This window comes from Crinia signifera, chromosome 3 (genome assembly GCF_055691185.1).
Source record: "Crinia signifera chromosome 3, ASM5569118v1, whole genome shotgun sequence".
NCBI lineage: Eukaryota > Metazoa > Chordata > Amphibia > Anura > Myobatrachidae > Crinia > Crinia signifera.
In genome coordinates, this window is record NC_139219.1 from 230,749,244 (window position 1) to 230,893,422 (window position 144,179).

Sequence of the window (144,179 nt, forward strand, 5' to 3'; positions counted from 1 at the left end):
CAGAGTAGTCCAGTCAATATGCGCAAATAGTTCCTTGTTTAAAAGAAAAGTCCATATGATGGTGGTTCATGCAGTGCAGCTGTTTTTCTGGTGAGAGGTAACACCAAAACCTCAAGAAGACGGACATGCAGGAGAAAAACCAGAAAGCGCACGATGTGAGTATAATGCAAAGAGTACTTTACTGTAATAATAAGGTCACATACATGTAAGTTTAAAATAGCAGGTATGCAGGTATAATAACCCGGGGAAGCAGATCAGGCATCAACACGCTCACAGCGTATAGCGCGGCAGCAGCTGAAGGCTCCAGACCGGGACCAGGACAGTTCACAGACGATCACAGCGTCAACACGTCATCAAGGACCGCCCCAACGCGTTTCGTCATTGGATGACTTCGTCAGGAGGCGTATCCCAGCTTAATCATGGCAGCATTTAAATACCTTCACTTCAATGACTGATTAGAGGTCAGATTAAATTTTTAAAGTGACCGTGCATATATAACATGGGTAGTGTGCAACATACCGCAAAAAGGTTTACAAACATTGTATACAATTACATTTACAAAAATTACATATATAGATAATAAATATATGAATACAAAAATATAAAAATACAAAAATACAAGGAAAGAAAACACATTATATATATAAAAAAACAGCAAAGATAAAAACAGAGAATGCCGACACAGTATCTACACACCAGAGGGCACCAACTCAAGACTAAGGCTAGGACAAAGGGGAAAACCCGACAGCAGTGTCCAGCCTATCATGAGATGGATAACAAAGGCTTCAGTGCAGAAAAGGAACTATGTCGACACCCTTGTTTAAACCGGATGGGGACATAGTATTCATGGTAAAAATCCAGTAAGTCTCCCTACGGCTTAATTTATTTAAAAGATCACCACCTCTCTCGTCGAGGGTGACATGTTCCAAAGCTTTAAAAGAAAAGAAATCAAGATTAGAATCACAGCACAATGCAAAATGTCTCGGGACACTATGTAAGATTGATTTATTACGAATACTCCTAGTATGCTCAAGTATCCTTAACTTAAGAGGGCGCTTAGTTTTCCCGATGTATCTTTTACCACATCGACAGGATAACATATAAATTTAATAGTCATGATGGTGCCAAGAGCTGGTTTATTAAAAGTAGAATGACATGTTTGACACCTTGTGTCATCTACACAAGGTGTCAAACATGTCATTCTACTTTTAATAAACCAGCTCTTGGCACCATCATGACTATAAAATTTATAATGGTCTTTGTCGAAATGCTGACACATCTTACACTTATTGCAAGGAAAAAAACCTTTGCAATTCTTTAACCACGTATCATTACTAGTACTGATGTCTTTAACCTTACTAGGGGCCAACATCGATCTTAGTGAAGGTGCTTTTCTAAACACTACTTGCGGTCTAGGAGGTAGAACATCTTTCAACAGGGGGTCAAGCAATAAAATATCCCAATGTCGACCGAGGATGTCTCTAATGGAAGAACTCTTGGAATTAAATTTTGTAACAAAGGGAACAAAACTTTCAGTTTTATTTTCACATTTTTTGTACTGTAGGAGTTCATCACGATCTCTTTCACGAGCCTTTATATATATATGTACTTCCTGATGAAAATCGTTATTGATTGAAACGTTGTAATACAGTTGCTGGGTCTGCTGTTTTATTTGTACACCACCGAGTGCCGCACTATTTGGAATATATATATATATATATATATATATATATATACATATATAGTATACTTATATTTATATTTTTATATATAGAAACAATTGTAAGATGGTGCCCTATACAAAAGACCAGGAATTATTTTATAACCTCAACAACAAAGAGCAAGAAAGAAGTCCATCGGTAAATGTATTTTCTTAAAAGTCTTTTGATTTATAAAAATGAATCAAACAGTGCAGGATCTTTTGTGTGATGTTTTTTAATAGTTGTAGAGAGAAATTACATCAGTGTGAAAGAGAGGGTTCTGTGGATGAATTAAGCCCATACACTGGATCAGATTATTTTTCATAGCAGGTAGACAACATACCACGTAAACAGCATTGTAAGGAAATTTACAGCATTTGCAGCATACAGGTCACAGCATAGTATTAACAGGGCTGCCACTAGGAATAGTACCATTACGGGCACCCCCCTGAGTACCATTACGGCCCCCCCAGTACCATTACTTAACTAGCTGTGGCAGCATGGCATTGCCCTGGTTCCTGCAAGCCTCCACTCGCACGCATCTCCTGGGGAGCGCACACTACAGTACAGTGCAGCCTGCAGAGCGCCGAGCCCCTCTGTGTCCTAGGCTCGGCGCTCTGCAGGTTGCACTGTGTATTGTGCATGCCTGGCTGAGGGTCCGCCAGGTGGGGGACGTGGTGTGCAGCAGTGGGGGTGGCACCATGCCACTGTCGCTGTAGGCAGCTGCCCTCCAGAGGCAAAATCTCAAATAAACCTGCGATAATATCCCACCAGACCGAGTAATGTCCTAAGTCAGAGGTTCCCAAACTGTGTGCCGCCACACCCTGGGGTGACCTCGGGACTCTTGCCTGGGTGCTGCGGATTGATGACTTGATGACCAATTCAGATTGTTTATTATCAGTCTAATAGCGAAAACCATTGCTTGTGGCTTCTAACCATGAAATATTTGGACAAACAGACGCAAATCTTACCTAATGATGGCATATCAATGACATATCAATACAAATTATTTAATTTAATATTTATTCAACATTTCCCAATAAGAAACTTTTGGCTAAGGGATGCCATGGAAATGTTTTTTGATACTCTTCCGTGCCATGACTCAAAAAAGTTTGGGAACCTCTGACCTAAGTTAGGACTTAGGTGAGGACTGCTTCTACCTTACTATGCTGAGGTTTAACTTGTCCTCTGCCCACAATGTACCCCAAATACTTGGCTTCCACCATACCAATGGCACATTTCTCAGGGTTGGGGGTAAATCCATATGCCCATAGAGACTTTAAAATGGCCTCTACCATTGTTAGGTCCGATTCCCAGTCAGAGCTGAAGATAACAATGTCGTCTAAATATGCAGTTGCCGATTCTATGTGGAACCACAACAACGTATTCATAGCTCTCTGGAAGTTTTCTGGCAATCATGTAAGAAAAGTTATAGCAGTTTGTACTGAAATAAGCCCTCTGGGGTAGAGAAGGCTGTTTTGCCTTAGAATCAAGAAAATCTGCCAATAACCTTTTGTTAAGTCAAGAGTGGTAAGGTACTGACTCTTGGCTAAATTTTCTAGCAATTCCTCAACTTGGGGCAGAGTAAAAGTGAAAGACTTGATTTCATTTACGGAAGTCATTGCAGAATCTAAAAGCGTTTAAGGTTTCAGGTACTAAGACAATTGGATTATTCCACTTGCTAGTTGACTCCTCCTCTTTGTTTAATGACCACCCGGGTGGAGTCACAACATCATGTTGGATGATCTTATTTTCCTGGAGCACATCTTGTTGCCGCTTCACCAAGTTCACCACTTTCTGTTTCTGTCCTTTGATGGATACTTTTTTATATCTATCAACTTCAGTGTTCTGACAATTTACTTTATGCATTTCTTTAAAAAAAATTGAAGTGGGGATCTGTATACGCGACAGCAGACATGATGCCGACTAAACTAATTCCTAACACCCCCCCTCCTGCAACCTAACCCTAAAGCCTACCCCCTGCAGTTTAACCCTCCCCCATTATTGCGTAACCTGAGTCCTCTCCCCCTTTTATAATTCCCAATCCCTTCCTCCCTTCAGCCTCATACCCAGGGTTGCCTACCTGACCCTCTCCTGTAGGGAGAAAATGCTCTGTCCCTGGTAATGTATGATTGCCATTACCTGTGGTGAAACACCTGTCTTATAAATTACCTAGCTCCCCACAGGTGATGGCAATCATACATTACCAGGGAAGTCCAGGAACAAAGCATTTCTCCTGGAGGGCCAGATGTACTAAGCTTGAAAAGTGATACAATGGAGAGTGATAAACAGCCAGCCAATCAGCTACCACCTGCCATGTCACAGACTGTGTTTGAAATGAAAGGTAGGAGCTGATTGGTTAGTGGTTATCAGGGCCGCCGACAGGGGGTGCCAGGGGTACAGCTGTCCCGGGCCCCGGCCTCTGGAGGGGGAGGCGGGGTGCCAGCGTGCGTGAAGGGGGGTGCCATCGCGTGAGGGTGGGGGGTTTGAAGGTCAGTCCCGGGCCGCAACATTACTAGTGTCGGCCCTGGTGGTTATTATCACTCTCTATTTATCACTTTTCAAGACTTAAGGCCCCCATACACTATACGATTTTGGGACGATTTCATCCGATTTCGGCACTTTGGGCCGATAACCGGATGAAATCGCCCCAAAATCGCAGGTGTGTGATATATGATCCGATCCGATGCGCGGTCCCGTGCGCATCGGACCGGATCAGGGAGGTCGGACGGTCAGCACATAAGATCATCCGACCCCACCTGTCAGGCATATGCATACAGACACCGGGGAGCGGGGGAGCACGGCGGGCAGACACACTGACCTGGCCGGCATGCTGTGATAACAAATAGCAGCGCTGCCGCTGCGGGACGGGACGCACAGTGGCGGCTATTTGATTTTTAAAATACCTGTCAAATGACCGGCCGTTCTGTGATTGGCTGAGAGCTCTCTCAGCCAATCACAGAACGGCCGGTCATTTGACAGGTATTTTGAAAATCTAATAGCCGCCACTGTGCGTCCCGTCCCGCAGCGGCAGCGCTGCTATTTGTTATCACAGCATGCCGGCCAGGTCAGCATCACTCGCCGCACCCAGCACCCGCCGGGAACTCATTTGTGAGCCGCCGCCCGCCCCCACTACTGCCGCTGCCCGCCCCCAACTACTGCCGCCGCCCGCCCCCACTACTGCCGCCGCCAGCCCCAACTACTGCCGCTGCCCGCCCCACTGCTCCTCACCGCCCTGCAGCTCCCCATTTGTTTTACATGTGATAAATCGCAAGCGATTTATCACATGTAAAAACTGGCTCATCAAGTGCCAAATTGTATGTGAGCCTCCCGGGGAGCTGCCGGACAAGTCGGCCTAATGTATGGGGGCCTTAAGTACATCTTGCCCTGAAGGAGAGGGTCAGGTAGGCAACCCTGCTCATACCTAGCATGGAGTATATGATGGTAACTTCTTCTAAAGCAGCCCAAAGTTTAATTGTACACCAGGGGATGGTCTTTAATGGCATCAGCAGAAAGTTTTAAATGCAATTATGGCAAAAGATGCTAAAGTGGTAACAGCCACATGTGATATAGAATCAGAGCCACATACCTCATCTACTGTATCCAGCTTTATCCCTAAAAACATGTCCTGTTCGGTGTAATTCTCTTTTACATTCATACCGGTGAGGTTATGTAAGGTAATAGACATACAGATAAATCCTTATTTATTTTTAGATACACACCTTCATTTCTCAGAATCAAAGCCACTTTATACCTTGAAAAAGCAAAGGCTGTCATTACAAATTTCAGTCAGCAGTAATTGAGTATCTAGCACTATAACAATGGAGCCTAAATATTATTTATCATTTTTTTTATTAAGAAACAGTAAATACATGTACATTACATTTGCATTAGCTAGCTATGACATCAATAGGGAGCAGTGGCGGCTCCTGCTTTTAGCCTTAAGGGGGGCTGCAATTGCCTGCTTGTGGCAAACGGAACACAACATACAGATAATCTACTTTAAATCACCTTAAACTGTAAAATAAAGTAACCTTAATAGTGATTGTACCAGTGTTTTTGTGCATGTACTGTAAACAAATGATGTACCCATATGCACATAAACACAGGTACAGAGCAAAATACTCACTTTGAATAACGTTAATATTAATTAAAGTACAGAAAATTATATTTCTATTAAAGATCTACACACAAAAAATAGTTTAAATAAATACCATTTACAGAGGCTCAAATATGATAAAAATAAAAAATCTTCCATGCACCGCATATTTTTCTTCAGCTACATCACACTGACTGATCTGGGCATGTTCACTGCAGAGGATTTGTTTCTGCTGGGCTGCACAGACAGCAGCCCATAGAAGCTCTGTAGCTCTGGGGATGTACACACAATGGCTTCCTGCTGGCAAGCTACTGCTGTCATCGCTCCATGTACTGGCAGCCCAGGTGGGGGAGGAGTTTTCAGTCCTCTGTTTGATGGGCAGTAGCAGCTTCCAATAGAAATGGCTATCTGTCTGTTTTACACTGGAAACCAGGGCCGGCGTCACCACTAGGCAGGTTTAGGCATTTGCCTAGGGCGCCGGCCACTGGAGGGCGGAAGATGGAGCAGGGTTCCCCCCCTGGATGGTATGGCCACCTCCGCATCGCCCATCCTCCCCTCGCCCCCCCCCCCCCGTGGAGTGACAGGCTGGGGTGACACCCGCACACCACACACTGCGTGCCCTGTCCTTCTGCAGACAGTGCACGCACACACCTGCCTGTGTCCTGCCGTGCACCAGCAGCCTGGGTCCTGGATGTGGCATGGAGGTGCATCGCATCACCCGGCACCCAAGCCCCCCCCCCCCCCCCCCCGCGAGCCACGCCACATCACTCCTGGCACCCCCCCCCCCCACGAGCTGCGCCACAACACTCCCAGCACCCCCCCTGAGCCGCACCGCAACACTCCGTCACACCACACACCCCCCCGGAGCGGGTGAGCGCCGTGGCACCAACCCCCCCGTCTGGGACACTCCGGGACCTTGCACCGGCCCTGCTGGAAACCTCCTGGTTTTCACTGGAGGGGCTGCAGTTCTGCAGCCCAATAGCAGGAGCCGCCACTGATAGGGAGATTGATCCATATCGTAAAGCGTTTTGCAACTAACTTATGGCCTAATACATCATGGATCGCTTATAAGAGATTTTGCAGATTGAGCATTTATATGCCAGGTGAAATAGTGACTGAAAGTGCATATGGATTGTTAGCGCAATGTAGCCGCTGTTTGACAGACAGGAAGTAATCGTTTCTGGGCGTAAACCCGCTATTTTCTGGGTGTGTCAGAAAAAATGCAGATGTGCCCAGGTGTTTTTGAGGAGGGTCTGTAACGTTAGTGCTGACCCCTTCCAGTCTGTCTCAATCTCAGACTAATGGCAGCTTCAAGGCCCCCTAATACATTAGTGCAATTTGGGCACTTTTCTTCCGATTCTGATGTATTGGGCCGAGAAGTCCATTGCACATCGGATCGGACCCAGGGATCACAAGGCTTCCACTTTAGATTTATTGGATCCTGCAGGCCTTGCTTGGATCACATACAATCAGGGCCAGCGCCACCACTAGGCAGCTCTAGGCATTTACCTAGGGCGCCGGCACCTGGAGGGCGGCAGTTCGCCCCTCACTCCCAGGGAACTGTGTAAAAAAATTGCTGCCCCGGCGTCCCTGCAGTGCTGGGGCGGTCAGGGGTGTCCGTGCCGTAGGGGTACCTGCGGCGCCGTCATGTGTATAAAGCTGGCTGCGGCCGGCGGGGTCCCTGTAGTGAATAGCAAATAACTAGCGCTATGCACACGGCGGCGCGGGAAGCGATAGTTATTTGCTATTCACTACAGGGACCCTGCCGGCCGCAGCCATCATTTGTACACATGACGGCACCGCAGGTACCCCTACGGCACGGACACCACTTACCGCCCCAGCACTGCAGGGACGCCGGGACAGCAATTTTTTTACACAGGTACCACCACAGGTGTGCGGGGGGTCTCCGTCACCTCCCTGCCGCCACGCTCTCCCCTCATGCCGGGGACAGCTATGCATGCTCCCTCCCCCCGGCACCGGGGCGCCACCACCCCGACTCGCCTGGGGCGCTCCGGTGCCTTGCACCGGCCCTGCATACAATACATCATACTGTACGTAAAAGGACAGCATACATAGCTGCCAGGCGGTTCAATGGCAGCTTCTACCTCTGAAAAGGCCTACTCACATTTGCACAGACGGCAATGTCTCAACGATGTATGGATCTGCAAGAGGATAGCGATCTGTGATCCATTCACAAATTTGCTTGTGGAATTTTCTGCTGATTCATGCTGATTTGGGCCCTTAATACAGTGGAAAAATATTTATCTTTCTTTATGCCTGCTACTGAGCATCATCATGCTACACATACGTACCAGTGGCTGCACTTGTGTGTAATGGGCCAAGAAGCTAAAATAGGGTTTGGCCACCCTCACCCCATGGAGAGAGGCTGCCAGAGACAAGGAAACATGGTGAAATAGTGGGTGACATGAAGAAAGTGACAGGAAGAAGGTGGAAGGGAAAAGGGGATGAGATGAAGAGGGTAATAGGGATTGGGAGAAGGTGACAGGGAAAAGCAGTATGTGAAAGGGAGAGCGTAACAGGGAAAGGCAGAAGTGACAGAGGAAGTAAACAACCATAAGGTTGTGGGAAGTAGCAGAGAGTGATGGGGAGTGGCAGAGGCTAGTGGGGTATGCATGACAAGCAGAGGGTTGTGTAGAAGAAGTAGGTGCCAAAAAAGAGTGTCAGGTAGAGACAGAGAGTGATAGGAAGAGGTAATCATGATTAACATATGGTAATTGGTTGAGGATGACATGGATGACAAGGAGAAGCAGAAGGTGATGTGGAGAGGCATGGGGTGATGGCGAGAGGATGACAAAGAGAGAATGATAGGTAGGCAGGGAAAAACAGAGGGTGATTGGAAAATAGTGACTAGGGACGATATGTACTAACTTAGCCTTGAAAAGTGATAAAACAGAGAGTGATAAGCCACCAACCAATCAGCTCCTACCTGTCATTTTTCAAACACAGCCTGTGACAAGGACATGATTAGCTGGTAGTTTATCACTCTCCATTTTATCACTTTTCAAGCTTAGTACATCTGGCCCTAGGAGAGGGTAACAAGCAAATTGTGGCAGGTAGAGGCAGATGTTGATGGAGAGTTGGTGAAAAGGATAGGTAGAAGGTGAGATCTCTGTTGGAGGGAGAAAAGAAGAGAGAGAGAGAGAGAGAGAGAGAGAAAGAGAGAGAGGGAGAAAGAGATAAGGGGAGAAAGAAAGATAGAAAGAGTGTGAGTATGCTATGAGTGAAGAATATACCATTTCAACCAGTCCACAATCCTTGTCTTCCTCTGGCTAACACTATGTACCTTTTCATCCAGACCACAATAAGGGCGGGATGTATTAAAATACATCGCCGCCCTTCGCCGCCCCCCCCCCCGCCGCGATGCTGCCGCATACAGTATGTACTAACATATGCGGCTGGCATCGCGGTGCGGTGACGGAGGCCCCCCGCGATACCTGTACACTAGTGTGCGGGGGGTCTCCGTCACCTCCCTGCCGCCACGCTCTCCCCTCATGCCGGGGACAGCTATACATGCTGTCCACGGCGCTTCCACCTCCCCCCTGCAGCCGGAAGGATGTCCGGCTGCTTCACTAGGGGGAGGCAGCCAGGGCTTACCTTCCGGGGTCCAGGAGGACCCTTCAGGAAGGTAAGCCAGGGGGGGGGGGGGGTCGGCGAGGCGGCGGGTTTGCCCTTCAGTGCGGTATCATTTTGATACGTTTCAGAGGTAGAAACTGGGTTTTACCGCATTTTCCATTTGATACATCTCGCCCTGAGAGTCTTCCTCTGGCCAATACTATGGAAGAAAATCCTGTGACAAAGAAGTCATCATGGAGACCTGACCTGGTATGCCTGGTTGTAGGGCCATGATGGCTAACCTATGACACACTTGGAAATAGAAAGGTATAGAGAGGTTGGCGGCGCCAAGAGTTGCAGCCGTGGGTATATTAGTGGGGCACTAGCTCCCCTCGGGTACACGTTCAAAAAACACAGATAAATATACACTTCGGCGCTACTCAGCAGAACAGTATGTCTTGTCTTGCTGGACTCTATTCCTCCTGGTTTTCCTATTGTATGCAACGTCTTAAGGGCACCTACTGACCTTAATGAAGGTCCCTATGTGCCCGTAGAGGTTTCTTTTGTCCTTGTCAGGAAAACACTGGTACTCTCAGCAAATATAGCAATAGGTTACTGACCTTATGTAAAGGCCCTATGTTCATATAAAGGTATCTTTGTCCTATTGTTCTTTCAACAACACCAAGTTCGCATCAACTTCACTCCACATGTAATCATAGGAAACACACTCACCTCAAAATGAGGCCCTATGTTCATGGAAAGGTATCTTTAAGCATGTCCACGTCCAGTAATCCCCTTGTAATAAGGCTCAGATATAGCCGTAGCAAAAAGATATTTTATTCCAGGACGTATACAATAAAAAACATACAAAAAATCGATTAAAATACACACAGTCTCAGGTGAGCCCAAAAGCAACTCACTCCCTGTATCCGGATACTAGGAGGAGTGCTACCAGATGGAAAAAGTGGTAAAGGGTCTCACCTATGCTGTGGGTCCAGTCCTCACCAACGCGTTTCGGGCTCTAGGGTAAGCCCTTTTTCAAGGTGTCCTATGACACACTTGTCACTCGTGACATGCCAAGGCACTTTGACTGACATGCGTCTGACCAACCAGTGTGCAGTGAAAACCCGGAAGTGCACAAGGGAAGCGGCTAAGCCAACATGCAGGCTGCACCGCCAACTGGAAGGGGCGTCGCCTGTCTGCTGGAGGGAGCAGAGCTAGCCTTCCCCTTCCAACAGGAGACACCGACAGCCGGGTCAAGGGAGACGGAGTGCCAGTGGTCTGATAGCTGGGATTGCCCTGGTGAGTGTAAAGCACCGGCAGCGGGGTCTGCGTAGAGCTCTGCTGGCTCAAATGTTTGTCCTCCAGTCCCCGCTGTAGCAGTCGCTGCCCGCTCCGCTCTGCACACTTCCGCCGCCCGCTCCACTCTGCACGCTGTCACTCTGTGTCTCCGACCCTGCCTGTTCAGTAATGCGCACCCCACCACTGTGTAAGTGGGGGTGGCAACAGCCATAACGGATCTGCCGCAAAAGACAGTGAGCAACGCAGCACTCCCCCCCCCCCTGCTGAATATATCTTTCTACTTGTATTATATGTTGTGAAAGGGACAGGGGGACAGAAAGGGCAAGGGGCAATGCAAACAGTGTGGGGCTGTTGTGATGGGGGGACAGTGTGGGTCTGTTGTGATGGGGGCAGTGTGGGGCTGGTGTGATGGGGACACTATAGTGTGGGGCTTATGTATAATGGAGCATCAGGGTGTGTGGCATATGTATAATGGAGCATCACGGTGTGTGGCATATGTATAATGGAGCATCACGGGGTGTGGCATATGTATAATGGGCATCACGGGGTGTGGCATATCTATAAAGGCTGCAAATATCACCAAATTATTGATATTTCTTGAAGTGACACGCAACTTGTAGGAAGGCTACACTCTTTTACGATTTTCTGCACGCCAAGCTGAAAAGGTTAGCCATCACTGCTGTATGGAGATCTGGGAAGGCAGGCCAGGCTCCTTTTGTTTTCACACCATGGCCAGTCACTAGATCATGACATTGGACCCCCAACAACAGCAGTGTGGGGGGAGGGAGGTAATTTGAGGTAAGAGGAGATGACATTGAAGTGAAGAATTCCTCTTCCTCCCTTTATGCTAATCCACCACCAAGACATATTTGTTAAAAGCTTGCACCACTGGTAGTTCTGCCACTGATATGTAGAGGCACCTTGTTCTCACGCACAATGAGGGGCCACAGCCACCATTCATGAAGGTGCACCATGAAGCATGGGGATCTGGCCTTGCAGCAGCCCCAGGTAGGACAGAGGGAGGCCATGTGACCGAGCAGTGAAATGAAAGGCTGCATTTCTCAACAACCCTCACTTTCTGTGTGGATGGACAACCCCCTGGCATTTGCCAGTGGTTCCAGATGGCCAGTCCTGCCCACATGTATCTATCATGGGTCCAGGATTTGTGGAGCACATAGGCCCCTAGGTCCAGGATATCCCCCACACCGAACTCCCTGCACCCATTCTATATACAGTACTTAGCTCTCTAATGGCACTGTGTGGTTTGGGTGACAATATAAATTGGTGCCTTGGAAGGCACAGCTTTACTCTAATTATAATTATTACAACACTTTATTATATAATAATTTTTCCTTTTTTTTTTTAAAGAACAAAATTTCATAATGGCACATGTGTTATATGTCTTGTGTGTTGATACATATGTGCCATTATGAAATTTTGTTCTTTTAATAAAAAAAAGAAGGTACTTACACTACGTTTGAAGCTACGATATTAGCATAGCCCAACGGCTGCCTTACTTGTGTAGTTTCACGGCGGCAGCCTAAGCGTAGCCCAATGGCTATCAGCGTATTGACTCTGCTGCAACTCTGCGTAGTCAGCGTACTCACTGTACTGTTGCCGGGAACTGTATCTATGTTCCCAGCATCCCTGGCAAGCCTAGTGAGCGCCTCTCACATAGCGCCGGTGCCCGCATGAACCCCTCTCCGGCGGAGAAATGGGGGTGGCAGAGGGGGGAACCAATTCTCCTCTTGGAACAGGACACCAAAAAGTCTACTTACAGCTCGATATATGGTGTACTTTACAATATACAGTATATACCCATCTCAGTAAGAACACAATGTTCTGGCCCATTCCCACACTTATTTACCCTGGCAATGTCAGAAATTCCACAAAACGCGTCATTAACACCTAAGATAACATATCACACGTTAACACAATAGTATCTTATAAAAAGGAATATTGAAACGAGACAGCTGTTTAACAAGGGGAATGAGTCACTTTGGAAGGTCATTCGCTTGTTATATTTTAATAAATCATGAACATGAATTAGTTACAGACACTTAGGGGTAAATTTACTAAGATTGGAGTTTTATTGAAGATGAGATGTTACCTATAGCAACCAATCAGATTCTATCTATTACCTTCTAGAAGATGTTAAAAAAGTAGTAGAATCTGATTGGTTGCTATGGGCAACATTCCATATTCAATAGAACTCCCATCTCAGTAAATTTACCACCTATTGGCCTTTATCCAAAAAAGAGGTATAAGCGCCTTCTTAAGAGGCAGCACCTGAAAGGCATATTCTCATTCCTTACACATACAAATATTTATACTTGAATCGCACACTTTGTAAAATGCATACTGTACCTTACTCAGACTTTTATAGTTTGTTACTACAAACCACACACTTCTCATACAAACACTACAATCTCTAGGTCTTAAAGACACAGCCCTCTCTTGGTTCTCATTCTACCTATCTAACCGCTCCTTTAGTGTTCCTTTCTCTGAAAACCGGGATGCGATGAGATGCAATATTTTATACAATATTGTATACAATAATTGTAACGTGTATGGGCACCTTTAAGTCTTAGGTCCTCTGCTTTTCTCAATTTATAGCTCATCTCTTGGCAAACTAATCAGCTATTTGGATTTCATTATCAAATGTATGCGGATGATACTCAACTCTACCTATCCTCCCAGGACCTGTCCCCATCTGTATTGGGCTGTGTCTCTGAATGCCTTTATGCTGTTTCATCCTGGATGTCATCTCACCACCTCAAACTTAATATTTCTGAAACAGAATTAATTATATTTTCGCCAATAAATAGTAGTTACCAACCTGATATCTCTATTGCTGTTGGGAGGTGACAATCACTCCTACCTCTCAAGCTGGCTGCCTAGGTGTTATCCTTGACTCAGAACTTTCCTTTGTACCCCACATTCAATCTGTCTCAAAAATCATGCTACATGCACCTAAAAAACATTGCAAAACCTCTGATCCACGCTCTCATCGTCTCACGCATGGATTATTGCAATAGTTTCCTTATTGCCCTCCCCCAATACAGACTCTCACCACTACAGTCAATCATGAATGCAGCTGTGAGGCTAATCTTCCTAACCAGACGTTCATTGTCTGCAAAGCTACTCTGTCAGTCACTTCATTGGTTACCTGTATTCTACCGTATCCAATACAAAATTATTTTACTTACACACAAAGCCATAAACCAAACTACATCAACATACATCTCTTCGCTTATCTCAAAATATCTTCCAACCCCACCTCTACGCTCCTCCCAAGATCTACGTCTCTCATTCAAGCATTCCCTGAAAACTCACCTCTTCAGGCAAGTTTATCAAATTCCAGAACCAGCCACGTAAACCTTTATAGACTGTTCCTAGCTAATCACATCCCCACTGTACAGTCCACACATATCCACACTCTTTCTTTTTCACATTTCCCATCCTCCTGACCCATGGCCAAACTGCTGGGTCACCGTATCTTACAGCACACCAGGAACCTTTGCATTCTGGTGGAATTAATGCAATAAAGAATTATAGATGTGCAGGCTCTAAATTTACTCTGATTTACAAGCAGGATCTACTATCCCAAATCACATGACAGTTTTTGACAGTTGATAGCCAATAAGATCCTGCTTTGAAATCAGAGTAAATCAGAGCCTGCACATCTCTATAAAGAATATCTAACCTTATGTTTCAAAGCCCATTTCCCTATAGATTGTAAGCTTGTGAGCAGGACCCTCATCTGTAAATATCCAGTTTGTTGTATCACCATCTCCTTTTGTAAAACGCAACGGAATATGCTGCACTATTTAAAAAAACTGTTAATAAATAAATAAAATAAATATCTATGGTTAATCATAACACATACTTCCCAACTGTCCTGTTTTTCACAGGAACGTCTTAGTTTTTTGGGACGTTCCTGTGTCCTTTCCGGGGTCGGCAGTGTCACGTGGTGGGGGCAGTTGGGAGTCCCCCCCTGACCCCTGTGAATAGACGCTGTGCACATTCATGTAGCCTGACGGGCTGGGTACATACATAGCCAGCAGCTCACAAAGCCAGTAGCCATGCCCCCACAGCGGCAAAAAATGGGGGGCATGGCCTTGTGGCAATAAGCCATGCTCCTTGTCCGTGAGGCCACACCCCCAAAACTGTCCCTCCTCCCACAGCCTCATTGTTGGGAGGTATAATGGTAGTTTTGGACAAGCTCTATATTTTACAAGGATTACTGTAGATACAGATGTGTCCACATACTGTACATCTTGGCTGTTTTTCTAAATTTGTCACAACATGTAAAACACGGCTTAGCTGTTTTTCGAAATGTAGCAAGTAAAAATAATAATAATAATAATAATGATAATAATAATGATATTTATAAAGCACTTTTTTCCCAATAGGACTCAAAGTGCATTTTTTTGTGGACAATACAGGTCGAGTATCCCGTATCCGAATATCAGTTATCCGAATTATTCCGAAATACGGACATTCCAGAAAGTGAAATTTTTTTTTTTTTTTGCTAAAAACTCACTGGGGACATTTGTAACAGCACTATTGAGGACAGGATATGTAACTGGCACTATATATGTGCAAGACAATATGTACAGTCATTCAATAATCAATTTAATTGCAAATTCTCTGATTAGCGAGCCAATGCTAAATTAGGCTCATAGATCTCTAGAACTGTTTAATTTACTGTTAATTGTGTTTTAATTGTGTTTTGTCGGTAGGAAATCTTTGGCTATAGAGTGAGTGTTCCGTGGATAATCCTATGTGTGATTGGCTACATTCTATCAGGCGGTATTCTGCTACTGCTCTTTTATTGGAAGCCAGAGTGGAGTGTGTGGGCAAACTGCGTCCCATCTTCATTGGAAAAAGCCAATGTGGTTTTACTAAGAACAACAGTGAGTATTTGTTCTACCGAATTATACATAAAACAAAATCTTTATTAAAGTAATTTGGATTAGAGCAGATTGAAGAATATTTAGAAAACGGTGTTAAAATGCCTAATGACCTGTCAATCGCTTGCACATTTATTGTTGTGTCATAAAAACAAGTTGTAATATGGGTGACTAAATCGTTTTGCAGAGCATATTTTACTAGATTTTTCTCCACATTGCTCCAGAAAAGAATTTATACAAGCGTGATGCAGATTTTATTTTTCCATTTATGGTTGAAGAGCTGTAAAGCTGTAAAAGGGCCTCCTATCGTAGGATAAGTACAGCATTAAGTGTTGTTACAACTGCAGAGTGGGACCTATATACAGTATGCCTATTTTCAGGGCTATATGTTTTACCCTTTGTATTGGGCTGGTGCAAGTACACACTGATGACAATCACTAGTACCAAAGCAGGCATGTACAGTAGATGTACTGCATATTGTTATATACTGTACAGTACTTCTGTATACATGTCTTTCAATGCCTGAAATATGGCGACACATTTACAAATTTGCATTGTCGAAAAATGTCCGCTGGAGTATCCGCAGAGGTTTTTCACCAATCTGTGGGCATTTTTGCCAATCCAGAGGCCAGGGCTGTTTCTAGACAATTTGTCTCCCAGTGCGAAGAAATAAAAAAATATTAATATTAATATAAGGGGCATGGCCTAGTTATAAGGGGTAAGATGTAGCAGGAAAACAATTATCTTACACCTCACTTTTGCAACCTGCATGACTAGATATTGGTTACTGCAGGAATGATTGTTTATCTTCCACACTTAAGTTGGCGGGCTGAAGGCCACACAGTGAGATATAAACATAAAGGCCCACGCAGTGACCTAGTACACCTCACAAAGGAAGCTCAAACAATGACAGGCTACTTAAATCAATATACACTGTTTATCCGTAATGCCAATTACACATTACTCTGCACACTTAGATTTCCATTACAATGCACACCCTGATGCCCATTACACTCCCCTCTTTGATGCCCATTACACATTACGCCCCAAACTGTGATACCCATTACACATAATGCCCCACACCGTAATTATGCCCATTACACATTATGCTCCACAGCATAATGCCCATTACACATTCCACCCCATATTGTGATGCCCATTACGCATTATGCCCCACACCATAATGCCCATTACACAATATGCCCCAGACCATAAAGGCCATTATACATTATCTCACATAAGTGCCACTTACCTACATGGTAGTTGCTAGGAGTTACATGCTGGTTGCCACAGGGGATTTCCTGCTTGTTGCCATGGGGTGATTACATGCTCGTTGCATAGAGGGATTCCCTGCTTTTTGCCATGGGGTGTTTACATGTTCGTTGCCTAGGGGGATTTCATTGCCCAGGGGTTAATGGCACACTGTGTGCCCACTGATCAAAGTGAAAATATAAAAAACCTATGTAACTGATTTTCGCTGGCTCCTGGCAGCAGAGAATAGCTAGGAGGAGGAGGTGATCGCCACCCTCATGGGGGAGCTGGTGCGGTGCCCATGTGGCTATAGCAGTGGTGGACAAGCCATGCAGTTATGTACTGGCAGGTGCAGGGCCCTGTGCGGTTGCATGGCTTGTCTGCCTCTAGAAATGGCCCTGCCAGAGACTTTCTGACTGTCGGTATCTTTTGGTGAGTCGCAAAAAAGAACCAGCCATTGTAAATGTGACCTATTCTTGTTGAAAGAGGACATGGTACTTGTTTAGTTTCACGGCGGCAGCATGGCCGCCTGCTACTTTCGGGTCTTTGTCCCCTTGCTGCGCTTGCCACGCTGCAGGCTCGGTGGCTCGCTGCGCTCGCCACACTCTCTAACAACAACTCCATGCCAACATGGATAGTGGGCGTATGAACTATCCACATGAAACTAAACAAGTACCAAGGACAATATTTACACCTGTCGGAAATATCGTCGGGGACTGAATACCCCCTAAATGTGTGTATATAAATGATACCTAAAGTTCCTCAGATGCAACTACCAAACACCTAAAATAATTTTGGCAGTTATTAATTTAAACAACAATTTAAACAACAACTCAAACTCATTACATGGAGTGTGTGGTCGGTCGGTCTGGTGTGTGGTCGTACATTCGTAACAGCATGGTTTTGTGCCTTCTCCTGTAGGATGAAAGAAAGAAATACACCAGGAAGAGAGTGCGCTGGATTACCCTGGATGCATTTAAAGACTCTCTTTTGAATGGATCCCATTCTCCTATAATTGCTGATGAAAACTCCATAGTGAATAAAGCCATAAGAAGGCCAGCCCTCAAAGTAAGTAAATCAATTATTCTGCAGGAAATTTGGATTTGCTGAGTTCTATGTCATAAATCTAGGACTTGCATAACAGAAAAAAATGTAAATAAGTAAAACTTTTAATTTGAGAAAAGTTATATTATCCACTGTCCCATTAATTTGTATCCAATTAGCAGTATTAGCTAGTTTACTGTTTTATGGAGAGATTATGTATTGTGTGTGATAAAATCGCTCATTCTATCTGCAATTTCATAAGGCCAGTATGTAATTGCAAATTCCATTAATTGATCACTTTTAATTTGAGGTCTGTACACAATTCACGAAAATATTTCCAGTATATATACATCTTTTTTGCAGGTGAAGTTTATAAGGGTACAGAAAATTCGATTTGTCTGGGACAATTCTAAAAAGAAGTTTGAGAAAATTGGGTAAGTAGAACGTTTAGTGTAGGTATGTCTCTTCTGACTGTGACATATGAGCTACTGTAAATTTGGCCAAACTTATGCCTTAGAAACTTTATATTAACTTTATAATATGAAGGTAAGATAGGCACTCCAAGCTTGGCATACACTATGCAATTACCTGGCAGACCATCTGTTCAATCTTTTTGGTTGGAATGGAAATATGGTAATATAAGGGAGCAAATGACAATCAACAATTTGCTCCAAACTGGAATACAGACAATAACTGTTGTTCAAATTGGTTAAACATAAATTTTAAATAATTTGTTTGAATTGTCATTTATTGTTCATTTTCCAGGGTTTGGGAAATGGTTGATTGTCATTTGCTCTCATCCATGTCCAGAATTCCATTCCAACCAGCCAGATGCCATAGATGGTCTGCCATGTAATTGTATAGTGTGTGCACAGTTTTAGTGTGAGTCTTCTACTATTGCTGTCAACTATTTATGTCTTTACAGTTATGTAAAGTGCAGTACTGTAATGTATTTTTTTTTCCCAATTTTTTTTTTTTTTGCATTTTTTTTAGTAGATTTCAAATGTTAGGGGCTTGATACCCAAAATAGCAGATTCATTGTATATTAATCTAATTAATTAGAAAATGTGATTTACAATATGTTAATTCTGTTTATATGCAATCATTTCTGGAATTGCAGAACCCTGGAAGAAACACATTCTTGCCATAGCATACATACAAAATATGGACTTGGTCTGAGAAAAGAGGAACAAGATATCAGGTAAGCAGTACTTACAGCAATTATAGGCTTATTCTATTTGGTATATGCTTGCATTGTCTTTTTGATGATTATGTAACGAAATGTTAAAACACAATGAACACATTCACAATGGATTCTGAGTAAAGGGATTACAGTTTAATCCCATTTTGAGTTCCAATTAAAAGCATAATTATTTTAGGTTTATCTCAGGACACATCCAACAATTTAGCAGCAGCATCAGTGCCAGACATATGTCAGGACTGTGTGTATCCCCATGGATGGGTAGAGGTGCGGCCTGATACTAGTTATGCTATGATACTGTGGAGTATATGTAATAGCCTACATGTTGTAGGCAGCCAGGAGGCTTTGATGATTTATCCACATTTAAGGAGGCTTTGATGATTTATCCACATTTAAGTATGAATCATTTATAAGGCAAAACAAAGCTGGTATTGCCTTTCATATTATCGCAGATTTAAATCTAGCAGCTACATTCCCATAAACTCCCAGGAGTTTCATTCCATTTACCCCTTAATGTAAACAATGTAATAATATATGTACCAGGGAGTCAGTCAGGGGAAGCAGGGGAGGCAGCGCTTCCCCTGTAATTTTGTTTAAAATAATACAAAGAATATAACTATGACACATATTCTGTGTCATAAGGATTTTCGGTACTTGTTTCCTAGCATCTTATGCATTGTATTGCATTGCATGCCATATAGCCGCATGCAATGCGATTTTAAATTGTTTAAGCACCCTAATGGGTGTTTTCAATGTTAAATGGGCCCCCCTATACAATTTTTAATTGTATAAGCACCCTAATGGTTGCTTACAATGTTAAATGCACCCCCACGCCACCCGAAGCGTGGCGAGCATAGCGAGCCCGCGAGGGGTGGCGGTACGCGTCCTTTGACCTTTTCATACCCCCAGTATCCACGTCGGCGTGGAGTTGATTTCACATAGTGTTACAAGCGTAGCGAGCCACCGAGCCCGAAGCGTGGCGAGCGCAGCGAGCCTTGCGAGGGGACGCATATTACTTTACATGTATTCTGCGTCCCCTCATGGGGATTGCTGCGCTCGCCATGCTTCAGGCTCGGTGGCTCGCTGCGCTCGACACACTATCTAAAATCAACTCCACGCCGATGTGGATGGAGGGGGTATGAAAAGGTCGGAGGACGTGTACCTTCGCCCCTCGTGGGCTCGCTGCGCTCGCCACGCTTCGGTTTGCCATTGATAGTGGTGGTGGCATGGGGATGCTTTTAACATTGTAAGCACCCATTACGGTGCTTATACAATTAATAATCTTATTGGGGGCATTGTATGCATTGCATGCCATACACAATGGTATACGATTTTAAATTGTATAAGATCGGGTGCCATCACATCGCATACCATTGTAAGGCTTATGTTATACGATGCAATGGGCGCCGTGCTAGGAAACAAGTACCGGATATTTTGGAAGATGAACGCTGTCCGATGAATTTGAGGTTGGGTGATGACGTCATGTGACACGGTCTGCCCACCCTAGCAGGCAGGAGCATGCCTGCATTCTGATTGGCCTGCCCAGCGCTTCGATCGCCGCAATCAATAGAAATAAAATGTCATTGATATGCATATTTTGAAAGATGTATATTTTGCAACCGAATATGAATGATCTTACCAATGATGATGTGAGATCTTATTAGCATTTATTATGTCATTATTTTACAGGAGATTAGTATGTGGTCATAACACCATTGAAGTTGAAGTTGCTCCCCTTTGGAAATTATTCATTAATAAAGTATGTACAAATATTTTATAGTATTATTTAATTTTATTAATACTGTATTTTTTTTACTGTGAAGCTGGTAATTTACAATTTCACCCACTGTGCCATGGCACACTAATGTGCCTTGAGATATTCTCAAGTGTGCCCCCATAGCTTGAGATGTCCACACTAGTTTATAGCCACCTCTACCAGTTTAACTGTTATTCACTGATTTCTTGTTTTCATGTGTGGGCCAATGTATTTTATTTTTGTTACCTGTGGGGACCAGTGTGATTGTTTTTTTTTCCATATAGAACCCAAATGGTTTGTTTGTTTGGGGGAGGGGCAATGTGTTTTCCCTGCCTTGGCAATTCTAAAATCCTCTCTTTCTGTCATACATAGGTGTTAAATCTCTTCTATTTGTATCAGTTTTTCACTGTGGTCCTATGGCTGGCTAATGGGTACCTGGGTTATTCCATTGCAATTCTACTACTATGTGCCTGTACAATCACCTTATCGCTTATGGAACTCAGACAGGTACTGTATTACCTAATAATAACACAATACATTTTTGGGGAGCTAGCAGAACAATGTTGTTTGTTTTAGTTTAGACACTCCTTTATAATGTCCAATAACGTGCATGTCAATAAAAATAGAATAACAGAATGAAAAATGCACTCTTTAAAGAATTGTATTTAACTGGATACATTTTACAATAAAAAGTTGCTATTGGTGAACAAGTTTGAATATCTGCCTTGTAATCCTGACCATAATGGGGTCCCCCCATATTTTGGAACCAGCACTGGGCCGAAACAGCAATGGGACACTTTTTACTTAAGGCCTGAAACATGAACACCCTGGGTACCTAGAGGAGAGGGGATCCCCATAATATAGGGGTCCCCCTCCCTCATGCTTAAACAGGGTTGTCCCCAATGTCCCTGGGCGGTGGACACAGGGTTGATAATTTTATTGTAAAAAATAGATTAAAAATTTAACATTGGGTTGTGTTGTGCAACTGGTATTTCTTCAGAAGCCAGGAAGAGGGACACCTGTGAGTATACACAGGCGGCTCTCCAGTTCATTGGTTCGGGTGTTACGATTTTTTTTTAACCCCCTGGATCCTACTGAAGAGGACCAACCTGTGGGGAGCATGTGACAAGGTGAGTATGTATGTACGTTTGCATGCATGAATGTGTGTATGCATGCACTTAATAAAGCGTTACTGTACTGGGTGTCTGCATATGCATATGCATATTTAAATTATAGGACATCTTACATAGGCGGTATGTGCATGTCCTATTCACGTACACTCTATTCAAAATGACATTAAGGGTGACATTCTATGCTCTGCGATGATCGTTTTTTTGCGGTAATTCGACCACAAAATGGCGATATCGCATTTTCCCATTAAATCGTTAATTTAATGGGATGCGCTAAGGGACTGAAATCGCATATTATGTGCGTTAAGGTATGCTGAATAAAAATGCGAGAATAATTCGCATTTTTATCGCATCCAGATGTTTTCGTATAGAAAAGTATACAAGTCGCTTATTTAATGCAATGCGCATTTGCACATCGCATTTTTTAGGTGCCTATTTATCGCACTTATTTCAGACCAGGGTCTGTTAGGCGAATTAGCCAGAACCCTGCACAGATCGCAATGTTCTGTGCAGGGTTCTGCTGTAAAAAATAAAAGAAAGGGTTAAAAAAAAAAAAACGAGCGCGGGGTCCCCCGCCCGAGTATAACCAGCCCCGGGCTCACTGAGCCGGTGCTGGTGACATAAAATCAGGGTCCCCGACAAATAGGGGTCCCCTTGATTTCATGAAACCAGCACCAGGCTCAAGGTCCGGCGCTGGTTCCCAAAATACGGGGGACAAAGTGACTAGGGGTCCCCCGTATTTTAAGAACCAGCACCGGACACAACCAGCCAGCAGGGTAATGCCACAGCCGGGGGAAACTTATTATATAAGCTCCCGCGGCCAAAGCATTAACCCCCTGGCTGGTCAGCATGGGCAGGGGACCTGGGGAAGTGGGGACCCCCCCAATAAAGGGGTCCCCCCCCTCCAGGACTTACCAGCCCATGCTGATAGTCCGGGGCTGTCCCCGATGCCCCTGGGCGGTGGGCATCGGGCTGATGGCTTGTGTAAAAAAAAGAATTAAAACTATTGTTTTATACTGGCGAACTATCAGTCCCAGCAAGCCTACCCCGCATGCTGGGACTTGGGGAACCACAAGTCCCAGCATGCGGGGCATTAAAGGGCCCGCTGGCACTTGTAGTTCTGCAGTGCAAAAAATAGTTAACAAAATCACACTGACACACTGTAAAATAAAAGTTTAATACACACAAAACACACACACACTGATACTTACCTACCTTGAGCCCGTAGGTCGGTCCCTGGATCCTGGGTCCGTCCTCCGGGGCTCCAGGGTAGAAGAGTCCGGTTCCGGGGCCTTGGTCCTGGTTCCGGGGCTGGTCCTGGGGTTCCGGGGCTCCTGGGCTGCAGAATCCGGGGTCCGGGATCCGAGGTAGTCCCCAGGGGTACCTAAGGAAGCAAATCCAACTCACCTGGTCCCCGGCGACGACCTCGCCATCCTCTCCGGTGACAGCGCTGCTCCCATCTGGTACCCGGCTCGCAGGACTTTGACAGGCGCTGAGATGTTTCCTCCTCGGCGTCTCTGCACAGAATGATTTCTTGGCCAATCAGGAGCCGAGAAAGTCGGCTCCTGATTGGCCAGAAATCATTCTAACTAGAGAAGCCGAGGAGGTAACATCTCTGCTCTAGATGCGCTGAGATGTTACTTTCTCGGCGTCTGTATTCAGAATGATTTCTGGCCAATCAGGAGCCGACTTTCTCGGCTCCTGATTGGCCAAGAAATCATTCTGTGCAGAGACGCCGAGGAGGAAACATCTCAGCGCCTGTCAAAGTCCTGCGAGCCGGGTACCAGATGGGAGCAGCGCTGACACCGGAGAGGATGGCGAGGTCGTCGCCGGGGACCAGGTGAGTTGGATTTCCTTCCTTAGGTACCCCTGGGGACTACCTCGGATCCCGGACCCCGGATTCTGCAGCCCAGGAGCCCCGGAACCCCAGGACCAGCCCCGGAACCAGGACCAAGGCCCCGGAACCGGACTCTTCTGCCCTGGAGCCCCGGAGGACGGACCCAGGATCCAGGGACCGACCTACGGGCTCAAGGTAGGTAAGTATCAGTGTGTGTGTGTTTTGTGTGTATTAAACTTTTATTTTACAGTGTGTCAGTGTGATTTTATTAACTATTTTTTGCACTGCAGAACTACAAGTGCCAGCGGGCCCTTTAATGCCCCGCATGCTGGGACTTGTGGTTCCCCAAGTCCCAGCATGCGGGGTAGGCTTGCTGGGACTGATAGTTCGCCAGTATAAAACAATAGTTTTAATTCTTTTTTTTACACAAGCCATCAGCCCGATGCCCACCGCCCAGGGGCATCGGGGACAGCCCCGGACTATCAGCATGGGCTGGTAAGTCCTGGAGGGGGGGACCCCTTCATTGGGGGGGTCCCCACTTCCCCAGGACCCCTGCCCATGCTGACCAGCCAGGGGGTTAATGCTTTGGCCGCGGGAGCTTATATAATTAGTTTCCCCCGGCTGTGGCATTACCCTGCTGGCTGGTTGTGTCCGGTGCTGGTTCTTAAAATACGGGGAACCCCTAGTCATTATGTCCTCCGTATTTTGGGAACTAGCGCCGGACCTTGAGCCTGGTGCTGGTTTCATGAAATCAAGGGGACCCCTATATGTCGGGGACCCTGATTTTATGTCACCAGCACCGGCTCAGTGAGCCCGGGGCTGGTTATACTCGGGCGGGGGACCCCGCGCTCGTTTTTTTTTTTAAACTTTGCGCTGTCCTGCAAATGTGCGATTTTCAGACATGAAAATCGCACATTTTCAGGACTAAATACAGCGCACCACTTCGCCGCAAATCGCCCCTTTTCGCACTTTTCAGCCTCCAATGCGCATCACATTAAATATGCGCATTTTGACTGAAAAATGCGATATGTAAAAGTGCGATTTGCGGCGATGTGGTGCGCGAATAAAACATGCGCATTTAGCGCAGAGCATAGAATGTCACCCATAATTTAGTACAGTGGAAATATTCTGCAGTTAATGGTACATTTCAGGCTGACAGTCACAACACAAACATCCTAGTGCCGTCCTTAGGTAATATATATTTTCTCCTTCTACACCCTCCCACTGAGTATATTGCTGATGCAGAGTAGTATATACTATAGTAGTATAATAGTATAATTCACAACATTTTGCAGCTTTAACCATTACACATTTTGCCAACAAGTTGTCAGGAATAACTTTCTTAATCATTTATTTTTAAGTTTTAGGCCGGGGGGGTCATTTGTTTGCTTGCTACCTTGTAGTATTATAGTAGATATAATTGTACATGTATTTTTTATATTTTACTTAAACAGCAATCTACAAAGCTCGACCATCTGGTTAAAGCTCATAATAACATGAAGGTGACAGTGTGTCCAAGAGACAAAGGTATTTTTCCTATTTCTAACTTTTCTAATATTGTAATTAGAACCTCAGATTGAGATCTAGTATCAGTAGGGTCATGAGATTTCGAGCAGTGTCAGGAAACAGGTGCTGCAGTGTGCCATTAACCTGAAGCCAGCAGTACCGTAGGAGACTCCCAGGCAGCCTGCACCCACCCATCGTGAGGTTATTGGGGCTTCCCCCGCTAAGTCACTCCCCTCTTAGTGATGCCACTTCAGACTCAGTAAGGCCCCCCTTCCCAAGAAGGCATGCACATTTTTGGACACCAGGGGAGGTGTTGGACGCACCAGATGTCTCTGACACTATTGCCCCCTACTATGTACTGTATGTACTGTTGGCTGTTATTGATTTGAGTTAATAATGCTTAAGATATGACATATCACCTATGGGTGGGAAAAAATTAAACAGGATTCAAGTGCTGAATGTCTGCTCCACAAAAATAAAAGAATTCACATATAAAACAATTTTAACGTATATTATATGCAGCACAGTTGTGTCAATTGACTTCAAAAATAACATCACAATAAAATAAATTGGAATCAAAGAAAACTTAATCATAGGAGGAAATAGAATTTACAAAAATGTATTCAGGCATATACTAACCATAAAAAAAATTTTAAATATAAAAAAAACATCTCTATAAATGACAAATAAAGACTAGGATAAAGATTGTAATCTATAACAGAAATTTTATTTGTACTCTATCTTTGTATATTTGCCAATTTTCAATACTAAGTGGACTATGTACTAGACCTTGGAGAGAGATAAAATAAATGGAGATAAAGTACCAGCCAATTAGCTTAAAACTTCCATGTTACAGGCTATGCTTTAAAAATACCGGTTAGGAGCTGATTGGTTGTTACTGTTGGTTAGATGTCTTACACTGGCACAGATTGTTCCACTATAACTTGGTTAAGAGGCAAAGCAGGAAGCAGTATCCCCCTGAGATGTACAATATGAACATCTCATCTGCTCAACTTGTCCCAGACCCCCTGTGTCGCTCATCCCAGCTAGCTCCACTGGGTTTGCACAAGATCTTGCAACCAATGAATGCTCCGGAGTTGGTGCTCCAATGCAGTTTCAAATTCAAATAGGGGAGTCACAGAAACTGTCACCTCAAAAACTGCCGAACATTACCAGCCAGGACTCACTGGCAGCCGGTGTGTTTCGATTTACTTGAATTTTGGACTATGCTGTCCAGGCTGGGGTATTGAGGCAACATCAGCGGCAGCTGTCAAAACAATGAGGCAGGAAATCTAGTGAGAGAAGGGAGATCATACATAGTGGGGAGAGGGCGGGACAGTGTCAGTATAAGTGAGGGGCAAGTTCTTAAATATTTAACATTGTTATTTACCTATTTTTGTGATTAGACGATTTTTGACATGTACCTAAAGGTGATTACAATGTATGACCATAAATGGTCTATGTAACGTCACACATTTCTACAAACATTAATTCTGTCTAATGCAATAAAATTAATACAGTACTGTACACAATTAAATTGATGTAATGCAAACAAACATGCTACAGTAGGCAGAGCTTCTACAGTATATGCTGTATTCTGTCACTTAATTGATGTTTCTGTTTGCAGATTGTTGCCAGGTTGAGTCTCGACATTTAGTACCTGGAGATATCGTTGTTTTAACTGGCAAAAATTTTTTCATGTCATGTGACGCAATTTTGTTGAATGGAACATGTATTGTGAATGAGGGTATGCTAACAGGTAGGTGACAACTGGCATTGTAGGAATCTAATCAATATTATCTGACCAGGGAGCAGTAATATATATATTAATTCACTTTGCAGCTGTATGGTAATTTGCTGGAGGTAACTTACTCACATACAGATGGAGCCCTCCTCATTTAGCCTGTTAATTGGATTAAGTGAGTAATAGGATTACTATGCTAATCCCCTACTGTCTTGTTTTATGTATTGTAGTCAGGGCCGGTGCGAGGCTTCTTTACGCCCTAGGCAAAACGTCTGTTAACCGTCCTCAGTATATACATACAGATGAAGCCAGCTCCATCTTTGCAGTGGATGGCAATTCAACCGCCTTCCACCGCCAGCAGTCGGCTAGCGCCAGGGGCGCATACGCATGAGACGCTCGCGCGCCCTGTGGCAACGGAGATTGGCAGGGGTTTCGCTGCTTCCCCCGCCGTCGCCACCGGTCCCCCTCGCCACCCCAACCCCCCACCAAACTGGGCAGCGTCTCCCTGAAGTGGGGATGGGCAGGGAGACGCTGCCCAGCCGCTGTGATCCGGCGTGATACTGGGACGCGCATGCGCGTGAGAAGCACGCGCGTCCCAGTCTCTATCGCCGGCGCTCGCCAGTGAAAAGCATCTGGCGAGCGCCGGCCAAAGATGGAGCCGGCCCATCTGTACATCCAAACAATGTCTCTCTCCTACATACATCCATACTTATATCAATCCGATTCTCCTGCTCCTCTCCAGGCAGAACACCTCTCTCTCACTCCCCTTCCCCACCCCTCCGTACTCCCATAAACAATAAATAGAATGTGGTCCCCCACCCTCCAGCAACTTTTTTAACCTCAATCTGGCAAGCAGCGATCAGGGCAGTCAAGTGAGGGAAAGTAGGCTACACCTCCACCCCTGCTGAGTCCCAGCCTCCTTCTTTCCTCAGAGGTGCAGGCTGCAGCTACACACTACTGAAGAAATCAGGAATCGCAGCCCAGCGCAGCCGCCTGTGACAGCTGTCCTAGGAGATCTGATCTACGGCAACGGCGCCCCTGTTAGTCCTGTTTAGTGACGTTAATGGGCGTGATGTTGGGCAGGTGGGCGGCTGCTTCTGGTGACAGCTGTGAGGTCGGCCGCTGCTGTTGATGGCTGGGAGGTTGGGCGGCCGGCTGCTGCTGGTGACAGTCATGAGGTCGGGCAGGTGGGCGACTGCTGCTGCAGGTGATGGCTGTGAGGTCGGACGGGCAACTGCTGCTGGTGACAGGCAGGTGGAAACTGCAAAAAGTGAACCTATTTGAGTTGACCAAAGTGTGCCCTCTAGCGGCCAGCGCTCTAGGCAGCTGCCTAAAGCTGCCTAGTGATAGTGCCGGCCCTGTCTGTATTGCTGCTGAGAACAATAGGATAGCTAGCCATGGTGAGCCATGACATAAGGAACAAAGTTGACAGGTTCTCCAACTGTACAGTAATAATAATGAAACATAAAAAAAAACTCAAATCATATATATTGGGCCTGATTCAGAAGTTGTTGTTCTTGCTATTGCTTTTGCTCTTTTCTGCTGTATGTATTTGTGACTATATGCATACCTCCCAACTGTCCTGATTTTCTTGGGAGCATCCCATTGTTTTGGGACGGTCCTCTATCTCACTTGGGGCTGGCTGTGTCCCGTGGTGTGCTGTGTCCCATGCTGAGTTTTCCCCTGCCACACGCTGCTCTGCCTAGTAGAGAGCAGTGAATAGATGCTGTGGGATGTTCACAGGAGGCAGGAGGACAGGAGGCAGGCTCAGCATGCGCTTTAAGAAAATATTGAATCATTTATGTTCCCAAAAATATCATTAACTGGCAAACATATCGTCGTAAAATTACTAAGCTTGGCCGTAGAGGCCGAGACATTATATTTATGGTTACGAATGGGATCGGCTGTGATCAACCATATTTTTGGCCTGAGAACTCGGCAAACTTACATAGCTGCCAGATTTGTATTTTGCAATGGAGACGTCATTGGTATTTCGTTGAAGAGTTTACCAACAGCCAAATACAGATGACCCTGAAGCATCGCTAATATGTTGCATTTTATATTTGTATTTAGAGCTGAATTCACGGCAGAATTCACTCATACAAATGATTGTAAATGAGAGGATCTGATAAAACTCTATGGCCATATGTGGCCAAATTCTATTGATGGTTTTTTACATTCTCAATGCCAAATTTTACAGAGCTGGCCGTTCATAAAAATGGTAACTTGGCCGAATTTGCCACTTTTTAAATGTGCACCAAGTTCCGTCAGCAAATAGGATGGGTGCATTCGTGCCCATTCGATCTCAGTAAATTTCGAAATTGTTCATAATTCTGAGTCAATGCATTTACTCTGAAATATGTTTCCATTACAACTAAACATGACCATGTCCTTCTTTGCTTTGAAATTGAGTTAGTGTTTTTCGGGCCGGCTCCAGGTCTACTTGTTCCCTGTGCAAGAATTTTCATGGCATTCCTCACTATGTATATAGAGAGTGGAGTTAAAATGTGGGTGAGATATCAATTGGTGCCCAACCCACATAAAGGTGCATACACACTGGTTGATACATCATCTGTTTAACAAAATATACCACTGGTCGGCCAAACATTATTCACAGGCATATTGTGTTGGTGGTGTAGCATGGCTACATCTAGAGATACAGGATATCTGCAGATATTTATAGGTGTGTACCCAGTTTTACACACTGAAAAGGCCAAATGTTTCTTCCATACAACTAAGCATGATCATATTCGTTCTTTGCTTTGACATTGAGATTGTGCTTTTAGGGCCAGCTTGAGGTCTATTTGTGCCCTGTTTAAGAATTTTCATGGCACCACTCACTTTGGATATTGTGAGTGGAGCTACAATGTGGGTGCCCACCACCTAACAAACTGAAAAAGCCAGAGCCACAAAACACACCAGAAAAGACAGATCCACAGAAAAAAAAAACATTGACAGGGGTGGTTCTCTTGTAAGAGTCCCTCATCACGGAGAGAGCAGTGGGAGGGCAGCATTAGACACTCTGGTCCAGAGTGGTGAAACCACATTCAGGAGACTGCTGTCAAAGAGGGCATAGGAGACTGTCTGGGACCAGGTAATGGGTGTAAATGGGATGAGGATAGCCAGCTGAGTTTTGGGAAGCCATATGCACCCCAGAGTAGACTGGTGGCCAATTCAAATGTGGTACTGGCTTGTGAGCCAATGAAAGCTTGAAATCTGGCAGCCAATCAGGCACCACCACTGCCTGAATGGCTGCTGACCCATGAGTTTTATAAAGGGCATGTGGCAGGCACCACATTTGAAATGCCTCTACAGCTTGGCAGTGCACACAGTCTTTTCTCTGCTAGTATCAGGGTCAGCCAAGCCATAGTGCCCCTCTAGCTTTGGCGCCCAGTTCAGCCAAACTAGTCGAACATGCCTTGAGTCAATTTATAAGAAGTGTATTATAAGAAGATTGTTATGTTGATTTATAAGATGAAGTCATTCCCAAACCTTAACTTTGTGAATTAATCTAGGTGAATGCATTCCTGTGACTAAAACACAATTGCCCCATGGAGATGACACAATGCCTTGGAAACAGTACAGTGGAGAAGATTATAAGCGCCATGTCCTGTTCTGTGGAACAGAAGTGATACGGACTGAATCCACTGCACTAGGTCCAGCTAAAGCTGTTGTATTAAGGACTGGTGAGTCTAATGTTTGGTAGTCTCCAATTGCTAAGTTCCATGTACAGTTTGTGGGATCTTCATGACTAGAACTTAGGCTAAAGTTAAAAAAAAAATGTTTTTTTGTTTTCAATTGACCCAATGTGTATTATTATTAGGTTTTCTTTTTATGTTTATTTTAAATACCTGTTAACTGGTGATTTCATCTGACTTAAAGTAAATCAATTAAAACATGAGTTGTCTTAGGGCCTGATTCAGATCTGAACACAGGTCTGTGGCTGCACAGATTCATAATAATTGGAAATCTGATGCTGCGCAAGGCCTGTTTTGCACATGTGGAGAATGGGGCTTGCAATCTCACTCCCCTTCTGTCTGATTGACAAGAAGCAGGGTTGAGGGGTGAGTAGGTGGCAGGGGTCAGACTGCATTCAAAGAGGTGAGAGCCAGGGGTCAGCATGTTACCATGCAGACTTCCTGGCATTAGCAGTCCCTACTTCCACAGTCCAGCTGAGTAAGCATTCTTAGCTGGCTAATGATCACGATGTTGGATCCCAGCTTGCAATGCTGGTCACAGTGCTGGGATAGCAGCTTCATGCATGAGTCGTCTCTTCTACTGAGTCATCTCTTGCATGCCCCTCCTGGAGATAGGACAAAAATACAATCTTGCTTGCATGCAGCATTGCATTTCTGTATATTTTTGAATCAGGCCATAGGTCTTACCTTCTCAGGTTCTTGAGGATCTTTTCAATCTAGACTCCATTATTATGAAGATGGTGCTACTATAAACTCATTGCCATGATGGGGCAGCCTCTTTTATCATGCAAAAAGCTACCGTATATACTCGAGTATAAGTTTCTCCCCCTGCATGGGACACCACAGCACAGGCTTCTCCCCCTGCATGGGGCACCACAGGTTTCTCCCCCTGCATGGGACACCACAGGCTGAACGGCTTTTACTGACCTCCATCCCCTGTACTGGGGGGGGGGGGGGGTTTGCAGCTGCCGTGCTGTCTGGCTCCACAAGGAGGTAGGGGAGGAGGGTGCATGGCCACCGCTGATCTCCTGGTGTGTCCACCGCTGCCATGCTCGACAGTGGGAAACTGCTCAAGGGACTCAAGGTAGGTAGGGTCTGCCGCTGACCGGCTCCACGAGGGGAGGGGGTTGTGCGGCAGCCGCTGACTTCCTTCTGCAGCCGTGCTGCCCTGCTCCTCTCTGTAATGGCCAGGCCTCCTGCACCATACATGTCCTCAATGCAGGAGGCCGGCGGCCATGTTTCTGTAGCCGCGGCCATTTTCCCTACAATATTAAAGCCACTGACTCGAGTATAAGCTGAGCAAATAAAAAGGGCTGAATAACTCGGCTTATACTCGAGTATATACGGTAACTTAATTATATACCAGTCTTGTACATCTGTGAACCTGTATCCCTCCATGTTTAGGGCTGTAGATACCAACTTGAGCAGGACTGAAGGTACAACAGGTATAGAGGAAAGTTCCACACCATGTTGTTGAACTGACTGTGGTAATATATATATATATATATATATATATATATATATATATATATATATATATATATATATATATATATATATATATATATATACAGGTTGAGTATCCCGTATCCAAAATGCTTGGGACCAGGAGAATTTTGGATAACGAATTATTCCGTATTTCGGAATATTTTAATATTTCAAGTATGTATTTTGAAGTATCTTGCATGTTTGCTGTATAAACACATAAAATACACACAGATATATTTTATTACCACATAAAATACACACAAATATATTTTATTTGTTCAAAAAACAAGGTTTCAAAACATGAAACAAAATTTGTGTACTATATCAGATATTGAATTTGAATGCCAAGCAATCATTTTCTTGCACATATATAGTGCCAGTTACATATCATGTCACCAGTAGTGCTGTTACAAATGTCCCCAGTGAGTTTTTAGCAAAAAAAATATTTTTTGTCACTTTCTGGAATGTATGGTTTTCGGAATAATTCGGATAACGGATACTCGGATACGGGATACTCAACCTGTATATGTATATATATATATATATATATATATATATATATATATATATATATATATATATATATATATATATATATATCAAAAAAGGATACACGGAAGGCATAAGTGAAAGATATTGATGTGTAAAAACATAAAACTAAAGCTCACATACATGAAAGTTAAAATTCAGCAGTGCCAGCATAAATATTCAAAGCCAGTAGTCCACCAATTCAGCAGCTTTAGCAGATGGAAATGACAATAAGCATGCTCACGGGCTGGATATATCACAGGATACCAATGATTATTCAGCGTGTCCAAAATCGTTTCTGGCAGCAGACAGCTTCTAGCGGTACTCAGCAGGCTCTGAGTCGGTCGTGATCGCGGCTTCTGGCTTGCTGCTGCTGAGGGTGGAGGATGTTGTCTGCTGGTTAGTCAGACAGGATCATCTTCTTGCATCAAGATTAGCCACACTTAACGCGTTTCATCCACCAATAGGACTTTGTCATGGATGGATGAAACGCATCCTATTGGTGGATGAAACCAGAGGCGTAGCTAGGGCGGAGCCGGCGGATCACCAGCTCCGGGCGCCGACATGTCACCTGGCGCCGGAGCTCTGCCGCCGGCTCTCCCACCCTGCTCGCCCGCTCCCCGCTGTGCCCGGCATCAGTCTGCACTGGGGACAGTTAAAACCCAACGAGCGCTCTCACTGCGCATGCGCCGGTTTGGGACGCCATAGGCAGGGATGCGGCGCCATGACGTCACAAAGTCATCAATGTCATGGCGCCGCATCCCTGCCTCCAGCGTCCCAAATGCATGCGCGATGTGAGAATGCTCGCAGGGTTTTAACTTTCCCCACTGACTGATGCCGGGCACAGCGGGCATCAACATCATGGCGCCGCATCCCTGGCACCGGAGACCCTATCCAGGGGTCAAGGGGTGAGCGCTGTGGGGTCCTATTATTATTATTATTATACAGGGGAGCAGCCTTATTATTATACAGGGGGAGCAATCTGTGGAGTCCTGTTATTATTATTATACAGGGGGAGCAGCCTGTGGTATCCTTTTATTATACAGGGGGAGCAGCCTGTGGTGTCCTTTTATTATACAGGGGGAGCAGCATGTGGTGTCCTTTTATTGTACAGGGGTAGCATCCTATGGTGTCTTTTTATTATACAGAGGGAGCAGCCTGTGGGGTCCTGTTATTATTATTATTATTATTAACGAGCAAGGTCAGTCCTCTTAGCAACGGGCAAGGTCAGTCCCCCTTGGCAACGAGCAAGGACAATCCCCTCTTTCGCTGCACAAGGGGGGGGGGGGGGCGTGGAACATGCCCTTGCTCCGGGCACCGTGGAACCAAGCTACACTGCTGGATGAAACGCAGTGGAGTGGTTTCTCTCTCTGCAATGCGGTCTAGCAGTCTCAGTGGGAAAATGCCTCCCCTGGAGCTGTCTGTCCTACTGTGATTAACTTGCTGTGGTTCTGATGGAAAGCCACTGCCACTACTAGTCAGTCCATGATGGTGGCAGATTTTTACAGAGGGGGGGATGTTAACTTAGTAATATCTGCCTCTGTGATATTTTAAAAACTTGCATAAAATATATTTTGCTTTTTAGTTATAGTTAGTTTGTAATATCTACCCAGTTACTTGCATGTATTTATACTTTTTATGTGTAACAAATACAAAATACTTTTGACCAGGCGCAATAAAATTGTTAATGAAATAAAAAGCTGCTGGTTATTTCCTGGGAGACCATCAATCTCCTAAATAGACTAAACGTGTATACAAGAAGGTTTGGAAAACACCAGCGCTGTAGATGAACTGGCTATATTTTTTTTATTTTTTTTTAAATAAATTTCATTAATGAGATGCCATGGATACATCAAGCAATAGTTAGGCAAAAAGACATAATGTAGAACAGGGTCCAAATATGAACAAATTAACATAAAATTAAGGAACCAACGCAGCGGTTCCAGAACCCGGACCAAATATTTACAGTCAGCAAAATATAGAAGCATCTCTTTTGTTTTTAAGGGTGGTAATATACTAAAGGTATAATGTATATTAACAGTGATAAATAATAAAAAGAACTAAAAAAATAAGTAAATTACATATATATATATACATACACACACACTCACACACATACATACATATCTATATATATATATATATATATATATATATATATATATATATACACATACATATACATACATACACATAAAAGAAATAAAAAACAACACTGTTATAAGCTAAAGTAACCATATAGTAAAAATATTTAAGAGATTTAATAGAGAAGAAAAGGAGGGTGAATGAAGGAAGGAAGGAAGACAAGGAAAGTGAAGAGACAGGGTAGGGGAAGGAGGGATCCGGAAAGGAGGGGGTCCTATCCGACTGGTCTAATCCATTTGGAGATCCATTCCTTAGTTTTTAGTTGAAGGCTGGGGGTACATTAAAATATGTGGTCCAGGGCTCCCAGATCTTAATAAACTTAGCGGAAGAGCAATTTAAGATACTAGTGATGTACTCCAACGAATGAATATGCCAGATCTTAGCAGTCACCTCAGTTAGAGACGGGACAGTTGGTGATTTCCAAAGACCCGCTATAATGGTTCTAGCCGCCAGGACCATATGAGTGAACAATTTGTTCTTTGCACGAGTTGTTTCTGGGATATTCATTGAGAGTAGAAAATAGCCAGCTTCAAATGGAATTTGTATATGCAGAATAGAACTAGCTAAGGTTGCCAGCTTCTGCCAAAAAGGGTTTAAAACTGGGCAGTCCCACCATATATGCAGAAAAGTTCCATCTGACCTTTTACATCTCCAGCATAGGGAGGATATATCTGCGTTCATTTTATTAAGCCTAACTGGGACATAATACCATCTATACAGAAGTTTATATGCATTTTCTTTAAGTTTTACACATATCGAACTAGAGGCAACATTAGAGTAAATTTCAGACCATTCATCGTCTTGCAGCGTTTTTCCAAGGTCAGATTCCCAAGCATTTATAAATGAAGCTCTAATATCAGAAATCTGAGGTAATAAAGATAGATATAAAGTGAGTGGCCTAGCAGTGAGTTGTGTAATGACTGAGGAATGAAAATGCCTGAGTTGGAGATATTGAAAGAAATATTTATGCGGAATAGGGTGTATTGATTGGATGTCTGCGAATGTGGGGAAGGATGAATTTTGAGAGATGTCATTAATGAACCTAATCCCATTTTTCCACCAGCTACTAAATGCCTTAGGGGAGCAACCAGGGTGAAAGTTAGGATTATCAAATAGAGGGATCAGTGGATTAGGGGTGGGTGCTATTTTAAAACGCTTATTGGTAGTGTCCCAGATATCTAAAGAATGTGATATTACCGGGTGGGCCCTTATATTCTTAGGACGGTTCGATCTGGGTAACCATAAAAGCGAAGAAACCGAATGGAGATTGAGATTTTTAGATTCAATCCCTACCCAAACCCTCTCAGAATTAGATCTATTCCAAAGGACGCACTGAGCCAACCCCGCTGCTAAGTAATATGTATATAAGTTTGGGACCCCGAGACCTCCACCAGAAGAACGTCTTTGGATTATCAAACGACTTACTCTTGGCTTTTTGTAGGACCAAATAAAGTCCATTATTTTTTTTGGAAGAAATTTAAAGATACAAGGGGGAACACGGATCGGTAGGGTTTGAAAATAATAGAGTAGACGTGGTAATACGTTCATTTTGACTGCATTTATTCTACCAATCCAGGATATATGATATGCTCCCCAATCAGCTAGGTCTTTTTGTAAACGAGCTATTAGTCTAGGATAGTTAGCTTGATAAAGTTGTCTGTAATTTTTAGTAATAGCGACACCCAAATAGGTGAGCTGGCTTCTATTCCAGTGGAAGCCATAGGTCGACGCCAGTGCATCTTTAATGTGCTGCGGAACATAAAGGTCTAGGGCCTCAGTTTTTAATGGGTTGATTTTATAACCCGATAACATCCCAAAATCTGATATCTCACGGAAGAGATGAGGAAGGGAGTTAGCTGGGTCAGTGATTGTGAGCAGCACGTCGTCAGCATATAGGGCTACTTTATGCTCTGCATCACCTATTCTGATTCCTTTTATATTGGGGTTGGATCTAATGCGTGCTGCAAGAGGCTCAATACTTAGTGCGAAAATGAGAGGGGACAGCGGGCATCCTTGTCTCGTCCCATTGGTAATCAAAAACGGGGAAGAGGCCAATCCATTAGCCAACACTGCAGCACGTGGTTTGTCATAAAGAGTCGAGATTCCCTGAAAAAATCTACCAGAAATGCCTATAGTTTGGAGCATGTTAAACATGAAGGGCCATTGAATCCGGTCAAAGGCCTTTTCAGCGTCTAAGCTTAACACCAGAGCTGGAATTTTCTGTTCATGAATAGCATGAATTAAGTTAATTGTACGACGCGTATTATCAAATGCCTGTCTACCAGATATAAAGCCCACCTGGTCGGGGTGGATCAGGTCCGGGAGTAGGGGGCCCAGCCTGTTGGCCAACACTTTTGCATATATTTTGATATCAACATTGAGCAAAGATATGGGCCTATAACTTGAGACCAGGAGGGGATCTTTGTCTGGTTTGGCAATCACCACTATGTTGGCCAAGGAGGTCAAAGCATTGAGGGAATCACCATCAAGGAGACCATTAAAAAAGGGGTCAAAATGAAGGCGAATTTTTTATAATATAGAGGGGTAAATCCATCTGGGCCAGGAGTGGAGGAAGCTTTTTTATGAACTGGCTTTATTATGACAGTCCCCGGACAAGATTGCCGTAGTCTCCAGCACCTACTTCATATATCCATATACACATATATAAATGTGGATGAATTTCAGGAGTCAAATTTAGAAATCGGGTCCCTGTCTAAGTCACATACTTTGTATGTTTGTTTGTGTATAAGACTGCCTGCTTCTTTACACATGGGACAAACTACATTGGCAATGTGGGACATACTGTATAAATTAATGTTTTCTCTTCTGGTTTTATTTTAGGCTTTAATACAACTAAGGGGGACATGGTAAGATCCATACTGTACCCGAAGCCTTTAAACTTCAAACTGCACAGAGATGTTAAATGGTTTTTCATATTTTTGGGATTTCTTGCCGTTGTTGGTATTTTATATGCTGTGATCATATTTGCACAGAGGAAGGTAATGCCTTTTTATTATAATTATAAGCTTTTTCTCTGAGATGTTATGTTACCGATATTATTTATTCTAGTGCATAATGTAATAGACCATCAACAATATAACCAAACATTTTGGTTACATACAGGAAGCATATTCAACAGTTATCTTTGTTATATGTTGGTATTTTCCCTAGCAAATAATATACCTGTAGTTGTGTTTAAAAATAAAAAAAGGTCTCCCAGAATCAGGGGGGGATGTAAAATACATTGCCGTGCCATTAAAGCGATGCTAGCGCATATGTACTAACATCTGCGGTGACGGAGGCCCCTGCGATACCTGTGATGTAGTGTGCGGGATCTCTGTCACATCCCTGGGCTCTCCCTCTTCAGCTCCCCTCCCTGGAAAGGAAGCAGGTGTCCTGGATGCCTCCTTCTGCCCCCTGCAGCCAGAAGGACCTTGGTTGGTAGGGGGAGGAGGAGTTTGACGGAGGTATGCTGGTCGGGGAGTGGGGTCGGCATCTGTGGTGGGGGACGATGAGTTGCATTTGCTGACTTTAAGAAGCCCAAAGGTGGCGATACCCTAGGTGGGTGAAAACGCGGCAGCCGAGTCTAAGTACGTTTTTCCCTTAGTACATCCTGTCCTCAGTCTCTTCAATGTAGCAAGGGAATTACATTTATTATTTAACACTGACCAAAATCTGATATATTTTGCACATGTCCAAATATTAGAAGGAAAAGACTTCTTGTACAGTATTGTTGGTTTTAAACAGACTTACTGTGGTGTACTAAGGCAGCTATTGTATAACAAAAGTCACCAGTTATTACTGTAATTAATTTCCTTCAGTGTGAAAACAGGTACAAAAACTGAATACAAAAATTGCCAGTTAGGAAACTGTAAAGGCGGTGGCTGTGGCACTCTGGTGTTCCATATGACACTGGCAGGCATTTCCACAGGTTGGTGGTCCCCTCAAATCAAGTCAGTTATGATCAATGAGGTACGTTTACTAAGATGGGAGTTCTATTGAAGAGGGGATGTTGTCCATAGCAACCAATCAGATTCTATCAATTATCTTCTAGAAGGTGGTAAATAAATAATAAGCAGAATCTGATTGGTTGCTTTGCGCAACACCTCATCTTTAATAGTACTCACATCTTAGTAAATTTACCGCAATGTGTTATTGCTGGCGTTTGCCAATAATAAAATAAATGGACAGACAAATGTGTACCATGTTTACCACCACGTAACTTAGCCAAAGGATGACCAGTACGTATAATTTACTTTTTAACCATTTTTACTGAATTTCTAAATAACAAATTTGGGGCCTAGGTGTAACAGGAGAAAAAGAGTCTAGGGCAGTGGTCACAAAACTTTTTGGAATCACAGCACCATAGAATTCTCAGCACCCCTAGTATAACAGTTTTTTAGGGCTAGATGTACTAAGCCATGAAAAGTGATACAATGGAGATCAATAAACCACCAACCAATCAGCTCCTACAGTTCGAGCGCTTGTGGTCTTTGCAGAGGCTGGCGGACAGATCGCCAACCACCAGTCCCTGGCAGCCGCCGGAAGGGGGCACGTGCGCACGAGACGCGTGCACATCCTATTACTATGGAGCTCCCCACGAGTCCCCTCCACCTTGCCACCAGTCCTTGCTGGTCCTTGCCGCCCGATCCCACCTCCCTGCTCCCCCCCTATCCCTGCCCATTTCCCAGAAACAAGAAGGACAGGGTTTGCATCCTACGCCGCCCGGAATCTGGGACACTTGCGCGTCCCAGTCAGATGGAGCGCCATCTCGCCAGCGGGGGCAATCTGGCGAGCCCCGGTGCAGGCTGAGAGGCACTCCATCTGTACCTGTCATTTTTCAAACCCAGCCTGTGACATGGCAGGTAGGAGCTGATTGGCTGGTTTGTTTATCACTCTCCATTTTATCACTTTTGAAGCTTAGTACATCTGGCCCTGATTGAGAAATGTAGTATTTTTTTCTCAATAAAGTTAATTGTTTCAACCGTTGAGTTGCCTGGTGAGGGACAGGACTCACTTCTCTTTGTTCGCATGGTTTGATTGGTAGCCACTAGCACTGGTTTTGCCTATCACAATGACCATAAACGATTATTATTGGTCCTGGACCACCAACCTGAGGCACCCCTGCAAGGGTGCCACGGCACACAGTTTGGAAACTACTGGTCTAGGGCATTGTGATTCAAGAAATTGTATAGATTGTAAGCTTGCAGCAGGGCTCTCCTACATCCAAGTCTGTCTGTTGTTACCCAGTTTGTTTTATCACTGTCTACCATTGTAAAGCGCAACGGAATCTGCTGCGCTATATAAGAAACTGTAAATAAATAAATAAGAAAGCTTGGGATCCACTGCCCTAAGGTTTGAGAAACACTACTGTAAACTTAGCTGAATATAACTAAAATAATATACTTTGTATAACCCTCCAAGATTTCATCTCTTTGTTTTAATAATAGGTTTCTGTTTGGAGAATTATCGTGGAGGCTCTTGTCCTCTTGACTTCTGCCATTTGTCCAATCATACCAGCTGCTCTGACTGTTGGGATTCTCTATGCTCAAAGTAGATTAAAGAAAAAGAGCATATTCTGCATCAGTCCAGACAGAATCAACATGTGCGGCCAGCTCAATCTCTTCTGCTTTGATAAAGTAACTTTATTTCAATGCTTTTTCTACAAATGTTGTTTCATTCTGTATAGATTATCTCTATGCTTTATGTTAATGCACCACTCCCATGGAGGGAAAAAGATTCATAGTATTATAATTTGAATCTACCTAAAGGAATCCACCATTCGTAGGACTCTTCATTTCAGGAAACCACTTTTTGGTTATTATATCATGCACTATAGAGCCTGAATCACCAAAAGGAACACTATGTAATGAGTAAATATAATTTTAGAAGAAAATACCTCTAAGTAATTATATTATAATTATTATTATTATTAAGGTGGAGAGCATAACTTGTCGTTAAAGATGTCTGTATTAAAAATATTTAAATACATTTGAGGTACTTGTATGCTTAAACTCAGGGCCGGATTTGTGCCTAGGCCCGTGAGGCACCGGCCTCAGGGCGGCACCAACTAAGGGCGGCAGGCAGGCTGACATTCTGCTAAATGGCACAGCGGGTAGGCAGTGGCGAGTGACGAGCGCCGCCGCCGTAGACATGAATTATCATATGTAGGCGGCAGCGCCGCTCGTCACCCGCCACTGCCCACCCACTCTGCCATGCATATTACATCACCGCTTAGTGGCTGGGTCCTACGGTCCCCCTGCGCGTCCAGAAATGTCTCAGGCTCACTGCTGCCGGCTCCCGCCCATTGGCTACTCTACACACACACATAGTCTATTGGCTGCTGTGTATCCAGCAGCTGAGCTGAGCGGTGCACAGATCCTCCCTGCGCTCAGTCAGTCACAGTGTATGAGCCGGATAGAGACTGACAGAGACACTGTGCTAATCACTGTACTAATAAGTGCCTCCCTCCCTCCGGATCCTCTGTACAGTGAGCAGTCCAGAGTGCTTAAAAAAATATGAAAAAATATTTTTATGAAATATATATAAATAACAATGTATATACATATATGATTCAATTAAAATAGGGGGAGGGGGGGCACAAAAATGTTGTGCCTAGGGGCGGCCTGACCCCTAAATTCGCCCCTGCTTAAACTATTATATATTTGATTGAGATTTATGTAATTGCCACTGAAGTAAAATTAAAACCAAGAGCAAAGCTCCTACTCCGTGTAAATGGTACTGGTTTAACTGCGCTCTCAGATCTGCCGCCCGGGGGTTTATCCTAGGAGCACCATTCCTCTATAAGCACATGAACAAGAAATGGGATAATGACCAGGCGCTGATCTCAGAAATAAATGCACATATCTGTGTATAGATGATTCTTTTGATCCCAATGTGAGTCCTCCCCACAAAGATACTCCTACGTGAACATAGGGATTGTTTCCCAGGTCAGTTAATTTCCAATTGAGCATGCTGTGTGATGTGTGGATATAAATCCATTACAAAGATACACTTACGTGCATATAGGGACTAGATCCCAGGTCAGTAATATTAACACCTGCTTCTCAAAATGGCAAAACCATGTGCACTGCAGGTGGTGCAGAAGTTAGATTTGTGTGAATTATTTTGTTTCTGTGCAGGGTAAATACTGGCTGCATTATTTTTACCATGCAATTTATATTTCAGTTTCAACACACCCCACCCAAAGGTAACTCTCTCTGCACATGTTACATCTGCCCCACCTACAGTGCACATGGTTCTGCCCATTTTCAGAACAAATTTGTACTGTGATCAGATCTGAATAAGGGCCATACTGTAAGCCCCACACAAAATCACTGCCCCTCTGCAAAGCCACTTATGTCCAGGTCTGATATAATATAATAAGCAAATATTAATGTGAAAAACCATGTGCACCCATTAAAAAACGTAAGTACTAATTAATTACAGCTGATTTGCTAATACTTCCTTATATTTGTAATAATATCAGGTTATTTAATCAATGTTCAACTATCAAAAGTAACCTTCAGCTAATAACATGCAGAATGAATTACTACATAAAACTTGTAAGTGAAAAACAAATAACATAATACAATACAACTGTATTTGTGACGGGATGCAGTTAAGATCCCGGCGGTCGGGATCCCGGCGTTCAGAATCCCGACGCCGGAATCCCGACCGCCGAAATGCAGACACTTTCTCCCTCCTGGGGTGTCCACGACACCCCTGGAGGGAGAATAAAATAGCGTGCCGAGCGTAGCGAGGCACCGGGCCCGCTGCGTGGCGAGCGCAGCGAGCCCGCAAGGGGGGGCGATCCACGTCCCCCCCTTGTCGGCATTTCGGCTGTCGGGATTCCGGCGTCGGGATTCTGAACGCCGGGATCCCGACCGCCGGGATTCAATACTGAATCCTTTGTGACGATGGTAGAAAAGTAATAAATCTATTTCTTTCTTTTGTTTAATATACTGTAACTATTTCAGTTAATGATTATAAACTATGTCATTTGTGAATGCCATCTTGAAATGTATTTTTCCCCCTAGACTGGCACTTTAACAGAAGATGGACTTGATTTAATGGGCATTATTCAATCAGCTGGAACACGGTAATTTTAATTAATACTTGTTCATCAATTACCTTATCTACTGATTGATGAATTGGAACTTCAGAGAGACTCAAACTGCTTCCAAAATTGTTTCATTGTTCATACTACATGTATTAGATCTTTGATATGTATTTACTGATTTAAACTATTTTAATAGTTTCCAGGATATGATTAAACACAGCCAGATGAAGGAGCTGACCTGGGGGCCTATGTTTTGTGCTATGACTAGCTGTCACTCTCTGATCAAAGTTGATGGGAACTTACAAGGGGATCCTTTGGATTTGAAAATGTTTGAGGCCACTGGCTGGGTAATACTACACCACCTATGTATCATACTTTCTCATCCTTTATTTATATACAATTATAATACTGTTTTATGAGCCCGTTTAATGTTGTTTGTCATTTGTGTAGGTGATAGAAGATACCTGTACAGGAAGTAATGAGGAAGATTCAGCACAAAATGTTTTTCTCCAACCTGGACCAGAAGCATGGATTGTAAGTACTCTAAGTTTGTAGAGATTCTAACACACACACACACACACACACACACACACACACACACACACACACACACACTGTGGCCCTTATTCTGGTTGATTCATTTGGCCACACATTTGCACGTAGCCTAGTGTATGGACCGCACATGGACACGGACAGCGAAAGCACGCCCATAAAGACGGCCAAACTTGGTGGTTCGTAACTAAAGGCAAAGGGGAGTGGCGTGCGACTGCACATATGGCAACGTGTCCACACGGAGGTTGGCCTGTCAGCTCGGACATCCAACGTGCGGCCGAGCTAACAGGCTCTGCGGGTGTTTCACATTCCACAGCACATATTCGCTCAGAAGTCATTGTCCTCCCATTAACCAATGAGTCTTAAATTATGGTGTTTATTGAATTCCATTAACTAATTGCCTTCCACAAATACACTACAAATTAACCCTTATTACATGTGTATTTCCTGTGTTCTGAATGTGCCACTTTCCTAAGTAACTCTCAATCTATGTGGCTGCCATGTAGTTAGTTAATTGATTAATGAGAGAAATTTGTATGCTGCATGGGTGTGTAATGGGTGCAGCTGCATGTAGTTTATCAATTGTGCATGTTGATCGTCCATGCAAATGTGGGTCCGAGAAGCGACTGGCCTGCGAAAGAGTGAGACAGAGCGAGTGATTTTCTTTTACAGAGCGAGTGATTTTGAGCTCAAACAGCTCGAGCGCTCACACAGTGGTGTGGAGCCACGGCCCCTCACTTGTAGTCACCACCCTTGTATATGCCCCTGTTGCTGCCCAGTTTTGCCCAGTTTTGTGGCCACACCCATCAATACACCCACATTATGCCTACACTAGACGAGTTTTTCCATTGGCCCATTTCTACTCGGAAGGCCATGAACGTGCACGGCTGGCCAAACCTGCACATGCTCTTTGCGAGTGATACGCATTATCTGCGTACGAATACGTCCCCAAACGAATCAACCGGAATAAGGGCCTGTGTGTGTGTGTGTATAGATATATATGAAAGTGGAAGAAGTACACAATGAGCGTGTGTTAATGGCGATTAAATATGACCAAAGAAACAATAAGTGAAAAGCGTAGTTTACGTAATATGTCCGTAACCTGCGTACCCTTTATACCTAGCTACGTGCGAACAAAACGTAGTGCAGCGTAGCTTACCTTTATTGTGTATTATACACAACAGAACCAATACCTTATTAAGAGATCCTTTCGCAGGACTCTGACTCTAATCTGCGAATATACCTTTAAGGACAGTGTCCGTTATATACCTTATCGCTGAATGCGAATAAACAGACACAACCACAGTATTAAAGTAAGGAGATAAGAACTCCGTAAAGAGATGTATTTAAGTCCCTAATGGACTAAAGGGGGTTACAGGAATAGAAAATACAGGTATAACAAGTGATACAATAGACTAACAATGAATACAATAAACAGGCTCTACTAGGGGAAGAAAATACAGATACAGGACACAATCATAATCAGCCACATCACATAAAAGGGGAATACGAATGTTACCTTCAGGGGAAATAGCGCAGCGCAGTCCGGTCGGAGCTCACTATGTTCAGGTTTGAACATAGTCCGGTCAAAGGTCAGGGAAAGGAAAATGTGCCGAAGTGACCGAGGCCGCCCTGGGTCACCTATCTTATAGGGTCAGAAGGGGGAGGTCAAAGGCCATTCCTATTGGTCAGAGATCGTATGTCAGGTCCTCTGTGATTGGGGCAAAGTAATCCAACTGGTTAGGAAAGGTGCAGGGGAGTGAACTTTTGGAGTCCTTTGTTTGTTAGTATCGTCGTCAGGGATTGTAAAAAGCAGTCAGAACCGGTTTTAATAGATTCCTTTGTTATATACTTTTCAACAGAAACTGTCTTAGGAATATGGATTTTGTCCATAACTATCGGACCGTATGTATTGCGAAATATTCGCACTGACCGGAATACTGCGCATATGAAACGGAACATATCGGTACTAAACATGATACAGACGGATGTATGCAAATGCTAACTAAGCTATGTGTGGCGTTCTAAACCTTTAACTATATTTTATTTAGTGTAAGTATGTTATTATGAATTTATGTGTAATAGTATGGCTGCGCTTCTGGTCCACTTTGTCACACAGACTCGGGTATGGAAACTTTATTTGCGCAACTCTGCGAACCAAAATGGCGGCCATACTATTCTAAAATGGCGTGTGTGCAACTCGACTTCCACACGTGTATTCAGTAAATTTTACTATTAGTACAAAAGCTCACAGACACATAGGTTTAAGGTAGCAAACATCGGCAAACAAATACTACAGCGTGTATACATCAATACCGTTGCGGCCACGGCTTTTTGGCAGAAGCGGCTAAATGCTGCTGACACAATCGACCATCAGACCTGGACAAGACAGAGACAGTTTCAGCGTCAGACTGAAAGCCACAACCGTGGAATGTTTTGTCATGTCTTTGTAAGGAAGTGTGTTAACAAGTAAGCTTGTTGTGGTTTAAATAGCAGACAAATCTTGTCATCAGCTTGGCCTAATGAGGTAATTATGACATTGGGGCAATACACTTGCACATTACAATATTTGAATGAGCCACGAAGGAGAGTATACAATTGTTACCATATAAATCAATTAGTACTATTACTAGTATTAGCTTCCTGTTTTTTGTATTTCAGTAGTTCATTCCTGTCTCGCTTGTCTGCCCTCTCTTTACAATTTTGGACCAAATCAGAGGGGTACTCTTTTTTGTAAAAATGCTTACTGTGAATGGCTGCTTGTTACTCAAATTTATTGATACTAGCACACTTTCTCCATAATCATATAAAATGTATGATTGATTTTTTTTAAATTGTGATTTATATGGTAACAATTGTAAGCTTTCCTTTGCGGCTCATTCAAATATTAAAAAGTGCAAGTGTATTGCCCATATGTCATAATTATTTCAATGGGCCAAGATGATGACAAGATTTAAACCACACCAAGCTTACCTGTTAGTACGTCTCCTGATGAAGTGCCCCATGACAAAATGCTTTGAGGGCGTGGTTTTCAGTCCAATGCCTTAACCGTCTCTGTCTTGTCCAGCTCCGGTGATTGCTCGTGCCAGCAGCGCTTGGACACTTTTCCTAAACAGCCGTGGCCACCGGTTATTGCTGTATACATGCTGGGGTGATTGTTTGCTACCTTAAACCTATGTGTACAGTATGTGAGCTTTTGTACTTATAGTAAAATTTACTGAAAATACGCTCATTGTGTGCTTCTTCCACTTTCTTCTACTGTATGTGAATCTTTTGAGTGAGCTTGGATAAGATCAGCAGCACTACATGAGAGATAGAATTCTGGACAGACCACATATAATCATCTGGACTTTTGTATGTATATAGCAATCACATCTTAAATGATTAAAGATACATTTGGGTGTGCTTCCTCCAGTGTGTCATGAAACAATGAACCACATATTTACAGGAAAAAATCCAAAGAGTAATGGACATGAGACACTCAACGTAGAAGAAACTGTCTTAAATACATCATTATCCAAGCATCATCTTATCACTTGGTTGATGTTTCAATTCCACAGAACCATTCTAAAGACAGTTAAGGAGGGACAAAAATCCAACAGGTATAGTTTGCATACATGTTGGATTGTTTTCCCTTCTCAGCTGTCGTGAGAACGGTTCTTTGGAACTGAAATGTTGACCAAACGTTATGATGAACCAAATGTTATTATCTTCTTTGGTGTGTGCCCTAATGTCCATTGCTCTTTGGATTTTTTTCCTGTGTCTGTGTATATATAATATATACACACACACAAACACAGACACACACACACACACACACACACACACACACACACACACACACCTCCATCCGAACTAGCTGGTCATACCTAATTTGTTACTTGTGTTACTTCATCTAGCAGCATTTTGGAATACTGAATATTGTATGTTAAGTTGCTGGCTATGGTATGCACAAATCCACATATATGAAGAATACAGAGGGTGCAGCTGCATGCCACTGCTTTAATCCTGTTGCCTAGGGCCCAATTTAAGTGGCCTTTATACAAGTCTCATTCTGCATACTGGATGAATTGGTGCATGTATATTAGTGTCACATAATTCCCTGTGAATAATGAGTAAAAATCTATCTGGTCAGAATAAAGGGGTTTATTCTAGTTCATTCTTTCTGACAAAATCCTTCTTAGATGGACAAAACCATGTGCACTGCAGGGGGGCAGATGTAACATGTGCAGATAGAATTAGATTTGGGTGAGTTTTTTTGTTTCTGTGCAGGGAAAATACTGACTGCTTTATTTTACACTGCAATATAGATCTCACTTTGAAGAAAAACCCCACCCAAATCTAATTCTCTCTGCACAAGTTACATCTGCCCCACCCGCAGTGCACATGGTTTTGTCCATCTAAGAAGGATTTTGTCAGAAAGAATGAACTAGAATAACCCCCAAAGTGTTTTTTTTTCTAAAGAAGCTAATACATATTAGAGATGTGCGGGTTCGGATTTACCCGTATTTGCCCGGATCTCAAAACGGGATCTTATTGGCTATCAGCTGTCACATGTTTTGGCTCCAAAACATGTGACAGCCGGATAGCCAATAAGATGAGATCTCATCTCATACATATGTATGTTATTCCATTCCCCATTCTTTGCAGGATATTCAGCTATTACAATATAATATACAGTAATTATATTTTTGTTTGTTATTGTATTTTTCATAGAATACAGTGAAAGGGGTAAAAGTTTTGTTCCAGTACCCATTCTCCTCCTCCATGCAACGTATGTGTGTGATCACTGAGGTTATTGGAGAGGATGAGTTGCGAGTTTACATGAAGGGAGCTCCGGAGATGGTGGCCAGTTTTTGCAGACCAGAAACAGGTGTACAAACATGCTAATGTCACTTTAGAGGACCAATATAAAATACTTTGAATTTAAAATATGCATAGATATGTTCTGTATGTAGCAAATATTATACTATGATGGATCTTCTTGTATCTTAAATATTATTCTGCTTTACTGTGTGAATTTTTAAATTATTTTGGAATTTTAAACTAGCTGATTATTGTGTCCTGGATGAATAAATTATGTTAAAGGCTATCATAACTGTAGGCACAATTACATTGAAGTCTTATTATGAAGATGTTTGGTACAGAATTTTTACTAACAGCGTTGGCTCTTACATCTGAGGAGGAGTGCCGCGATGTGGGCCACCCTCCCTTGCCGCCGCGCTCGTGGCCCTCTCCAGCTGCTGCCGCACATCCTAGGTCCCAGTTCCCATCACGGGGTCGGCACATGTGCAGTAGCTTTTTCAGTAATACGCATGCGCTGGCCCCCCCAGCCTCTATGGGCTGCTTTTGCAGCAGCCCCCAGACGCATAATCAGGGTCCCGGGTCCAGGGCATGCACAGTATTGTCCTCATCCTGTGCATGCGTGGAGCCAGGTTCTTATGGTCTCCAATGGGACTGCCATGGGTGACTGGCAGGTCGGACTTCCAATAGGAAGTCACTGCCATTCACAGTGAAGCCAGAACCATCTCACAGACTGCATCTGGCTTCACTTAGAGAACAGTGGCAGATTTTACCTAGGGGGCTGGAGCCCTGCAGCCCATAGGTAAAAACTGCAACTGGTTACTTTACTTATCATTATAGTTAACATCAGTTCCATGTGATTTGTACCTTAATTAAGTAGCAATTCCCCTTTCCGGTGAATCCAAGTTTCCAATCCTGTTTCCGGCTGCGGTTCTCAGCAAAGCATTGAGTCAGCCAGGAGGTCCCTTCTGACCATGCACTGGTGAATGAGGTCAGGGAATGGCTGCAGGGGCTGATGGGATATCAAGGTGGCAGAGCAAGTGTCAAGAAGCATTGAGCTTCCCTGCTGTTTTTAACCTGCAGTTCCTGGAGTTCAGATTACACAATCCTTAGATGGCAAATCTAAACATTTGCCATACTGCAATTAAGGTACAGAGTGGTACCATCGACGTTCTACCCTGAAATAAACCTGCCCCTGATCTGAAAAAAAAAATGTATATTGTACATATTCATAAGAAATTAATTTAAGCTTTTTTTCATATACAGTTCCCAAAGGGTTTTTGGATGAGCTGGAGTTCTACACTTTTCAGGGATTAAGAGTCATTGGCGTAGCATCCAAAATTCTCCAGAAAGGGAAACGGGATGATTTAGAGAGCATTGAGAGGTAAATGAAGAATACCTAACAAATTTGGTGTTCACCTAAGATGCATATTTATTACATTGCTTAATTGTATTTAGGAATATTATTAGACTAAAAAAACTAAATCATTTATTACATTTTTCTACTGCATTTATGTATATAGGTTCCCCTCAAATGAGGGAGCCACACCTACTGCCATCAACTGCCATTCCAAAATTTGTAAGTTTTGAACTAAGGAATGGCCAAAACTGCCCAAAGATACAGTAGGTGTGCCAAGCTTGTGGCATCCTATTGAAAAAGTCTCAAGGTTGTAATTGCTGCCGAAGGTGCATCAACAAAGTATTAAGCAAAGGCTGTGAATACTTATGTACATGTGAATGATTATTCTGGTTCACTCAGAAAGGCACAATCACTCTCTAATGGACAAAACCATGTGCACTGCAGGTGGGGCTGATGTAACATGTGCAGAGAGAGATGTGGGGGTTTTCTTGTTTCTGTGCAGGTTAAATACTGGCTGATTTATTTTTACACTGTAATATAGATATCAGTTTGAAGTACAAACCCCACCCAAATCTAACTCTTTCTGCACATGTTACATCATCCCCACCTGCAGTGCATATGGTTTTGTCCATTAGTGAGCGATTGTCCCTTTTTGAGTGAACCAGAATAACCCCAGTAATTTCTTAGTTTTTTTTATTTATAATAAATTAGCAAAAATCTTCAAATTCTTTTTCACGTTGTCATTATGGGGTATTGTGTGTAGAATTTTGAGGGGGAAATTAATTTATTCCACTTTGGAATAAGGCTGCAACATAACATAACAAACTGTGGAAAAAGTGAGGCACTGTGAATACATTCTGGATGCACTGTACTCAGTTGTAGACATTTCCATATACTATTGTTATCTTATCATTTATAGATAATGATACTATACTTAGCAGAATAGGATTTTATACCCTTGGATAAGCAGTGGAGATTTTTCCATCCAATATGTGTTATTCTTTGGGACATTTGGCTCTTTTACTACTCTTTGCAGTGGCAGCTGAGTAAGAAAATTGCACCTACAGTATATCCAAATTATACAGTTCCTCTGTAATATCGACTGCCAGATGAACAGGGGCACTGACATTGCAACCAGGCAATTTTTGGGCCTCAGAGCAATAGAGTTGCCGTAAAGGAAAGCTCTGAGTGTGAATTTTTCGTTTCCAGCATGAGTGGAAACATTCCCTACACATCAATCTTGTGCGCACATGTCGTCCGAATGTGACTTTACCAGGCGCCAAAATAAGGGGCCAATGAGAAGAGGCATAGCCAATGGGAAGAGGCGTGACCAGGCCTCCTACTTTAAAAAAGAGAGAAAAATTACTTAGTTTGCGTGTCTGGTATCTGATCTGACAGGTGGTGGGAAACACCCACACGTGGGGGGAAGGAGTGGACCAGCTAACCCTGCAGCTGCCTCTCTCCCCAGTCATCTCACAGCACTGTGCTGTGTGTGCGGGGATGAAGAGAGAGGTTGCTGAAGATGAAGAGAGAGTTCTCTCTCACTTTTTGCAACAGGTGAGCGAGGTCCTGTTAAAAAGTACCTTGTTCAATCTCTGATAATAATCTAAATTTAGAGATTTTTGTAGATACACTTGGCAATCAGGTGAGCAGAGCACTGTTTTTTGGTTGAGGCCCTGTCCTGAACACAAAAACAGGCCACTATTGCTGCTTTCACATTGCAAAATGATGGTTCGCCCCGGGACTTTTAAATGGGTCAGTCTTCATTTTGGGATGTTTACATCCCCACAGCAATCCGGCAATAATGCCGGTTCGCTGACATCATCGGGGGGGCACGGTAGGGAGTCGGCGCGTCATCGGGGGCAGAGGAGGAGGCAGCGCTTAGAGCTGGTGCTGCTCCAAGCGCTGCCTCCACCATAGAGTGAACGGAAATGGGTCACTCGACCCATTTAACCCATTCACACTGCCAAGCAACACTGCAACGAACCGGTTAAAACTCTGCTTTCTTACCGGTTCAAATTGCTGTGTTGCTACCCGTTTTAGAGACACGGTAACCCCTGTCACATCACACTAATTACTGGGTCAAACCGGCTTGTACCCGGTAATTAGTTGCAATGTGAAAGCAGTGGAGAACTGCCAAAACGCCAAGTAGTTGGATCTGTCTAATTACGTTTCCCATGTGTGCAGCCAAATTGGGAATAGAATCCTGTCTCTTGGTGTTCAGGTGGAATGACAGGATTGTATAGCAAGTTTAAAATAATCAACTATGTTAATAGAAGTCACTTAGAAATAACCCCATATTTTTATGTTTTGTGTTTTTTATGAAGGGATGATGTTGAATGTGACATGGAGTTTCTTGGTTTGCTAATATTAGAAAATCGTCTTAAACCTGAAACCAAGCCAGTCCTGGAGGAACTGAATGCAGCCAACATCAGGACTGTTATGATCACAGGTGTGAATGGAGGAGAAGGATATACTTTCAAGTTAAGCTGGCCATACACCTTAAGACGTATTGTCCAATCTGGCTGGTTGGATCAAAAACCTGGTAATCTAATATATTTTAAAACAAATTGTCAACTATCATTTGCGCCTATCCACTACCAGGTTTTTGTTCCAACCAGCCAGATCGGACAATAAATCTGTAGATGTATGGTCAGCTTTGCAGCACAAATTAACTTTAATTTTATTATTCTGGTTCACTCGCAATGGGAGTTTATTAGTCTGGTTCACTCGCAATGGGAAATTCCTTCTCAAATGGACAAAATCATATGCACTGCAGAGGGGGCAGAAGTAACATGTGCAGAGAGAGTTAGATTTGGGCGAGTTATCATACCTCCCAACATGACCCTCTCCAGGAGGGACAGAATGCTCTGCTCCTGGACTTAAAACAGGTGACAGCAATCATAAAGTAAGAGGAGAGTTCAGTAGAGTAGTTTGTCCCTCCTAGCATGGGTCATGGGTTGTACGAGTTATTTTGTTTCTGTGCAGGGAAAATATCGACTGCTTTATTTTTACACTGCAATATAGATCTCACTTTGAAGTAAAACCCCATCCAAATCTAATTCTCTCTGCACAAGTTACATCTGCCCCACCTGCAGTGCACATGGTTTTGTCCATTTGAGAAGGAATTTGCCTTTGCGAGTGAACCAGAATAAGGGCCAATGTTCCTTTGCATTGTAAATTCAATGTAATACTTAGGGCCAGATACACCAAGCTTCAAAAAGTGATACAGTATAGAGGAATAAACAACCAGCCCCTAACTGTCATTTTCCAAACACAGCCTGTAATGTGGCAGTCAGTAGCTGATTGACTGGTTGTTTATCACTCTCCACTTGATCACTTTTTGAAGCTTAGTGCATCTGGCCCATAGAGTGATAAGCACCTTCAGAATCAACTCAAGTAACATACCCTCCAACATGATCCATTGCATTCGGTACACAATGCTCTGCTCCTGGAGGTCCCTGGTAATGTATCATTGTCATCACCTGTGGTGAAACACCTTTCTCGTCAATTACCTAGTTCCACACAGGTGCTGGCAATCCTACATTACCAGGGAAGTCCAGGAGCAGAACATTGTGTACCGAATGCAATGGGTCATGTTGGAGGGTATGAAGTAACAGTATGAATACAGAAGTGTCCTCATACATCATTGCTGTATTTACGCCAAACAGTCCCTCTCGGCACACTAGATACTGTGAGACTCTGCTAGAGCTGGGCCTCTTTTTTTTTTTTGCAAAAATGAATATTTTAGTTTCAATGCAATATGACAAAGATCTAGCAGGAGACTTTTCTGCATATGCGACACTTGTATATCTGTGTGCGTCTGAATCTGGATATACTGTAGAGTACTGTGCTACAATGCAGTGATATTTTTCCATGCCAGTTTCAATTGTGCTTTGTTTACACACTTATTCACCTGCAGGGTATCTGGATGGTTCACAGACAATGTTTAGGTAGGCAGTCAATAGCTCAATACCAAAAGCTCATTATGCACTAGGTTTACATTGACAAAAAGTCGGCATACACTAGGTTGACATTGACAAAAGGTCGACATGCACTAGGTGTTGACACATGCACATTGTCGGCAGGGGTTGTCACTTGAAAAGTTTTTCACATGCTTTATCATCCCTGTGGGCTCTGATCGGTAATGACAAGTGAAGTGAGGTTCGGTTTACACGAATGCCCCTTTCCCACTGCAGCCTTAAAATGGTATATTGAGGGCAAAATACCGTTTAAGGCTGCAGTGGGAAAGCGCCAGAGTTGAAATACCGTTTAAAGTTAAACGGTATTTCAACCCATTTTCAAAGCAGTGTTTTAAACGGTAATCTTAATGTAAACAGGCTACAATTCAAGCGATTGGTTGTTGCCTGTGTTGTGACACTCCCCACAACCCTGAAAATCCCATTAAAGTCACAGGCACTCATTTGTGCTGTAAAAACGTTTTGAAGAGCTAAAACGTTTTACCTGCAATGGGAATGGTACTTAAATGGCATTTAAAACTGTAATCTGCTGCAGTGGGAATGCTAAATACCGTTTAAGATTACCTGTAACTTAAAACGGGTCTGCAGTGGGAAAGCAGCATTATTGGGGGTCCCCATTCTCAGGTGTTGACATTGACACCAAAAAAAACTGAAAAACTCATGTTGATCTTTGCTTGTGGCGAACTTTTGTCTGGGTAGACTGACGATGTCTACCAAGACTAAATTCACATTCACACCCAACACTCCACACACAAATAGAAAAGTGCCACATACCAAATTAACCAGCACAGTATCCTTGTCATTTCCTTTTGCGGCAGAAATGCATTTTCAGCAAAATGAGATGCCCGAATCTAGCAGTTACTGGACCTGGTGCTAGCAGAGTTACTGGACCTGGTGCTAGCAGAGTTACTGGACCTGGTGCTAGCAGAGTTACTGGACCTGGTGCTAGCAGAGTTACAGGACCTGGTGCTAGCAGAGTTACAGGACCTGGTGCTAGCAGAGTTACAGGACCTGGTGCTAGCAGAGTTACAGGACCTGGTGCTAGCAGAGTTACTGGACCTGGTGCTAGCAGAGTTACAGGACCTGGTGCTAGCAGAGTTACTAGACCTGGTGCTAGCAGAGTTACTAGACCTGGTGCTAGCAGAGTTACTGGACCTGGTGCTAGCAGAGTTACTGGACCTGGTGCTAGCAGAGTTACTGGACCTGGTGCTAGCAGAGTTACTGGACCTGGTGCTAGCAGAGTTACAGGACCTGGTGCTAGCAGAGTTACTGGACCTGGTGCTAGCAGAGTTACTGGACCTGGTGCTAGCAGAGTTACTGGACCTGGTGCTAGCAGAGTTACAGGACCTGGTGCTAGCAGAGTTACAGGACCTGGTGCTAGCAGAGTTACTGGACCTGGTGCTAGCAGAGTTACTGGACCTGGTGCTAGCAGAGTTACTGGACCTGGTGCTAGCAGAGTTACTGGACTTGGCAGCTCACTCACATCAGGCACCTCAAGCAAGGCATCTTGCCCTGCATGGTGTATTAAGGTCAAATGTATGAAGACACTTCTGTACCTGCCAAGACTCTATTGCAAAATTGGGACAGTTTAGGTTGCACAAAAGAGCAATTAATTTCTTTGGAAGGAACATTATATACTTCCTGATATGAGAGATTTCCCGCTTTCACCTTTCTGTATTAAGGCAGCTCTTACATGTGTTTACTGTATACTGTACATCTAATGTGCAGAAATGTGTGCTTCTCTGTTCAGGACATCCTATCAATAAAGAAAAGGAAAGGGTAAAGACCGACTCATATTTCCCGCATCTGCAAATCTATAACCAAAACAACTAGTCAACTATTTAAACTTGTATCCAACTGGTACATTTATTTTAAGTTCAGAACTGTCTCATTGGTTGATATGGTTCAATAAATAACAGCTACATTCTCCGGCTTTAGGTGACAATATACAAACAGCAACAACAGTTGCCAAAAACTGTGGTATGATTCCTGAGTGCAGCAAAGTGATTCTGGTGGAAGCTCTTGGACCTGACGGCTGTTCTCCAGCATCTGTTACCTATAAACTTCTAGAGTATCCACAGGATGGACAAAATAATAAAGTTCTGCAGGTCTTGACAACTTTTTACTTATTTATTTCCTTGTTTTAAGATATTTATTTATTATTTATTAACAGTTTCTTATATAGCGCACACATATTCCGCAGCGCTTTACAGAGTATAGTTGAACATTTACATCAGTCCCTGCTCCAGTGGAGCTTACGCTCTATATTCCCTATTTGGGGGGATAGGGGAAGGGGATGGCGACCAGTGCACAAGTTTGAATCAAATATGGCAATTATGATACAGTATGTAGATCCACAATAGTCAAGGTTAATTTGTAGGGGGTAAATTCCCTCCGTATTTTTTATATAGAAGCTGTGGAGGTGCACCCAGGAGAGTAAATGTTGCTGTAAAGAAAGGAAGAAAAAAGACTCTCTCTTTTTTTGGGGCACTCTTTAAGACTGATTACTCAAGGTAATCTGTAAATTTCTAGTAGTAGTTGTTAATCCTAGTTTACATCAGCTATGAGGTACCCACCATCACCCTTGCCCTTAATTTGGCGTGATCGCAGTTTGAGGCGGGCCACTCCCATATAGGATGACCCTAGTAGCAGTTGTACCGGGGTTAATAGTGTTTCACTAGTCTAAACAAAAGTGGGGGGAGCCACCCTGAAGTGGGGTTCCCCTGATGAATGTGGTTCCCTAAAATGTAACTTTCAATCGTTTATTAATTAAGATAATAGACTAGACAAAACATTTAAACAATGACACACATTACACATAAACATATATGACAGTGAGATGGTGTACCAGATAGAAACTGTATCACCTTGTAATCCTGGACAAGAATACTGAAAAGATACTGTGTCACAGATTGTTACATACAGTTAAATGCTTACCCTGTATAGTTACACTTATTACCAGGAGACCCTGGATGGGCAAATTTCAAGTGTATATAGAAAGTCACTGTGCATCAATACCTTTTTCATACGCCACGGAGGGCGTCAACATCACCATAACATTTTCAAAGTGTAAAAATCCTATAATCACTGGTGGAACAAGTATAGTATGCACATACACTTTTAATCTACGCCACGGAGGGCTCGTACACCTTTAAACCACATATATCACTGTCATAGTGTGAAATTTTAAAATTTACGAGCTAGGAAGTGCGTCACAACTCGTATTCAAACATTACACAAGTGCGCAAATTTCAACAATAATTTGTTACACCCCCTAGGTGTCTATGCAGGTATAGAAGGTGCCTCCCTTGTTCTCGGACACCGCACTAACTCCCTAAAGACTCAGTGGCCAGGAAACGTGTATGGGAGGAGAGATAGAATAGAATATCAGAGTCCAAGGTTCCTGAACGGGTACTTAGAGGTGTTCCCAAACCGACTTTATATACCCGATATAAAAGGGGTAGCAGGGTCTGGTTAGACAGGGAAGTCCCCTTCCTGTCCCGCAGAGACCGCTATTCTCCCTATCAGCTGCCGCTAATAACTAGTGGGCTTTTGTGGGTATTGTGGGAGAACACTTTTCCCCTTAGGATGTCGGAGAAAGTACAGTTGGCTCTGGGTGCCCTAGGGTGACAGGCGGCTGCTGCCCAGCTTTATATACCGAAAAGTCAGGGTGGAATTAATACATAAGTTTCTGGGGGAGGTCGCCCTTCCCTCAGGAGATGTTTTCTACACCCTGACCGGCTGCCATCAAGTTAAATCTGATGGGCCTTATGGGTATTGCGGGTGAGCGGGCCTGTGTGCACCTATCAAGGGGGTTCCTATATTATCGAGCCGGTATATGGGGGTACTGCTGCCCAGGTGAGTCCCTCTGTCCCCCTGGTTAGATAAATCTCCAGTGCAGGGTGGTCCACGGGGGCACCGTCTGGGTGAGCGACCCTCGGAGCGGTGGGATAGCCAGAAAAGGATAGAGCTGGACAGTATGCTGCTGTCCTCCACTTGTAACTTAGTACAGAGGTGAAGGGTGAGCGGTACTTCAATCCAGCAGAAAAAATGACTTTTTGAAAAGAAAAGATAGGCAGTTATGCTTGGGTTAATCCTAGACACTATAGCCTACACTCTGCAGAAGAAATGGTATAAGTTTAAGTGTCTGGCCAAGGAGTTAAATGCACTCGATATGGCTCAGTGCATGACCTTAGAGTAGGACTTTTAGAGGGGTCAGAGGTAGTCCAGCCCCAAATAGCGTCTGTGTCTTATACGGGATATAATTAAACAGATACCTGTAATGAACGCTTGCTGGTATAGTTTTGAGTGTCTGGCCAGGGAGTTAAATGCACTCGGTATGACTCAGTGCATGTCCTAAGTATAGGACTTTTGGAGGGGTCAGAGGCAATTCAGCCCTAAAGTAGCGTCAGTGCCAGATGTGGGATATCATTAAACTGATACCTGTAATGAGCGCTTACTGCGCTCCCTGCACCCGGCACCGTCAGTCAGTCTGCCCGTCAGATGCTAGCGGCTGCTAGTCACGGGAATGCATAGGATGATATCTGTCCTGAACGCCTGCTGCGCTCCCCGCACTGGGCACCGTCAGTCAGTCTGCCCGTCAGATGCTAGCAGCTGCTAGCCACGGGAATGCACTAGATGATACCTGTCCTGAACGCCTGCTGCGTTCGCTGCGCCCGACACCGTCAGTCAAACTGCCCATCAGCTGTGTGCTGCTGCTAGTTGCGGTAATGCGCACTGTAGTAGCGTCACTCCACTTTACCACCAACGATCGTTTCACCTGTAGAAAGGCTTCCTCAGGGTGCGTGTGCGGTGTCCGAGAACAAGGGAGGCACCTTCTATACCTGCATAGACACCTAGGGGGTGTAACAAATTATTGTTGAAATTTGCGCACTTGTGTAATGTTTGAATACGAGTTGTGACGCACTTCCTAGCTCGTAAATTTTAAAATTTCACACTATGACAGTGATATATGTGGTTTAAAGGTGTACGAGCCCTCCGTGGCGTAGATTAAAAGTGTATGTGCATACTATACTTGTTCCACCAGTGATTATAGGATTTTTACACTTTGAAAATGTTATGGTGATGTTGACGCCCTCCGTGGCGTATGAAAAAGGTATTGATGCACAGTGACTTTCTATATACACTTGAAATTTGCCCATCCAGGGTCTCCTGGTAATAAGTGTTACTATACAGGGTAAGCATTTAACTGTATGTAACAATCTGTGACACAGTGGGGGAAATTTACTAAAGGAAATTTGTAAAAAAAATAGGTGTATTTGTATCCAGAAATACACTTATTTTTGACATTTACTATCCCGAAAATACGGCAATTTGTATTCTTATTGATGTGCTATCAATACGAATACGAATTGCCGTATTTTCGGGATAGTAAAAGTCAAAAATAAGTCTATTTCTGGATACAAATACACCTATTTTTTACAAATTTCCTTTAGTAAATTTCCCCCAGTATCTTTTCAGTATTCTTGTCCAGGATTACAAGGTGATACATTTTCTATCTGGTACACCATCTCACTGTCATATATGTTTATGTGTAATGTGTGTCATTGTTTAAATGTTTTGTCTAGTCTATTATCTTAATTAATAAACGATTAAAAGTTACATTTTAGGGAACCACATTCATCAGGGGAACCCCACTTCAGGGTGGCTCCCCCCACTTTTGTTTAGACTAGTGAAACACTATTAACCCCGGTACAACTGCTACTAGGGTCATCCTATATGGGAGTGGCCCGCCTCAAACTGCGATCACGCCAAATTAAGGGCAAGGGTGATGGTGGGTACCTCATAGCTGATGTAAACTAGGATTAACAACTACTACTAGAAATTTACAGATTACCTTGAGTAATCAGTCTTAAAGAGTGCCCCCAAAAAAGAGAGAGTCTTTTTTCTTCCTTTCTTTACACACTCTATATTCCCTACCACATGTACACGCACACACAGACATTCTGTTGGAAGCCAATTAACCTACGAGTATATTTTTGGATTGTGGAGGAAACCGGAGTACCCGGAGGAAACCCACACAAGTATGGGGAGAATATACAAACTCTGCACAGTTAGGGCCATGTTGGGAATCAAACCCATGACCTCAGTGCTGTGTGACAGTAATGCTAACCATTACACCATCCGTACTACCCCCTTTTGATGCCTAATCAAAGGTTTGGGGGACAATCTCTTGTTTCATCTTTTTCATATACAAGTAATATTCAGTTGTATTTTGTCCTGTTTTATACTGACTGAGATATAGGAGGTTATTCTGGTTGGTGCGTAAATTTCCGAATTCTTTCGGAGCGGTCCGCACGCCACGCTGTGCTGACATCGTACGAAGAAACGCCCACCGGTCCTCCGCATACAGACGGACTCACACTTTAAGAACAGGGCGTGTTTACGGACGACATCCAAACCTTGCATGTGCGGTGGACACGCACATATTCTGCACAGTCTTACAGCGTTTGCACGGTCTTACCGCGTCAGAACGGACGAGAACCTGCCTTTCAGCATATATTTGTGTGTTTTGTAATGGTCCATTTAAGCTGCAATGGTTCCAATTGAAGCAATGAAAAGAGTGTAATTAATGAGTAATGAGTAAAGGAGTGGATTGTATTGTGTTCAGCTGACATTGGTTCAGGTGCGGCCGTACTGATTGGGCATTCCGAATGCCTAGCGCATGACCGAGTGGTGTCCGCAAAGAAATACTTGCTTATGGACACTGCATATTTCTTGCCTTTTGGTTCGTTTGCAGTCGGTGTTCTGTCCGAATGCACGCCTACCATAATTAGTGCACTCCCTCGTGTACGCCCATGTTTACGTCCAGTTTAGCCCACTTTGAAACTACGCCCCTGTGTACTTCCGAATGACGCCCATAATACGCCCATATCTCCTGAGTGAATGTGGTGCACATTTCTGTACGGTATTAGTAAGAACGAGTAAGGAGACCTTGCATGGCACATGCGCATAGCTTTGCCCACGCATGCGCAGACGGTTAAAAAACAACATCCAAAAGAATTCGGAAAATTACGCATCGACCAGAATAAGGCCCTTAGTGATAAAACATTAGAAAAATACTATGATCCTCACTAAGAAGAGCAAAGCAAATGCAAAAAAGGCACATTTGCTTAGGGAGAAACTGTGTTGTAATTCTTTTTTTTTTATCCCTTGTATTGCCAGGTTAGACAGAATAGAGAACATTTAATCAGGAGGTTGAAATTGAATAATAAATAAATGCTGCAAACAAATGTTTCTCAAAAACTGTACATGTTGCTCTTTACTGGGCAGCAGAACCATTAAAGGGGCCATACCTGCAGCACCAGCAGCACCATTTTTCTCCACCATACCTGCACACTCTCCCAGAATGGCTGGGAAAAGTGGGCAAGGGTCTCTCATCCTAGATCCCCCATAATCTTGCCCCACATACCTGCACTTATCTCTGTTGCATTCTCTAAGTGGGTGGGCTAGTGATGATTTGCCCCCTGCATTGCAATGCTTGTAATGGTGGAATTGCATAGTGGGGTGGGACTGCAATGATGCAATCACGCCCCCACATTCCAGACCATCCCCTTTTTATAGTCTTGGCTCCTATTAAGCCAACATGGCTCCTCCCTCCCTTCTGGCACAGCCAAAAAGTCAGAAAGTATGCTGTGTGCACCCACAGCTGCGACCTTGCTGGGCAGATATATACTTGAGATTTAGATCATTATATTGTTACTAGTTGGCAAATAATACACAACTGAAACTAGTGCATAGCAACAGTCTTGTTTATGCTGTGAATTGTGCTCAATTTCAGCATTTAAATTAAAATATAAATTAATGTAAATTTAGTTATAGTGGAGACTATAGATTCTATGTACTAAGCCTTGGAGAGAGATAAAGCGGATGGAGGAAAGTACCAGCCAATCAGTACCTGTCATTTTTCAAGCCCAGTGTGGGTTTCTCTAACATCCGCGGCAATACATCGCCGGCTACCGCAGACATAATTATCGCATATGCACTAACGGTACTTATGTAGTAACTGGGCTGCCGATTTTGAAATCGGGTCCATCGCATCGCATCGCACCCGACCAGATCGCATGCGATGCGATGCGATGCGATGGACCCGATTTTTCCATAGGATTCAATGTTAAAATGGACTGAGTCCATTTCAACATGGAATTCAATGGGAAAAGGGGTCCTTTTCATACCCCTACTATCCAAGTGGGCATGGAGTTGGATATAAACCTGTGGCGAGCGTAGCGAGCCACCGAGCCCGAAGCGTGGCGAGCGTAGCGAGCCCCGCGAGGGGACACAGAATACCGTCCCCTCGCGGGGCTCGCTTCGCTCGCCACGCTTCGGGCTCGGTGGCTCGCTACGCTCGCCACAGGTTTATATCCAACTCCATGCCCACTTGGATAGTAGGGGTATGAAAAGGACCCCTTTTTCCCATTGAATTCCATGTTAAAATGGACTCAGTCCATTTTAACATTGAATCCTATGGAAAAATCGGGTCATCGCATCGCATCGCATCGTATGCGATGCGATGCGATATCGCATCGCATCGCATCTGATTGTATGCCTTAACTTAAGGCATACAATCAAAAAATCGGCAGCCCAGATACTACATAAGTACCGCACTAACAAATGAGATAATTATGGGGACATCTCTTGTGTTAAGAGCTGTCCTTTGCGATCTGGCCAGCGATGTGCAGAGGGTCCCAGTGTCTCCCCCTCCCTCCCTTACCTGGCTGGGTGCTGCTGCGGGCGGGCTCTCCTCCTCCTCCCTGCACCCAGAAGAGGAATTACAGTGCAGGGAGAAGAAGGCCACTGGTACGGGCAGCACAGCAGGTTTTCCTGCATAGCAAAATGCGGTAAAACCCAGATAACGGGGAATCCTGCCCCCAGTCTGTAACATGACAATTAGGAGCTGATTGTCTGGTACTTTAATCTCTATCTAAGTCATAGTACATAGACCCCTATACCTGTTAAATGTTCTCATTTACCTTTGACGGTGTCTGGCTGATGTACTCTGCTGAATGTACTGTGTCATGATTCCATAAAAAATATAATAAAATTATTTTCTGATAGAAGGATATTTCCATCAGTATTCAAGAAATATTGGATACAAAAAAACAGGAAAGGGATTATCATTTTTCAATGAGTGGAAAAACATATGAAAATCTGGAGAAACACTTTGAGGATTTACTACCAAAAGTAAGTTTAGTTCTGTTTATGCGCTAGTACCTCCATCTTGGCTTTCCACCAGATGTCAGCTGCCATTCCACTTCCTTCTGAATGTGCACGCATAGGTAAGTGTACCTCAGAGCACCCTTACATATTGTGTATGCATAGGCGTGCGCATATTGAGTGTTAGGGGTGCACAGGCACCCCCTAATGCTGTGCCCACCCTACCGCTATCAATACCTTTTACCAAAGATTTTAGCTTTTTACAAGAAGCGCCCCTCAATCAATTATGTGTGTTTTGAATTGTAAATCGTACCTACCTGCTTCATCCATATATGAATTTGACTGTGTTTGCTACACAGAGAAATTAGAAGAATAAAACTGAATAGGCATGAGATTATGGTGCGGCTGAGAGACGTTTTGTATTGTAGCGAGTGACCATAGACGATGGTAGACACGCCTGATTGGCGGTGTTAGACACACCCAATGGGAGGGGTTATATATACCCAGGGTTTAAAGTGGTCATGCAGAGGTGGGGGAACTCATTACTCTATGCCACCTAATTACCCCCCTTTTCCTCCCCCAATTAGGCAGAGCCATAGCCAGTGTTAGGGATTTTGGCATCCCCATGCAAACTAGAATGCTTTCCTGTAAGAATTACTGTGCAGGGCCAATGTGGAGGTTAAAATGTTCCACCGCACCATTAGAGGTGGTGGAACTCAGTTCCACCCCATTCCCCCTCACTTTAATCCCTGTATATGCCCAATACGTGGTTCTTGGCACACCCCTTTGAAGGTGCACCCCCTAATAAAATGTGCTGCGCACACCTATGTGTTTATGTGCTGTTGAACAGCACTACCGGAACATTGCGGCACATCAATGATATATATATATATATATATATATATATATATATATATATATACTCGATACCTCCTGGCCTTGGCAGATCCAGTAAGGAGAAGCGGCACTCCACGGTCTTATGACAAGTTATATTTTTAATCCATCAGGTGAAAAATGAACATATCAGTCGACGTTTCAAGACCGACAGGTCTTTTCTTCAAGACTAGTACAATAAGTTGCAAATAGTGCTGTGCTAGGTCACATATATATATATATATATATATATATATATATATATATATATATATATATATATATTTTATAACGTTTAGGTAATGTAAAGCTGGCCATACACGTCAAGATTTAGGGGTATTCAATCTTGGATGCTATTTCCGCCAGTGGAAATAGCGGCCGCTGCCTACTCCATGCTGCCGTCTCTGACAGTAATGAAGGCAGATTTTGATAAAACAGATCTGAAACGGCCCGGAATGTTAAATTCACAGCTGATTTTCAAAATCCACGCCACTTATGAACAGCATGCCCACTTTCCGACACTCAACAGCCGGAGCATTGAATTCCGGCTGTCGAGTTTCAATCGAGCTGAGCAAAAAAGGCCCAGGAATTCCAAAATGAAAACCGCCCTTATAGTCCAATCTGGCTGGTTGGATCAAAAATCTGGTAAACTCTCAATGACAATTTTTGATCCAAGAGTGTCATTTGCTCCAAGAGTTACCAGATTTTTGTTCCAACCAGGCAGATAGGACAGAAAAGCTTTAGGTGTATGGCCAGCTTTAGTTAATACATATCCTGACATGGTAAACTGAATCATATAAGCATTATGTATTGCCACAATATGTGGCAATGCATAATGCTTCTTTCCATCGGGACAAAATAAATAGAACCACCCACACTGTATAATAGAGCAATTGCTTCATATTGGTTACTGTAGTGCAACATGAACACCATAATAAAACAGATTATTATTAGACTAGCTATGGGTTACTGAAGCTTACTGTTAGAGGCCGCATTAGCGGCGCTTGCCCGGCGCAGTCGGGTCCTGCAGCGCTGATCCCGGCAACAGTTGCTAGACGCTCAGCACGTCTCTCCCTGCCAGCAGAAGCTCTGATGCTGATTTTAGTTTTACCATCTATACCCCTATTTATACTGTATTTTATCAACACACCCTGTACGTTATCTTGTAATTTGTTTTTTTGTTTGCTATGCACGGCGCTGCGGACACTTTGCCAGTACACCTGTGGCAGCATGTAGCTGCTCTCTGTTACTACTCAGGGGTGGACACACAGGAAGCAGCCTTTATAAGGGATTAATTTGGGCTGCTCCAATGCCGGTTATAGAAGTGCTTGGAGACTGCTGTCACTTTGCTGGCTTATCTCTTGATTCCTGAATCTAATCCTGCTGGTTATCTCCTGTTACCTGAATCCCGGGAAGTTACCTCTGGTTACCTCCAGGCTGCTCATTCCCTTTCCCCTGCAAAGCAAGTACCATCTAGCTTTTTGTTATACTCTATATTGGTAGGGAGATTAGCAGACATTCCTTATTAGCTGTGTGAGGTCAGCTTCCCAGTTTGGGCCTGTGCTTAGGCCGTGGCATTAGGCCACACCATTCAGTGTATGTATAAACTTTAGTTATCACTGTTTGTCCGTGTCTTGATACTCTGTATTTGTATTCATCCTTGTTATTAGTCATTGCACCTTCCTTGTCAGAGTTTATGTATCTCAGTCCTTGCTCCTTGTACCCCTTCTTGTCTCTCAGTCCTGTTGTTTAGTTTTAGGTTCGTTTTCTGTAGGCAGTGTAGTCGGGGCCGGTGCAAGGCACCGCCCCAGGCGAGTCGGGGTGGGGGCGCCCCGGTGCCGGGGGGAGGTGGTACCTGTGGAAAAAACTTGCGGCCCGGCGTGAAAATAACTAGCGCCGCCACGCGCATAGCGCTAGTTATTTTCTATTCACTACAGGGACCCCGCCGGCCGCAGCCAGCTTTATACACATGACGGCGCCGCAGGTACCCCTGTGGCACGGACACCCCTGACCGCTCCAGCATCACTGCAGGGACGCCGGGGCCGCAAGTTTTTTACACAGTTCGCTGGGGGTGAGTGGCGAACTGCCGCCCTCCAGGTGCCAGCGCCCTAGGCAAATGCCTAGAGCTGCCTAGTGGTGGCGCCGGCCCTGAGTGTAGTTCCAAGCTTGCTGCTCCCTACCGGTAGTTGGGACCTTGGGGTTAAGTCTACACTGCCACTTGCCGACGTAATACCAGGCGGCATACCAAGTACCAGGAGACGTATACAGTCTTATGGGAAAGGGGCTGTTATTGGCAAGAAGGCTTGCTTGTGTGCTCTGTAGACTTAGGCCTGGGTGTCCTGGGTGGCTAGCCAGAAGACGTCCAGAAGCCCCTCGGCTGAAGACCTGTTTCCCTAGGAAAACCCTGCTAGGGTACATCAATGCTCCCTGGTGAGTGTAACACTTACGAGGGCTGAACGGTGGGAAAAACAGGTGGCCAACTATGCTTCATATTGTTTTTATGGATGCCACTATTGTAAAATGAATCAAGAATTGCCTCTAGTATACCTTAAATACTTAATTATATTATTTATTATTCATTATGTATTATTCTCACTTAAATCAAGAATAAGAAAATATGCAATGTAATTTATTATGCAAATATAATGTCTGACAACGAGGACTCATTTGCTTTAATGTTTGACTTGCTTTTGCATATTTATTAGCATTTAATTCAATGTTGTACTGTTTTACAGTTACTAATGAATGGTACAGTTTTTGCCAGAATGTCTCCTGGGCAAAAATCAACTATTATAGATGAATTTCGAAAACTGGAGTAAGTATTGCCATGATTAGTGCTAGCTCAGCCATCCACAAGGGGGGTTCAATAAATAAGGTAACAAGACCTCTCATTAGGTAAATGTATTTAACTCATACATACAGATTCCGCTTAGCTCATTGTTAATGCAGTTGTACCATACAGGTAACCTAGTCATGCTATAGGAATCTCACATGAAGGCCCACTAAGTTGTACTACGGCATGTAATTACACAGCTTCACCGCTGGGGGATGATTGTTCCACTAATAAAAACTCAAACAGCACAGTGAAAGCAAATATTTTATGTTGATATTCAGTTACAATCCTAGTGAATTTACAGTATAGCAGCCTGTGCTTTCCACTGTCATTGGCTGTGGGCATCTCTGACAGTAAAAGAGCACAGTAAAAGCAAATATTTTATTATGCTGACATTCTGTTATGACAGTGGTGGTGTCGACACAAACTGCCGACGTACCAATATGTATATGGTGTAGCAAGGAGTTAAGTGCAATACACAGGAGTAACAATACTCAAAAGGTGGTTCACAAAATAAATGATACTGTTTGATGCCCAGAAGGGGTTAAGGAGAAACAGCCACACAATGACCTCTCCAATGTAAAGGCTAGGTGGAATACCCAATACACTGGAGGAGGCAAATGACTATTGTGGGAGCTGCCAAGTTACAGCCAAGCTATGGGTCTGTAAGGTGACACCACAGATCCCAGCAGCCTGCCTAAGCTGTAACCAGACAAACTCCAGAGGCACACAAACAAACAAACACACAGGCTGAGCAGTTTCTATCCTAGCTATCTAGCAAGGATTCTAACTGACAGACAAACACACATGGGCTAAACAGTTTCTATCCTGACTAACTAGAAAGGATTCTAACTGAACTGGCAGAGATTCAAGGTAATACTGGCAGGAAGCTGTGAGACAAAATTCAGCAGCACTTGTCTAGCCAGAAAGGAAGACTTATAAAGCAGGTGCTGCCGACGCCCCCACTCAGATATCACAGACTGTGAGCACCAAAACCAGGGCCGGAGTTCCTGCTGTGAACAGATTGCCTGTCTCCACTGCAACAGCAAAAACCCGGACCGGAGTGCATGCTATGCTCAGGTTACTTACTAACATATTCATAGTTATGAATTTATAACATGACCTGCAGCTAGGCATCCATTTTGAAGGCAGGTGGAAAATGGCACTCAGCAGTGTGTATTAAGATGAGCCTTACAATGTAAAAAAATAACCAGCATGAAATTGATAACAGAGCAGATTTTTACATTATTAATCAAAAGCGTACACCGTGTGTCCTTTGTGGGAACCGAACAGTAGGGAAAGGGTATGGTAATCATTGGCAAACCAACTAAGCCAAGAGAGCCACTGAGGCACGGGATGTCATATAGTCATATGGTGGCGCTCAGTTAATTGTCTATTATGTTTATCCTATCGATAGTGCCGAATAAAAGTGCACTGAAACGTTGACTAAAAGACACAGCATTGTCGACTTTTTATTTAGAAATGAGTGCCGCACCAACAACTTCTATCCTGCTTTGCAAGGAAGCTGTGAAGGCACCGTTGACAGGTGTTTGATGTTATACAGGAGTGCCGGACCGCAGTGTTCTCTAACATTGTACTGTCAAGGCACCCAGCGAACAGTGCTACAACATTGTGGCACGATTCTAAAGTCTTTGCATTCTTCATTGCGGTAAAACACTACTGGACACAGTCCAAGGAGTCATCATCCGTTACCCGCATCTATTGGAATATGGCTGAAGGAGGCATCAGTGATGCAGATATTCCTTCCTGGAGACATCTTTAGCTTTACCGACACAGAGGCTGAAACTATCTTGGAAAAAGAATGCCTGAATGAGCTATCAGTCTACTCCATTGGACAAAATCTATAAAGATCTGTTACGTCTAAAGAAATGTGAAAGAGATTTTCAGCTCCACGGCATCTGCCTCAGCGATTACTACCGCTCCAAAATGATACCACGGGGCTTCAGAATGAAAAACTGCCCCACCATAGGCAGGTATGATCCCCTCTTCTGCCAAAAGTGGGTGGGGATCCTGAACAAGTGCTCTTTTGATTTAATGCTACTTGTGATTGAGCAAGCCAAGAAAGAATCCATCTCCATTAAAGAAAAGATCACCTTAATGGAGAGTAAAAACCTACCAGCCCTTGAGATGGATACGTATAATAAATAGCTTGACCAATTGAGCAACCAGCTAATTATTTTCGAGCCTGAAGACGAGCATTAAAGCTCAAAACATTGCTTGACCAAGACCGTCGTGCCTGTCATTTATTCATTTATTGCCGCTGATAAGCCTCCCACCGTCTATGTATACTACAATGGAGATTCCCATAGGGATAGACACCGGGGCATGTTGTTGCTGGACTGCCTTCTCTGCTTGATATATATATATATATATATATATATATATATATATATATTTGCAGGGAAAAAAAAAACAGAAAGAAATGCACCAAATGAGCAATATTATTAGATACATTGGTACTTATGTATTATCTGGACTCCCATGTTAAATGCACCCCATTTTTTCATACCCCTACTATCCAAATACGCATGGAGTTGATTTTATATAGTGTGGCGAGCGCAGCGAGCCACCGTGCCCGAAGCGTGGTGAGCGCAGCGAGCCCCGCGAGGGGACACGGTCTCATAAGAAAAACGGGAGCCCAGATATTACATAAGTACCGATACATTTAATGGACAATAATGCTCACATACATTGCAGTTTAAAATCATGTACTTGCCAGCATGATAGATCACAGTCACAGCAAGAACTCCCGACAGATGAACCGGGGCAGCCGCCACTCAGCTGCAGACCACGAGACCTTGGACCGTGACGCCGGAGCCGCACACTGAAGTCAGATGTAAAGCCAGCTGGACCACAGGTCGAAGGAAGACACTGCGTCGGAACGAACAAGCCACCCCCAACGCGTTTTGTCACTGGAACGGACTTCATCAGGGGGTCCGTTCCAGTGACGAAGCATGTTGGGTGTGGCTTGTTCATTAAGATAAGCCAGCGGTCCTCAAACTATTTTGCTCTGGGACTCCATCAGATAATAAATATAATTACAGGACCCCAGCAAGTTAGTACAGAAGGTCATCACGTGTAGTCAGCAGACATCACATGGCAGTATTGTGGCGGCACAAAATGATAGGAGGAGTCTTAATTTACAGACAATTCAACAGATTTTTCAGACTCTTTGAATCACTGACTGAGATTAGAAAAGTAATCAGCCTGATGCTCAGCAACATGGAGTCGCGACCCCATGCTGAGAAGGTCGCGACCCACTTTGGGGTCAGGACCCACAGTTTGAGAACCACTGAGATAAGCTAATACACAAATGGTTTTTATTACTTCTCTGAATTCTAAGAAACAATCTAGTTTACTGTAACATATTTATTGTCACAAATTTTAAAAATGGTGATAAATAAAATAAGTTGTTAAGTGAATGCAACAATTGTGTTTTGCAGCTACTATGTGGGGATGTGTGGAGATGGAGCCAATGATTGCGCCGTAAGTACACATAACTTTACAGTGTATTTCTATATTTGATGGAGTATAAGTAATGTCCTTTCATTAACTATCCAGTTGTTAACAATCTTGAATTTTAAAAAGCAGCCTCAGATTTTGTAGATTTAGCCTATGATGACCAAGAGTTATACAGATCTTCACTTTTATAGTCATCATATTAAAAAATCTTAATACAGGCCAAGGTGTCATAATATCAACAGAACCACCTAGCCTACTATGGCTGTTTGAAAAATACAGTTACATATTGGTAGCTCTAATAGCTGCTTGCCTTTAAATCAAACTTGGCGATATTCTGGTGGCCCCCGGCAATCAGCTCAGCATGGTGTGTGTGTGTGTGTGTGTGTATGTGTGTGGGAAGGGGGGGGGGGGGTAGGGTTGGGGTTTGCAGCATCTGGGGGAGTGGCAGACTGGGGGTGATGCTGGGTAGAGGCAAAGCTCATAACTCGTACAGATGTAGCTGCACTCATCGTTGCTGCAGGAGTGCCATAAACGTAACCTAAACACTCCATAGGAATCGCACATTAAGATACACTAAGTTGTACTAAGTCATGTAATTACACACCTTCACCGCTTGAGGGTGATTGTTGCACTATTGAAAACTCAAACAGCACAGTGAAAGCAAATATTTTAATATGTTGATATTCATAGTTACAATCCTAGTGAATTTATAAAGCAGCTTGTGCTTTCCACTGTCATTGGCTGCGGGCATCTGTGACACTAATGAGGTTATTCTGGTTGATTTGCAAGGCTGCGAATTCGCAAAGTCCACCAAACCCCACCCGAATGCTGGGCCGCCCGCCCCCCCCTTGCAGCACGGGATCCACGCACACCCCCATTCGCAGGCTAGGGGGACCACCCCCATGGCAAAGGTGCACGCATATCTAAGTGACTCTCAGATCACTTACATATGTGTGCACCCTCGGGTGGAACTGGGCGGGCAGCTGACATCCAACAGTGTCAGCTAAACGCCCCCCCCTCCCCCACCCACATCACTGGGTGATTTGCATGGAAATGCCCAGCCAGCTGCCGCACGCCCCTCACGCCCGCAATCCTGGGTGCGTGCGCCGGGTGAACACCCTGTTCGCCATGACCACACCACCCTGTGTCTGCACATGTGCAGAAATGCGTCTGCGCAGATGCAAAACATTGCTCCCCCATGTAAATGCATGGGGGAGCGTAGGGACCTGACTAAGGTCCTAAAACAGCACATTAAAAGCAAATATTTTATTACGCTGAGGTTCATAATTATTCATTTATAAAAGAACATGCAGCTAGGCATCCATTTTTAATGCAGGGTGAAAATGGCATTTGGCGCTTGTAGTACTGTAACAAGTTGCAGTGTGTATTGAAATGAGCCTTACAATGTACAACATATCCAGCAAGAAATTCATAATAGAGCAGATTTCTATATTATTAGTCAAAATGTGCACCTTGTGTCCTTTGCCGGAACTGAACAGTAAGGAAAGGGTATGGTAAATCCCACGGGTCAAGAGGTCGGACCACAGATCACAAGTGCTGCACGTCTGATCCATCGGCTCTCATTGCGGCCGTAAGCAGATCGCATGTGCTTTTTAAGCACATACTGTATGACCGCTTGTTCAACGGCTCAACAACCTGCTCAATATGACCAGGTAGTATGCAAGTCATCCTGATGTATGGCCAGCTTTACGATGGAGATAATGCCCTTTCTGTCTGTTCCACCTCCTCCCTGTACACAGCTACCTCTGTCCCCTCTTTCATGACCAGCCGTATGCCCTTCTCACCACCCTCTTCATAGTTCCTTTCTTCCCCACAGAATCCCTCTTTGCTGCCCTCCCCCCCCCCCCACAAGTAACCCCCTGCTATCCCTCATAGCAACTCCCTATCCTCCCAGTCTTCAGCATGGAGGTATGTTATTTAAATGTTACAGTTATGTATAGGGGCTTATTTATAATACACATTTTGGACATTTTGGGCAATGTACTAAGCCTTGAAAAGAGATAAAATGGAGAGTGATAAACTCAACCAACCAGTTACTAACAGACTGTGACATGGCAAGTAGGAGCTGATTGGCTGATACTTTGACACTCTCCATTTTATCACTTTTCATGATTAGTACATCAGGTCCTTTGTGAGAAATACCCTGAAAATTAAAATTTTCAGTGGCTACCCTTAAAATGTAAGTATCCCCACAAAAATACTAATTAAAGACAAAAAGCACTAATCCACAGCACTCACCAGTCATGATTTGGGATGCAACACTGTGACCCCATTGTTTAAAAAGAAATCATAGGCGCTCTGCCCTCATTATATTAACTAACAATAATAAACAGTGGAGATTTAATTCGTTTTTTTGTGATCACATTTTCTCATGTGCCCTGTTTGTACTTATTCATCATAGCTTGTGTGAACTTCTTCCCTAATGCTGGCCACACATCAGACCAACTTTCCTCCAACCATCCAACTTGTTGCTTGGATGGAATAAATATATGGTACTGGATGGGAGCCAATGTAATATTTACTTTTGGTCCCAAATTTGGAAAAGGACAAAAACTTCCCTCAGACACGGTACTATAATAGAAGAACCTGTTTCATTTAAACAATTTGACTGAATGTTTTGTCCATTTTCCTGGGTTTGTGAGCACACACTGATGTGTGGCCAACATTAGCTGTAGAAATATTAACTACTTTATATATCTATTGTTTATATACTTTATGTACTGTATTATATTTACATTTTTGTAATTATTACTTTCAAATAATGTATAAAACGTGTATCCTTTTATAGTTGTTTATATCATTTGGTAACATAAACATGTATAATCATAAAGCTTTTCTTTCAGGCTCTGAAAATGGCAAATGCTGGGATATCATTGTCCGTACAAGAAGCCTCTGTGGCTGCACCATTTAATTCTCACCTCACAAATATTCAGTGTGTGCCAGAATTACTCAAGTAAGCAATTACATTTTATGTATCTTGTGAGCATATTGCTGTGATTTGGAACCTATTGATGGCACTCTGGTTCTCATTGCTACCCTAATCTGTAGTGCATTTAAACTAGTGATCCAACCATGACCAGTGGGGAGCAGGAAAGATACAGGGACTCCCAAGACACTGTCAGTGTAGCTGATACCTATGTCTGAGGTTAATTAGCCTGGCAAAATATCTGAATGAACAATCTGCACTCTGATTTGCAATAAAACCCATTACTTACTGGGGGATACAATGAGCAATATCACTCATTTTGGCACTTCTGAGCTTTATCTTTCATTATATCGCTCAGTGTGCATGCCTGCAACCAGTGGCATAACTAGCTTTTCAGCGCCCCCCCGCCGTTAAAGGGAGGGCGCCCACCCACGCACCCTGCCGCACAAATGTTGTCAGAGGTACTCGGTTGGTGGTGCTCCCAAAAGATGTTCAGCGTCAAAGCTGATTGAGAAAGGGGGAGGTCCAAGGACGGTCTTCCTTTGTCCGTCCTTGGATCTCCCCCCTTTCTCAATTGGGTTAGGAATATAGCAGGTATCCCAAATGGAAAGTCCAGATTTTTAGGAGTGGTGGTTCGTCGTCGGGAGAGTGGACTGGTCACTTGAAAGGTGCTTGGGAGTCCAGACACAAAGAATATCAGGCTCCATTGGGTGCTCTGAAAGGAGTTGCAGCTGGGTTCCATTGTGAAATGGACTGTAATGGAATGTTCTCACATAGGCAAAGATCCCCGACAGTACAACTTACACATTTCTAGTTAGATGTAAGCAAAAAAGACAAAAAATGCTAATGTATATATTATATTTAATATCGAACAGATGATGATATTGACTAGTAGCAAACCAGGTGCACATGTAGAGGCAATTACATTGCTAGATGCATACAACTCTTTAGGTCAATATGCACTTTTTTTCCGCCAATCATTATTACTTGGAATAACGCTCCGTTTGCTTGTTGTCCCTAATTGGACCAATCTTTTTTATTTTATAATTGTATCAAATTATGACCAAGTCAGTTAGTGTTGTCTAGTTTTTTTAACAACAGTGTGAGTTTTGGTGATACACTGAGGTTGCTATTCAATTGTCTCCAATAATTTTTTACACAAATAAAAATGGGCATTTTTACAATTTTTGTCCAATGTTTCGCTTTAGGCAAAACATACTGTATCTCACTTTCAGGCAAAAATACATAGGTCCAGGGTTTAATTTTCTTGACCTATGTGTTATTTGCAAAACCCTCCCACCCCACCCTCTTTTCTTTCATTTTTTCTTTCACTGTTTAGATACAAACAGCATAAAATATTGTATGAATAATGTAAAAGTAGTAACAAAAGTTGCATAATATTTTTGTTTTTCTTGTTACAGGGAAGGTCGAGCTGCTCTTGTCACATCTTTCTGCATGTTTAAATACATGGCTATGTTTGGTTTAATTGAATATATCAATACATTGCTGCTTTACTGGGTATGGTTTTTGTTATTTTTTTCTCTGCATTTATCTTGTTTGTTTTATTTTATTTTATTTTTCACTGCCTTCATGTAGTGCTGGTAATAATATGTTTATGCTTTTGCCTCTCAGGAACATCATAGCTCCACACTCCAAGCCCTTCAGTGACATGGAGGATCAGTATTATTGAACATTTATGAAGCTACTGGCTGCTAGAACTCCTTGTCAGTGGCCCATGCCTAGTATGAATTAAGCTTATAATACTGAATAACTGACACTGTCATTCAGTGTTTATGCGCCCTCCAAACCTTGGCACCTCGAGTGATTACATTAATGGGCTTAGTAGGACTAATGACCCTGCTGTCTCAGACAGGGCTGCCATCAGAAAAATTGGGGTCCAGGACTGACTAAATCCCCCCTTCTCTTCTCCGACCAACACCGCCGGAACACAGTGTATTAAGATAACTGTGGCAGTTGTCCTCCTGAGTCCTCCGGCATCTGGCATGCTGGGCGCCCGCACTGTAAGCCGCGTGATGATGTCACACCACGTGTGGCTTACAGTGCGTGTGCCCAGCATTCCTGCTGCCCACTGCACTGCCTGAGTATGTCCCTGGGCAGTGGGCAGCAGGAGGATCCGGCCTGGCCTGGGGACTGTCTATATGCGGTGGGCTGCGGAGAACCTGCTGTGTAGTGGGGGACTGCGGCTGAAGTGAATGTGGGTGCTTCCCGGGACCTATCCTCTGTTAGAGCGACTGGGCCTGGGACAGTTGTACCCAAAGCACCCCCCCTGTTGGCACCCCCTGGTCTCAGTTAAAAAAGTAGCATAACAGCAGAACCTTTAATTTGAAAAAATGTTGAAGCTTAGCCTACAACACATTGTAATATGTTCTGTGTCTTTCAGGAAATAAACATCTTTGGGAATAATCAATTTCTGGTTCATGATTTTGCAATTATGTTTGTCATTTTCTTAACAAGTGAGTAAATATGTTACTACCACAAAAAAACCATTTAATAAAGACAATTCGTTGACTGACACTCAGATTAGTTACCAATGATGCTATATTCCCTCTTCTCTTACAGTGAGCTCCACACCTGGGTATCATAAACTCGCACCATACAGGCCACCTGGCCAACTGATTTCTCCATCTATGCTTTTTTCTGTGGTCTACAATGTTCTGTTTACGATAGCCATGCAGACTTATGCGTTTCTCATAGTCCAAGAGCAGCCATGGTACAGCCGGATTGACGTCTTTAGGTAAATCTTTGGCCACTTGACTTTTTAGAGTGTGTCTGTACTCTGTATCATCAGACCGTTTGAACTACTTAGGACTACAATATGGTTTGCCCCTTTACAACTGCCTGAATTGTGTATCAAACGGTCCTTTAGAACTACCCTTCTGTCTGATGTTTGTTAATGCTGTTTACGATTATTTGTCAATTAGCTGTCAATCATTTATATTAATGGATCCTAAATGTAATAATTCTTGCCTTAATGCCATTTCTAATCTGTTTCCTATTTACTCCAGTCATCCTAGAGCAGGAAAGAAAGATCCTAGATCACAAGTAACATAGATGTGCTGAGATAATGGCTGTTATTTCTCTCTTTGTCAGTGCATGTTATCCAGGGAACACAAGCCTTAATATAAATCGAACATATGACCTAGTTGATAAAAGAACTACGAGGAACTTTGTAAGTTTTGAGAACTCCTCTCTTTGGCTACTTACTGCTGTGCACCTGGTTATCTTGGCCTTCATCTTCTCCAAGGGAAAGCCATTCCGTAAACCATTGTATACAAACTGTGAGTTACATCATGATTTAAATATAAATGTACTATAATTATAAATGGTTATTTATGATGAATACACAGATGTAGAACACTTTACAAAAATATATAACAGGATGTTGCTATGGGTAACCAATCAGAATCTACCTCTTATTTATTTAGCATTGTCACAAATCGCGGTGCAGGGTCCATTATGCTGCATGGACGCTGCCATGACACCTCTGGTCAGCTGACAGTATGGGCCAATCGCGCTGTCTGCTGGCCTGAACCTTGACCCTGTTACATGTGTCAGAATCCAGGTAATTCCAGCTACTTCCTAGTTCTGATTGCTGCTGCGGCTTGCAGCCAATCAGAGATAGGCAACGGGGATATAAGCCAGGGTTCTAGCCCAGCCTCCTTGCCTTGAACAACATGTTCATTCTGATCCCTGTGTGATCTCCCAGTGATTCCACCTTCAGTGTCCTGCTGCTGTTACCTGGTACATCCACCATCTACCAGTTCTTCTGCTTACTACATCCCTGCGGTTGAAAGTGCCCAGCTATCCCCAGCAGAGTTCAACGCTGGCCCTGGCTAGCTGTCCCTTGCTAGCTCCCAGGCTAGAACTATATATTGGCTACTAGGCCAACCTGTTACTTTGCTAGATCCCAGGCTAGTACCATATATTGGTTTTAGGGCCAACCTGTTACCTTGCATCAGAGACTATCACCGACTCTAGTCCGGACCATTGACAATACTGTATACCCCTGAATCAACTACTCATTGTTATAGCCTTCAAGACTATTACCATCTCAATGTCCTCAGAAACAAAAAGTAGAATGTCCCCTCCACTGACGCTTGATAGGATAATACCTCCCTTTGAATCGAGGTACGATCCTCTTCTCCCAATTTAAAAGATAACAAAGGTATATGAATAAATACCGTACATCCCTCTTAATATAGCAACGTTCCTCTTCTCCACCTCTGTATATTCAATTTCTGTATCACCAGATTGGGTACCCCTTTTCCTTAGGTGGTTGGTGAGTGATGTAAACTCTCCCCAAAAAGGAATTCAAAAATGGCAAAATAGTGTAATACCATTTAATGTAAAAAACATACAATACAGAAATGATAAATCAAAGATAGGTGAATGGTAGAATGGCCTGTTACCCGATGTGGTGTAGAACATGGATGAACAATCCAGTCCTCATAGTTTGCAAAGAGAATGACAGTGATCCCGGGTTTCACCGTCAAACAAACACAGCAGCAGGCACAGAATCCACACAATCCAGACACACTATCCAAGATGAAGTCCCAGCTCCAAGCGCTTTTAACCTCCACTGAGGTCTTTTTCAATGTCCTGACTGTCGACAGTACCGTCAACACCTGGATCGGCCACCCATTACTACAGTCTTCAGTGACAGTTACCATCTGTATCCTGACTGCCGACATCCAGAGTTGACCACCAGCTGTTGTGCACACCAGAGACTTTACCATCCCTGTCCTGGACATTGATATCTCCAGCCGTCGACACTCCTACCAGCTCTCAGGCCATCTGCAAGGTATTACCGGCTCCCAGGCCATCTCCAAGTATCTCTGGCTCCTAGGCCATCGACACTTCTACCGGCTCCCAGGCCGTCTCCAAGTATCTTCAGCTCCCAGGCCATCAACACTTCTACTGGCTCCCAGGACGTCTCCAAAGTATATCCGGCTCCAAAACTGTTGACACTTCTACCAGCTCCCAGGCCGTCTCCAAAGTATCTCCGGCTCCCAAGCCGTTATCACATCTACTGGCTCCCAGGCTGTCATCAGTTCTCTCCGGCTTCTAGGCCATCGACAAACTCCTACTGGCTATCAGGCCTACAAGACATCCCTCAGTTCCCTATCAACATCCTCAGCACCAGCAAGCTGCTGCCAGAGGACCATGGCAGGGGGCCACGATCTGCGTATCAGACGCAGCCAAGTCCAAAGCTCATTGTGGGGCTCCCTGGTGAACAAGTTAGACTTCGCGCCCCTGTTCCTGGTTTCCGATAACTCTCTGGTCCAGCTGCTCCCTGGTGTCCTAGTGCAGTACTCCATACCTCAAGCCACCCTCCTTCCGTTTCCCAGCGCCCTCCACTGATCCACCACGGTCAAATCCGGGGACACAGAAAACCCCAGTGCTGACAAGCACCTTCTTGCCCATAGCAACAGCTCATCTTAAATAGAACTTCCATCTTAGCAAATCCCCCCCCCCCCCCATACCTTTTAAATTTTGAAGAGTTTATCTCTATGTTACTTTTTGTTTGTTTAAGTTACCTTAAAAAAAACCTGGCCTTTTAATACAGATGTGTCCACTTTTGCTATTTTTCTCAATTTGGCACAACATGCAAAACACGGCTTAGCTGTTTTTCCAAATGTAGCAAGTAGATGGATTCAAATTTTTTTTGCAGCAGTAGAATTTGTATAAACAAAATAAGCAAATTTTTTGAAAAATCACAAAGCGTGACTTTTGCAGAGTCGAAGGCATGACAAATTGTGCCATACATGGCACAATAACACAAATATGTATGTAGCTCAACATGCCAAGCTATGTAAGTTTTTTGAAACGTATAAAGAATATATCCTAAAGGTACTTTATTGAGTTTCTGTGAAGAGAGAGATTTTTTTTAAACCTTGCAATAGTGCTTTTTGTTTATTGTTTATTCCTTTCACCCACTGTACACTATTATTTATCTTTTAGCATGTCAGCATTACAGGATGTGCTAAATGACCTATCCATTTTTCTTTTTTATAGACATATTTGTGGCTACGCTAATATTAGAATTTACCCTCACCTTGTTTTTCATATTCGCAAATTTCAAGGAACTGTATGTCGTTTTAGAGGTAAGCATATTTAAGACAAAGTAATAAATTGTAATTTAAATACTGTGTGTGTGCTTGTGTCAGTGATGTGCAGTGAGGTCAATGGCTGGGGAGGCACTGTCTAGTATTACTGTATCAGTGAACAACAAAAAGACTGCACTTATACTAAGGGTGCAAAAAGGTCTGGATTACCATCAAACACACATGAATTTATTAATAACAATTTTTTAAAACAAATTATGTTTTTCAATAAATTGTAGGTTGCCACCTAACTTAGAGGGTTATTCTAGTTCATTCTTTCTGACAAAATCCTTCTTAGATGGACAAAACCATGTGCACTGCGGGTGAGGCAGATGTAACTTGTGCAGAGAGAATTAGATTTGGGTGGGGTTTTTCTTCAAAGTGAGATCTATATTGCAGTGTAAAATCATGCAGTCAGTATTTTCCCTGCACAGAAACAAAAAAACTCACCCAAATCTAATTCTCTCTGCACATGTTACATCTGCCCCCCTGCAGTGCACAAGGTTTTGTCCATCTAAGAAGGATTTTGTCAGAAAGAATGAACTAGAATAAACCCCTTAAATATTAATAACACATTGAATACATAGGACAATAAGAAAATTCAAATAAAGAATTGCTTAATAATAACATGCAGGCAATATCAATTTTATGAAAGGTAATCTATGGACCCAAACTGAGTGAATTGGACCACACTTGTACTCCACTGTTTATGGGAAATAACGTCCCAAATAAGAAAGAAAGGGGAAACCCATTGTTAATTCCTTAAATGGAATTATAGTAACTTGTTTCCACTTTTGTTACACTGTGTTGTATATGTGTGCAAAGTACTGTACTCGCTGTTTCTCCAGGGATCTGGTCACAGGCTGCAGTGATGTTACAAGCTGGTTGTAGTTTGTGGGAAGGTGGGAGGGCTGTAGCCATATGTGAAGCTGGCGGTGATGATAGTCTGCTGCCCTCCGTCCTACAACCTGCTGTGGGCACCATAGGCGAATCTAGGGGGTGGTCCGGGGGTGCACCGGACCACCCATCAGACCATCGGCCGCACACAATTAAAAGCATTGACAGCCGGACAGAGATGGCTGTGTACTGCCCGGCTGTGTATGTTGTGAAGAGGTCCGCTCTGAACCTGGCTGTCTCCCAGAGCGGCAGTAGACTGTAGCAGCTTCAGCGCAGGCTGATTTGTCCATCTGTGCCTCCATCCCCTGGTATAGGCGGTCCCCAGTGGTGTAACTCCTGGGGGGGGGGGCACAGAGACCAGGCACTCGCAAAAGGAACTTCGGCCTCAAGCAACAAATCCCGGCCACCGCCGAAGCTATCATAGGGTCTTCTGCAGCTGCCACACTGCGGATCGGATTTCTATTACTGATCCGATCCGCGCCGCTGCCCTCCCTTGTCCCTACTGCCAGGCAGTGGGCACACTGACAGCTCGCGTCAGGTGCCTTTGCGGCATGCAGAGCTAGTCTGGACAGCTGAGCAACGATGATATTTGAAACTGCAGCCCGCGGTACCCTGATTGGCTGGTGCGCAGGCTGCAGACAGAGGCGGTATTTTCACTGAAGCATGGATCCCCATTCCCAGTGTGACAGTATGTGTCACAGCAGCCACTGGTATACAGCTACATAGCAAGTAAGTGTGGCTGAGTTAAACTGTTTATTTTTAGGATATATATATATATATATATACATACATATATATATACACACACACACACACACACACACACACGCAGGGGCGAAATTAGGGGTCAGGCCGCCCCTAGGCACAACAGTTTGGGCCGCCCCCCCCCCCCTCCATATATATATGTATGTATATGTGCACGTGTGTGTGTGTGTGTATATGCCATAGTTTAAAAAAAAAACACCAGCACTCAGTCACCAACAACATATGTAGCACCTAGTGTACTCCTTGAAGGCACACACGTTTATCATAACACTTTATTAGCACTTTTATAGACAGGATGCAAACAGTTAAGTGCTCCAGACACTTTCTGCTCCGTGCAGCATGAAGAGAGGAGAGGAGGTAGGGCTCGTAACCTGAGTGCAGGCAGTGGCAGATGGACGGACTCCGGAGTTTCACGTTGTCAGCGTGTGAGCAGGGCACATGCCCTGCTCGGAAGAAGGGAGGGACGGGTCTCTGTAGCTTCAGGCTGCAGTGCGGGCGCTGCTGCCCAGAGTTGGACAGGTACAGCGGCAGCCAAAGAACCAGCAGCAGCGCTGCTGAGCACACTGGCATAGCTGTGAGGAGGCAGAGAGGATAGAGAGCTCCTCCCTGCACTGAGGAGCGGCGGCAAGCTGCCGCTCTGTAAAGGAGTGTCAGACTGACAAACTGGGCGACAGCAGGTGCCTGCCAGCTGCCGCCCATAACAGGTGCCACCCCTAGGCCCGTGCCTCACGGGCCTAGTGACAAATCCGGCCCTGCACACACGTATACATGTGTGTGTGTATATATATATATATATATATATATATATATATATATACAGTGGTCAAAGTGGGGCGGTATACGGGGGTATGCCATACCGCCACTTTAATCTGAAGATTTCCCCCTCAGGATGCTCTCTGATCACTCAGCTGTACAAGGGTACAAAAAAAACACTAACGTGTTTCACTCAGGCTGGAGCTTTTTCAAAGAGTGTCTGCACACACAAATATGATTTGTTGGTGAATTTTTGACTATACACATGATTAGAATAATATATTCTTTATGATATGAATAATTTAACATGATCTGAATAATATCAAACGTGATATTTCTAAGTTGTCTGTGTGTAAAACACATTAATAAGAATTGCTTTACTTTCATAGCTCGCTTGCATGCCAACTAGCTGGAGGATCCACATGCTAGTGATGTTGGTTATATGTCTTGTTGCTTCATTCGTGGTGGAGGTCAGTATCATTGTTTGCAATTAACTGCTTAAAAGAGCGTAAGTAGGGTGAGGAGTATGTGACGTTACTACACAATGATGGCCGCAAGATGCACAACCCTTAATAATTTGTGTGGCATTCATGTGCATAACACACACAATAGACAATAGAAACCAATGTGATCTTCAAAACAAATATTCATAAAATTTTATTATTCCAGATTAATAGCTTTAAATGCCAAATTCTGGAAAACAATTAAATTAGTATTTGTCTGGGTAGGTTACCCAATTATAATTAAGTTATTTGTGATCATGCTCAAATCTTCAAGTACTGAATATAATTTAGAATTATCCCTTGGTAGCTTGCAATCATGTTAGTACATAGCGACTCTATGCATCTTAATGAAGGATTTAACATTGATCGTTTCATCCATCATAACATTGCTCTAGTGTGTACAGGTGATCTGGGCTGATGGGGATGTTGGAAAAAATCCCTGTTGCTTCAGTTTGCACCTGACTTTAATCCTTGTATTTAGCCTTCAATTAGAACAGATGGCTTGAATGGGGAACGAACCCCAGAGATTACAAGATCCCTTTGGGGCAGTCTACCCACAACCTGCAGAGACATTAACATTACATGAAATAGGTGACAATATTTAAGAAATGTGGGGAATTGTTACTGACCTGCTTTTTTCCCACTGATTTTATATGTACAGTATTAGCTTAAATAGAGGACCAATAACTGCAAGATAGAGTATTTTATTAATTTATTTATTTTTATTCATTTTTTATTCATCATTATTTATTATTAATATTTGCATATGATCTGTCTATACAATAATGTCTAATTATATGTCAGAATAAATACCCATTTTGTATGTGATACCCAATTGATGAATTTATTAAGAAGTATCTTAACTTAAAATACAGTTTATTTAGCGCTCCACCAACCGCTGTTTTCCTTTGTATTCTATTTTGACCTTCCCAGTGAGTGAGCAGCTAGCTCAACACCCCATCTCACAAGCACCTGCAATATTTACCTTTGGGTAATATTTCTTCCATTGGGCCAATAACCACTATGGGCGGTATTCAATGAGGTTGATTCGCCAGGTTTTTATGGAGATTTTGTGCTGTAAGGCGAATTTTTGACAAAAACGGTGCATCACCCTATTCAATGACCAGATGGCGAATACATTTCAAGTTTTTTTTTTGCCATGATTCACCGAGTAGCAATCGCTATCTTTTTATGGTGAAGTGGAATGTGAACTTTTAAAATAAAGTGTTTTGTTTTTTTACATTTGGTGTCAAAAAATCAGGAATTTTATTCTGAGGACGGGCATGCTATTTTTATTCATGTGCTGTAAGCACATGAATATATATTTAATTAAAAAAATATATATATATATATTTTTTTTACACTGACCAGCCAGCAGGGGGCGCCGGAGCCGAGCCGCTCATTAGATATTCATATATTCACTGCACCCGATCGTTACATATGCATGATCGGGTGTAGTGAATATACCCGGTCCCCTGCTGGCACCCCCGGGGGGCAGCCTGTGCTGCCTGGCACCCGGGGAGCCCACCCCCCACCCCCACATACGCTCTGGGGCAGGCAGAGAGACTTCCATCTCCCTGCCTGCCACCGTCCTCAGGCTCCCTGCGGCGTTCGCCACAGGAACTCATATTCGCCGGTCAGGGGCAGCAAGCCCCTGACTCGTTGAATACCAGAGCCGGCGAGGCTCCGGAACGTGGCGAATGTGCAGCGAATCCTAAACAGGATTCGCTGCACCTCGCCAGTATTCACATTGAATACCGCCCTATAAATACTAGTAGACCGCACCCAGTTGAACACAACATATACAGCCCACATGAATATTCAATCCTGTAATGCACAACTTATAAAGTTACTTTAAAAAAAAAAAATATATAGTGTACTTACAGAACAAACCTAAATGACATAATAAGAATACATTGCACCATTCCATTTGCCATGATTAGACTTGGGGCCTGATTCTGATCTGCTTGGTAAACTGCGAAGCTCGCAGCTTACCGAGCAGTTGTGGCACCACCTCACCAAATTTCTGCTATGTGATATGAAAACGCATCCCCTCGCATGTGCCCGGAGCAGGAGAAATCGTTTGATCGTCAATGACAATGGAATGACTTCTCCTGGACACTGTGACCCTCCTGCATTTGCATGGGAACGCTTAGCATTTGTAGTTAAACGACATGAAACACTGGGTGCTGCCATGCCCCACCTCCAACACTGCCACCATCACCCCCACCCCCCGTGCTAGCACATGCGCAAGAAGCCCTGCACATGCACATGTGAGAATATGTGCTGAGGCTTATCATCGGTCTCCCATGCGGACAAGCAGGAAACCGAGGGACCAGAATGACCCCATAGAACAAAAGCAATAAGTTACAACCTTGCAAACCTAGAATGTAAAAATCAGTTTTCACTCATGCATAACTCCTTTAATTTAATGACTTCAGTGTTCGAATGTCTCATCATATTTTTTCTTTTTTTTTCAGGAATTTATCCTGGATAACAGAGCTCTCTGGCTGGCTTTGAAAAGATGTCTTAAGTTAAAACCTGGAAGTAATTACAAAAAATTAAGGGCAGTTTTGGAAGCAGACACCCGGTGGCCACCTGTTGGAACTACAGTCTATGGCAATAGCAAGGTGGCCAATGGTGACTCTAATGTTTACACTAATCCAGCGTTTGAACATGAAGATATACCAAATGGAAGAAATGTAACCTATGTGCACCATGGGGACTAGGACAGGAAAAGAAGGACTACAGTTCATAAATCAAAATAACATTTGACCTAATGCACATGTGTTTTAATATAGCATGTGTAACCAACACAGTATGCACAGGGAAAAGCGAATTGTTCTCAGCCCTACTTGTATGGAAGTATGAGTACTGTCCAAGCCTATTTCATAGCTTCTCTTTATATGTGAGGAATGGTCTTCTTTTCTAATTCTACTGTGTGTGCAAAAGGAAAGAGATAACCCCCAGTTCTGTCTATATACATTTGCAGAGCTGAATACAGAATTAAAATACTGTAGCTTGTTTGAGCCAAAATGCAAAAGTATGCACAGTTGAGCTGATTTATTAAGCCTGGTGAAGAGATAAATGGGAGATAAAGTGGAAGGTGATAACGCACCAGCCAATCATCTTCCAACTGTCATTTATCAAACAAAGTTGATTGTCTGGTGCGTTATCACCTTTTACTTTATCTACACTTTAAAGGTTCCCCCACACTAGAAAGATCTGCAATCTTAAGATGGGCGCATAAATTAGCCTTCAAATCTTTGGTCCGCCCTGGACCAAAGATTTCAGGCAAGCGCACATCTTTACCAAAGATTTTTCTTAAGATCCCGTGTGTGTTCCTATGGATCTTTTGTTAAATCTTCTGATCTTTTGTGCAGCACGTAAGATCAGAAGATTCAGCTAAAGATCCACGAGAGCGCGCATCGGACCGATATCGGCCCTGATTTTTTGAAAATCGGACAAAAAAATCGTTCTAGTGTGTGGGCACCTTAACTCTTTACTAGGCTTTTTACATCTGCGACCATACAGTATATGTTGTATATCCTCCACTAGTGTAAAGTGCCTAACCGAAACCCAAATGTGCAATTACAGTGCAGAACCTACTGTATGTAAAGCTAACTGCTTCATTAGCCTATTACAATGGTTCCTTGCTAGAATAACAGGATAAAATATGTTTGACACAACTAAGAAAATTAATGTTTCCAAATAAACTTTTGATACCATGGAACCAAATAACCGAACCACAGAAGAACCCCTATTCACTGCCAAGGGCATGCACTGACTGTCACACACTAAGAATAGACTGTGGCTAGAACAGCATCAACTGTACTCTGACCACATTTTGCTACTCTCTGTATCCTTTTTATTTTTAAAATTCTAGTTTGTTTTCCAAAACGTAAATACCTCTACCTTATAAAAGATGTCGGATTTTGTTGCAGTTGTGTTGTAAGTTAATGCTTCTTATATGGAAAATCTTTTTATCCAATTGTAAGTGTTCACCCAAATATTTCAAGTGTAAAAAAACATGGTATCTTATTAAAAGATATTCAATAAAAGTATACGCATATGGGAGCAGTTTTTATTCAGAATGCTTTTTATCTTTATAGATATCGTGAATGTATCTGCCACCTTAGGGTATATATTAACGGGGGTAAATTTACTAAGATGGGGTTATATTGAAGATGGAATGTTGCCCAACCAAGCAGATTCTACTTCTTGATTTAGCATCTTCTAGAAGATAATATGTAGAATATGAAGTAGAACATCCCATCTTCAATAGAACACCTATATTAGTAAATGTACCCCAAGGCAACTCGAAGTTATGAAGATAAATCAGACATATCATTTAATTAAATTGATACTCAGGTCTACACCGCTATCCAAAATAAGAAGATTTCCGAGTTTGCCCAACACACAATACACTAACAATGTTCCACTGGAACATATACATGTAATACGGTCTTTGCATAAAAAGGCTTCAGGACAACTTCCTTAAAATAATGTTGGGTGCACATTTCACGACCAATGTTGTTCATACTAGACTTATCACTGTTCTCCTGTGGTTCCGATTATAGTAAAACATCGGATTTATAGTCTGTAGCTTTGTCTTTAGCCAGACAGAATTTTGTGTATATTGTCTCCTTAAGGGGTGTACATACAAGACCCAATTTTCACTAAGCCAAGTCCTTAATAGAGATGTAGTTAGTCATCAGAGATAAGACAGCTAATTTCATGCTGCCTTCCCCAGCTGTGGCCAAATACATTGGAACAGAAGGCTTTGTGTACACACGGGGCAATTCTGGCTGACTTTCTAGGAGATATTGATGATCTAGTCAAAATTGTCTGGCCGAATGTTAACTAAATGTAATAAAGATCTAGTCAGGCGATGGTGAGACAGAGGACCGTACAACACTCGGGGGTATACACATGGAGCGATCTATGCTTAATTTCTAAGCAATCTAGTCTAATTCTTAAAACACAGTTTAAAATGTACCATCTGTACATGGTTTTGCCCATTATGAAAACAAATTTGTCCTGCAATCCGGTCTGAATTAGGTCCTCGGTAACAACAGAAACATTTCAACTGGTGCACAGACTGAGCACTAATTTGTGATGCCAAGAGAAATAAACTATTGTAAAATCCCTGCTGAATTTTGTACTGTGCTCACTGTGTCATCCCTCATGACTTAGGTCAGTTTGAACATCAATGACTATGAATTCACCATGTGTTTTTTGTTGTCTCAGGAAATAATCAGTTCAGTTTCTCACTATTTCAAAATTATTTTGCACTGTTTCTTTGAATTGGAAGATTTGTCACAGCACTAGCAATTACTGGAATATTTCCATTTGTCCGTCTTTATCCAAATGGTCTACAAATTTGAAGAATTTATCTGATTTATGGTCCACTGTTATTTGATATTTATAAGAGGTGTTTTTAATATATGTCCTATGGGACCTCACTCCTCATAAAGGAAGTATAGCCTTTTCATCTAATTACCTCAAGGCATAGATCTAACCATAGGAAATAGAGCCTTGTAGTGGAAAAATTGATTGCTTACTTGCTATTTAGTCGGGAGTCCCATTATACCAGATTGTGACTATCTTTGAGTCAAGATAGACATTTATACCTTGAAGATAAAAAAAAATCCCTGATGAAGTCTCGTACAGAGAAGAAACGCATTGGGTACGGATCACAACTTTTGAAGAAAAAAAAAAAAACTCAAGTTAGAAGTGTATTCTGTTTTATTCTCTTTTATATAAGTTTATTTAATTGAGTTAAGACTATCATATACATTGGGCGCTGAAGAAACTATTGTTGGTTTGTGTGTGTGTGTATGTATATATATATATATATATATATATATATATATATATATATATATGCAAGGAAGAAATAAGACCTTGGCGACTAATTATTGTAAAAAAATAGATAGAAATAGCGAATAAAAGATTAATTTATTATGACAATATAAGACATATATAAAAAAACACGACCAGGGGGGAGGACTGTTAAGAGATCAGACTAAAAGTAATTTTAGACTAAAAAATGGGCACTTGGGAGTCAAGGACACATAAAAACATATGAAAAAAGGGGGTGTATATATGTAAATTAGATAAAAAATGGGATATATAAAAAATACAAAATATATTGAATAAAGAGTACAAGTAATAATAGCAGCAAATTCAATAAAGAACGCTTATCTTTTTGAGAAGGTAGGAGGTAGATTACCCGACGCATTTCATCTATGTGACTTCTTCAAGGGGCCTATATATATAGATAGATAGATAGATAGATATCACAAATACGGTGTGCAAAAAAATAGAAAGAATGACAAAAATGTCCCAATATGGGTGATAGTGTGCACAAGAGTACAAGCAGTGATCATACACTACGGGAGAAATTTACTAATATGAATTTGTAAAAAATAGGTGTATTCGTAGGTAGAAATACATCTATTTTTTACACATTCGTATTTTCGGGATTTACTATCCCGAAAATACGGCATTTCGTATTCCTAAAGATGGCACATTCGTATTTGTATTTACAAATACGAATGTCTACACCATCGACAGGAATCACCATTCAAAAGAATGGTGGTTCCTGATTTACTAAGCAGCCGTATTGAAAATATGGCCGCTAATTGGCGTGAAACAGCCACGAAAATACGGCAGGAAAATACACCTTATTTTCCTGTCGTATCTGCTTTAAGCCTGCACGGATCAGTCAGATCCAGCACCAGGCTGAAAGAGCCAGGGCCGGTAATAAAAAATCAGGGAACCCGGCAAATAGGGGTTCCCCGATTTTTTAAAACCAGCTCCAGGTCCAGGGCTGGTTCCCAAAATATGGGGGACAAAATGAGTAGGGGTCCCCCGTATTTTAAGAACCAGCCCCAGGCCAAACCAGCCACCAGGGTAATGCCACAGCCGAGGGGAGACTTTTTATACAAGTCCCCCGGCAACAGCATTAACCCCCTGACCGGTCAGCCTGGCCAGGGGCCCTGGGGAAGAGGGGACCCCCCCAATAAAGGGGTCCCACCCTCCAGGACTTACCTGACCAGGCTGAAGCCTGGTGCTGTCCCCGGTAGCCCTGTGCGGTGACCATCGGGCTGATTGAGTGTAAAAAAAATTGATTTAAAAACGATTGTTTAAAACTGTGGAACTATGAGTCCCAGCAAGCCTCCCCCGCAAGCTGGGACTTGGAGAACCACAAGTCCCAGTCCCCACTCCCCCAGGGCCCCTGGCCAGGCTGACCGGTCAGGGGGTTAATGCTTTGGCCGGGGGGACTTGTATAAAAAGTCTCCCCCCGGCTGTGGCATTACCCTGGCTGGTTTGGCCTGGGGCTGGTTCTTAAAATATGGGGGACCCCTACTCATTTTGTCCCCCGTATTTTGGGAATCAGCCCCGGACCTGGAGCCTGGGGCTGGTTTTTAAAAATCGGGGAACCCCTATTTGCCGGGTTTCCTGATTTTTTATTACTGGCTCCGGCTCTTTCAGCCTGGTGCAGGTTAAGGCTGTGGGGGGGGCGGACCCCACGCTGTTTTAAAAAATATATATTTTACAAATTTTTTTTACACCTTGCAGCCTGCACAGATCTGACTGATCCGTGCAGACTGCCTGTAGGAATTCATATTAGCGGCCGTATATACAGCCAGCTAATACGAATTACTACGACATCGGAGGGTTACAAAGCAGTCGTATATGACTGCTTTGTAAATACCCCTCCGGAACACGACTTTGCATATGGCTGAAACAGCCGTATGCAGTCGTAGTCAAAATACAAATATGAAATTTTAGTTTTTCCATTTTAGTAAATGGTACTTATTTCCTAGCACGGCGCCTGCGATTTTGATTGTATCCATCGGGTCCTAAAAAATCGCATTGAAAATTGTAAAATGGTCCCTGAGACCCGATTTTACATTGGGCCCAATGTTAAATGCCCCCCAGACCCCAATTTTCATTGTATACCCACCCTGATGGGTCATATACCCCCCATTCTTAATGCCACCCCACGATGAACGCCAATCCGAAGCGTGTCGAGCGCAGCGAGCCTGCCAGGGGCAGCGGTACGCGTCCTCCGACCTTTTTATACCCCCACTATCCACGTCGGCGTGGAGTTGATTTTATATAGTGTGGCGAGAGCAGCGAGCCACCGAGCCCGGTGAGCTCACGCGCATTACTTCGCAGGTATTATTATTCGTGGGGCTCACTGCGCTCGCCACGCTTCGGGCTCGGTGGCTCACTGCGCTCGCCACACTATATAAAATCAACTCCACGCCAACATGGATAGTGGGGGTATGAAAAGGTCAGAGGACGTGTACCGCCGCCCCTCGCGGTTGGCGTTCATCGTGGTGTGGCGTTACCTGATACCTTAAGTTATGGTATGCGATGGGACCCGACGGGCGCCGTGCTAGGAAACAAGTACCAAAATAAGTATTCAAAATGTAAATAAGGGGTTGAACTAAAGCCTGGGGGAGTGTCACCTTCTCTCTCTCTCTCTCTCTCTCTCTCTCTCTCTCTCTATATATCGAACAGAAGAGCAGCACAGCCGTCAAGTGCAGTGGATACTTTTAAGGGTGCCCCCGTAGGTCAAATTAATGGCCTTCTATAAACACTGAGAGTTTATTTGGAGTGCCACCGAACCAGGATCATATATATATATATATATATATATATACATATATATATAGACGTGTAGATGCGGCCCGGCACTCCAGCACATCAGTAAATTGACCTTGGTGCCTTCTGGATCAGAGGTGTAGTAGTAAATAAACAGACAGCGGCACTCATAGGAATTTCAAAGTTGTATTGGTCACGTTTTTCGAATACAACTTTGAAATTCCTATGAGTGCCGCTGTCTGTTTATTTACTACTACATATATATATATATATATATATACAGTGGTCGAAGTGGAAATTTTGAAGTGGGGGTATGGAAATTTTGAAGTGGGGGTATGGAAAAGTAAAGAGTGAATATAGTGCGCACCTTCGGACACCCCCCTGTCCATCAACGTCCCCTGCCAGACTGCCCCGTTGTACAGGGGTATTACAAAAGCACAATATGTGCTGCTGAGTGATCAGAGAGCATCCTGAGGGGGAAAAAAAACTTTTTTTTTTATCTTCAGATTAAAGTGGGGGTATGCCATACCCCCGTATACCGCCCCACTTCGACCACTGTATATATATATATATATATATACAGCAACTGGGGGTGCGGCACTCACGGCTTCGTTTTAAAGAAATCAACACACCGTGACACGAAGAAGATCACCTTAAACCGTGTCACAGTGTGTTGATTTCTTTAAAACAAAGCCGTGAGTGCCGCACCCCCAGTTGCTATACTAACCCCCTTGTGAAGGCACCGGCTGCAGCTTTCTACTGCTACATTGGAGTGCCAGACCTCCGCTGTTTATATATATATACATATATATATATATATATCAACAAAAAATAGTGCGCAAGTCCTTATCTGTTGTAAATTTCTTTCATAAAAGCACTTCCCATGTCCTCAGTTCTGTGAGGCAGTAATGCTAACCATTACATCAACCATACTGCCCTATTTATACCCCCAGTGGGCCCCCCTACCCTTGGGGTCCCTCTTCTCCTCTAGAGAATTGGTCCTGCTGTAATGGCCACATTTGGGAGGTGTGATATATCCTCCTGGGGCAAACACTGGCACTGGGTCCTCAGCATTACCATGACAGTCCAAGTCAGTTGACCAGTGACAATCCAATCACTGACCACCCTGAGCCAGCCTGGACCACCTGAAGCTTTCCAACCTATCTTAGCACAACCAAGAATATGGTACATAACAGAGGGCTGGTCACAGGTGGGATCCCTACTTCCTCACCAGCCAGCGGGCGGACAGCGGCGGGCGGGCCTGTATATGTGAGGTCAGGTGGGATTCCCATGTCCTCACCTGACAGCGGGCAGACAGCGGCGGGTGCACATCGGCGAGCAGGCGGGTAGGTGGACATCGGCGGGCGTGCTTATGGGAAGTCAAGTGGGATTCCCATGTCCTCACCTGACAGCGGGCAGACAGCGGCGGGTAGGTGGACTTCGGCGGACGGGTGTGCATATGGGGAGGCATTTTCTTCTCACCTGACAGCCGGCGGCCGGCAGACTGGCAGGCGGAGGGACAGACAGGATTCAGAGCACTCGCTCAGAAAGCCCACTCACTGCCTAATATGCTGGCGATTTTCTGAGCGAGTGCTCTGAATTGACCAGCCTGTCTGTTATTAATTGTGGCCCGATTCGATGCGGCGGGGACGCGCTTTGAATTGCTGTGTGTGCCACACACACAGCAATTCTCTACCATTTTCTGAGCGATGCATAGAAATTATGTAAAATCGCTCAGAAAACGGCCTAATATCGCCCTGTGTGTGGGGCCCATTAGTGTATATGGGCGCTTAGGTGATATAATTCATATCATAAAAAATAGTGTAAAATTGCGCACAAAATCAAGTTGTTCCACTGCGTGTCTGATGTCCAATCAGTTTTAGCACCAAGATATTAACCTGATAAAACACAAAACATCGCCAAACATAGTGCAATATGTTTAAAAAATATGACAGTTTAACAGTCTCGCAGGACACTTACAAACAAACAGGATAAAAGGCATGTAACCACCGATTGTGGTAAAAAGAATTCCTGTAACACCAGGCTAAAGACGTCCGCAGCAGGTCCCAAGTTGAAATCAGGGAGAGTGAGGGAGAGGGTGCCAGCTCCACTATCCTCCACAAGAAATCATTCCACTATTCTGAGGGGAAAAAGTTTCCATCAAAAGGATATGGTGGTCCAATGTGGCGTTTTAGAAAATAACCTTCAGTACATCTTCAAGGTTTAGAAGGAGATTAGCACATTCGGAATGGTGAAGCTGGGACCAACAGCAAACAGCAATCAAATATGGGTTCAGTGTAGAGGAAGTGCACAGTTCAACTCCCTAAGCAGGTGGGGGAAACGTGCACTCCACCAGCAATGGAAATAGCTGATCGGGGTGCTGCAATAAGAAACAATGTAGAGGGGGTGTAGAGCAGCACTCACCCGGATGAAATAAAGCCGACACCCTGCGTGGTGTCAGCTTTATTTCATCTGAGTGAGTGCTGCTCTACACCCTCTCTCTCTCTCTCTCTATATATATATATATATATATATATATATATATATATTATATATATATATATATATATATATATATATATATATACACACACATATATATACACTGCTCAAAAAAATAAAGGGAACACTAACATAACATATCCTAGATCTGCATGAATTAAATATTCTGGTGGCACTCCCCTTTTGTAGAACTGGTAAGTCAGCAGCTGAATAAAAAGGTGCCCTCCAGCGTTAGGCAGCGTGCAGCTGTCTGAAGTATATGCAGCATGGGGGGTTGCGGCGGCACTCAATAAAAGACACAATAGACAGTGTTTGGTCACCAACATTTCAAAGCCACGAGGCTCCTTTATCAAGGTGTATATTGAGGTGTATGTTCTCCACCATACACCTTGATAAACGAGCCTCGTGGCTTTGAAATGTATGTGACCAAGCACCATCTGCTGTGTCTTTTATTGAGTGTCGCCGCAACCCCCCATGCTGCATATATATATATATATATATATATATTAAAAAAAAATATATATATATATATATATATATATATATATATATATATATATATATATATATACAGGTCGAGTATCCCGTATCCGAATATCCGTTATCCGAATTATTCAGAAATACGGACATTCCAGAAAGTGAAAAAAAATTTTTTTTTTTGCTAAAAACTCACTGGAGACATTTGTAACAGCATCACTGGGGACATGATATGTAACTGGCACTATATTTGTGCAAGACAATGATTGCTTGGCATTAAAATTCAATATCTGAGATAGTACACACATTTTGTTTCACGTTTTGAAACCTTGTTTTTTGAACAATTAAAATATATTTGTGTGTATTTTATGTGGTAATAAAATATATTTGTGTGTATATTATGTGTTTATACAGCATACATGCAAGATACTTCAAAATACATCATTGAAATATTAAAATATTCCGAAATACGGAATAATCCGTTATCCAAAATTCTCCTGGTCCCGAGCATTTTGGATACGGGATACTCAACCTGTAATAGCAATGGCCCTTATTCTTGTTCGTGCGGTACGGCCCGCGTGCGGCCGTACCGCCGATGTTTTTACACTGCACATGCGCAGAGGTCAATCTGCGCATGTGCAGCCCCCTTCGCCGCAGACGTATTTCGTCCGCCGCAAAGGGGGCGTATAGGGGCGTGAGAGGCATCATGCCCTCATTTCCCTATGTGTACGCCCCGCGTTTCATGGGCGTTCCCATGCAAACGCGGGGCGTATGCATGGTAATGAGGCCATGACGCAACTCATGGGGGCGGAAAGCTGACGTCGCCGGATGTCAGCTTTCAGCCCCCATACAAGCTACCACACGGACGATTGTCCGTGTGGTCTCAGCTTGCGGGAGCTGCCGCGGCGTGCGGACCTGCCTTCGATGGTCGACGACCATCGAATGCAGGGGGCAGCTCCCACCATGGTGGAGGCGTACGCCTCCACCATTTTTATGCGGATCGCCAGCCGTCCGTGTACGGACGGCCGTGGCGATCCGTAGGGTGGGCGGGGATTGGTTTGTGCGGCTGGAGCCCCGTGTGCGGCTCTGGCCGCACCAACCAGAATAAGGGCCAATGTTTTTTGGCACTCTTGAAAGAGTAATTGCTGGGGTGCCGTACTATTAGCAAAGATCATATAAACAAGTATTCCGCAAGCAGCAGAAGAAGAGTCGGCACTCCACAGTCTGATCCAACTGGTGGATTTAAATATCAGAAAGATACATTACATGCGGTACAGTGACATCAACGCTTCATGGCCCCCCGGGCATTTCGTCAGGATGTGGTGCTGCATGTGAATAAAGTGCAAGTGCAGAGGAGTGCCGACTCTTCTTCTGCTGCTTGCGGAATACTCGTTTATATATTATACATACATATATATATATATATATATATATATATTATACATACATATATATATATATATATATATATATATATATATAGACGAAAGTCCATAGACGAAACGCGTTGGGCGTGGCCTACGGAGAGGACAGAGTGACGTCCAACTGTGAGGGAGAACAAGCGGCGGCTGTTTGCAGAAGACGGTGATCGGGCGCTGGACGTTTGTTTGACCGTGTAGCTGTGATACCGCATGCTGTGATCTTCCCTATGCTGGCAAGCTGTTTATTTTAAACCTTCATGTATGTGAGCCTATACATCCAGTAAAAGAACTGTTATATTTTTGCTCATTGTGCGCTTTTCTCATTCTTTTTGAGATTCTCTGTCTGGTCCTGGTTGGTCCATGTAAAAGCTGCACACATCTGAAGATTTGACAAGCTGGTCTGAGGAGATTTTGCACCTGAGTATTGTTCTCTGTATATATATATATATATATATATATATATATATATATATATATATATATATATATATATATATATATATATATATATATATATATATATATAGCCAGTATATGCAGCATGCACGTAATAGTAAATAACGGCACAACCAACAGACTATGTATGCCAATGCTGCATATACAGTACTGGCTACATTTCCTGAAACTCAAGGATAGCAAGCACTGGACCTGTTGCATTGTTTGGCATTGTTTGGCTTCGAGTGCAGGATACAAATACTCAAAAATCTACTCTTTATGTTACGTCTCAAAAAATGGGACAATAGTAATTTTTCATCTAAACAGGTGAAATCTAAGGCATCGTTTAATCCATTTAGTTGAAGAGTATCTAATTTTAGTATGCAGGCTGATTAACCTGAACATAACTTATGGACTCTATCACCACCATGTTTGGTGTTAAAACATTCCACTCCCATCATGGAGAGGCCTTGGGGGTCACTGTTATGTATCGATGAAAAGTAGCGAGGAATACTTTGATTGTGGACTTTCTTGAGGATATTGAGTCTGTATTCTCTAAACCTTGTTTTAAACTTCTAGTTGTTCCAACATATTGTGATTTGCATGGACACTGTAATACATTATTATTTTTTTATTTGGGAATTGTTTCCTAGCAGGGCGTCCAGCGATTTTATAGGGTGTGGAGCTGATTTTATATAGTGTGGCGAGCACAGCGAGCCGCCCGAGGGGACGCAGAACACATGTAAAGTAATCCGCGTGCGCTCGCCACACTTCGGGCTCGGTGGCTCTCTGCGCTCACCACACTATATAAAATCAACTCCATGCCGACGTGGAAAGTGGGTGTATGAAAAGGTCGGGAGGACGCGTTCCGCCACCTCTCGCCACGCTTCGGGGTGGCGTGGATAGTGGGGGGGGTCAGTGAAACCTCATTGTATGTCATACAAGTGTATAGCTAATGGCATGGCATCGCACCCTATAAAATCCCCTAGGGCCAACAGAGTAGTGAATAAATTACATAAAAAAATTGCATTGCATCGCATTGCATTGCATTGCATCGCATGGCATTGCATGGCACTATAATTGCCCATGAGATGCAATGCAATACGATTTTACTACGAAGAATAGCCCTGTACGCTTACAGCGTACTGGGCGCCCTGATAGGAAACAAGTACCATTTCTTTTTTTAATGTTTCTTATATAGCGCAGCAGATTCTGTTGTGCATTGCAAATGTTGACAACACCGAAAGAACAAACTAGGTAAAAGAGACAGACATAGAGGTTGGAGGTCCCTGCTGCAAGCTTACAATCTATATGCATATATATGCAGCATTAAACATATATACAGTATTGACTTTCACAGTTATTGAATTGTTTGGTGAGATATTATTCACCTACTGTATATGATTAGAAGTAACAGTATTTTTTCTATTTAGCATATGTTTAGACATTAGACAAGTTGATTTATTGCAACAAAATGTTACATTCAGATTTGGGGGTAGCCAGGTTTCTTTTGATATTCTAGGTTCAATAGGCAACTGACTCTCTCAGATTGCTTTTTTATTAGCACCAATTGTTTTTCTTCTAACAGCTGGGATGCCAGATTTATTAGTCATTTAATTGTTTATTTGATTTTAATTGTATTTTTCTTTATATATTTTTGTGTTTATATTTATGCTGATTATATATAAATAACATAAAACTATAATCAAGTCCTGCGTCATTATTACTAAAATGGATCCTGGTGTTATAACTATAGTTGCCTATACACGCTGCGATTATCGCATGCTTTTTGTACTTTTAAAGGATGCGCGTCCCCGCAGGTACAATATTGTAAAGCACAAAAAGTATCTGCAGGCAGTACTTTTTGTGCTTCATTGCATTGCATCACATCAGTACAAGAGTACATGCGATGCGATGTCCATTAGTACCTATTAAATGTAAAAAAAAAAGGGCTAAAATCGCATACCATCGCACCCGCAAAGTACAGTACATTGCATCGCATCCACTTTAAGTGCCAAAATCGCATGGCAGCTTGAAGTACAAAACGCACAGCACACAAAATCGGTGCGTGTATGGGCACCTTCAAGGGCAATAGTTAGTGCTGTGACAAATCTTCCAATTCCTAACCCTTTTGTCTCTTACACCCTGGCCTGTTTGTTGTCACACTCAGTTTTCTATTTCACTAATCTTTAATTTTTTAACACAGCGCCAGAGGCTTGGTGTGTCACAACCCTCCCCACTCTTTCTTTGAAGATAGCAGTATTTAATTTACTACAGATATATATATATATATATATATATATATATATATATAGATATATATATATATATCTATATATATAGATATATACACACACAAACACACACACACTGTAGCTGTAGCTATGCAGTCTCCATTTGCAAACATTTGTGATAAAATGGGTTGTTCTGGTATGGGTTGGCCGGTATGGAATTAGTGCATGGGACACAGTACATTAACACAATCCAAAATGCAATGGTAATGAAACTTAATTATGAGCTCAGTTTATGTCAATTAAACCTGTAATTATTGTGTATTACTATTTGGACTCCCAACCTAAGTGCTGGTGATAAATCATACGCATGAGAAATATCAGAATCTGTGGCTCAATAAAACTGTAACTGTAAAGCGGTTCCTAGTAATGCAGTAGCACTGCTTCTAATTAATAGAAACCCTTCTATGCGTTTACAGTCTAAGGACCTAAATCAGACTTGATCACAAAACACATTTTTTGTCTCAAATGGTTTTGTCCATTTGAGACAAAAAATGTGCTATGCACTATGTGCAGTGCAGGTGTGGCAAATGTTACATGTGCAGAAGGTGATCACAATAATGGCCATCCCTATCCTGCATGTCATAATGTAAAGCACACAAGCATTCACAATTGTCTGCATCACTTCATAGAGCGTTATTACTCTTTATTGGTGCAGCTAGCTGTCACTCGTGTTTGTCCCCGCCCCTCATTTTTAATTGTCTGGCAACTGGAGACAACTGCAGGATAGCCCAGAGTTAGTTACTGAGGGGCATATTTATTAAGCTCTGTGAAGTGATAAAAGGTCTGGTTTTTATCACCGGCCAATCAGCTCCTACCTGTCATCTTTCAAACCAAGCCTGTAACTTCACAGTGAAGAGTTGATTGGCCGGGGATAAAAACCAGACACTTTATCACTTCACCGAGCTTAATAAATCTGCCCCTGAGTGTTTTGTTGGCATGCACTTCTTGCAAATTCTACAGATGATACCCCTCTCCTATGTGTATATAGTTCAGGCAACACAGCTCATAGGGAGCTCCGTTGAGACATAGCTCTCTGTCAACAGGTGGATCAACAGGCAGAGGGGATTCTATGTACTCAGAAACCCCACTGCATGTGCCACTGCCTTCATGAGCCAGTGCTCCGGTCCCTTTTGTATCTCCACAGAAGCCACAAGTTGCCGGGTAGTGTTGGGCTGAGGAATGCTCCCTTTCAATGTCATAAAGTATCTGGGAGGAGGGATGGGTGGTACTGGTGCGTAACACTGCATACAGATCAGCTGTGTGGTGCAAACATCTGTTGGCGGTGATCGGAACACTGCTGCTGACAACTGCTGCTGAGTTTAAAATGTTCAAGGTCCTATTGAGAAGGAGCAGAGCTGTATGGGAATGATTAGTGCTGTGATTAGTGCTGTGTGGGTGTTACCAGGGCCATGTGGGTGTGTACACCCATAGACTATCCACTCAACTGTCCCTAAGTATGTACTTTTATTTTTTAATACAAAATTGCATATTTTTCTGAGAATACTAGAGAAAAACTATGAATTATGGCTGACTGTGTGGCCAGTTGGGTGGCTGATCATCATTATCCTGCCATTATGATGGACCTATTTTTATGTGGAGGCCTCAAGCTTTAGCTCCACCTGCCCCATTGTTAGACTTGCCCTGATATTGTGAAATATGTTCTAGAGTATTTTTGTATTGTACAGTGGTCACTAGGTTGCTTTATGTACTGGTTGTTGATAGGAATATATATGATGGACCTACCTACATTATATTTGGTCCCACCTACTTGAGACCACTTTAAAAAAATGCTCATTGGCAGGGATTATAGGCTATTTGACAGGGGTTATGTTGCTCATTGCATGAAGTTTCATTCCCGTTTGGGAACTTCATTCTAAGTTTGGGCATGCGCCTCCGGCACATGCAAATTTCCCTCCTGCGCCCACCAAAAAGTTGGGAGCTATGCCTCGTGTGTGAATGTGTCCGAATCTGTATAAATCTACAATGCAGCAGCTGCAAAATTTTCTCACATCATGTTGTGCTTCATCTGTGATTTTGTATGTGTTGTAAATGTATCCTGTACAGTGAAAGCTGCAGCCCTTAGCATCTGTGGTACACCTTCAGTGGTGTTTTGCTGCATCAAAGGAAGGTGCCAAAACTTACCCCCAACTGCCCCCCACCCTGCCGCCCTACCCAAGCCTAACCCTAATGCAGCCCATACACGGTCCGTTTAACGGATCCGTTTGGGACTTAATTAGCACACATCGGATCGGATCCCTAGTGCATGCAGTGTGCATGCACTGCTATCCGATGTGTACCTAGTACAAAAAGTATGTGCAGCACATACTTTTTGTACCGTACTATGTGATGCGCGGGAGCACGCATCGCATAGTACAGAACGGACCCATACACAACGGACCGTGTAAGTCTCTCTTCTAGTGCTTAATTCTAAAGGTGCCCATACACGTTACAATTATTGTATCCAATATTGGATACAATATCGCATCTCATCGTATCTCGGTTTTGCGATAAGATGAGATCTAGTACAAAAAGTATGTGCTGCACATACTTTTTGTACTAGATCTCATCTCATCTCATCTTTTCGCAAAACCGAGATGCGATGAGATGCGATATTGTATCCAATAATGGATACAATAATTGTAACGTGTATGGGCACCTTAACACTTTCTTACCAGGACTAATTTGAATCCTGGCTGTCGTTATTCTGGCGTCGGAATGCTGATCTATTTGAAATTCCGGTGCCATTGTTGTGAGGGCAGTTGGGATGCTGGCTTGGGTATATTGAATGCCAGCATCTTGATCGCTGAAATATTAACCCCATCCCCTGTATACATTAGAGATAGATAGATATGTTTGCAATACAGATATATAGAACAAATCTCCACCCCATCTCCCATTCCTTCCCCCAGATCCTACATTTGCAACTGTATGACTCCATAAAGCACAGTATGTCCTGCACAGTGAGATAGGAAGTAAAACAGTACAGGAGCTCTGGATGATTGTGACAGCTCCATCTTTGAGGCACTGGCTATCCTAAGATGCTGTAGTGTAGGGTTGAATGGAGACAGGGGCACAGCACTGGTAACACAACTTTCAGGCCAGCTCAACAGAGACTAGTGTAGAAGTACGCCCCGGTGCAGTAGCACCGGGACGAAAGGGGCAGTGCCGCCGCCGGGTGGCGCCACCCCCTGCAGCCAGGGCCAGTGTACTCGTGCGGTCACTGGCCCTGCTGCTGGTTGGCGCCTGCTTCCTGGCCTGGGGTGGCCTGGCGCCACCCCAGGGAGCCGGAAGCAGACCCTCCAATGACGCCGGGTGTGGGGGCAGCGGCGAGCCTTCGCCGCTGATCCCCACGAGCAAAGGAAATTCAAATACGGCGCCAAAGGAGAGCCAATCATGGCTCTCGCTCTGGCGCCCAATGGGAAGCGGCGCCGACGAGCCAATCCGGGCTCGCCACGTCATGAGCCCCGCCCCCGGGTGCTGGTTTGAACTAACCAGCGCCGGGAGCGGGAAGGGGAGTTCGGCGACGGAGAAGGACGGGAGGAGACAGCCCCAGAACGGAGAGACACAGCCGCCGGAAGCCCCGGGAGGCGGCAGCTGTGTGCGCAGGACTGCTACACGCTGCCGCCCGCCGGGCGAAGTACACAGTGCCGGGGACAGCCGGCGAAGACGGAGGAAGCCCGGGTGCGGCGGGGTGCAATGCAAAAGAGCTTGCCCCGGCCCCCGCTGCCCCGGTGAAGACTGCAGGAAGCCCGGAGGTGGTGGGAAGCATCCCACCTCCGGCGAAGACGGACCACCCTCGTGGCTGGACCAGGCTTGGTCCAGCGGAAGGCCCTAGGACGGGTAAGTCCACATGCGGGTCTCCTCCCTAGACCACCAGGTGTTCGGGCAAAAGGCCCGTGGGCCCAATTCAGGCATCAGGCCTGCAGGACCATAGTCGGGCTCTAGGCCCGTGGGGACCTCAGGTGTGTGCATTGGGCATTAGGCCCCTTTGTGCATCGTTGGGCATTAGGCCCCTTGTGTGTGTCGGGCATTAGGCCCAGTGGTGCCTTGGGCTTTAGGCCCCCACATAGTCGGCCCTCAGGCCCATCTGTGTTACTGGGCACCAGGCCCATCTGTGTTACTGGGCACCAGGCCCATCTGTGTTACTGGGCACCAGGCCCATCTGTGTTACTGGGCACCAGGCCCATCTGTGTTACTGGGCACCAGGCCCATCTGTGTTACTGGGCACCAAGCCCATCTGTGTTGCAGGGCGCAAGGCCCCGGTTGTGTACGAGGCCCAGACCCTGCTAGGGCTGAGGCCTCTCCGTAGAAGTAACAGGCCTGTATCGACAGGCCGCGAATTCAGGTATCGCCACAAGGGTTATTGTGGTAAGGCTGGGAGCAGCCGGAGGGAGGTAGTCCCTCGCTAGGTGTTGGTGCAGTGTTGTCTCTTTACATTGTACTGTTTTACTTGACACCGTGTACTGTATGCTGTACTTGGGTTCACCAATCGTGGCCCTGTGCAGATTGTGTTCTTTTCAGGTTGTGCGTGCGTTAGGCGCCAGGTTGCGTGACGCAAGGCCGTGGCATCGGGAGATCCGGCGCTAGGTCGCAGGTTGCGCGGGCGTTAGGCGCCAGGTTGCTTGACGCTAGGCCGTGGCATCGGAAGATCCGGCGCTAGGTCACAGGTTGCGCGGGCGTTAGGCGCCAGGTTGCGTGACGCTAGGCCATGGCATCGGGAGATCCGGCACTAGGTCACAGGTTGCGCGACGCTAGGCTGTGGCATCTAAGGATCCAGCGCTAGGACGCGAGTTACGTAAGACGGCTTCAGGCCGCAGGGTGCGCGGGCGTTAAGCAGCAGGCGCGTTGGTGTATTGCCCTGCCCTAGGGAGCAGGAGGTTACGTGAGTTCATTTTCAGGTGCCGGTATCCGTATTGGAAGTGTGACGGCGGACCAGTAAACGACTGGTGAGTAGAGATTGTATTGAATCTGTTGTCGTTTTGTTTGTGCTCCTTCCCCTCCCCGGAGCGTTCCCCCACCCCAGTTACACCTGCCGTGTTCCACAAGCGGGTATAACCATTCTGAGGCCAATAGTGCCTGTGATGAGCATCCCCTCCCCCCCTTAGGGGGTTTCCCCCCTTTGTTTCCCCTACAGGCGCAGTCGCTTCCGGAAACTAGTGGAGCAAGAGGAAGGTACCGGGACCGTCGCAGGCCCGAAGGTGAGAGGCGGAGCGCAGCGAGGTGAGTACGCGCAGCGAGTGATGCGCGAGAGGCCCCGCCCCGGGCCTCTCACACTAGCACAAGACTCACAAGAGAAATAGTATTCCACAGGATAAAGTGTGAATTTAGTAGAGTAGATTAACCAACAACAAAAAACATATTTATCCTTGTCACATACATAAGCATCTTCACATAGAGTGTTAGGGGTGCACAGGCACCCACCCCCTAATGCTGTGCCTGCCCTTATAAACACCTCCCTGCAGCTAGCAACCAGCAATACCTTTTACCAAAGACTTTTGCTATTTAGAACTGTAATCTATTAAAAGAAGAGCCCATCATACAATTCTGTGTGTTTTGCATTGTTAATTGTACTAGACCAGTGATTTTCAACCTTTTTGCCTTGCGGCACACTGAATAAGATTTTAAAATTGCCAAGGCACACCATGAGCTCCCCACAGGGCAAAACACATTGGCCCCTACAGGAAAAAAAAAACTATTGGCCCCCATATAAAAATCAATCACACTGGTCCCCACAGGTAACACAAATAAAATACATTGGCCCTTTACATGAAAAGAAGAGACCAGTAAATAACAGTTGATCTGGTGGTGGCTGTAAACAGGTGTGGACATCTGTAGATCTGAGGGCACACTTGAGAACAGCTCAAGGCACACTAGTGTGCCACGGCACAGTGGTTGAAAAACACTGTACTAGACCATTGTCATATCACTACATACCTGTGTCATCCATATATGTTTATGACTGTATACTATTTGCATGAACTGTTACAGATAGTAATAAGAAGATTAAACTGACTGAAATAGGCAGGAGATTATGTTGTGGCTGAGACGTTTTATATTGTAGTGAGTGCCAATAGATGGTAGCAGGGACGATGCACCGGAGCGCCCCAGGCGAGGGGGGGTGGGGCGCCCCGGTGCCTATGGGGGGGGGGACCTGCGGCGCTGTGTGATCTGGCGGCGGGGTCCCTGCAGTGATGCGCGCTATCCGGCAGCCAGGCGGCGCTGATGGGTTTGAAAACTCGCCGCACGCTGATTGGCTGAATCTCAGCCAATCAGCATGCGGAATGTTTTCAAACCCAGCAGCGCTTCCCGAGACGCGGCCTGGCTGCCAGCGCGCATCACTGCAGGGACCCCGCCGCCAGATCACACAGAGCCTCTATTGAGGCTCTTGTGACATCCCTAAAAGCAATAAGGGAAGTTAATAATATATCTACTTGGTGCGCTGGTGAAGGGTTCTCACTTTGTATTATATCTTGTCTGACTTTTGGGAGTGCAGAGGAACACTGCGGAGTATCCCTCCTAGCTGCGTCAATTGCGCACTAAGTTAATACCCGCTTCTTCTATAAACTAATACGCAGCAAATCCGCATTGGAAGATGCAGCCGCTGGAAGATACATGACCCTTTACAACACATTTGTCTTTTTGTCACATTCCCTCCAGTTGGCCATCTGTCAATCACTTTGTGGCAAATTTACTAAGATGGGAGTTCTATTGAGGATGGGATGTTGTCCAGAGAATCAGATTCTACTTCTTATTTATTTAGAACCCTTTAGAAGATAATAGAATCTTATTGGTCGCTATGGACGACATCCCATCTTCAATAGAACTCCCATCTTAAATGTATCCCATGTGTCTTAGGCCCTCATTCTAATTCCTTCAGTGCCTGGTGCATATTCAGCAATGCATGGCGGCAGGTGGCCAACGTCACACGTTGTCAGCCGTCTGCCAAGTTCTCGGACTCGGACACCGCAATTCTAAGTCAGCCCAGACTAACTTAGATTTGCGGGCAGGGGAAAAAAAATCATTCAATGGTCGGCGCCCACCGAATGATGCTGCCCTCGTAAGCTACCCTTGAGATTCATGCTGATTATTGTTTGAAAAATCGCAATGTAACCTGGGTTTTGAATAGAACATTTAGTATATAACATAATTTATATAGAGGAATACGGCATATAAACAGTGATCAGTAGTATATCTTTTGGTTAAATACTGTATTCATTTTTGAAAATTTAGTTGAAAAATAAAACTTTCAGATTTGTTTATAAAATTGTGTAATTTTGTTTTAGAAAAAACTGCTGACACTCATCACTGATATATTTTTTACAATTCTTTTAATTCCTTGTAATTCTCATATATGTCACTAGAGTGCAGCCTACTAATGAGAAAATAAGCCGGTTACCATTCGGTAGTTGAAGCTTTTGTAGATCCGTGCTGTGAATAAAAGCGGTTACCTACATCGATTCTCCTGGTACTAACGTAATGTTCTGTTTGTTGCAAAACAAATGCATTTCATCACATATTACAAAATATTTGTTCCAAATAGTCAGGTTTCAGAACAAAGCATACCACCAAAAGTGTACAGATCTGAAACAAACCATGTTGCCATACAAGCGGGAGCAAATACATTTATACTGTTTGCTTATGCATATAGCCCACCAGGGGCGTATTGGGATTTTAAACTAGCCTGGGAAATTTCTCAAAGTAGTCCTAATGGGGGTGGTATCTCGTGAGGAGGTTAGGCTGAGAGCGGCAGAGGAAGGATGCACTGTAAGGCCCTGCAGCCACTGCCTCGGGACAGGAGAGATCTAAGCAGCAGGCATGTCCTCAACACTCATGCGCCGCCGCTGCCTCATGCCACCCTTACTAGGATAGCAGACCGTTGGCCACTGATAGGCATCAGTCCCCTAGCTACTGGAGCCTGCAGCTGAAAACAGAAAGTACTAGAGGAGGTGGGTGCTGTGCATGTGAGATAGGTGTTGGGGTGTGAGAGAGCAATCATTGGGGAAGGGGGGTTGGTGCTGTGTGTGAGAGAGCTGTTGGGGGGGGGGGGTTGTGCTGTGGGTGAGAGAGGTGTCAGTAAGGTGGGGGTTCATGCTGTGTGCGAGAGAGGTGTCAGTGGAGTGGAGGTTGGTGCTGTGTGTGTGTGTGAGAGAGGTGTCAGTGGGGTGGGGGTCGGTGCTGTGTGTGAGAGAGGTGTCAGTGGGTGGGGGTTAGTGCTGTGTGTGAGAGAGGTGTCAGTGGTGGGGGGGTTGGTGCTGTGTGTGTGAGAAAGCTGTTGGGGGGGCATTGCTGTGTGTGAGAGAGGTGTCAGTGGGGTGGGGGTTGGTGCTGTGTGTGAGAGAGGTGTCAGTGGGGTGGGGGTTGGTGCTGTGTGTGTGAGAGAGGTGTCAGTGGGGTGGGGGTTGGTGCTGTGTGTGAGAGAGGTGTCAGTAGAGTGGGGGTTGGTGCTGTGTGTGAGAGAGGTGTCGGTGGTGGGGGGGTTGGTGCTGTGTGTGATAAAGCTGTTGGTGGGGGGGGGATTGCTGCGTGTGAGAGAGGTGTCATTGGGTTGGAGTTTGGTGCTGTGTGTGTGAGAGATGTGTCAGTGGGGTGGGGGTTGGTGCTGTGTGTGAGGGAGATGTCAGTGGTGAGGGGGTTGGTGCTGTGTGTGAGAAAGCTGTCAGGGGTGTGCTGCTGTGTGTGTGAGAGAGGTGTAAGATGGGTGGGGGTTGGTGCTGTGTGTGAGAGGTGTCAGTGGTGGGGGGGTTGCTGCTGTGTATGAGCAAGCTGTCGGGGGGGGGGGGTGTTGCTGTGTGAGAGAGGTGTCAGTGGGATGGGGTTGGTGCTGTGCGTGAGAGAGAGGTGTCAGTGGTGGTGGGGTTAGTGCTGTGTATGGTCAAGCTGTCGGGGGGGGGGGGTGTTGCTGTGTGTGAGAGAGGTGTCAGTGAGGTTGGTGCTGTGTGTGAGAGAGGTGTCAGTGGGGCCGTTGTGCATCTGCTGGCATTACAAGCAGATGAGCATGGGGGTGGACGGCTTTCCATGGTGTCCTGATAGGGAAAGTCGTCCACCTCCGGGAACATTTCTTAAGCAGGTGAAAATTGTTCAGTGTGTATGCTATGCAATAAGCGATTTTCAGCCCAACGATTTCCAGTGTGTATGGACCTTAAGTCTGTAACCACTGACATGTTGACATGTTGTGGAACTCATTGCAATTTTCACATTTTATTCCATGAGTAGAAACTGGATTAGGCCTGCCAGCTTCCAGCCCACTATGTCCACCTTTGCTCCAGCCACTTACACCTCTCCCAACTAAAACATAGACTCAGACATGACAGAACTCATGAAAATGCAGGAACTTGTCAGCCATAATTAAAGCAATGCAGTCACCTACTACTTTTCCTGACTCAAATTTATGACCCAGACTACTTTTAATGATTCAACATGATTTGCACTACAAACACATATTCAGAATGAATGGCAATGATCCAGGTATGAATAACTATAACACATTTTTTAAACATACCAGTAAGGGGAAAGGTTACAGAAATAAAAAGCGGAAGCTGAATAATTGGCACAAAGGGTCTGACACTGATGTGGTTGGAGTGGCTATCACTGCTGATTTCTTTGCAGAGGACAGGAAATCTCTCTTTCCGAAGAAGGTCCCTGGCCTCTTCGCTCCCCCTAAACTGCGGAGGCCATCACCTCCCCCTGCCCACTCATCCGGATTTGGATCAACAGAAACCATAATTACTTTTTTATCAATCAATCAAAAACCTCAAAACAAAATTAGGAGCAGTTAACATTTTAATTTCCCACAGTTGCCAATGTAAATCTTATTCCAGCCCCTGTTGAGTCACAGATTTATCAGAGGGTATGGTCTGAATATGCTGATACCAGAAGGAAAAACCACCCCAAGAGGAATGCATAATCAGTTTACTTAAAAACCATAGAAAATTATCAATTTAAAAATACTGATATAGATAAGAGAAAGGTAACAAGATATTCCCTTGGAGTAGAACAATTTAAACATGCTTGGGATAGGCATATGAATATCCTTACAAAGAAATAAGGATCAAAAAGGGTTGAGATTACCTGAAGGATAAAAAAGAGGCAGACTAGATGGGCCAAATGGTTCTTATCTGCCGTCAAGTTCTATGTGTCTATATTTCTAGATCCAGGAGGGTAATCAAACCATTTGCTATCTATGTATTAAAAGTCAGGTGAGATATCAGGGGAGATCTAGAAGCTTAAGTCCACCATACCTCTTTTATGGGCAACCAGATGATGTGATTTACATTTCAAAACATAGTAGACCATAGGATTTTTAAATTGTACTAAATAGTGGACAGAGAAAAGATAGGAAATAGTCCTAAACAAGTACTTTACATTCATTTGAGAATGAGCTTTGTTTTACGGCTCACTCAGAAGTCTTATATGAGCCCCCAAGCATCCATGAGGTTAGAAAATGCTTTAAGATCGAGAACAAGTTCACCTTAAGGGGGAAATTTACTAAAGGAAATTTGTAAAAAATAGGTGTATTTGTATCCAGAAATACCTTTATTTTTGACATTTACTATTCCGAAAATACGGCAATTCATATTCGTATTGATAGCATTGTCCTTACATGATGTAGGAATTGAAGAAAAAAGAAGAAAAGGATTCCCAATTCGAGGCACTCATTTAACTGATATCAAGTGTATTGATTCCCGTTGAGAGTATCCACCGACAAGTTCAATGTGAAAATATACCTTTTATTTAAATTGATTAAAAATAGCTGCAAGCCAGCGAAATATAGACAAACATATATAAGTGCAAATTAATGGAAAATAAAGTGATTAAAACGTTGCACTGTGTTATTGTTGTATTTGTTCTGCCTATTTGGTATAACCTGTGAAGGTTTTATGGTATTGTAGTTGTAGATGAAGTTACTATATGGTTGTAACATTGTTGCTAAATGTTTGGTATCAGACCATTGCAATACATTTTAACCACAGTGTTTTAACTGTATGTGGTACCCTCTCTATATCCACTGTCTGTGTGATCTTAGGTATAAATCGCTGCAGACCCTCCAATCTAATATGTTGGTAGGTGGCTCTATTGTGCTAGGTTGTACTGTAATTTACAGCGCTATACTTAATAATGCATAATCTCAGCAATCAAGATGATTAAATAATAGGTGTAATACCGCTTGGCTGAGTGAGTATATTAATTGTAAGTGTGTATTGTAAGGGGAATGTACAGTGATAGCTATATCGTATGTCAAATATGTTGTCCCTTTTTATGATTGCGCAATTGCCAAAAAGCGCACCACACTGGACTCCTGTGAGGCAGGCTAATGTTCACCTACTGTAGGTGCCTCTAAGGACACATGTTAACATTGCTTGCAAATATTGAACTGCTTGTGACACCTTTTATACTGATGTTATATACACACTGTGCAATTTGATATTGCTTGCTGTAACCTTGGAGTCAGTTATGATCTCGGCGATCCGGACAGTGAGAAAAGGGATTGCTATAATACCACTTGGCTCAATACGTGCACCAGTTATGCCTGTGTATTCATAATTGGAAATACACTATGATGACTGCATCATGTATCAAAGGTTTAATCCTTTCAATTATTGCGTGTTTAGCGAGACCACAACGCATTGAACTCCTGCACACAGGTTGATATTCACGTTCGTGCCTCTAAGGACACATATAGACAATAATTGTAGTTATTGGAAGGTGAACTATTGGTAACACCTTTGATGCTAGTGTTAGATACACACTGTGCGATTTGATGTTGCTTATTATAGCCGTGGAGCCAATCTTATTGTATATTGCTAGCATCAAACGGCGAACTGGTGCACACTAATTGTAATAATAACAGTGTAAGTAGTTGGTGCTCTTATATCTTGGCACAAGTATATCTGTAATGTCTTTATTAAGTCAAGCAACAATTTATTTGTTATTGAAGTTAATATACGTGTGTGCGCTATTTAGCGCAAATTGGCATTCAGTTTATGCTGCAGATCTATATATATATATAGCTCATGGCCCCATACACATATTTGGTACTGTGATAATATATATATATGCTATCACTAGCTCCTAATGGTTTTACCCTATATACACACCATACAATTAATTGATTGCAGTGGGAGAGATCTCAGTATAAACGTATTCTGTCACTTATTGTTCAATTTGCGACTTAGGTTACCACGGCAGGAAGACACAACATAATGTACATATACTTGGGATAATCCCATTATAACACAGTGCATGATGTAGGAATTTGAAGACCTAGGTATGTTGTCATCCAACTATAGTTAAAATTATGTTTAAAAAGCATCAGCTTAGATGGAGAAATATTAATTGGTAGAGATCCAGATTTTGAAGTGTTGGCCTTATAGTATTAGACCATACTAGAAACAGAAACATAGACACAGAATTTAATGGCAGATAACAACTTTTTGGCTCACCTTGTTTCCCCATTTTTTAACCATATTAGATACTAAAGATGTTTAAAAATAGTATGTAAAACATGTAAAGAGGTTACTGGCTAAGAAAAAAAGCGCAGAACCCCACCAGTGAAACGGCAAATCTGTTGGATAGAAAGCTATTATTGAAGGCTCACTCCAGTGAGTGAGTCCACTCCAGGACTTCCAGTAAATAGCCACTACTGAGTCCAATAATGGTATGTCACATATAGGGCCTGATTGAGCTTGAGTTTATTTATTAACAGTTTCTTATATAGCACATACATATTCCGCAGCGCTTTACAGAGAATATTTGAACATTCACATCAGTCCCTGCCCCAATGGAGCTTACAATCTATGTTCCCTACCACATGTTCATGCACACACAGACATTTTAGGGTTAATTTGTTGGGAGCCAATTAACCTGACCGTATATTTTTGGATTGTGGGAGGAAACTGGAGTACCCAGAGGAAACCCACACAATTACGGGGAGAATATACAAACTCTGCACAGTTAGAGCCATGGTGGGAATCGAACCCATGACCTCAGTGCTGTAAGGCTGTAATGCTAACCATTACACCATCCGTACTGGCCTCTGCAAAGGCATCAGTTGTAATTGTGCGAGGATATTGTCCTCACATGGCAGGATTAGCCCCCTGGCTGTGGTTTCAGCTTCCAAATAGACTGCAGTAAAAAAAAAAGATAATGAGATTCCTTCTGATATTCTGAGGTAATGACTACATAACATCATTATAGATGGTAATGACACATTAGTTTATGTATATAGCATATATGAGGTTTCTCACTACTGTACATCATTTCTGCACATAACAGCCTACTGTAGTGGGACAGCAATGTGAACGAAGCACGTCATGCGGTGCTCATTCGCATCCCCTTCCAGGTCTCATTGAAGTTTGTGGAGGGGTAGGCACATGTGTAGGCCAGCTCTCATTCACTTCAATGGCATAGCAGGAGCAGGTACTTGTACAATATAACTAATGGAGTCACCAGCAGGCAGCAGATGTAGCGTAATGCAATGCACCCACTAACCATTTGGGCATCACGGATGGTGTAATGGTTAGCATTACTGCCTCACAGCACTGAGGTCATGGGTTTGATATCCCCCAAGGCCCTAACTGTACAGAGTTTGTATATTCTCCCTATGTTTGCGTGGGTTTTCTCCGGGTACTCCAGTTTCCTCCCACAATCCAAAAATATACTGGTAGGTCAATTGGCTTCCAAAAAATATTAACCCTAGAATTTCTGTGTGTACATGTAGTGGGGAATATAGATCGTAAGCTCCACTGGGACAGGGACTGATGTGAGTGTACTGTACTATACTCTGTATATACATATATACAGGGGCAGGGCCGGTGCTAGGGTGTCCGGCGCCCTCCTGCAAACCATAAAATTTGCGCCCTTTCGCATTGCCATTGCAACAAGCTGCAGCCCGATTGTGGTAATGTATGCAACATGTGATCCTATGGAGGATCTCGGGTGCGTGTACATGTATGCATACACCATCTCAGTGCTGTGTCCGCAAAATGTTGCAGGCACTAAAGGTGCCCATACACGCTGCGAGAATCGCATACGTTATAAGCTAGATCGCATCGCAACGCACGGCATGTATGCAATGTGTGTGTGATGCGATCCGAAAGCAGTACAAAAAGTATGTGTACGCTTGGCGGAGGCATATGAGGCAAATTTTGCTGCTCTGCCTGCTGCAAAACCCTGGGATACCTGACCATAAACTGAATTAACTGACCAAAATTGCTGCCCGTAACTCCCAAAGCCGAACTGCTGCCAGGCCTGACCTGGCATCTGAAACACCTGCTGATGGGGGTTAATAAATTTAAATTAATTAATAAATTGAAACCTGAACAGGCACATTTTGCTGACCAAAAACTGGGCTAAAATATGGTGACCAACTAAGCCTGCGCTGAAGGCCCAGCTAGAGTGGAACTTAAACGGCTGCAGAAACTTGGTAACGCTGGAGAACGAACAGGGTGTGTTGTCCTTTGGTACACTATGAATGGGGAAGGTGGAGGGGTTGGAATTGCCCCTGGAGAGGCTCTCATTTGAATGAATTATGAAAATGCACCTCTGCTAGACTGAGGAGACTTCCAGTCTGCTACCCCCATTGCTACATGTCTGGTCTCAGGTACTTCTCCAGCTCCTGAAGCTGTGGGAAGGTCACCTGCATTATTCACATCAATATCTAGCAAAATGCCTGCTGCTGCATGAGGGGCGGGGCTTTCTAGCTCCTCAGCTCTATACTGTAGTGGCCCCCCACCAGCTATTGTTTATGGCCGCCAGTCTCCCTGATGCCGCCCTCGCCAGCCAAGCCTGTAAGCTAGACGGAGAGTGGGTTGGGCACAATGGGCCTATTACTATCGCCACTAAGAGCGTCCCAGCTAGTTGGGCTGAGCGATCCGCTACCTGCCCAGACACCCGTGGCTGACCCGGGGATGCCTGGCCACCCAAACCTCCCCTTACTGCGGACGCCACCAGAAATTGAGGCTGCGCTGAGAATGCTGCAAATTATATCCTCGCTCCCCTCACAGCGGGGAAGCCGCGGCAGCTTGGAGCAGCCTCCGCAAGGCGACGGGGAGGGGGAGCATTGTGGCATGGGCGTGGCATTGCAGACAGGGAGAATACAAGGCCTAATTTAAACTGAAGAATAAAAGAGAAAAGAAGAAAAGAAAGGGCAAAATGTAACAGGGGCCAATATTTGGACACAGTGGCGTAACTATAGAGGGTGCAGGGGGTGCAACTGCTATGGGGCCCGGCAGCTTGGGGTGCCCTAAGACAATCCCCTGCAACCTCTTGTTGTTTTAAAAAAAGAAATTTCTGCCTGGGCAGTGGCTTTGCTGGGCTAGAGACCCAGCCACTGGTGATGTGGAGCTGCAGAGTGCGGGCACTCGGGCGGCGTCTGCAGTCCACGACGCTAAGCAGGAGCCCCTTGCTGCTGGGAGGAACAGACACGGAGCAGACAGCCGGAGCCATAAACAGGAGACATGGTTGCTGGCCTGGCTATAGCTAAGCTGCGATAGTGCAGACAGTGTCCCGGAGAAGAACAAGCAAGCGGCTGGATCCGTAAGCAGGAGACCCGGCCGCTGGCTATGCTGAATTGCAGACAGTGCAGGTGGCGTCGCGGAGCAGGAGAACATGGTAGCTGGCCTTAACTTCTGAGCATCAGATCCGTCGGCCGCCTAGAACTGCTGGACCAGGAGACCGGGTGCTGTTGAGTGCACTAGATGGCGACAGGATGAGGTACACATTGTCACCTGTGTACTGGGAAGGGGGGGGATTAGGAGGAACAAAAGTAATTCCTTTCAGAATCTTTTCAAACCCTGCTCTCACTCCCCTCCCTCACTCCTTACCCACCCTCACTCCATCAACCCATTTCTCTTCTTTCACCTCTCCCACCATCTCTCTTTTTGTCCTTCTATATTCTCCCCTTCACCCCATGTCTCTTACCCTCTCTCTCCTGCTGTCTCAACTCTTTTTCTCTCTGTCTTTACCCCCCTTGCTCGCTTGCTCTCTCTTCCACCTGCCCCCTCCTTCTCTCAACACTCACTACCCCTCCATCTCACCTTTCTCTTTATTTATCTGTGCCCCTGGTCTCCCTCCTACCCACGCTTCCCCTCTTTGACAGTCTTGCCCACTTAACCCCATCTTTCCTCCTTTCTCTCCCTGAAACTCATTTTTTTGCTCCCCTCTTTATCTCTCCCTCCCTCTCTAACATTCTCTCTCACTCCTGCTTGCATTCACTCCTCTCTTTCTTATACCCTCTTTTTCCATGAAGCCCCCTCTCTCTCTCCCTCAACACCCGCCTCTCCTTTTTTCAGTCTTGAAACGTCTTTCCCTTAATATTTCTTGGGCCCATCTAAGAAACATTTTAGTGACAGTGGGTGGGTGAGGGGGGGGGGGGGGGCTTTCAAGATTTTGCTATGGGGGCCACACAGTTCTAGATACGCCCCTGTTTGGACGAAATAAGTGCGATATGGTGCGATTTCGGCCTCTGGGCAGTGGGCATTGAGCTGATAAATGGTGTAAAAAGAAAGCAAAACTATTGTATACTGCTGTAGAACTTCGAGTCCCAGCAAGCCTGTAAACCCTGTTTGGGAGTGATATAGATAAATATACTTATATGTATGTGGACTACTATCTTTATATGTTTCTTGGAGACTATAATAGAATATATTTGGTATGTCCCTCTCAAAGAGAGAATATTATAAGCAGAACTTTTCGTAGAAAAGGTTTTATGGCTACCTATAAGTGAGAAAGAGGTGGTAGAAGGGAAACACCCCTTCATTCTTTACAGTGGATTTGTCTATACAAATGAAAGAGTTAAGGGAATATGCCAATCTCTTTACAGTTGGGGGAGATATTTCAGAGCAAACTGATTGTACCCGAGAGAGAGTTAAATAAAGTTGGCGCGCGCATGGGCTGTAGTTCAGTTGCCCGCTGAAGATGAGTTTATAAAAGGGGAAGCTGGGGAAGTTTCTGGAGCTTTCTCTCTGAGGAGAGTGGTGAGAGAGAAGCCGCCCGCTGCTGGGTGAAGTATTAACTGTTGCCGCGGGGATATTGCATGGCTACCTCCATGTGACACCGAGAAGCTGGGGAGCTGAGGAAAGTGTCAGCTTACCATAGAAAGGGGGTGGTGAGTTCTGCTCCAGACCCTCCCATATTAGAAATTAAGGGAGGGACATCCCTCACCATATACACGGAGCAGGAGCATTATATATATTGCTGGCCATACTGTGACACTGAGTGAGAGGGAGAAATTGAGCACATCAGCTACATCTATCCTCCTGCAGATAGGTTCTCAGGTACACCCAGAAGCAGACTATTAAACTTCATCCTGCATATTATAAATATACATCTGAGTGAAGAGGCTAAAGCACCAGTGAAATAAGGATGGCACGACAGGCTGCATAATATATATATATTAGAGATGTGCCGGCTCGGATTCCTCAGATCCGAGCCAGCACGGACGTCATCAATCCGGGCCCGGATACGAGCAGCGCTCGGCGCTTCCCGCCTTACTAGAATCCGGGCGCATGGGCAAAACGTCATCGCCCGGCGTCGGATTCTCGCGAGATCACGGAACCCTTAAATTCTGCAACCTCGCACCGCCATCTTCACTCCAATCTCGGAGAAGGGTAGGGAAGGGTGTGCTGCTGCTGTGTGTGGTCTGCTCAGTGATCAAGACATCACCATTGCAAGGATCACTGGTGCTGTGTTCTGTCTCTCCTTTGTGCTGGGGCCTGCCTCTGCTGAGTCTGCTCCTGTATAGTCAGTCACAGTGTGATAGTGGCACTGGTGCTGCTAGTGCCACTGCCTGCCCTGCACTGCCTAGTGTCTGCTGCAGTCTGCTCTCTGCTGTTGCCACTGGCTAGTGCCAACCAGTACCTATTGCAGTATATAATTCCAGTGTGCTGTTGCCCCTGGCTATCAGTACCTATCACAGTATATAATTCCAGTTTGCTGTTGCCACTGGCAGTGTCTACCAGTATTTTATTTATTGCAGTATACAATTCTAGACTGCTGTTGCCACTGGCTACCAGTATTTATCGCAGTATATAATTCCAGTCTGCTGTTGCCGCTGGCTACCAGTATTATATATCACAGTATATAAAAATCCAGTCTGCTGTTTCCACTGGCTACCAGTATTTATCGCAGTATATAATTCCAGTCTGCTGTTGCCGCTGGCTACCAGTATTATTTATCACAGTATATAAAAATCCAGTCTGCTGTTTCCACTGGCTACCAGTATTTATCGCAGTATATAATTCCAGTCTGTTGCCACTGGCTACCAGTATTTATTGCAGTATATAATTCCAATCTGCTGTTTCCACTGGCTACCAGTACTATCAGTCCAGGGGTGCCCACATGTGTGCTGTATCATCCAGGGGTGCCCACATGTGTGCTGTATTTGTCCAGGGGTGCCCCCATGTGTCCTGTATCAGTCCTGGGGTGCCCGCATGTGTGCCGTATAATTCCAGGGGTGCCCCATGTGTCCCATATCAGACCAGGGGAGCTGCCCTTTTTTTTAATGAAAATAAAATTAAGGTGTTTTTTTTTTTTTTTTTACTGCAAGGGCTGTTAAATGCGCTGTAGTCCAGGGGTGAGCCAAGAGTGCTGTATAATTCATGGGGTGTTGCTAAGTAAGGTGTGCTGCTCTTTTTTATAATTAAAAGAATACACATTTTAATTTTTACTGCAGGAATTTGTCTGCTGTATAATTCCATGCCTGCCGCCATGTGTGCCGTAACAGTCCAGGGGTGCCACCATCTGTGCCGTATAATTCCATGTGTGCTGTATCAGGTCAGGGGTGCCACCATCTGTGCCGTATAATTCCTGGGGTAAGCCAAGTCTGCCGTATAATTCATGAGGTGCTGCCAAGTGTGCTGTATTAGTCCAGGGGTGATGCTAAGCCTGCCATATCAGTCCAGGGGTGATGCTAGGTGTGCCGTATCAGACTAGAGGGGATGCTAAGTGTGCCATATCAGTCCAGGGGTGATGCTAAATGTGCCGTATCAGTCCAGGGGTGATGCTACCTATGCCATATCAGTCCAGGGGTGATGCTAGGTGTGCCGTATCAGACTAGGGGGGATGCTAAGTGTGCCATATCAGTCCAGGGGTGCTATTAAGTGTGCCATATCAGTCCAGGGGTGATGCTAAATGTGCCGTATCAGTCCAGGGGTGATGCTACCTGTGCCATATCAGTCCAGGGGTAATTCTAGGTGTGCAGTATCAGCCTAGAGGGGATGCTAAGTGTGCCATATCAGTCTCGTGTTTGTGCCGCACACTTGTGTGGCTTATCATAGTTATCCAGCTACCTCGGTGCAACCTTTTGCCCTAAAAACAATATTGTAAGGTGTGAGCTGTTCAGAATAGGCTGTAAATGAGTGGAAATGAATGTTATTGAGGTTAATATAGCGTAGGAGCAAAAAAAAAAAAAAATTCTGCGATTTTAGCAGTTTTTATGCTTTTTTAACAAAAAAATCAGAACCCAAAAGCCAAGAAATCCAAACACAAAACACTTAGGAGGTGGCAAAACCCATTAGAACCCAAAACCTCAAGGTAATCAGAACCCAAAACCCAAAACCCGAAAAGTGGCCGGTGCACATCTCTAATATATATATATATATATATATATATATATATATATATATATATATATATATATATATATATATATACGTCATCTCTGCCAGGGGATCAATTTTTCAACCAGTGTCGGCCTATTTGGATATCTACCTGCAACCTGTTATACAAAATTCTGCATATCATCTGCAAGACACCAATGCATTATTGGTAGCATTAAATAATTTGGGCCAGATTCCTGAGGGATGTGTGTTATGCAGTATAGATGTGTCTTCACTCTATACCAGCATACCACACCCTCAGGGCATTGCGGCCACTCGTTTTTTGATCTCCACAAGCCCCAAGTACCAGGGTCCTGATGTGGGATTTTTCTGTGATCTACTCGAGATGGTTCTCACTAAAAATTATTTTTATTTTAATGGTCAATTTTTTCTTCAGCTAACCGGCTGTGCGATGGGGTCCTCGGTGGCCCCATCGTACGCGAATGCGTTCATGATGATGGTGGAACGCGATATTTTCTTTTCTAACCCCGATGTCACCAATAACGTTATTTATTATGCTCGCTATATTGATGACATGATCTTGTTGTGGAGAGGCTCTGTAGCTGCCCTCAATAGGGTCATTGATCATCAAAATAGCAGCGATAGTCCGATTAAACTGACATGTACACATTCATTTAGTCAGATTGACTTTTTGGATGTGCGCATCAGCCTTGTTGATGGCCATTTGAACACGTCCCTTTTTGTAAAATCAACTGATAGGAACATGTTATTGTCTCCCTCCAGTTTCCATCCTTCTTCAGTGACCAAGGGACTGCCATATTCGCAGATGTTGCGGGTCCGCAGGATCTGTAACAATGAGGAAGAACTTCAGGTCCAATTGGATCAGATGATCCATAAGTTTTTGGAACCAGGTTATGACTATGAACAACTCTTGTCAACAAAGAAAAGGGTCTTAGCAGTCCCTAGGTCAAAAGCTTTGAAGAAAAAATCACGAAAAACCTCTGAGAATAAGATTTTTTGGCCTAATAGGTTCAATACAGCTAGTGCTAGAGCTAGCGCAGCTGTTAAAACCTATTGGCCGATAATTACTACCGATAAGGACTTGCCCACCCTTAAAGATAAAAAATTGGTTACCAGTTATTCCAGGGGCAGCAATTTGCGTGACCTGTTGGTTCACAGTGATATCACCAATTTTGAAAGATCCCTCAACACCACATTCCTTGGTGCTCCTAAAATGGGCTGTGTGAAATGTACTGGTTGTGTCACATGCAGTTATATGTGGACAGGTGACAGCATTAAACATCCTGCTAAGAACATCACATTTCCCATAAAATTTAGGGTCACCTGTTCCACCACTTACGTTGTATATGTACTTGTCTGCCCTTGCGGCAAGTATTATATAGGTAAGACGGATTGTCAATTTAAAGTGCGCATGGCCCAGCACAGGATGGCCATACGCACTGCGGTACTCAAAGGGTCTAGCGAGCAGCCCGTTGCTAGACATTATGCAGCAATGGGGCACTCACCTACGGCATTTAAGCATAAAATTATTGATCATGTCCCCCCAACTGTTAGGGGGGGCAATAGATCTAAGCTTCTCTTGCAGCGTAAGGCGGAGTGGATCTTCAGACTGGGCACTCTTAGTCCCCAGGGTCTGAACGAATCACTTGGTTTACACTGTTTTTTATAGTGTTCCCATTACCCTCTGTTCCTTGTTGTGATTTAAAGTGTTTATCTCCTATGTGCAATATTCATCGTAATTTTTATTAATAAGATCCACATTCTGGATATAGCGATATTATTGCTAAGTATGCACGCTGTTTGTTTTCATACAGTGATAGTTGCGCTATTATGGTATTTTTATATTAATGCCTGTTCATTGTGTTTTGTTACAGTTTTAATAAAGTTGGTTGTAATGGTGTTGGGAGCACGGTGATGACGTCATGACGTGACGTGCGTGCAGACGGCGTGGTGCCTGCCGCGCGGCGCTGACAGACTCACTTGGTGATGGGTGAACACATAAATGGTGAGTAATTTTTGTATTCTGTATGCCCTGAGGAAAATTAGTAAATCTAAATGAAACGTTGGCAGAACATTGCCTGTGGCTGTTATTTTGTCATATTATTCCGAGTGCCGCCAGACATTGTATTATATATATATATATATATATATATATATATATATATATAAAGCTAAGAGAAGCAGAGGAAGCACATGTGACATAAACATTCGAACTACATATGCATTCTGTGAAATCACATTAAAGTCCCATCCTAGCAGGATATATTACACTGTAAAGTGGCAAAAGGTAGCGAAAGGTGTCAGAGGAGCCTGTCATATAGTACTGCAGGACTATCCTCTATCGGTGGAGAGCAAGGCTCAGTGGATACAAAGTATACAATCAATATTAAGTCTGTCACTCTACCTCACAGCAGAAGCATCTATCGCTGACTATATTGAGGAAAAGATTATTAAAGGAAAGTGCATAGATCCCACGCTGAAAGTTATACATAACTATTCATTGTCAATCAGGATACCTTTGTCACTCTATTTAGTATAATCCAGATACTGTCATTATTACTGCTGTGGGCGAATTTGTCCATTGATGTACTAACTCTGTGATAGACTGTGACAGATGGTTTATATATTCAGCAGCCTCCACCAGGATAATATAATAAGAAGAGAAGTAGATGAGGCTGGATCCAAGTGCAGTTTGTTTATTCCCTACAAGGTGCAGCGTCAGGGGAAGAACTCAGTAACCGACATAGTTTGACCACAGGATTCGCAGGATAAATTCTTCTTTATGGTCTTGATGTGGATTACAAATACCTTATACTGATATATTGCACCCAGAGGCACTTTGTTTCCTCAGCACACTTACCTTACAGGACTCAGGTAATAAAATGTTGTTGGAGAGGAACATTAAATAAGTGGCTTCGCAAGGAATCCTTACAAAAGAAAACTAAACACATGCATGCGCTTACAGTTTGACTAGTTTTGTGCACAAGGTTTGTAAATACATTATTGAGCAATAATAATTCTGAGCTGAACCCTGAAATTTTGGTGGGATTGTATGACAATGATGAAATGATGAGACTTTACCTTTAAGTGTATTCAATGTATACTTTGGTTATTGGTTGCAGCCATATCTGTTAAAGTTGGATAACTATTTATTTTAGGAATCATTCAAGAGGAATAGGATATCCGTCTCCTCAAGTTCCTAATCCCGTAAAATAAAGCTGTGCTTATGTTTGGGGATATATGTATATATGCTGTTATCAACCGTGAACCGGTATTGTAGGATATAACTTGTTGTGTGTAATAGCAACAGAGGTATAAATAAATTGTGCAATTGTTTAATCCTACGGTTCATTATTACGGGTGATTCCCCAAGCTCACCCAGATAGTTGTCACCAACTATATATATTTCAATTGCATTGTTACATAAGACACTGCTTGGCACTGTATAATCTTATATTCCAAGACCAAGAATAAAACAGCGTTACAAGCCTGTACCACATGCCGGGACTTGGAGAACCACAAGTCCCAGCATGTGGGGCATTAAAGGGCCCGCTGGGACTTGTAGTCCCAAAGTAGCACAAATAGTTAAATAAATACACACACACACACTGACAGTAAATCTTTATTTCACATGGAGCCCATTCATCCATACTTACCTATGTTGATAGAAGATCGGTCCCCTTCTCCTGTAGAATCCATAGTGGGGTACCTGTGGAGAGAAAACATACTCACCAGCCGTCTTCAGCGCTTCTCCGGGAGCCCTGCAGCATTCTTCCCACGTTCCGGTCTTCTGTTTACATCTGGGGCTCCACTCCCAGACTGGGACTTAGGCACGTCCACCAGCCAATGATGACCAAATGACCCCCATGCCGGACCATCATTGGCTGGTGGGCGGGCCTAAGTCCCGGTCTGGGGGCGTATTGGACCTTTATATGACGTTAGGGGACTTTTGCGGTGGGGATATCACTATATATATATAGACTGTGGCGGGTGTGGACGTAGCACTCCAGACATTGTAGTAATCCAAAAAAGTTTATTTGCAGACAAGCAACGTTTCAATGCATGTGCATTTTCGTCAGGCTCCACTTCCGAGCCTGACGAAAATGCACATGCATTGAAACGTTGCTTGTCTGCAAATAAACTTTTTTGGATTACTACAATGTCTGGAGTGCTACGTCCACACCCGCCACAGTCTACATAACCTTTTACGGGGCACCCGACCAGCTACAGCAACAGGGCAGTGTGCTTGGCCACACCAAACAAGACTATATATATATATATATATATATATATATATATGTGTGTATTCCGTGGGTGGCACTCGGTTCCCCAGAAAAAACACGTGTATTCTTATCAACGTTTCATTTCACAATGGAAATTTTGTCAGTATACAACAAGGGTGAAGAAAGAAGCTTACCTTATACTCCATTGATTAACCAGGTGTGCCGCTGCCCCCGCCGCGTCCTCCGCGCTGCCATCACTAAGCGTCGCCCCGTCGCGGCGTCATCACGCATGCATCGCACTGTGTAGACGTCATCGCATAGGGCGTCCGCTGTTCTACATTACCAGGATACCGGGCATTGGGAGCGCATCCCTGTAACCATGGAGATAACACCACAATAAAAAAATATACGTACAAGTGCAAGAAACATTATATAGCATGAACAACACGACAAATCTATTCCTGATTAATGAATACAACATTACATAACATGTATACCTTTTATAGATATAAGTATTATTGAAATATTAAAAACTGATATTTTGATTACATTACCGGTCCTAGTCGACACTATGGTAAGTATAGACATACCCGCATACTCGATGCTATTCATCACATCGACAGAAATCAGGCTAATCAGCTGGTATAGGGCCATGTCCTATACCAACTGATTATCCTGATTTATGTCGATATGATGAATAGAAAAGCAAAGATTCTAGTACATATGGCGCTTTCCAGGGTGTGACTTACACTATTATTGTGCAAGTGTCCATAAGAGTTTGTAGTGTGAATTCTTTCAAAGGTTTGGCCGATCCTAAGGGTGTTTCACATAGGTCACCAAAATCTCCACGGACTGTGAAATATGCTCTAAAATGGAAATAGAAGAATAGTGCAACACCTTTTTCAAAAGGGGGGGAACAATTTATTTTGCACTCACAATTTCCAGGATAAAAGACAGCATATAATCACCAGCCGGTGATAACAAAATGGGAGGTTACACCCAGGGATCACTCCACCAAAGTAGCCAGGCTCCGGACACCTTTCCTCTTGGGGTAGAAGCTCCAGGGGTTATCCCGTCCCAATATACACAGTGGATAAGCAGTAATTCTTCCAGCCACGGGAACACCTGCTTTATTCAAAAGCAAATCCTGCCCTTTACCACATAACTGAAGCTAAGAATCACATATAATCCCAATCTACTTCATTTTATATATATTTTTTGGGGCCTAGGGGTGCCACGGAAAAATTCTGATACTCTAGGGTGCCGTGATTCGAAAAAGATTGGGAACCCCTGCCCTAGAGTATACCTACAAACTGCACATTAGTATAGTAACTTTTCCCATTATTCTACTAACTTGAAAGGAACTCCAGGTTAAACAACATATAATATTCATCTATCAACAATAGAATTATATGCAGTATTATAATAATGAGGATGATACTAATATTAAATGTATAGCTGACAAACACAGACATCCTTTTAATTAATCTTGTTTGTCTATTGTCACCATATATTGGGCCAGATGCACCAAGTGGAGAGTGATAAACAAGCAGTCATTCAGCTCCCAACTGCCATGTTACAGACTGGGTTAAATGGCAGTTAGAAGTAGCAGACTGATTGGTTGTTTATCACTCTCCACTTTATTGCACTTTGAAGTTTGGTCTATTATGCTTTTACTGATCTTTAGTAAAAACAAATTAAAGTAATAATGTATTACCTGTCTTTAAAGTACAGTATCATTAACAGCTCTCCTTCTCCCTTTACTAAATGTAGTCTATATAAGAACCTAGAAGGTTGCACCTCCCTATCTATACTACTGGAGTATAGTGTGAATTAAAGTAAAGGGTTCTTGTAATACATGTACAGTAGTACATCAAAATATATCATCCAAGTTTGATCAGAGTATTTTTATAATATATACAGGTTGAGTATCCCTTATCCTAAATGCTCGGGACCAGAAGAATTTTGGATAACGGATTATTCTGTATTTCAGAATATTTTAATATTTCAATGATTTCTCTTGAAGTATCTTGCATTTATGTTGTACAAACACATCAAACACATGAAATACACACAAATATATTTTATTTGTGCAAAAAAACAAATTTTCAAACCATGAAACAAAGTTTGTGTACTATCTCAGGTACTGAATTTAAATGGTAAGCAAAAAAATTCTTGCACATATTTTGGGTACTGCTTTCCTAGCACGGCGCCCATGATAAGCATCGCATTAATCGCAAGCATCGCATGCATCTTATGTGTTTCTGCACCATAAGATGCATGCGATGCTTGCGATTAATGCGACTACAGTGATTTTTTCATCGTATCCATTTTTATCACATGCATCGCATCGGACTGTTTTAATGTCATAAGATGCATGCGATGCTTGCGATTGATGCGATGAAAGTATTTTTTTTATCTTGGGCATTGTAAATCGCATGCATTGTATACTCTTAAACATACATACAATGTATGCGATGGACGCGATTTACGCGATTTCATACATTTGGCGCTCACAGGCCCGTGCTTACAATGTTAAATAAACCCCTACGCCACCCCCCCACTATAAACGTGAACCCGAAGCGTGGCGAGCGGCGGCGCTACGCGTCCTACGACCTTTTCATACCCCCACTATCCACGTCGGCGTGGAGTTGAGAATAGAAAGCCACTGAGCCCGAAGCGTGGCGAGCACAGCGAGTCCCGCGAGGGGACGCGGACACCTGTGAAGCCCGCGAGGGGAAGCAGATACCTGTGAAGGTATCCACGTCCCCTCGCGGGGCTCACTGCCCTCACCACGCTTCAGGCTCGGTGGCTCACTGCGCTCGCCACACTTTGTATTCTCAACTCCATGCTGACGTGGATAGTGGGGGTATGAAAAGGTCGTAGCATGCGTACCGCCACCCCTCGCAGGCTCGCTGCGCTCGCCACGCTTCGGGTTCACGTTTATAGTGGGGGGTTGGCGCGGGGCTGCATTTAACGCAGGTGTCCTAAGGCGAGCTCAGGGAGGACAGAAACCTCCCGTGGAGCAGAAGGGCACCCTTTAGGGTGATTATACAATTTTTAATCGTATAGGGGGCATACATACACCATAGTATATGCACTTTAGTATTTTGCATTGCACCCATCACACCCATCGCATTCATTGTACATATAAAACTACATGCAATCCATACAATTGACTTGACATACAATCATCGCACGCATCGCGTACATGGTACATCGCACATGAATAAAGTAAACGATGAGTGCGATGCATGCGATTAAAACGCATACATCGCAGTCATCGCATCGCACGCATCGTAGCTTACTATACTACTGTTTTTCATAAAAAAATTTAAAACCGAAATCGCACGTATCGCACAGATTGTATGCCATATAAAAATGTACACGATTAATGCGATGGGCGCCGTGCTAGGAAAGCAGTACCATATTTTGTGCCAGTTACATATCATGTCCTCATTAGTGCCAGTTACAAATGTCCCCAGTAGTGCTGTTACAGATGTCCCCAGTAGTGCTGTTATAGTTGTCCCCAGTAGTGCTGTTATAGTTGTCCCCAGTAGTGCTGTTATAGATGTCCCCAGTAGTGCTTTCTGGAATGTATGGTTTTCTGAATAATTTCATAATATTCAACATGTACACACCATAGATTTTCTGCTGCGGTGAAGTATTGTCAGTGGATTCAATGCTCTTGATGATGTTGCAACAAAAGTATGAGCAACATGTCATACTTAATTGTAAATTAATTTACACTAGGTTATTTCCTAACTTCCCATTAAATGTATTGTAGGACTAAAAAAAGATTTAATTATGGAATTAATGAGCATAACTCTTTCCTCATCACAATTTTCACATTCTCTTCACACCATTTTGCCAAGGGCATTGCTGCAACACAGGCACAGGTATGAGCCTCAGCACCAGTTGGTAAAGCTAAATTTTGTACTTCTGTTGCATAACGAAATTTTCCACAGTGAAGTTTACAATTTTCCATTTCCAAAATCAATCTCATGTTGGAGACTGAGGGCCTAATTCATGTTCGTTTGCAGTGGGCACTGTTCATGATTATAAGACTAAGCAAGCACTACAATTGCAGCAAACCTCCCAACTTTGAGGAAAGTTGAGGAGGGATGCTCGCACGCGCCTAAGGCAAGCACAAAACTTTAGGGGCATGGCCTAGAGGGAAGGGGCATGGCCTATACTAGATATGCTCTCTCGAGGCCACTCCCCCATTTTTATCGCTGTGGGGGCATGAATATACGCTGTGCACAGCGTCTATTCAAGGGTGACTCCCAACTACACTCCCCCCACCACAGGACACTGTCGGCCCCAGGGGGGATGTGGGAACGTCCCCCCAAAAATGTGACATTCCCGCGGAAAGCTGAACAGTTGGGAGGTATGTTGTGTAGGCTCCAAGGTGTCTTTGCGTTTGGGGTTCATATTCAGGATTCCAATTGCAGAGTGATTGACAGGAAATAATCATTAGTACTGTAACTGGGGGGTATCAGGACAATGGGTAGACAACAAAAAGGTCGACAACCATTAGGTCGACACCATTAGGTCAACAAACAAGAAGGACGACATGCAAAAAGGTCAACACGGGAAAAGGTTGACCTGGAAAATGTCAACATTCAAATAGGTCGACACAAGCATTAGGTCGACATGGGGATGGTTGTCAGTGAAAAGGTCGGCATGGGGTTTTTCACTTTTTTTGGGAGCCAACATGCAGTGCACTTTAACCTGTGTCCATGTCGACGGTGTCGACATTCGAGTAAAAAAACAGTGAAAAGGACTTCCGGGTGCAGCATGGAGGAGTGAGCAGCGTCTTCTCACAGCTCCGTCGCCAAACCAGCTCAGACCCGTTCTCAACCTGTCGATAGCTCCAAGATCCCGCTCCCGGTCTCCCAGACGATCGGGAGTAGGTATGGACAGATTTTTAGAGCCGCAGCATCCCTCCAAACAGGCTCCCTCACCCCTGCCACAGCACCAGGAGAAGCGGTGAGTGGAACAGAACATGGCGTCGGCAGCGGACACTGCCCCGAGCATCCCTTCTGCCAAAAAAACAATAACGGACACTTCAATGGACACGGACATTACTAAACCAGGTACCCCTGACAAAGTGGGCTCATCAGGTACAGCGGGCAGGTCATATTTGAGCCAGGGTGACTTAGTGGTAGCTATTCAAGCATCTATGGCTCCACTGTTACAGAAAGTAGTAGCTGACATTACAGAACAAATAGACCACCTCTCAGAGAGGTTAACAGAGGCAGAAGTGCAGATCAGTACTAATATGGACGATATACAGGCCATACAAAAAAACAGTCCGATTGTGATCACACGATCCCTAAAACAAGATAATAAACAACTAACTGACAGGATTGGAAATATAGAAAATAGGACAAGGAGGAACAACATCAGAATTATTGGTGTCCCTGAGTCTGTGAAAGGGCCACAACTGGAACAGTTTATTCGCAATAACCTGCTGAAAATATTGCAAATAGAATCAATATGTCCTGATATAGTGGTGGACATCATCTAGACCGAGAGTCGTTATTCTTAAAATACTGAACTATCTGCATAAGCAGGAGATTTGGGCTGCATCCAGGAAAATCAATCCTATCAAATGGGAAGGACACACAATTAGGATTTTTCAGGACTTCTCTAGTGAGGTGTCGAAAGCTAGATGCTCATTCTCCTCTGTACTGTATGTTCGGCTATGATTCAAGCCAAATGTACATTTTACATGTTATTCCCAGCACGCCTTAGAATTCTAACCGACACTGGGCCCCATGATTACGTTGAAGCTAAAGCTGCGGAATCCTTTCTTCTGAAACATTGTCTAATAGTGCGCCAGGATGACATTTCAGATGTTTCTAGCGGAAATGTTATCTTGGTACTTGTTTCCTAGCACGGTGCCCAGATTTTCTACGTACGCTAACGTAGTGAAATCACATCGCATGCGCTTTTTGCATGACATGCAATGCGATTTTTCATATTTTCACATGTATGATATGGATGGTGTGAATGTGTTCCTAAAACACCCCCACTACATCCCCACTATCCACGCCACCCTGAAACGTGGCGAGAGGCTGCGGAACGCGTCCTCCAACCTTTTCATACCCCCACTATCCACGTCGGCGTGGAGTTGATTTTCTATAGAGTGGCGAGTGCAGCTTTCCACCGGGCCCGAAGTGTGGGGAGCTCAGCGAGCCCAGAGAGGGGATGCGCATTACTTTACATATCCATGTCAACTCCACGCCGACGTGGATAGTGGGGGTATAAAAAGGTCGGAGGACGCGTTCCACCACCTCTCACGGGGCTCGCTGCGCTCACCACACTTCAGGGTGGCATGGATACTGGGGGTGACGCAATGGCATAGTAAGCACCCATCACATCACATGGCATGGGTGCTTGTGCAATGAAATATCGCATCGCATCCCATTTGGTGCCATGCGATCCTATGCGATATTTAATTGTATAAGCACTCCTGTGTACTTAATATGGACATCGCATCGCATGCATCGTACAGCACTTTATACGGTACACAATGCAATGCGATTTTCCTATGCAAAATAGCCCACTAAGCTATTTGCTTAGTGGGCGCCGTGCTAGGAAACAAGTACCGATATCTCTATTCACCTTTATGGTGAAAACCGATTCTACCTATGTACGGAAGTGTGGTACCTATTAATAGTTATTTGTAAGGTTAATATGCTTTAACGCTTATCTATACCTTTATAGAGAGCTTAGTTGACACATGTTGTAAAACGTTTCTTTAATAAGAGCTGGCGGAGCGACAAGGCCTTGTCGCTTTTCATAAGTTTTTTAATTATTCTTACTTCCTCTGATTCAGCAATCACTGGAACTATTATGGAAGTCCTATTTTATTCTATTAGATGTGTGTAGCTGCAAGTATATATAAGTTTCCGGTACTTGTGTATTATCACGACGCCCATCGCATACCACTAATAAAGGTATGCGATGGCATGCGATGGGACCAGATTTGAGCCTTTCCCCGGGCTGAGTATACCATTTTAATATTGCGTCGCATCGCATGCCATTATAATGGCATGCGATGCGATGCAACGCGATCATGCCCAATTTGGGCTTATTCCCATGTTAAATGCCCCCCCCCCGACCCAATTTTTAATTGTATACCCACCCTGATAGGTAATGAGTATGTAAAATGCCCCCCATTGTTAACGCCACCCCACTATCAACGCCAACCCGAAGCGTGGCGAGCGCAGCAAGCCCACGAGGGGCGGCGGTATGTGTCCTCCGACTTTTGCATACTCCCACTATCCATGTCGGCGTGGAGTTGATTTTATATAGTGTGACGAGCGCAGCGAGCCCCCGAGCCCGAAGTGTGGCGAGCGGACGCAGAATATATGTGAAGTCATCTGCGTCCGCTCGCCACGCTTCGGGCTCGGTGGCTCGCTGCGCTCGCCACACTATAGAGAGTCAACTCCATGCCAACGTGGATAGTGGGGGATATGAAAAGGTCGGAGGACGCGTACCGCCTACCCTCGCGGGCTCGCTGCGCTCGCCACGCTTCGGGTTGGCATTGATAGTGGGGTGGCGTTAACAATGGGGGGGCATTTAACATAGTATTTACCCATCAGGGTGGGTGTACAATCAAAAATCGGGTCTGGGGGGGCATTTAACATTGGAATCAGGCATCTGGGTGCCTGTACAATTAAAAATCGGGTCCAATCGCATTGCATCGCATGCGATCATATCGCATGCTATGCGATGCGACGCGATTTTTGGTTGTACAATGCCCTCCGATGGAAATTGTGGGCGCCGTGATAATACACAGGTACCAAGTTTCCTTTTTTGAAATTCTTGTTTTTGTCCATGTCTTTGTCTTTGTATATTTGTGAATGTTTTCCCTTATCCTCCCCTCCTATTTGTGTTTTCCTTTTCCTCTCTCCCTTGGAATGTAATATGCACAACTCTTCTCTAATAATTAATGCCAGTCATAATTGGCTTGCTTAATATTAGAGGCATACATACACCAGCTAAGAGGCGTAAATTGCTAACATATCTTAATAAACAAAATATAGATTTGATTTGTTTGCAAGAAACACATTTATTACCTGATGAAGTTAAAAAATTGCAAATGTTAAATTGGGTTGTGCTAGGATCAGCCTCTCTAAATTCTAAGTCCAGTGGAGTAGCAACTTTAGCTTAACGTTCCTTAGGAGCACAAGTTGTGTCAACAATAACAGACACCAAGGGAAGATATGTAATTACCAAGATTGACATAAGTGGAAAAAAATTTATGTATGCAACAACTACGCTCCAACTCAATATAAGAAAGCATTTTTTGTTGAATTATTAGCTTTACTACACCCTTTAGACCCCACCACACTAATTTTGTGTGGCGATTTAAATTTAATGTCCTCGCAATTTTTAGATAGATCCCCTCCACCTAGATCCCCTACTTCGCTACCAAAAATTGGTGTACCATATATCGCCAAGGCTCTTAACCTTGGCGATACATGGCGGTCCCTGCACCGCACAGGAAAATAATTCACCTGTTTATCCCTGACCCACAGCACATGGTCACGAATAGATTATATCCAGTTAGCAGAACCTCTTTTCCCCAATGTCAAGGCCGCTAATATCTACCCACCGGTACTATCAGACCATGGACTGTTATATATAACTTTAGAACTACCTAATTCATCCATTAAAACCAGTTGGAGATTCCCATCCCACCTCACTCAAACGCAGGAGTTACGTGAGAAATTGATATCCACATGGCAGAGTTATGTTGTCGAAAATGAGGGTTCTATGGAATCCAATCCTATAAATTTTTGGCAAGCAACTAAGGCTGTGATTAGGTGGGAAATGATAGCTTATGTTTCTAGAGTCAAGAGACAGCAAAAATATAAATACCTAGATCTTCAAATGCGCCTCACTGAGGCCTTTCAGGCTTTTAAACAACATTCTACCCAGGAGTCCAGACTGACTTACCAGTCGGCTAATATGCATTTCGCAGAATATCTCCGAATTCAGGGAGATAAATATCTCTTCAATGTGCACTCAAAATTTTATAGATTTGGCAACAAAGTAGGGTCTATGCCTACTAACTTATTGCAAGGATCCAGACAAAAAAACAGTTGTACACCCATTGCTTAGAGACGATGGTACTGCTACGGATTCCAATGAGCAAATAGCAGATGTGTTGCGGGATTATTACGTGAAGCTATACTCACCTCCTCGGACCTCTGGAAATGAATCAATGGACTTATCTCCTTCTTGCCTAACCCCTCCCTCACAACACTATACAACCTTTTGGATTTCGCTATCTATGCCACAAATTCCAAAAGATTTGCGAGCAACTTTGATCGCTCCATTAACTATTGAAGAGGTGGCCCCTGGGCCAGATGGATATTCCAATGAATTTTAAAAATTCATGGAACCATATATAGTTATATCTCTGACAGCTTGTTTCAATGATATTAAAGACCATGAAACCCCTCCTTTATATTTCAAAGACGCCTTAATTAAAGTACTTCCTAAGGCGGGTAGAAATCTAAGTTTGGCAGGATCTTATCATCCAATCTCTCTGCTAAACATTGATTATAAATTATTTACAAAAATTGAAACCAGATTGAAACCAATTTTGCCATTAATAATCCATAAAGATCAAACAGGATTTATTACTGGACGACATTCTGTTACGAATGTTCGCAGAGTGATAGCGGCCATCCAACCCTCGAATGCCTTGTCGGACTCCCGAGATGCACCTCATATGGTGCTCTCGGTGGATGCTGAAAGGCCTTCGATCTGGTATTGTGGCCCCATTTATTTAAAACCTTAGCACAATTTGGATTCCCCCTCAATTCATTGCAGTAATCCGTACTATTTTTTTAAAACCCCTAAATCGGCTATAGCTTATAATGGACACCTTTCAAAATACTTTCAGCTTGATAGAGGAACCCGTCAGGGATGCCCTTTTTCACCATTACTTTTCGCAAAAGCTGTTGAGCCCTTAGCGGTAGCAGTTAGATCTTCTCCCCTTATACATTGTATAAAAATACATTCAGAAGAACTAAAAATCGCACTATTCGCTGATGACACTTTAATTTTTCTTTCAAAGCCCTCTCATTATATCCCTGCATTGTTACACCTAATCGGTTCATTTGGAGAGGTTTCAGGCTATATGGTGAACCTTTCTAAATCAGAGGTATTGCTCTTGGGGGGAGAAGGACCTTAAAATTCCATTTACATTTACTAAATCCCACTTCAAATATCTGGGAATTCAAATCAGCTCCAATCTAACCAAGTTATACTCGTTAAATTTTTCTCAAATTATAACTGTCATATCGACTAAATTGGCAGCTTGGAAGGATCTACCTGTATCCTTACTAGGCAGACTAGCAATTATTAACTCGATTATTTTCCAAAAAATGTTCTATACAATGCAGATGCTTCCAATAGCGTTAACCCATTTAGATATAAAGCGACTTGAATCTATGTTTTCAAAATTCATCTGGAAGGGAAAGCACCCTGGAATTGCCAAATCGAAGCTTCAAACACCACGACTGGAGGGAGGCTTTGGACTTCAATTCCATCAATCTGGATCCAATTCCGACCGATTGGATGCAGATTGTATGTAGATTGGGCATGTTTAGATCCAATTCCGATCCGAATCCAATCCGATGCGCGTCCCCGCTGTCGTTTGGTCGTTTTACAGATCCTACCTGCTGCTGGTAGGATCTGTAAAAGATCCATTCAACTGGATACAGACTCAGATCGGATTGGGATCAGATTGGATGCAGATCGTTAGCAGATTGTTAGCAGATCGTGTGCTCCAACAGATCGTGCGACCATCACACAATCTGCAAACGATCTACTAACAATCAGGATCGTTCTGGTGTGTACGTGGCCTTACACTTTGGCTACCTTTTTTAGGTACATCTCTGACTGGATTCTAAATAGAGCCTCTTACAGAGATCCTGTATTAGATTGCACTGTTTTTTCCCCTCTGGACGCGGGAGCATTAATTCAATCTAAACTATCTGATATTCCATTGGGAAATCAAACTAATATTTTATTCAAAGATACTCATGCCATATGGGTAGCAATAAATAAATGCTGCAATAGAAACCCGTATATATCTGAATATATCCCTCTCTGGGGCAACCCATCCTTTATACCTTCCATAGTCAATCTGCTATATAACAAATTGAGGGACAAGGGACTAGATCCACCTAGCAAAGTTTTTGACCTGGGAGGAAATTTTTATACTTTCCCTTCGCTTTCTCAACAATATGACCTACCTCATACGCACCTTTTCTTATATTCCAAGTAAAACATTTTCTTATGTCTATTAAAGCCCCACATCCTACTAGTACACGACCGATATTTATTTCACAGGTTACTTCAATAGACTTACCGAATATACTCGAGTATAAGTCGACCCGAATATAAGCCGAGGGACCAAATTTTACAACAAAAATTTGGGAAACCTTATTGACTCAAGTGGGACCCTCACTGGAGTATAAGCCGAGGGGGCTTTTTCAGCATAAAAAATGTTCTGAAAAAGTAGGCTTATACTCGAGTATATATGGTACTCTTTAGTATATGCTAAATAAACGATACAAAATAAAATTTTTATATATGCTCATTATGAAACAGAAATCTGTAAATACTATACAATGGTGAATACTGTTAGATAAATGGGCTCAAGATATTCCTTATATAACCCAGTTAGATGGTATTGTAGGATTGCATAAAACGTCACTAAAAGTCTTAAAATCAGTGTATTTGCAAAAGGTTTATTTGTGCACTGTGCATAGAGCATATATAACAACACACAGACACAAATATATGGTACAAGAAGAGACTGGGAAATGCCCCAAATGTGGGGCGACACAGGCAGATTTTGCACACTGCATGTGGTCTTATAAGATTAGGAGATTTTGGTGGAAAGCTTTGATATTTCTATATGATGTGTTCATGTTAGATTCCCTATGGAGCCTATGGCTCTCATGGGCCTATCTGTCAGACTTTGGACAATGGACACGATTAAAGGGAACGCTCTTTCATTACTCATCATAATGCTTACAGTTGCTAAGAAATGCATCCTAATTTACTGGACTAAAAAGGTGGCTCCACAACTGGCGATACTCAAACAAAGGCTTACACAAATTTTGTATTTTGACAGGAAATACGCCAAGACAGATCTCCCTAATGGAACTCAAAAATGTCTTCAAAAATGGACTCCATTTATAGATACTCTGAACGCCGATATAAAGTCTCATATCTTGTCAATATTCGACAATGTTTAGGAAATATTCTTCAAGCTATATGGTTGTATTTTCATTTCATGGTATGTGTTGAAACTCAAGTTCCAAAACCAAACCCTTATTTATGAAAATATGGCAGTCCTGCTTCTAGTGTCCATACATGTTTTAGTATACCTTTGATATTACCAAAATTATTTTCTTGTTAGCTGAATTCTGACTCATTTTTAATATAAATCTTGATATGTACATTGTATGCTTACTTTATTGTATGCTTAGAAAAGATGATATACTGGTAATTATATCTCTTCATAATAAAAAGAGACCTAGATATGCATCCCCCCTCTACGCTCTTAAGGCTCCCCTTGAGCTTCCCCGGCAGCTCCCCGGGGGAGCTTGATAAGATTGGCACTTGATGTGCCATTTTTTACATGAGATAAATCGTCTCGATTTATCACATGTAATCCCGGGGAGCAGGGGGGGGGCTGCAGAACAGGGCTGCTGGTGGGGGGCACTGCTAAGGCAGCGTGCAGGGGACAGTGACAGAGCCGGGCAGGGGGAGGCGGGAGCTGTCAGTGCTGGAAAAAAAAGCCCCTACAATGAATGGGCAGCCTGTGATTGGCTGAGCGCTCTCTCAGCCAATTGCTGACTGGCTGAGAGAGTGCTCAGCCAATCACAGGCTGCCCATTCATTGTAGGTGCTCTGTGTCCCCCGCAGCGCCCCCCTGTCTTACTAGCAGCGCCCCCCCCCCGCATTGACGGCTCCCGGCTCCCTGCGGAGGTAGTGCAGGCAGGGACCGCAGGCGTCGCAGAGCAGAGACTGTCAGCGCGGCGGGAGAATAGAAAGAAATATTATTCAAAAGACCAGGCGGCCGCTGAGCTCAGCCAATCAGCAGCCGCCCGGTCTTTTGAATAGGATTTCTTCCTATTCTCCCGCCGCGCCGACAGTCTCTGCTCTGCGACGCCTGCGGTCCCCGCCTGCACTACCTCCGCAGGGAGCCATCAATGGGGGGGGCGCTGCTAGTAAGACTGTATATAGGCTGTATATAAAGATATATCGGATCTGAACATCGTGGGTGCTAAAAAGCACCCATGATGGCTCAGATTCCGATATATCTTATGTTCTGCAGGTCCGACGCTGTGATCCGATCCGATGCGCGCGGGACCGCGCATCAGATCAGATGTCAAACACATGCGATTTTGGTCCGATTTCACCCGATTTATCGGCCCAAAGGGCCGAAATCGGATGAAATCGGCCAAAAATCGCATAGTGTATGGGGGCTTTTACCCTACCATTCATACTCCCCTCGTGTTACATGCCTTTTGTTAAGTGTCTTGTCTTTGTCCTTGTCGATGTTTTGTGTTTTCTTATCTTATTTGATTTCTCTTAGGTGTGTACTGGGTCATATTTAACATGTATCATATTGTGATTCAATGTAAAATGTTTTGGGAGACATCAGGCTTTACACTATGGAATGACCAGACTATAGATTATGTGCGATGCTTATAGTAAATTGTATTTTTAGGAAACGCTTCTATCCCATAAATACAAGGTAATACATGACTACTTTAATGAAAGATACTCTATGTTATACTGGATACACACTGTTTTGTCAAATCTTTTGTGTCCAAAAATTCTCAAAAAAAACCAATGTCGACCTTTTGACTGTTGACCTTCCCCATGTCGACCTAATGCGTGTGTCAACCTATTTGAATGTTGACATTTTTGCATGTTGACCTTTTTACATGATGACCTTTTTGTATGTCGACCCTTTTGCATGTCGCTTGTTTGTTGACCTAATGGTGTCGATCTAATGGCTGTCGACCTTTTTGTTGTCTACCCGTTGTCCCACACCCAACTGGGGATTGGTAGCAAAAATGCAGTCAAGTGGTGGTAATTTTTTGGGGCTTGTATCTAGCTTTCGCTACGATTATGCATGCAAGCAAACATGGTGCATCGTGCAGTCTATATTCATTATTGCGTATAGGCTGCATATGTGGACGCAGTTGTGAATGACTTTGGTGGTTATCAGTCATCTTTTTTTGGTTGGCAGTTTTGCTTGTTAAGATTAGAAGTTCTTAGTCCTTAATAATTACTACTGCTATTTGAATTGTGTACAAACATGAATTAGGCCCTAATAGCGATGCCACTGAGAGCCTCTTGGCTGGAACATATTTGCATTTGTACTTTTATTACAGGACTAAATTTTCCATGACTAATACTTCAAATTTTCCATTTGCAAAATCACTTTCATTGTGGAGGCTGATATCGCTGACACTGCAAGCTGTTGGAACACATTTGTATTAAAACACTCAAGCTTGTTCCTCGGCTAAGAGTAACTTAGTAGTAGTAGTAGTAGTAGTACGTTTATTTATAAGGCGCCGCAAAGTGTCCGCAGCGCCGTACATAGCAAACAAAAACCAAATGACAAGGTAACGTACAGGGTGTGTTGAAAAATACAGTATAAATAGGGGTATAGCTGGTAGAAATAAAATCAGCATCAGTTCAGAAGTAGGTGTCAAAATTGTCGAGGAGACTGAAGATGAAGTAGAGGAAGGGAAGAACAGGACAGGAGCACAGGTGAGGTAATGAGGTAGGGTGTGTACGTGAGGCAGGAGGACCCTACTCATAAGAGTTAACATACTAAAAATAGGTGGGTGGACGAACGAAAAACAGGATAAGTAGGAACGGAGGGGAACGGAGGCAGGATAGGAGGATCAAAAGAGGTTAGGAGGAGGGATAGGCTAGTCGAAAAAAGTGGGTTTTGAGGGTGCGCTTGAAGGAGGTAAGGGAATCAGAAAGCCTGATGGGTGGCGGGAGGTTGTTCCAGTGCAGGGGGGCAGCACGAGAGAAGTCTTGGACACGGGAGTGGGAGGAGGTGATTAGGTGAGAGGTCAGTCGGCGGTCAGCGATGGAGCGAAGAGGACGGGAGGGAGTGTGGATAGAGATCAGTGAAGAGAGGTAAGGAGCGGTGGAGGAGGAGAGAGCCTTGTAGGTGGTGGTGAGGAGTTTAAAGAGAACTCGGAAAGGAATGGGGAGCGAGTGAAGAGATAGACAGAGGGGGGAGGCGGAGGTAGAGCGGCGGGAGAGGAAGATGAGCCTAGCAGCAGCATTAAGAATGGTTTGGATGGTCTTTGATATACAGGGGTGGGGCCCTGGGGTGCACACCGGTAATCAGAGGTGCGACCCTGCAGAGACCTTTCAGTGGTACTGCATACACAGACAAGGTTGCAGGTGCACAATATAAACTCCCAGTTTATTAATAATAATCATTGTAATAAATTTAGCATTTTGAACGAGGTTCGTCGCATAGTTATGGCCATAAGTAACGGCTTGCCCACCGAGTCCAGGTGAACTCATTAGTCAGGCAAGTCCCTGATCTTAGATTATATATGATCTGCTCAATCATGTCCATGTACAATTACCAAAATAAACTATGACAAATCTGATAAATTTGTTATTCAATTTGTATTAATCAATTTCTGAAGGTGGATATTATAGATTTTAGAAAATTTCTTGAAGTGCTGCATTCATGTTTGACTTTAATATGGCTAATATAAAGGCCCCTATAAACTACACTGAGGTATGGCATGCAGCTTCACATGCAATACCTTAGCAACTGCCCACCAGGGAGCTGCCAGACTTAGCCAGCTGCTAGGAATGCAGTGTGCTGCCCTTTTATTTATTTATTTACAGTCTCTTATATAGCATATTATGTTGCGCTTTACAATTGGAAAAAACAGCAATTAAACAAACTGGGTAGATACAAACCGACTTGGAGTTAGGAGGGCCCTGCTTGCAAGCTTACAATCTATAGGGATAATAGGAGGGATACATAAGGATAGAATTCCATAGCATAGCAGATCCATCAGATTACAAGACAGTCCTGATGCAATGCAATTAGATATAAATGCTACTGGAGGTTGTGTGTGGGTCCTCAATATGATAAGCTTTCCTGAAGAGGTGAGTTTTCAGTGAACGCTTAAAAGTTTGAAGGCTAGAGGAGAGTCTAAAGGTGGGTATACACGGATAGATTTTGCAAAAGATCTGGGCGTTCCCGATCGATCGTAAAGACCAATCGTTCAAATCGTTCCGTGTTTTGGAACGATATGGCCAGCGATGCGCGCACCCGCCAGTCGTTAGTAGAGGTCGCTGATCTTCCCTGCATGCAGAAAGATCAGCGACCAATCGCTAACGATGTGCACAATCGTTTTGCTAATCGTTTCTTCAGTGTACAATTTGGGTTTGGCTGACGACTAGGAAACCACTCCCCTCCTCCATTACGTCAACCTGTCCCACCCTGGCTGCGTGGAGAGGAGCACCGCATGGTGAAGGAGGAAGCAGCGCGTAAAAAACTGTTTGCCACCGCGATGTAAGTAGCTTTCTGCCCACCAATGTTGTACACACTGCACCCCCTGTGAATGTAGCTGCCGCTGCCCACCAATGTTGTACATACTGCACCCCCTGTGTATGTAGCTGCCGCTGCCCACCAATGTTGTACACACTGCACCCCTTGTGTATGTAGCTGCTGCTGCCCACCAATGTTGTACACACTGCACCCCCTGTGTATGTAGCTGCCGCTGCCCACCAATGTTGTACACACTGCACCCCCTGTGAATGTAGCTGCCGCTGCCCACCAATGTTGTACACACTGCACCCCCTGTGTATGTAGCTGCCGCTGCCCACCAATGTTGAACACACTGCACCCCCTGTGAATGTAGCTGCCGCTGCCCACCAATGTTGTACACACTGCACCCCCTGTGTATGTAGCTGCCGCTGCCCACCAATGTTGTACACACTGCACCCCCTGTGAATGTAGCTGCCGCTGCCCACCAATGTTGTACACACTGCACCCCCTGTGTATGTAGCTGCCGCTGCCCACCAATGTTGTACACACTGCACCCCCTGTGAATGTAGCTGCCGCTGCCCACCAATGTTGTACACACTGCACCCCCTGTGAATGTAGCTGCCGCTGCCCACCAATGTTGTACACACTGCACCCCCTGTGTATGTAGCTGCCGCTGCCCACCAATGTTGTACACACTGCACCCCCTGTGAATGTAGCTGCCGCTGCCCACCAATGTTGTACACACTGCACCCCCTGTGTATGTAGCTGCCGCTGCCCACCAATGTTGTACACACTGCACCCCTTGTGTATGTAGCTGCTGCTGCCCACCAATGTTGTACACACTGCACCCCCTGTGTATGTAGCTGCTGCTGCCCACCAATGTTGTACACACTGCACCCCCTGTGTATGTAGCTGCTGCTGCCCACCAATGTTGTACACACTGCACCCCCTGTGTATGTAGCTGCTGCTGCCCACCAATGTTGTACACACTGCACCCCCTGTGTATGTTGCTGCTGCTGCCCACCAAACACCTCATTTATTGCGAACAATCCAAAATACTAAAACTGAACTGAAGTAACAGCAAAATAACATTTATTTAGTAAGCAAAACCATGATATTGTCTACAACTACATATTTTTGTGAAAAATAACCGGAAAACATAACTTTTTAATTACAGAGACATGACCAGTGAACGGGAGCGGGAGTTCCTTACAGGTTTTTTTGCTATCTATCAGGAACACGAATGCCTATGGAAGGTCAAATCCCGCGACTATGCAAACAAAAATAAGAAAGACCTCGCTATAAAGCACCTCGTGACCTACAGCCTCCAATTCCACGAGGAAGCCTGCCCAAAATGGGTGCGCCGTAAAATACAGAATGTGCGCACAGTTTTTCTAAAGGAGCACAAGAAAATTGCTGCATCGCGGTCTTCAGGTGCTGGTGCCCAGGACGTGTACCTAACCAATCTGTGGTACTACGACCAATTAAAATTCGTCCTAGAACAGGATCCAGAGCGCCCATCAAGAATGCTTTTGGTCGAGGAGGTGCCAACAGATGACACAGAAGATAATGGGGATAATTCAGCCAGTGATTTGGTAAGTTGTCTGCAACAAAAGGCCACAATTCACAGCTCTATTAGTGTAGGCACTCCTCCTGCCATGGCACTGCACCAACACCATTAAAATATCCCAAGTACTGCTCGCGGACAGCTTTAGCCCGTGCACTCCCTGTCTCATGGAGGGCAGGTGCTCCAACAGAGGCAATATTGGACACTTCCTCTGCTTGATTGGGATCATCGACCATGCTGATGGCAGTTTGTTGTTGCATTGCTTTGCGTCGCAAGTAGTTGTGCAACACACAACATGCCAGCACAACCCAGTCGATTTTATCAATCCGCAAGTTAATTGCCGTGTGTAGCACACGGAAGCGGTTGCTCAGAATCCCAAAAGTGTTCTCAACAACACGCCTAGCCCTCGACAGTCTATAATTAAAGATTCGCTGTTGAGGTGTCAGCCCCCTTTGAGCATATGGCTTCAACAGATGTTCGTGTAGAGCAAATGCTTCATCAGCCACAAACACATAATTTAAGCCATGTTTGGTATCAGGCACAGTTGGCAACCTTAGCCTATTAGACATCATGCGCTCATAAAACTCAGTTCTTTTAAAGGATCCCCCATCCGAAGCGCGTCCATTTTTCCCAACATCCACAAAAATAAATTCATAGTTCGCATTTACCACCGCCATCAGTACAATACTGAAGTATCCTTTATAATTGAAATAATAAGATCCTGAGTGTGCAGGCGGTGTGATGCGAATGTGCTTCCCATCTATTGCTCCCCCGCAGTTTGGAAAGTTCCAACGCCGATCAAACTCGTTGGCAATTAAAGTCCAGTCCTCTGTGCTTGATGGAAACTGTGAACAAAACAAAAAATTAAAAATAGATTAATATAATTTTTGTACTTTCAACAGGCTTCCACACCGGATCTGGAACAACTCGCATCCCCTGTTCTCTCCAGCCCTACCGAAACATCCACAGGCGTCGCCTCCAATGCTGGAAGTGATAGCTCAACTACCAGAAGAAGGTACAGACGTCAGGAAGCAACGGCCAAATCGACTACTGATCAAAATGCAGCTCTACTACAGAAAGTAGAGCAAGTTTTAAACAAGGAACCCGATTATTTTGCTAATTTTGCAACTCACGTTGGTGGTGCATTACGCAAGATGGATCCTGACCAACAGGTTGAATTCGAACGAATTGTATATGATTTGCTGTACCGTGGCAGGAACAAATGCCTCAAACCAGAAACAGGTGTTTGCGATTACACTATGCCTCCCCCTATTGTAGGCCACCCAAGGTCATACCTAACCCCTCCAAACATTGGTGAACCTCCATGTGCGGTGCTGAACGCCACGCCTGTTCAGCATGACCCCAGTATAACATACCAAGCCAGTGCTGGAATGGTCGCCTCCAAATTACACATAAGTAGCCCACCCCCCACCTATCCCCGTACAGTGACGCCCACCGGCCCAGAACTGCATGAACCAGGTAGAACATACCAGTCCAATGCAGGAATGGTCACTGCCCCATTCCACATGACTAGCCCACCCACTACCTATCCCCGCACAGTGATGGCCACCGGCCCAGAACTGCATGAACCAGGTAGAACATACCAGTCCAATGCAGGAATGGTCACTGCCCCATTCCACATGACTAGCCCACCCACTACCTATCCCCGCACAGTGATGGCCAGGCCAGAGCAGAATCAACCTCCAACCTCATTTCCCTCCACCTCATTTGACGTCATCTATAGTGCATTGCAGGACTGCAATGATGACGGCAAAAATGTGGTTCAACTGTAACATTTTTGTGGTTTCCACTAATGAATGCCTTCAATATGATACTTCATGGGTCCTGAAACTGCGGCCCTCCTGATGTTGTGAAACTTCAAATCCCAGCATGCCTTGTCACAGTTTTAACACTCCCTTAAAGCAAAACTGTGGCAAGGCATGCTGGGATTTGTAGTTTCACAACATCTGAAGGGCTGCAGTTTGAAGAACCATGTGATACTTGAATACCACCATCCATCTTTGATGAAACATTCAGCTTCCCTTTCCATTGCTGTGTGATGCAGTGCTTGTTGCACTGGTGGTCTCTTTTTTTTTTGGTACTAAATGAACCATGGCTGATGGAAATAGACCCCCCTTTTCATTCACCATGTAGCCAACAATGCATGTACTTTATACTTAAAACTCATGTGACATGTTATATTTTATTCTTGATACTCCAAAAGCAGCAATATGTTTTGCGTAATGTGCACCGGTGTACAAATTAAAATAAAAAAAAGTGTGGCACCTGAGTATATTGTATGTGTTATTTACGCTTACCTTAAAGTACTGAGACTTCAGGACTTCCACAATAGCCTGGCAAGTTTCAGGGATAATCCTCCCCAATGCCTGAGGTGAGATCAGGGAGCCAAACTTCAGATCAGCCAGGGACCTTCCTGTGGCAAGGTACCTCAGGGTGACGACCAGTCTCTCCTCCGCAGAAATTGCCGCCCTCATATTAGTGCTCTCTTTCTGGATGATCGGAGTGACCAGACGTAGCAATTCCTGAAACGTGTCCTCATCCATTCGCAGAAAATTCCGGTAGTCACAGGGGTGGGTACCTCGGATCTCCACCAGGAGAGACATGTGGGACTGAGTGTCCCTCCTCAGTAGCCACTCCTTGGTCCAACAGGATCTCGGCTGCCTCCTCCTTCGGGCTGGATCCCTACGTTTCAGCATGAGATATGCGTAGCACAATGCAAGCTGGTATTGATAGGAATCCATAATGTGAGCAAAACAGGCCAAAATCACACTTTGCTAACAAAAGCAAAAGCACTGCAGTAGCTGGATAAATCCGGTCTCTCCAACAACAATACTGCTGTGAGGTAGAATGGAGGATGCTTGTCTACCCTGTTAAGTCACACCCATTATTCCGCCCATTATTTATAATTCAAAGGACACTAGATCAATCGTCTGTGTTTTAAGAGAAACGACCAACGATATCGACTCGCTAACGACCGGTCGTTTGCTACAAATCGTTAGGTGAATCGTTTCACTTTGTCATGAAATCGTTGGTTCAGGAGTTCAGACCGAATCGTTAGCGAGATCGAATCGTTGGACACATCTATCCATGTATACCCACCTTTAGTGTGAGAGTAAGGGCAGGTAATAAGGTCGGTGCTGCCAGACAAAAATTCTGCAAATGTAAGTGGGAGCAAGTAATGAATGTGGATGAGAGACGCAGATCTTGTGCAGAGCGGAGAGGTCGGGTGGGGATATATTTTGAGATAAGCGCAGAGATATAAGTTGGTGTAGTCAGAGTAATGGCTGTGGGGTGATTTTGAGCGCTAGGGGCACGTGTGCTGTGTGATGTACAGAATGCTGCCCTCTGGTTTAGGGTTGCCGCCCTTACAGAAAGCTTTAGCGAAGAAAAGAGAGCCAGTAGGCGCCTTCTGTACACTAAAAAATGTTTTAATCAACAATCAACATACAAGTATCACAATTCACAAACACATAACATGTACCTATGCATGCATGCAAAAGAGATAAAAGCTAAAAAATAAAAAATTAAATAAAAATAAAAATAAAGTAAAAAGTCTGCATCAGATAATTACCGAGTCCTGATTGGATGGTGTGGATGCCAGTAATTATAATCCCAACAAGGGTCCAGAGCTGTGCAAGATGTTAGTGTCCAGAGATGTAATACTGAACAATTTGTAATCCAAGGTAAGTAGACCACTTGCTTAGCACTCTCTGTTGGATGCACGATATTAGTTGGTGGTGTCCGTACTGTGGAATACAGCACTATCACCCGCGGGGTCGACACGTCAGTATTGTTGGTATTCAATGCTGGGTAGTTGTCACTCCAGCAGACCCGATACTCGTGGATGCGAATAGACTGAATTCCCTGGTGTTACCTTCTCACTGTCATGAGCTTGCGCCCAGTATGCTGTGTCGGCGTTACCGCACTGGCCTCAGTGTACGCGGCCGGCAGTAGTAGAACACGCCGCAGTGTCTGAAGGTGCCTATCTCGGGGATCAGATCCTCGCTGGTAAACATAGCCGGGGACCGGTGGTTAGAGGTCGGTCATGTGTCGCTGCTGTATCCCTTTGGGTGTCTGGCTGCAATGTCCACAATTGACTCCTCACGAAAACTCGTTTCGCTGCGCTCAGGCAGCTTTTTTAATTCAGGAATGAATTGAAGGATAGGCACCTTCAGACACTGCGGCGTGTTCTACTACTGCCGGCCGCGTACACTGAGGCCAGTGCGGTAACGCCGACACAGCATACTGGGCGCAAGCTCATGACAGTGAGAAGGTAAAACCAGGGGATTCAGTCTATTCGCATCCACGAGTATCGGGTCTGCTGGAGTGACAACTACCCAGCATTGAATACCAACAATACTGACGTGTCGACCCCGCGGGTGATAGTGCTGTATTCCACAGTACGGACGC

The 144,179-nt window shown here is 43.9% G+C and overlaps 1 protein-coding gene across 1 annotated transcript; it reads left to right on the forward strand.

Annotated features, from left to right (window-relative positions):
• The first annotated feature begins 11,646 nt into the window (after positions 1-11,646).
• LOC146062974 (putative cation-transporting ATPase 13A4) lies at positions 11,647-86,052 on the forward strand. The gene is made up of 30 exons (XM_083174984.1): positions 11,647-11,682; positions 15,420-15,593; positions 17,763-17,909; positions 18,249-18,319; positions 19,006-19,086; positions 20,776-20,845; positions 21,215-21,349; positions 25,264-25,336; positions 26,943-27,074; positions 30,575-30,745; positions 37,760-37,917; positions 40,369-40,557; positions 42,958-43,019; positions 43,177-43,327; positions 43,431-43,514; positions 48,249-48,405; positions 49,602-49,719; positions 52,023-52,147; positions 55,614-55,783; positions 62,751-62,876; positions 66,458-66,537; positions 70,020-70,062; positions 72,903-73,012; positions 74,407-74,503; positions 75,387-75,459; positions 75,566-75,740; positions 76,097-76,284; positions 79,022-79,110; positions 81,915-81,995; positions 84,509-86,052. Exons 1-30 carry the CDS (start codon positions 11,647-11,649, stop codon positions 84,755-84,757), a joined length of 3,615 nt encoding a protein of 1,204 aa, XP_083031110.1. The 3' UTR covers positions 84,758-86,052.
• The last annotated feature ends 58,127 nt before the right edge of the window (positions 86,053-144,179 follow it).

Coding starts and splice junctions, on each gene's coding strand:
- LOC146062974 (XM_083174984.1), top strand. CDS start 11,647: ATGAAGCATGGGGATCTGGCCTTGCAGCAGCCCCAG. Junction 55,784..62,750: donor AAAATAATAAAGTTCTGCAG/GTCTTGACAACT, acceptor ATTTTCTGATAG/AAGGATATTTCCATCAGTAT. Junction 66,538..70,019: donor GATGAATTTCGAAAACTGGA/GTAAGTATTGCC, acceptor TGTGTTTTGCAG/CTACTATGTGGGGATGTGTG.